Source organism: Schistocerca cancellata, chromosome 6, assembly GCF_023864275.1.
Source record: "Schistocerca cancellata isolate TAMUIC-IGC-003103 chromosome 6, iqSchCanc2.1, whole genome shotgun sequence".
Taxonomy (NCBI): domain Eukaryota; kingdom Metazoa; phylum Arthropoda; class Insecta; order Orthoptera; family Acrididae; genus Schistocerca; species Schistocerca cancellata.
In genome coordinates this window covers 565,988,545-566,132,723 of record NC_064631.1, presented here as the reverse complement: position 1 = coordinate 566,132,723, position 144,179 = coordinate 565,988,545, and positions in this window count along the sequence as shown.

The following is a 144,179-nucleotide window of genomic DNA, read 5'->3' as shown; positions in this document are numbered from 1 at the left end:
AACCAAAATCACGAGTCTCACTGAGGCTTACCGTGGGATTTCTGGTCGAGTTAAAAAGTTGCCTGAAGATTTGAAAGAACTGAAAGTTAGACAGCTGATCAGACACGAAACAAATTTGACGCAACAGTTTAACGATCTCTCCCCTGAACAAGATGGTAAGATACAGTAAAACCCCACTGTTCAAAGAAAAAATTTAACAGGGAGCTTGACGAGTGGACTGCAGAACGTAACACTGACATAGTTCCGAATGAGGAGAAGGAAATACGCACCGCTGAGCAAGTTGTCGGTGTGCAAGTATAGTGAGAACTGGGAACATTAGATGCATCACTTCGCAACGATCACGGTCGGATACAAAACATATTAAAAATTAGTTGCGTGGCTGGCGACAAGTCGACGAGTTGAAGCGTGAACTCCGATTAATACAAAAACAGACGCCGCTGACAACATTTCCACCGCCGTTTTTTGTCCTCTAATTCGGCGGGTGCGTGTCAAAATAACGCAACGATACCGCAACAGACTGGACGTTCGGAAATTCCCCACTGGAACCAGTGGGTGCGGCAGCAACTTCAACCGCGGTGTTGTTATCGAAAGGACTAGTAAAACGCCTCCAGTTTCGGAAAAGAAATTTCCATAACTCGTCGTATTCATAAGTAGCTGTGCCTACATCCTAGGGAGTTATGCCTACATCCAAGCAGATAGTCAAAAGATACAATTTACAATATCCTATGTACAAAGGCGAATCTGCGCTGTGGGCCACAGCAATAGCCGTGCAGGTTCTACTTAACGAACAGTTCCAGCACGCGTTCTTGGCCAGGTACTGGTCACCACACATACAAGCCCGCCCGCAACTGACGTATTCAATTCTGAGACGTACCACCCCAAATAACGGAGCCTTCGAAAACATTTCGAAAGATTCATTAGCAAGACGAGGTTCTGGGACAATCCCACCGCACCGAAAAATGTTGTAGGTATACTTAAAGGAAAGTTATCGGTGAATATCAGTGGAAAGGGATTCACAAGCCAGAAGATAACATTGAGGGTTTTTTAACTATCATTGATGTGGTGGATCTTATCTACGATGAGATGCGACGCACTAACTACAACGGTGGCGAGCCAACAGTGAATATCACAACAACAATGGAAAGAACAACAGGTGGAATCGGTCTGTTTCTGATTCGAGACCACCGACAGGTCGGTCGCAACCTCAGAGGAACAAGGCAATACAGGGAGGCAGTCCGTGGACGAGCGATCTCCACAACATAACAATACGTCAAGCTACATGCGGTCTCATCGCGCTCCCTGACTGAGGCAGCGGGAAATAATGGAGGCATCAGTTCTAGTGAACCGATGAACATGCTTCTTTATAATCATAGTCAAGACATTCGTCATGCTCTTCGCAGTGACCTAAGAACGTAGTCAGGATTTGGGGGGAGGGGGGGGTGATCCGATTTGTTAAAGATGGCCTTAAAAAACACAATGTTTCTCATTTATTCTGAAACATTTTTTTTTTACATACAAGTAGTATTTGGTCTATAAACTAAACAAGAAAAGCTTTTCTTAATAGCGGGGTCTTCCTCTGTAAGGTTCACCATCGCACACCAAAGGAATCTTAATAGGTTAACAAAGTTCAAATCTCATTTGACAATAACTATCTTTCTCCTGTATCAATCTTGTATTTAAATTTATGACTTACCTGAAACTATGTTAGACTTCCTTCAGCACATCAAAGCGTCCCAAGCTTCTCGGTTCAGTCTCACATTTATTAAAATACCTTTCATTTCATTAAAATTTAAAATTCTTCAATTTCCTTAGTTATCAGAATTTTTTTGTTAAATCATAGTCTCAACAGTCTACTTGAAACTATAGCATCTAGAATTAAATATTAAACAAAACGGAATACACAAATACTATGACTTACAGTGTCGGGATCTTAACACTGATTCACGCATTGGTTCCGACTAGACTTCTAATGTACCCGACACCATAAATCACTCTGTATTTATTCATGGCAATTTTGTTGAACAGTCTCTACAATTTACAACATACGTTGTCGTTTGTATTACTATTATTTACAAATATGTTAGAGCTGTGATGGTTGGACTCGCTGCTCCAAAGATTTTACAAATAAGAACATCGTTTTTATAGTAAAACTTGAAGACATGTCAGTAGGTCCTCGGGAGAGATGTCTGACTTGCCTTCGATGCACCTCTTTTCATTTAAGCGTATTTAAGGGAATTGGAATCTTCCAATAAGAAAGTAATTCGGATGAAATTATCAGTGGCCTGTAGTACGGGACAAACCCCGGAATTTGCCTAAACCGAAAATGGGACGGTACAGTAAACCATTTGCAAGGTTACCGGTGGTTGGATTCGAACCCCCTCGTCTCCAAATTCAGGGATTGCTAACTCAGCTCCTTAACGAGCAGAGCTACACCGGTCGGTGGAGAATTTGGAAAAAAACTGTTTGTTGTCTGCTGCTTCAAGAGATAGAATTCTGATACTGCATGGTTTTCTTTTAATTGTGCATGTTTAATTATTTGATAGCCCATGAATGTATGCATATTTTAAGATTTGATTATGCATGAAATTCTTGACCTCAGTTATTATAGTATTATAAGAGCATAAATACATTTTGGTCGAATGGGGTAGGGGACTCAGGGCGTAGTCGCTAGTACGAATTGGAACAGAAAGCTGCAAAAATCTTTCAGAAACGAAGTAACGAACGAACTATAGAATGTGCTGTTATCAAATACCCCTTCTGCTCTCCAGAAGCCCCTCCCAATTGTTCCGCATCCGAACTGGTTCACATAACTGAGTACCATCCGGGTTACATTATGCGATATCTTCCCATTTCCGCTGCTAATAATAGAATTGTGAGGAACTGCTTTTAAACAAATAAGAGCATTGTTTCAAAAATTATTAAATGCAACCGAGTTAAAAATACAAATTAATGCGTTTTCACCCCAATTGTGGTGTGCTCTATAATGCTACGGAGTGATGTATGGTCAGTTAGTATTCTTTCCCATGATAATTTAGTGCTGAAAAACATGAATAGAATCAAATTGTATAACGTACATCGCAGCCGACAGTACGGGGCAAGTTTCGCAGCCTGCGTTATTATCCCGCACTTTTGCTTGCTGTTCCCGCTATTTTTATCTTGCATCTCACAGCGTGATGTTTATTTGAGAACTGCGGGCTTTCGATAACCATGAAGTGATATTTACTCGTGCGAGATTTATCGAAATGAAGTAGAAAGAGAAATAAAAAGCTGCGAAGAGTAAAAAACAGCATGATAAGGATGGTTAGTAAGTAATATCTCTTGGTGTATTTTACGAATAATCATTTTAGTTAAATTTGTAATGTCAGTGTATTCACGTGTTATTCGTGTGGGACAGATTGCATAAGTGCATGATTTTATACTTTGACTGAGCATTACTATCTGAAGTTAGGTCTTGACGAGACGTATTTCGTTTCAGGTGCGTATTAGGTATCCACTTTAAGTAATTTTGAGCTCCTTTGTATAATGAAAGAAGGCAGATTCAACTGTGGAAAATTCGGATATTCTGTCTGGCGAAAGCAAAAAATAAAGTTTTCATCGTGCGGAACAAACTGGAACAAGATCGCAGACTAACTTGTATGATGAAGAACTAGGAAACATTAAGCGCGAAAGCTCAATTGAAATTCCATTCATAACCCCGAATTACCTGACACTAAGACACTCTATGTCGATAACCTGCTGAAAACGAGATTTGGAGACAACTGGAAAGAGCCTGATAATTTGCTGTTTAATGTTTCGTCACTAAATTGGTATATCGACATCGACTCATGAGGATGATGAGTGAGACTGTTTCCACGACGAAGCGCGGCTAAGCGCAGGACTGTAACATACCGATCTACCATCAACAACATATTAATGATGGGTTGCCATCCGTCCCGATGTAACCGGACCGTCACCGTTTGGGCCCTTCTTGCCCTGACATTCATACAACACCCAGCTTTGTCCCAATTTTGCAAAACACACTGAGCTTGGCCAAATACTAAAGTAACGCCATCGGTTAGCGCAACATGTACATGCAGCCTCAGTTAGTTTTATTTATGTCAACAAGTTTATGCCGACAATGTTGTCTCACAGATGGCGTTGCCAGTTGCGTATCCTGCATCGAAGATGCAAGCACCTTCTGGATCTAGCGCCATCATTCGAGAAAATACCAGGCTTCTTCAGTGGCATAGGGCTGCAACTATGTAAGCAGCTCCTCGCAGAAGAATGGGGCAGTTGCCATTTGAATAGCGATCTGATAAGACGATTCTTTTTACGCGTAGTACGAACAACGAGAGCAAGTCAGAAATGTTTGAAGTGTTTACTGCGCGTGTATAGGGCGAGAAGTGTTTAGTGATGTCTGCTTCGACGGATAAAGTACTATTGTCGACCGTTTATCGTGTGACAAACTTATAATAACTTAAGAAAGTGCCTAAGAATGGAAAGAGAAAGTGTAACTTTCTGGATGACTGCACAAAGAATGGTCTTTTGTCAATAAAGGACGTATGGATGAGGAAGCGTTGTGCGAGATTTCAAAAAATCGTTCAAAATGCTCTAAGCACTATGGGACTTAACATGTGAGGTCATCAGTCCCCTAGACTTAGAACTACGTAAACCTAACTAACCTAAGAACATCACACACATCCTTGCCCGAGGCAGGATTCGAACCTGCGACCGTAGCAGCCGCGTGGTTACGGACTGAAGCGCCTAGAACCGCTCGGCCACGAGCGAGATTTGTAGCTGTTTCATCTCAGTAACTGACGGAGGCATAGCAGAGATATGAGGCGTCAGATTTCTACGAAGAATCACACACAAAGATTCGGGGTAGCATCGACATCAAAGCCTGTTTCTACATTCATGAGTAAAGAAGATACCCAGGAAGAATTGGTCGCTGCTGCTGCAGCTTATAAAGTTGTCAGACAGTCGCCGCAAAGCAGCCTACAAACAGCACCAAAGCTACGGCAAGTGTTAATAATGTTCTCGCAGCACACTCCGTGTCCGAATGCATAAAAGCATTGTGAGAAGTTTCATTTTACGGCATAGGCTCCGACTCATTGAATCACAAGGCTGAAAAGATGTTTTCTTTAGTTTTCTAATACTTAACAGAAAGTGATGGAATTGAGCAGAAGCTATTGAAGTTTGAGACGATAAATAACGAAACATAATAACATTTTGTCTAGGCACTTTAAGATAATAGAAAATTCCATTAGATAAATTAATCATTTTTTTGGGCGCAGTACCAATACCAACTTCGGAGGGCTTCATCGACGCGGCCAGCGGAATGTGTTTTTTGACGCTGAAGACAGGTCATCTAAAATAATTTCAGATTTTTGTACTAGTCCTTTCAGTAAAAGTTACCTTCCTGCAGACAAACTTGGCTCTGTTCGAAAAATACATAAGGAGCGTGGAGAAGAATAAGGCCTCGGTAATTGCAATAAGAAATATGTTAATCGATACTCAAAGATGTCTAAATGAAAGGAAGACTCCCTAATTTATTGGCTCACAAAATTTGAACGAATTAAAGAATGAGAACCCTAACCAAGAAATTATTAATTTGATTTCGAAAACTGAGAAAGATACAATGCCTTTCTATGCCATAGAATTTGATTACTTAGAGAAATGGGCTATTTCTTTTAATAAATATCAAATATTTGATTAGATGACGCTGTTTGAAACCCCAGATTTGGTGATGATTGAAAACTCTACCATATAACCAACTAAAAATGGTGTGAAGATTTCAGGTGACAATTCACTCGGGAGAATAGAAATTGTGGTGTCACCTGGTAGCTTTTAAATCGGCCGCGGTCCGCTAGAATACGACGGACCCGCGTGTCACCACTGTCAGTAATTGCAGACCGAGCGCCACCACACGGCAGGTCTAGGGAGACGTACTAGCACTCGCCCTAGTTGTACAGCCGACGTTGCTAGCCATGGGTCACTAAGAATTACGCTCTCATTTGCCGAGACGATAGTTAGCATAGCCTTCAGCTACATTTGCTACGACCTAGCAAGGCGCCGTATTCAATTGCTATAATATTTCTGTATCATCAAGAGCAATGTTCTACAAATGTGGATTAAAGTTAAGTATTCCAGAAGCTATGTACTTTTCTTTATAGCATTGATTACGTATCCTGTTTCAGACCTCACGCCAGTCTGCGTGAGCTTATAGCGTGCATTTCGGTCTTCTCCAACAAAACAGTGTTGGCACGTCTGCCGACACTTCAGAAATCTAAAGACTTTGTAGGTGATTGGTGGATTTACTTTCTTAAAGAAAACGAAAATCCTGGACACAAATGCCAATTGCTAAAACTGTGCGAGTAATTGTTTCGTATTCCCGCGCCCAATACCACCGTCGTAAGAGTATTTTTGCTGTTGTTGACCCAGTGGACTGATGAAAGAAGTCGACTGCTGCCTGGGACTGTGGATAAGACACAAGGAATAGCCAAACGTTCCCCACCAATATCCAGAAACAGTTGAAAGCGTTTATGGGCATAACGTTATTTGTTAGAAAGTGTATTCCAAATAAAATTTTTTACAACCCAGATGTAATGGCTTTAGTAAAGAAAAATGCTCCCTGTTCCCAGTCTCCCCAGTGTCAGGAAGCTTTTGACAGAATTAAACATGCGCTGGTCCAGGCTGAGATCTAGCACCATGCAGGTATGGAGAATTTTTGTATCGTCTTAGATGCGTCATGCATAGTACATGGATCCTGTCTGTTTCAGAAAATGGGGAATGATGGCAGAAGGGCAGCTCGTGTCATCAGTTTCTCTAGCAGGATCTTTACAGGGTGTGAAAGGCCATACACGGTGACGGAGTTAGAGGTCCTCACTGTAGTGTGATCATTTACGAAGTTAAGTTATTTCACCTGCGGTCGGCACGCCAACCTTCTCTGTGACCACGAAACTTTAAGTATTCTTTTAACTTGCCAGCTACTCCACCAGAAATTAATGCAATCGGTGTTGTTTCTGCAAGGATAAGATTTCAAAATTGTCTATATCAAAGGAAGTGAAAGCATTGTCGTTGATGCGCTTTCCTGGTGACTCAATGGTCTGCCTGAGTGTAGTGAACGTGTGGAGCAGGTAACGGTTTACGAAGTGCTGTTAATCAAGTACCGTGTTCACCGAAGTTATTACTTGGTACTGTGTAAGAATATGCAAGCCTTGGCATCCGATTCCGATGACTAAACCTGAAGAAATCGCCTCCATTGACATACTCGTCCACACCCGAAGAAGGAGAGTTGTTAAATATCTGGAAGTGGGTACTTGATTTAGTCTCAAAACATGTCCGATTATATATCAGACAGTTCACACACGCCGCACCAACAGTCAAGAGGTTGAAGAATGATTACTTTCCTCGCTTAGGAAAGGCGGATGTAATATTGTCCGATAATGTTTCGAATTTTACTGGACGAGTTCGGCGTTCATTTAATCGTGATCATAACATCAAGCGGTGTTTAATTTCACATCTCCACCCGGAAAGTAATTGTACGCAAGGAGAAATTCCACACTTTTAGTAGAAACTATACTCCGCATAACAAACAAAGTGGCCTCACTTTGCCACTCTCTTCGAGAAAATCGTGAATGATTTTCCACATTTCTCCGCAGGGCACACACCAAACAAGATTATGCTAAACAAAGTAGGAAGAAATGAGTGGGTGGCTCCATTTCCACTTGGCTCCAGACGTGACATCTCGTAAGAAGAATGAACACGCCAAGTTCAAAATGGTTCAAATGGCTCTGAGCACTATGGAACTTAACATCTTAGGTCATCAGTCCCCTAGATCTTAGAACTACTTAAACCTAACTAACCTAAGGACATCACACACATCCATGCCCGAGGCAGGATTCGAACCTGCGACCGTAGCAGTCCCGCGGTTCCGGACTGCAGCGCCTAGAACCGCACGGCCACCGCGGCCGGGACACGCCAAGTGTTTGTGTCTTTGAATGCCAGCGCTGTGACAAGAAAGGGAGTATATGATAATAAGCTAGGCCGAACGCAGCCGTTTGACCTAAACGATATGGTGCTACTTAGGTCTGATCCTAAGCTATCTCTTCTCGAGAAATGGAACAAACACTGGCCCGTACCATATTGTGAAAATTCCCCACGGTGAATAATTTCTCTTAGCGTACCCGAATACGTGTGAAGTTAAAGGCCTTTATCCTTGCAGATATCTAAGGATATTTATAAAGTACAGATTTATGTTATTATTTTATGTTGTTATGTCTGTAATTCTCTTATTTGCTTTGTATTTTGTATTGTATTTGTGTATGTGTATGTCAAATGTAAGAGCGCTTGTCATCTGATCAAATAATCATTGATTGAGACAGCTTTTTGTTCAAATGTGCCCACTGTAAAGTAGGCATGTGCAAAGACGTAACTATTCGCTTAAACGATGCAAGACTTTATGGCAATCTACGGTTCACTAGAATTGTCATTCATGTTTTAAGGATTGTGTCCTCTAGGCACTGTTTAGTGCTTCCTGCTCTACGTATTTTAGAAATGTGAGTGTGACTTAATAGTTAATATATTTATCTCGTAATTTCTCTAGTATCTTCTATTATCGTAATTGATATTTAGTGCTGATGTGAATCCCCTCTTTGTCACCAGTCAGTGAAATTTCAATGTAATTACCTGTACGAGGATGACTTTTCGAGCTTGAAACACGTCCTGTAAGGGCATTCATGACCAGTCGTAACATGGACTACTCACATGGACAGCTTTGCTCGCAGTTCTACAATTTTCTATTTAATACTGTTCTCTATACTAAAACTGTGTATATTAATTTTAAGATTGATGAACTGAACACTTCAGTGGAAGTATTCTTTAGTGTACAATTAGTAAACCAAATTTAAGTTCTATGGTTTTGGCTTGTCTTAAATGTATTTTAAGATATTTTTTTAAGTGTATTTGTATTGATACTTTGCATGTATATACAAAGGGCGTTCAAAAAGATTCCATACTCGTCTCTAACGTTTTTATTTTTGGCAGGAGGAGAATGAAATTTTTTGTGAACACATTTGGATCCTTAAGCTATAAGTTGGTGTGTAAAAGTATTTTCTTTTATTTACAGGTGAGCCATAATGGGCCGTGAAGTAGTTGTCAGGTTGCGACAACGGTCGGTGATGGATTTCCTCTTCAGGACCGGCGATGACTGTGCCACATCGATTCACAGGAAGTTGCTCCCTGTTTATGGAGAGGACACAGTGGATCGAATCAGCATCCAGGGGTCGTTTCAGAGGTTTAAAAAAGGTGATTTCTCTCTACTGGACAATCCACGATGCAGTAGACCATCGACGGCAGTGAGTGATGTGAATAAGGAAACCTTTGATCAAATCATAAAAAATGACAGATGTGTGACGACACGTCGACAGCTTGCTGAAATGGCTCGTTTGTCATTGGGTAGTGTGGTATCACTGGTACAGTCATCAGGGTACAGAAAAATCTGTGCACGTTGGGTGCCTAGATTATTGACACGAGAAATGAAACCGATGAGGAAGAATGTGTGCGAGAGTCTCGTGAACACCTTTACTGAAGAGTGGAAACAGTGTTTGGACGGCGTCACTACCCAGGATGAAACATGGTTGTTTTTGTCCGAACCTGGTAGCCAAACCCCGTCCATAGAGCGGCGTCATCCAGGTTCCCCTCGGAAGAAGAAACCAAGACTTTCACGAACAGCAGGCCGAAAGGTAATGGCTTCCTTCTTCAGGGATCAGTGTAGTGTCATTTTCATTGACTTTTCGGAACCTGGTCCCACAATTAACCAGGAACGTTACTGAAACTTCCTGGCAGATTAAAACTGTGTGCTCGACCGAGACTCGAACTCGGGACCTTTGCCTTTCGCGGGAAAGTGCTCTACCATCTGAGCTACCGAAGCACGACTCACGCCCGGTTCTCACAGCTCTACTTCTGCCAGTATCTCGTCTCCTACCTTCCAAACTTTACAGAAGCTCTCCTGCGACCCTTGCAGAACTAGCACTCCTGAAAGAAAGGATACTGCGGAGACATGGCTTAGCCACAGCCTGGGGGATGTTTCCAGAATGAGATATTCACTCTGCAGCAGAGTGTGCGCTGACATGAAACTTCCTGGCAGATTAAAACTGTGTGCCCGACCGAGACTCGAACTCGGGACCTTTGCCTTTCACGGGCAAGTGCTCTGCCATCTGCATTAGTTTCATATCAGCGCACACTCCGCTGCAGAGTGAAAATCTCATTCTGGAAACATCACCCAGGCTGTGGCAAGCCATGTCTCCGCAGTATCCTTTCTTTCAGGAGTGCTAGTTCTGCAAGGTTCGCAGGAGAGCTTCTGTAAAGTTTGGATGGTAGGAGACGAGATACTGGCAGAAGTAGAGCTGTGAGAACCGGGCGTGAGTCGTGCTTCGATAGCTCAGATGGTAGAGCACTTCCCCGCAAAAGGCAAAGGTCCGGAGTTCGAGTCTCGGTCGGGCACACAGTTTTAATCTGCCAGGAAGTTCCAGATCAGCGCACACTCCGCTGCAGAGTGAATTTCTCATTCAGGAACGTTACTGTTTGTCATTGGATATGCTGCGACGTGCCATCAACACCCACAGACCACAGCTTCAGGGTCAGCTCATCAGACTACACCATGACAATGCCAAACCACATACAGCACTTACGACGCAGGAGAAAGTCAGGAAAATGGGTTAGAAAATTCTTCCTCATCCTCCCGTACTTGGCTCCGTCGATTTTTACCTCTTTGGTCGGCTGAAGGCCCACCTGTGCAATAAAACATTTGATAGTGAGAAAGACCTTATCTCCTTTGTCAAGCGATGGTGTAAAAGTCAATCCCCAGAATTGAAATCTAAGGGTTTAGGGGATGTTGTCCCTACCTTTTATTCACATTTTCTTATTTGTTAGACCACGCACCATTTGCATGTGTCTGACTGATACATTTCAAATATGAAAAATATAAAACTCCCTGGCAGATTAAAAGTGTGTGGCGGACGGATACTCCAATTCGGGACCGTTGGGTTTTGCGGGCAAATGCTCAACCAACTGAGCTACCCAAACGCTGTTCAGGACCTCCCCCCGCAGCTTCAGTTTTTCCATAAGTGCAAGTCTTGCTCGGTTCGCAGAAGCACTTGTATGAAGTCTGGAAGGTAGGAGACGAGATACTGGCGGAAGTGAAGCTGTGAGCGGTGAGAGGTGCCTGGGCTCACTTGGTAGAGCACTTGCCCGCCAAGGGCAAGGGTCCCCATGTTCCAGTCTCGGTGCGGCACACTGTTTCAAACTGCCCAGAAGTTTCATATTAGCGCACACTCCGCTGCAGAGCGAACATTTCATTATGGAAAATATAAACCATTTTTCCTAGCCTTTTAATTGAGGATCATTAGTTACATGTCAAATGAATAACTGTAATTGACTAGAGTATGATCCTATGTATGAGAATCTTGTCACGATCCTGGGACTAGAATGCAAACATTACCCGCAGCTGTAATGCACTTCTTATTTATAAACAGTAGTGTAAATAGCAATGATTCATAGACTTTTTATGAAGTAACGTTCGACGAGCAAAAATTTTCCGCCTTTGAGTGAGATCAATAAACATGAAACAGAAGTATTAGTACAGTCGTGATGTTTACTCAGTCCTGCCGGGTCTCGAACGTGTAGTAATGTATTCTGAATCCTCGATCACTGTAATCCTGTGTTCCAACAGGCAGCACTTCACAAACACTATCACAAATGAAAAGCGCGTGTGATGAGGTTACAGCTTTGAGGACTTCCGAGTCGCCTGCCCGTGCTTGGTAGCCGACGGTCGCAGACTCAGGTACGAACCTGATTATTGACACAGCATGTGCATTCTTAAACTCTAAACCTTTCTGCTAGAGCAGGGGTCTCCAAACTACGGCCCGCGGGCCGAAACCGGCCCGCGAGGGCGGGCAAACCAACCCGCGTTAGCTGGCCGGACTTCCCCGGTATCCGGCCCGCCAAATATTTGACGTGGTGCCTACACTGCCAACAATTGAGTTTCGAGACCTATCGTGACCAATACACCGCAACATTGTCGGAGCTCTATCTTTACAAAGCGGAAAGTCATGGTTAAACTTGTGGTTATCCACAATAAACAGACAGACCATTCTCCGTGCGATAGTGAAAAAAAAGGTTAACAGACTAGTTTGGCGAAAACATTTGAAGTAAAATAATTTTTTGCATTTTATTCTACTCACGAGTCTGGTGCAAGTCTTTCAAATGGACGCCACTTCGGCGACTAGCCTTAGTAATCAATCATTAGGAAAGATGCTTCTTAAGCAAGGTTTCACTTTCTTTACGTATTTCGATTTCAGATGTTCCTTGTCTCTTCGAATTCAAACTTTGAATTGTCCCACACCTACTAGTACAGCGCATAAAATACTAAAAAAACTCGTGAGACACTCGCAACATAGACACAATCACGCAACAGAACTATCAAATATATGCTCTGGCTCTGCTACTCGCTACAAGGCTACATAATTAAACTTATTGTTGCGCTGCTTGAAATAACAATGCGTTGACATACTCTACCTCTGTTACGTCTTGTAGTAATAGTGTTGCTAACAATGATTTTGAGATTTCGTTAACTTTGCAGGACGCTTTCGTGAAGAATGTGCAGTGACATACTTTTTTGTCGGTGAAATTCGCCAGAATAAAATACGCCAGAAAATCGGTCAGGTACGTCCACCAATCAAAATTATGTACTTAAATAAAAATCGTAGTTCGTTTCAGTGCTAGCTATTCTCACAACCTTAGATTTTTGCGGTGATCATGGTGTGCTAGGGTTCTCTAATCCCACTAGGTAGATCTTGGCCCTTACGACTTTGTGGAGGACTCAATGTGGCCCGCAAACTAAAACGTTTGGAGACCCCTGTGCTAGAGCAACGTACGTACTTGTATGCCATATACGGGCACGCCAGAAGAACATGTGGAGTTACTTTAATATGAATATGAGTTTGAGACTTTCCTGCTCTGTCGAGTAGCGATGTTTATTTAGGTTAAATGTTTTCCCTAACAACTGCTGAGCCAGCAGACAGGCTGTATAATGCCAACTAAAAGACGATGTGTTTGAAAAACAAGCCCTAATGCAAAGGATCGTCACGGAACACGTTTACTATTAGATGAAATACTTCACAATATAATGTCGGCAGCATTGTGTGCACGAGTCTTTATTAAGCACTGATGCTGCGATTTGACTTCGTTTCATTAATCCTGTGGAATACTGAGCAAACAACTGGAAACACTTCAGAGTCTGCCTTTGTGCGCCTGCACACTCGACGCACGTTGCCTCAGAATACCACCGCTACGATAACGCCGTGGGTGGAGGAGCTGTCTGCGGTCATCCACCGCAGGGTAGGCGGAAGGGGGGGGGGGCGAGACCCCTCCCCTCTCTCTCTCTCTTTCTCTTCCTCCCTCCCTCCATCACTCACTCACTGTCTCTCTCTCTCTCTATCTCTCTCTCTCTATCTCTCTTTCCCTCACACTCGATGCGTTTTACTGCAGGTGTGCAGAACATCTACATCTACATATACAGCTACGTCTAAATGCTTACTCTGGAGTTCACACTTAAATGCCTGGCAGAGGGTTCACCGAACCATTTTCATACTACTTCTCTACCATTCCACAGGTGGGAAAAAGGAACACCTAAATCTTTCCGTTCGAGCTCTGGTTTCTCTTATTTTATTATGATGATCATTTCTCCCGACGTAGTGAGGCGTAGCGCTGTAAAACGATCCTGCCTTGGAGGCGGTTAAGTGGGAGATGTGTCTCAGACCTGGATAGTGACAGATGGTGACGCGAGACTGGACACGCACGTAGTTTATGTATCTGCCGATACAGGACAATATTGGATAGGGTGTCTGTGATTTTAGTTTAGATTGTGCTCACTAGAGTGCACTAAAGTAATAGAATGTTTTTCATAAATTGTTCTAGTATTTTCATAAAGTGTTATTATTTCTTTTTGTGTATGTAAAATGTTATAAATGTGTTTTAGCAGTATGAATGATGCGTGAGTGTAGTTTAAAGTTAATATGAAGATAATTGTTTAACGAGTTATGTAGTAGGATTTAGTGTGGGAATATTTCGAAGAAGTATGGTTATGGACAAAGGGAATTTTTGTAGAATAGTTTTGTAAAGTAAGTTTATGGTAAAGGGAAAGTTAATTCAGGTATAAATAACAATAGTAAATAACTTTATGCATAAGCAAAACTTCGGCATATTAGATAATTACGTCGGTAAAAGGTGCAGTCGTTAGATTTACTATTTTGCCATTGGTTATTGATGAAAAGAGCGGACAGACGCGGGAGAGTGTTGTTTTGCTATTGGCTGTTGAGTAAACTGACCAATGGTAAAGCAATGCCCATCGCGCGCCTTTCTCTGCTGGTAGAGAAGACTTAAAGAATTCTAGAGAAGAGTCGAAGCCTATCCATGAAACAGATCGAACGTGTGTAGTAGTAATTCCGATGGAAATGGTAAGTTGCCGGATCTAGCAGTGTTTCATACATCAAAAGTGTGTTAAAGTGACGGCATAATTATTCCGATGGGCGTGTAGAAATTTCGGAATTTTACAGTGAATTTGGTGACGAGAAAAGACATATATTCCGCGTGGCGTGTTGAGGAGGTCGGTGGCTAAAAACTGTGACTGCATTAGATACCGACAGACTTAATATTTGGCGAGCATTATCAATAAAAAACAATCTATTTTTGTAGCTATTACGTTTTCGGGAAATGCAACACCATAAACTTGCTAACGTGAGTGAAAGGGATTGTGAGTGACTGTGTCAAGGCTAGCACAGGCTTGGCAGTGATACTTGTTCACCTAAGTTTCAGAATATATTAATTGAGGACAAAATTTCCAAATTTTTCATTTCGTGTTTCTCCCGAAACGTAGATTAGTGATTTTAATTGCAGCCTGGTTCACGTCGAAGTACAGTAGATTTTACTCGGCTTTCCTACTGATGATCTGCTGAGACAATATTCACAGGTAGGTGCAGGTCCGTCGTAAAGGGACGAAAAGAACCGCGCCGCCGCACGTGATGCATCGGTGCCGGGAAACAATAAAGCCGTAGTATTTTGTATCGGCGATCGAGAGAGATTTTGATGGACTGAACAGTGAACGTTAGTGAAAGAATTTAGTGAACCGGTACTAGCACAAGTTTGAACGGAACCAGTTTCGAGTTGCTGGAGTTGCAAGAAAGAAGATGATACGCAACGGCTGCAATAGCAACGGGAGCGCAGCGAAGCAGCAGATGGCATGTTAGCGGTGGCGGCGAGCTGTACAATTGGGCAGCGCGGCTAGCCTACACGACGAGCTGGGACCCAGAAACTTACGGCAGCCGCATGAGATCGGACTCGCACTTACACGCCGAAACTACAGCATTCGACAAAAGATAAGTGAACTTTGTTACATCTCTGCCGGCCGCGGTGGTCTAGCGGTTCTAGGCGCTCAGTCCGGAACCGCGCGACTGCTACGGTCGCAGGTTCGATTCCTGCCTCGGGCATGGATGTGTGTGATGTCCTTAGGTTAGTTAGGTTTAAGTAGTTCTAAGTTCTGTGGGACTGATGACCACAGTGCATGACTGATGACACAGTGCTCAGAGCCATTTGAACCATTTTTTGTTACATCTGTTGTGTGTGTGTGCTGAAAGACTGAAAAACATGCCAAGTGATAAAGATTTTGTGATTACGGTGAAGGAGGAAGAACGTTCATTCAGTATGACTGCTTCACACACTAGCACACTTGAACAGAGAGAAGGAGTAGATGTTAATATAAAAGGGGATCTTTTTGATGATATTGATATGTTATTTACGGACAGTGGAATTGAATCTGCTTCAACTATGTCTGTTAATGTAACTAATACTAATCCCAAAAGTGACATTAAGCCTGAACTCAGTAACGATAAGTTGTCTGATGATAGTGTTAGTAATATTACTGAATCAAATGTGCAAACGTGTCAAATGTGGATACCAAATTTGGTATAGTGCCGGTGGGACAAGATAAACAAGAAACAGTGATGCCAAAAATGGAACTAGGAAGTATGCAGGAAATTTTTGCCGCTTTAATGGGCTCTATACAAGGACAAACTGAAAAAATTATTAGTAAACTTGACAGTGATTTTAATGAAAGAAATTAGTAAACTTGGCAGTGGTTTTAATGAAAAAATTTGTAAACCTGACAGTGGTTTTAGTGAAAAAATTAGTAAACTTAATAGTGGGTTTAATGAAAAACTTGAAAAGCAGACTGCTGTTTTAAAAGAAATGTGGGAAAATGAATTAAAGTCATTAGAAAATAAAGTAGATGACAAAATTTATCGAGTTGAGAATGATTGCAAAAGATCTGTTACCACTGTAAAAGCTGAATTAACAGAGGCTTTGAAAAGAGTTGCTATTGGAAACAAACAAAGAGTAGATGAAGTTAAAGAAGGTATACTAAAAGTACAGGTTAAAAAAGCGGCTGTAGAATCTGTATGTGAAACTGACCACAAAGTGTTAGCCAATAAAATCAGTTCTGAGTTTGAAAAATGTGTGAATGAAGTAAAAACTGGGTCTGAACGAGTGTATGAGTCTGATAAAAATGTTCACGAAAATGTTATTACTTTTGAGGACATCCGAGACACTCTTTTGCAGGAAAAACCAGTTATTCAAAAAACCATTTCACACACTGTCATTGAAGTAAAAATTGGATCATCGAAATTTTCAGCAGTAATCGATTCTGGATCTCCTATGTCAGTCATAAATGAGGAAACTTTCAACGAGTGTAACAAAGAGAATACTTATCCTATGTTACCATTAGGCAAAATGAAAGTAAAAGGAGCAGTATCTGGTAAAGGAGTAGATGTTAAATTACAGACACATTTATCATTTTGTACTGCAGGTCATACATTTCACTCAATTTTTTGGCTTGTTCCCTTATTGGCGACAGACGTTATTTTAGGTACGAATTTTCTGGTACAACACAACGCAATTATTGACTTTCAAAATTCCTATGTAATGTTAAAGGAAGAAAATGTACAACTGGCTTTAGAATTTCAGCAGTCTTTATCTGCAGAAGAACAAACAATTAATCGTACAAAGGTGTTTTCCGCATCACGTGACATAGACTGTCATATTTGAAATCGGGATTTTGGCAAATTCAACTCCATCCGGACTGCAGAAAGTACACGGCTTTTCTCTGTTTTGGTGACTGTTATCAATTTTGTAAATTACCGTTCGGTTTAACTATTTCTTCAGCAGCATTTATTCGCGGTTTGAATACAATACTTCCGATAGAACTTAAAAACAGAATCACAACGTATGTAGACGACACTCTTATTGCAGAAGCTAACTGGTCTGAACACAATCTGATTCTTGAACAACTGTTGCAAACTTTACGTGCACAATGACTCACAGTTAATCTCAGTAAATCGCACATTGGTAAAACATCTATAAAATTTCTTGGACATGTAATTTCAGCAGAAGGCATTGCGCCTGATCCGGAGAAACTTCAAGCTTTACGTGACATTACTGTTCCTACGACGGAGAAACAACTACGCTGCTTTTTGGGTTTAATTAACTTTTTTCGTAAATTTATTCATTAATCTGCTTTAGACACCCCTAGATTATGTCAATTGACAGGTAAAAACACTATTTGGTCCTGGGATAAGCAAGCACATTCTGAATTTATGAACCTGAAACATGCTTTGTTGAATGCACCAATTTTGTCACATCCAGATCTTACTAGAAATTTTTTCATTGCCACCGACAGTTCTAACACCGCTTTAGGCGTACACATTTTTCAGGAAATTGAAGAAGATGGTTCTACAGTAATTAAAAACATCGCCTTTGCGAGTCGCATTCTGTCACCTGCTGAACGTAATTATTCTGTTACAGAACTTGAAACATTATGTGTTGTATGGGCATTTACGAGATTTCGGCATTTCCTTTATGGAAGACATACGACCGTTTACACAGACCATAGAGCGATACAGTTTTTACTCTCCGCTAAATTTACACACGACAGATTAAGCAGATGGAAACTTTATTTACAGGAATTTAATTTTACAATTGTTCACATTCCCGGCACACAAAATATTGTAGCAGACGCACTATCCCGTTCTCTCAGCAACAATCAGCAAGACATCGCAACCAACTTCTGCAAAGCAAATTTCAGTGTCATGTACATTCAACAAGTTGCATTTGAAAATTTCATTTTGTCGTCATTACAAGACATAGCACAAGAGCAGAGTAAAGACAACGTATGGAAAGAGATTAAACACCTTTGGCAAGATAGGAATAATGTTACCATTAGAAACCATTACGCAGTACGCAGTAATATTCTGTTTCGCCGCTCTCACCCTGACAGCAACAATTGGTTATTATGCATTCCTGACGAACTTGTTAACAAATTAATTTGGTATACTCATTTAAGTTACACACATTACGGAGCCAGAAAATGTTTTCTTATACTGAGACAGAACTGTTATTTTACCAACATGGAGAAACGTATTCGACGAGTTTTAGCGTCATGCAAAATCTGCCAGAAAGCTAAGTCAGATACGACTTCACATACTCCTCCATTACATCCCATTGTACCTGTTAAATTGAGACACATGGCCGCTGTAGACATTTTTGGTCCGATTCCCAGAACTAATAGAGGTTTTTGCTGCATCTTTGTCGCTGTTGAACTCACTTCAAAATTTGTTAGCGTCACTCCGTTACGCAAAGCTACTGCTAAAACTGTTTCGAAAGCATTTGTAAAATATTTTCTATTTCAAGTAGGGCATGTGTTGAAATTAATTTCCGACAATGGACCACAGTTTCGATTTGCTATATCGACATGTATGTTACGAGCTAGAAACATTTCTCCGATCTATATATCCAGGTACCATGCTTCTTCGAACCCCTGTGAACGATTAATGAAAGAAATTGTAAACTGTGTAGAATATACTGCCATAAAAGACATATTGATTGGGACACACACATACTCTCATTCCAGGATGTAATTAATTCCATACCAAATGAATCTACTATGCTATCTCCATCTGTTATACTGAAAAATGTTGAACCACCTAACAAAATTAAAGAATTAGTAACCCCTCCTACATTTCGTCGACTACGACACCATGAAATAATTGACACTGCGCTGAACAACATCAAACGTGCCGCAGAGCGCCGGAGAAGACAGCAAAAACAGGTTTGTACACGCCGTGACTTTCATATTGGACAGAAGATATTAGTACGTACATACTATTTATCCAACAGAGGAAAGAATAGATGCAGTAAATTTGAGCTTCTATATGCAGGTCCACACCGAATTCGCAGCATTCCTCACCCCAATGAAGTACACGTCGAAACTTTGAGAACCAGAAAAAGCAAGGGCAATCACCATGTCTCCAACATCAAACCCTTTATTGAATGAACATACTTGATGATTTATCACACTGTAATGCCATTTCCTAATTTTTTTATGACCACTTATGCAATTATATTCACATGACTACTTACTGATGAGTATCGTATTTTTTCTTGGCAAGTACCCGGCAAGGTAAGGTTAGTAGGTCGGTCTTCTTGTCGTTACACATCAGACCGTGCATATTTTTCCAGATGAACTTACACATTTTATGACCACTTACGCAATTATATTTGTGTGACTGCTTACTGATGATTATCGTATTTTTTCTTGGCAAGTGCCCGGCAAGGTAAGGTTAGCAGGTCGCTTTTCTTGTCGTTACACATCGGACTGTGCACATTTTTCCAGATAAACTTACATATTTTATGAACAATTATGCAATTCTATCTAGTGACATATTAATTTTATCAAATTCTCTCTCCATTAAAGTCTTCAATTCTCGCCTCTATTAACTACACAACATACAATCTGAACACAAAGAAAGTCATTTCCATTTTTTTATGTATGTATGATTGTTTTCCTGTTTTGTTTGTATGCACTGTGAAATATTTAAGATATAACAAACACCAGTTGACTTTAACATTTTGCCTTATGACATCTCAACATCGTGACTATTTTACATTTTTTTTTGCTGCTACATTGCGATACTGTGTGTCCATTTTTGCACCTGCACACTGTCTGTGTTTTTGACATATTACGTTTTCCGTCATGCTATGCTGTATGCTCAATTATATCACTAGAAACCAGTTTCTGATCAATGGGTATATGATTTAAATGCAAGACATTAATCTTTGTTCATCATTTTCAGAAAGAAATAACGTGTAAAAGAAATAAATTAAACAGAAATGGGAATTTCACCTTCGGAGTGAAGAAAAGAAGATGCAATACCTCGTCACGAAGAGTAAATGGATCAGAATTAACAAGCATTAACGAGAATATACTATACACATCGTATGGTAGCAGTCTTAACTAATTTTTTCTTTCAGAATACGAGGCATTGATGCAGGCTGTCAGACAGAACTACACATCTTAGTTTTAGTGATGAAATATGCTAGAAATAAGGAATAGTTGTATAATGAATAATGAAGTGACTTTTTGGAGATGATAATGAATGCTGATGAATAATGATGAAGAACATGTTAATATGGATAATGAAGTTTTTCTTTACAGGTGATGATAATAATGGAGTTATGATGATATGGATAATGAAGTTTTTCTTTACAGGTGATGATAATAATGGAGTTATGATGATATGGATAATGAAGTTTTTCTTTACAGGTGATGATAATAATGGAGTTATGATGATATGGATAATGAAGTTTTTCTTTGCAGGTGATGATAGCAATGATAATGAAGTTTTTCTTTGCAGATGAAAATAGTGATGAAGTTTATATATTTACTGTTAGTTAAGAAATGCTATGTAGTTATTTAAGTATTTGTTGCATTTCGTTTTGACAGTATGTCTTATGTCGCATGGTATGATGACTGAAGGTTTTGGAAAGGACAGCTAGAGAACATATATATTTTATACACATTTCACTACCTGTTAAATCGAAGTTCACTACTTTTCACCGTAATATGCGTTTCTTCTTTCAGCTTAATAATCCATTTTGTATTTTTCTAGGAGAACCTATTCACGAAATTAATACGCTATAAGCAGTTAATCATTAAACCTATTGCGGTGGTCTAGCGGTTCAGGCGCTCAGTCCGGAACCGCGCGACTGCTACAGTCGCAGGTTCGAATCCTGCCTCGGGCATGGATGTGTGTGATGTCCTTAGGTTAGTTAGGTTTAAGTAGTTCTAAGTTCTAGGGGACTGATGACCACAGAAGTTAAGTCCCATAGTGCTCAGAGCCATTTGAACCATTTAAAGCCATTAAACCTGTTCTAGTACTTGCATTTTTTCTTACCCATTTGTGTGTGTCATTCATGAATGTGATCACATATACTCTACTTGTTTCATAACTTTGCTACAGCTGACTCATGACGAATGACGTTACAAATCTTCATTTGCAGCAATAAGTCAAATGCAAATATATCTATGCCCCAGTAATTAATTATCGATCCCAACACAATGCATTGCTAGCACAAAAAAAATGTATTACCTGTCCCAAATAATGCTACCAGATTAAGAGAGTTCTGAGTAATACTGAATGATGTTTTCTAGCCACAGGCGTTGGATAGTAGTTACAGTATGTTACATTTTCAATATGTCCTATGTCACTGGAATGATCAGTTCTGAGTAATACTGAATGATGCTTTGTAAGAATGCATAAATACTATGCCAATAATTTCTGTAAATAATATTTTGTTATACTCTATAAATGCTATGCCAATAATTGACTCTCATTTTGAATGATAACTTCTGAATAATACTGAATAAGGTTTTATAAAAATATAAGAATATTTTGTAACTGGCCAATGAGTGCCAATAATTATTTTAAATATGTCGTATGTCACTTGAATGATGAAAAATGTTTTGTACTATTCAGTACTTGCTATATGTTTTGTAACTGGCCAATGAGTGCCAATGATTACTATAACTAACTGAATTATGTTAATACTATGCCATTCATTAGCTCCTGTTTTCAATGATGACTTCTGATGGTATGTAACTGGCCAATGAGTGCCAATGTTCACTGTAATCAGATGATTTTTGAACATTATTCTGTAATACTTCATACATGGTACAGAAATGTTCAGTAACTGGGCAATGAGTGCCACCAATTACTCAATTCAGTTGTTAGACTAGTGTAATTCTCAATGAAGACTAGTATGTGACTTTATGTCCTTTACCTTCTGACCTAATTACCAGAAATTACTGCAATATCCGTTTGTCCTGTCTATCCTCATGATCATGGAGCACTATATTTGCTTTTTGCACTAATTCTACGTTGGTGTACCTTACAAGAACGTGGTGTTGACACGATATGCTGTCAACCACCTTGAGCAGATGTTATTATGGTCCCACTGTTTGGTATACCTGATGTACTACCGAAATGATAACATGGAATATTACTACGACATTTTAGTGTCTTGGCTACACTGATTAATACTTTAAGGAAAAGAACTTCAGATTGTCTCACTTGGTGTTGTGCTTCTGTAGAAAGATATGGACTTTCATTGCAGCTGCGTGCAACCTAAAGTGCTACAACCATGATGCAATCCTTCCCTTTCCTATCCTAGTTCTTGTAAAATAGTAAAAAAAATAATAAAACAGTATATACAGTGCGTGTGCACTTTTGTCATTTTGTTAACATGATTTGTATTCATTGCATATACATTTTGTGCTTTGCTGATATGTTCTGAACTACAGTGCGTGTGCACTTTTGTCATTTTGTTAATATGATTTGTATTCATTGCATATACATTTTGTGATTTGCTGATATGTTCTGAACTACAGTGCGTGTGCACTTTTGTCATTTGTTTATATGATTTTTACTCATTGCCTATACATTTGTGATTTCCTGGTATGTTCAGTACTACAGTGCGTGTGCATTTTACGTCATTTGTTAATATGATTTGTACTCATTCTGTATACATTTTGTGATTTGCTGATATATTCTGAACTACAGTGCGTGTGCACTTTATGTCATTTGTTAATATGATTTGTACTCATTGTGTATACATTTTGTCTTTGCTTGATATGTTCTGTACTCAGTGCATGTGCACTATATTTTATTTCATGTTCTGAACTTATATATATGAATATATTCTGTGATTGTAAACTTAGTTAATTAAGAAAAATTTGTTGCTCATGGCAAGTCCTATTGACTCACCATCGCTGCCAAATTTTTGCCCCCCCAGTGGAGGGTTATGTAAGATGTATGCGTTGCCGGCGATGGGCGAGGCATGGCAGAGTCTCTGACCAGAGAGTAATATGTAGTTAGTTGTTGCTTGTCGCTAGTTGCCAGTAGTCTTCAGTAGTCTACAGTTGTCGTCAGTAGTCGGCATGTGCCTGTGCGTGTAGGCAGTCTGCTCTGGTCGGGACTTTGGAGGGTGAGTATTATTGTAGAAGGTAAAGAAGCAGCCTTGTGCATATCTAGTAATGTATATTAACTGTCATTAATTTCTTTAAAAAAAATGCCCCAATAATAATTTTTATAAAATAAAGTAATTTTTTAAAGAAAAGCATTCATTTCAATTTAAAGAATATTTCCAATGCATGATCATTCCTTCCAAGAATAAAAAAAAAATATAGCCCAGAATTGCACAAAGCAGTGCCAAAAAGTTTTTACGTAAGAGCAGATATATTCGCAGTTTTTATTGAGGTAAGAATTTCTCCTTTTTTATTAAGAATACAGGGCCGAGACGCAGCGCTGCTGTCGTCATAAAATTAACCAGGTTACTGAATTTTTTTATTATTTCCGGGTTTAGGAATTGAATTTTGTGGTTACATTAAATGTGAATGCATTTCTGCACAGAGATTATAAATGGGAGCCAATTTTGTTCAGAGGTTAGAATATATAAAATTCATTTAATTATTATTTTTGTGCGGAGGTTACAGTTGGTTCCTGGTTTCTAAATTAAATATTTCTATGAAGAGGTTACAGTGTGATAATTTTTGAAATAAATGGGAAAGATGTGGTTGTGCCATTTTTTTCGAAAAGACTATGTAATTGATGAAGATGTAGCCAGTATACCAGTTAGGTATTGTAGAAGGGCAGAGGATTTGGGGGACTACAATGAGTATGGAGATGATGTGGGGGTGGACCCTGAGGAGATGTGGGTGGTACAAGAAAAAATAGAGCAAAAAGTAAAAGAGATGCCAGATTTAGAGGAGGATCAAAGGGACAGGTTAAGAGTAGTGTTACTAGATCATAAAAAATTTTTTCTGATAAACCTGGCTTAGTCAAGGGGTATGAATGCTACTTAAATGTAAAAGATGACACTCCTTTTTTCGAAAAACGTATACCTATCGCTGAAAGACACAGGGAAGCTGTTAGGGACATTATACAGAATATGATTAAATGGGGGATTGTTGAAAAGGCTGTGAGTGTAGATAATAACCCAATCATCGTGGTCACGAAGAAGGATGGATCTGTAAGGCTAGTGCTGGATGCTATAACTTTGAATAAAGTTGTGTTACCAGAAAGTGGCTTGCGAGAAAGCATTAATGAGTTACTGCAAAAATTGAGGGATCTAATTATTTTACATCTATGGACGTGACCTCTGGTTACTGGAACCTGTCGCTGGCCAGGGAATACAGAAAATATACTGCTTTTTTGTTTGAAGGCAGATGTTATCAATATAAGGTGGTACCCTGTGGTTTAAATATAAGTGTCTGTGCTTTTGTTAGAGGCACGTCATACGTGTTGGGGGATGAACTACTTAAGAAGATATCAGTCTATGTAGATGATATATTAATTTCAACTCCCACATGGGAAGAACATTGTGTTTTGTTAAATAAAGTTTTGGATCCTATTGAAAAAGGGGGGATAGAAATTGAAATTGGAAAAAAACTAATTTTGCTAAGAAAGAATTAAAATTTTTTGGCCACATCATTAGTGGGAAAGGAATAATGCCGGATCCAGAAAAATTGAAGGCTATTATGGAATACAAAGCTCCAAATAGTAGAAAAAGTTTAAAAGGGATGTTTGAATTATTTGGATTTTACAGGCATTTTGTACCAAGGCAATTGTTTAACGCGACCTGTTTAACAAATTTGTTGAGAAAAGATGTATCATCCAAATGGACCAAAGAATGTCAAATTGAACAAAGCCTGATGAGAAAGCCAAATACTTCATCATCCTGATTTTTCCAAACCTTTTTGCTTAATGACAGATGTGTGTGGATACAGGGTTCCAGTAGAGCTGTTTCAACTGTGTGAAGAAGGAGATTATGAGGTTCATAAAGCCATAGCATTTGCGAGCAGATCATTGCAACAGTCTGAGAAAAATTATTGCATTTCAGAACAAGAGGCATTAGCGATTATCTTTGGATTAGAAAAATTTAAACAATACCTCTTGGGATATAAAGTATTTGTATCTAGGGCGTGGACATATTTGCAGATGTGCAAATTAAAACACCCCAGGCTAACTAGGTGGTCTCTGTACTTGCAACAAAATGATCTGGAAATTAAGTACATAAAGGATCTGAGAATGTGGTGGCTGATAGGTAGGCTGGAGGTAGGCTGGAGGTAGAAGATAATGAGGATAATGGAAATATGTTGACAGACAAAGGAGTTCATGTATTTGAAACTGTGATGAAGACTGAGGAGGAGGGACAGTTGAAAAAAGTGTGTAAAGAATTAAGAAGGGAACAGAACCAATATGACAATTTAAAAACAGTAAAAAGTTGTTTAGGTAATCCAGCTTATCCTAAATTTTCCGAATATTATAAGAGGCATCAAGGGGTTTTATTCCATCAGAGAAAAAATACTGATAGTCAATGGAAGGTTTGTTATCCTGATCAACATGTGAATTTATTAATTGACTATATTCATAAGAAGTTTGGACATTATGGGGCCAGAAAATGTGTAACTCATCTCAGTGAAACTGTAATTTTTAATAATATGTGGAGACGAGTAAAAGCAAGGGTTGAAATGTGTGACAGATATCAAAAAGTGAGAGCTAATAACAAAATAGTTCAGGGAGACATGTATAGTGTTGAGCCACAGAATAAATTAGACCTGGTAGCCTGTGATTTGTTCGGTCCTTTGCCTGTGTCTCGAGGGGTTGTGAATACGTTTTTGTGTTGGTGGATGAGTTCACAAAATTTGTGAAACTACCCAATTAAGAAGGCTAATGCGAAAGTTCTAGTAAATCGTTTGCAGAAAGAGTATTTTGTGGTGGCAGGAGTTCCAAAAGCTATCTTGTCAGACAATGGTCCGCAGGTTGTCTCCTACAAATTTAAGGAATGTTTAGAAAGCAGGAACATTGAGCACATAAAGATTTCAGTGTATTTTCCGCAAGGAAACATGTGCGAAAGAATTATGAAAGAGTTGAAAAGGTTATGTCGTACTTATTGTCATAGAAAACATACGGCATGGTCACAGTATATAGAATATTTTGAGAATGTCATCAATAATATAAAGCATCAGGTTACAGGGTTCGCTCCATGTGAATTGATGTGGGGGGTAAGACTAGACAATTTGCTGTTTGACTTGGTGGATTTTCCAGTTATTGTAGACGTGGCAATGAGTGTAAAAGAAAAAATTGCTAGAGAAAACATTAAGAAAAAAGCATTGGAACGTGAAAGACGCCATGATTCTAAGGCTCCACTGACAAGTTTCCAAATTAGAGTATTAGTTAAAACAAGGGAGAAATCAAAAAAAGATTACAGCAGAAACGAAAAAGTTCACTGATGAACACATGGGTCCATTTAGAATTACTGAAAAACCACACGAAAATGCATATAGATTAGTGTATTGGAAGTCGGGGAAACCATTGGGTTTAAGAAATATGATTGATTTAAAAAGATACATTAGTCCTGAGGTAGATGTGAGTTAAGCTTGGAGGCCTCCGAGGGCATTGCAACCTATGCAATGCTAGGTGTTTGACGAACGCCAGGTGCTTAAGTTACTGGCTGTGCTATTTCATTTTCTTTTCGTATTGCCAGTCTTCCTCTTCTAATCATTCTGAGCTGAATCTATCTTCTATATTATTCTTCTCTGTCAGGAAAGGTGGCTTTGTAGGTGTAAGATGGAGTCATGGGATTAAGATGAAGTGGGTTTTGTGGTAAGAGAGATGGGAGTCAGTTTGTGATTAAAGGCTGACTGACATTTACGAATATGAGAGTAACCAGACGTGACAAGGGCAGTTAGCAAAGGAGATCTAGGTGAAGAATACTTTTTACGAGTGGACTATGAACGAATGTGAGGAATACATGAATATTTTGCAAATACAATTCTTGATTTCTGTTACATACTGGTGAAATTATGAGGAAGAAGTCATGAGAAGAGACACTGCATAAAAAGTGGTAACTATGTACTATAAAAATATTTGTAAATAATTGCTTTATAGGAAATGTGTTTTTTGGTATTAAATATTTTTAAGTTGAGTGGAAGTTAAACAGAAAAAATTAATATAGCCTTTGCTTGCAATAGCAACTAGTTCTTTTAAATTCATTAAGTTCTTGCAAAAGGAGTTAATTTTAGAAAAGATTTTCGAATCGATTTGGTCTTGCTGATTTGAGTAAGCAATACTCCGTTAATTTACTTTCATTTGAATTCAAGTTAAACTAAATAGTAAGAAATGTAAATAATCTCCTATACTATAGGTGATTGTATGTTAGGATGTATGTAAAGGAAGTAGGAACAGACGGAAGTATGGTTTCAGGGACAGCAATGCATGCAAACCATCGAGGGACCAATAAGTGGAGAAAGGAGGTGTGTTATGGACGCTACAATGCAAGGTGCCATGCTCAAGACTCACGGAAAAATGTGTGACAAAGAGGCGATAGTTATGTGCAGTTTTTTTTAAGGTAGGACAAAATACTATTATCAAATAGTAGGACACCAACCACAGCGCCTGAAAAAAGACATTCTAAAAGTAAATGTAAAAAATTATTAAAAACGTTGGGAATGTTATTGAGAGATTTGAAAAAAATGTTTTCAAGTACGAAAGGATTATTATCAAAGAAATTAAAGATTTTAGACTCTGTTAGTTATAGATTGCCAAGTCCGAACTAAGAGATTTGTGATTTTAGTCTATAAGAATGAGAATATTTTTGTGAAATATTTTGTAATTTTAAATCAGGATCGATATTAGTATAATTATAAAATTTTTTTGGAATCAAATTTTATAATCATAGTGGGTGTGACGCGTAGCGCCCTATAACGATCCTGCCTTGGAGGCGGTTAAGTGGGAGATGTGTCTCAGACCTGGATAGTGACAGATGGTGATGCGAGACTGGACACGCACGTAGTTTATGTATCAGCAGATAGAGGACAATATTGGATAGGGGGACTCTGATTTTAGTTTAGATTGTGCTCACTAGAGTGCACTAAAGTAATACACTCCTGGAAATGGAAAAAAGAACACATTGACACCGGTGTGTCAGACCCACCATACTTGCTCCGGTCACTGCGAGAGGGCTGTACAAGCAATGATCACACGCACGGCACAGCGGACACACCAGGAACCGCGGTGTTGGCCGTCGAATGGCGCTAGCTGCGCAGCATTTGTGCACCGCCGCCGTCAGTGTCAGCCACTTTGCCGTGGCATACGGAGCACCATCGCAGTCTTTAACACTGGTAGCATGCCGCGACAGCGTGGACGTGAACCGTATGTGCAGTTGACGGACTTTGAGCGAGGGCGTATAGTGGGCATGCGGGAGGCTGGGTGGACGTACCGCCGAATTGCTCAACACGTGGGGCGCGAGGTCTCCACAGTACATCGATGTTGTCGCCAGTGGTCGGCGGAAGGTGCACGTGCCCGTCGACCTGGGACCGGACCGCAGCGACGCACGGATGCACGCCAAGACCGTAGGATCCTACGCAGTGCCATAGGGGACCGCACCGCCACTTCCCAGCAAATTAGAGACACTGTTGCTCCTGGGGTATCGGCGAGGACCATTCGCGACCGTCTCCATGAAGCTGGGCTACGGTCCCGCACACCGTTAGGCCGTCTTCCGCTCACGCCCCAACATCGTGCAGCCCGCCTCCATTGGTGTCGCGACAGGCGTGAATGGAGGGACGAATGGAGACGTGTCGTCTTCAGCGATGAGAGTCGCTTCTGCCTTGGTGCCAATGATGGTCGTATGCGTGTTTGGCGCCGTGCAGGTGAGCGCCACAATCAGGACTGCATACGACCGAGGCACACAGGGCCAACACCCGGCATCATGGTGTGGGGAGCGATCTCCTACACTGGCCGTACACCACTGGTGATCGTCGAGGGGACACTGAATAGTGCACGGTACATCCAAACCGTCATCGAACCCATCGTTCTACCATTCCTAGACCGGCAAGGGAACTTGCTGTTCCAACAGGACAATGCACGTCTGCATATATCCCGTGCCACCCAACGTGCTCTAGAAGGTGTAAGTCAACTACCCTGGCCAGCAAGATCTCCGGATCTGTCCCCCATTGAGCATGTTTGGGACTGGATGAAGCGTCGTCTCACGCGGTCTGCACGTCCAGCACGAACGCTGGTCCAACTGAGGCGCCAGGTGGAAATGGCATGGCAAGCCGTGCCACAGGACTACATCCAGCATCTCTACGATCGTCTCCATGGGAGAATAGCAGCCTGCATTGCTGCGAAAGGTGGATATACACTGTACTAGTGCCGACATTGTGCATGCTCCGTTGCCTGTGTCTATGTGCCTGTGGTTCTGTCAGTGTGATCATGTGATGTATCTGACCCCAGGAATGTGTCAATAAAGTTTCCCCTTCCTGGGACAATGAATTCACGGTGTTCTTATTTCAATTTCCAGGAGTGTAGAATGTTTTTCATAAATTGTTCTAGTATTTTCATAAAGTGTTATTATTTCTTTTTGTGTATGTAAAATGTTATAAATGTGTTTTAGTAGTATGAATGATGCGTGAGTGTAGTTTATGGTTAATATGAAGATAATTGTTTAACGAATTATGTAGTAGGATTTAGTGTGGGAACATTTCGAAGAAGTATGGTTATGGACAAAGGGGATTTTTGTAGAATAGTTTTGTAGAGTAAGTTTATGGTAAAGGGAAAGTTAATTCAGGTATAAATAACAATAGTAAATAACTTTATGCATAAGCAAAACTTCGGCATATTAGATAATTACGTCGGTAAAAGGTGCAGTCGTTAGATTTACTATTTAGCCATTGGTTATTGATGAAAAACAGACTGACGTGGGAGAGTGTTGTTTTGCTATTGGCTGTTGAGTAAACTGACCAATGGTAAAGCAATACTCTTCGAGCGCCTTTCTCTGCTGGTAGAGAAGACCTAAAGAATTCTAGAGAAGAGTCGAAGCCTATCCATGAAACAGATCGGACGTGTGTAGTAGTAGTTCCGATGGAAATGGTAAGTTGCCGGATCTAGCAGTGTTTCATACATCAAAAGTTTGGTAAAGTGACGGCATAATTATTCCGATGGGCGTGTAGAAATTTCGGAGTTTTAAAGTGAATTTTGTGATGAGAAAAGACATATATTCCACGTGGCGTATTCAGGAGGTCGGTGGCTAAAATCTGTGTCTATATTAGGTACCGACAGACTTAATATTTGGCGAGCATTATCAATCAAAAACAATCACTATTTTTGTAGCTATTACGTTTTCGGGAAATGCAACACCATAAACTAACTAACGTGAGTGTAATGGATTGTGAGTGACTATGTCAAGGCTAGCACGGGCTTGGCAGTGATTCAGAATATATTAATTTCATATTTCAGAATATATTAATTGACGACAAAATTTCCAAACTTTTAATTTCGTATTTCTCCCGCAACGTATATTAGTGACTTAAACTGCAGCCTGGTTCACGTCGAAGTACAGTAGGTTTCACTCGGCTTTCCTATTGATGACCTGCTGAGACAATGTTCACAGGTAGGTGCAGGTCCGTCGTAAACGGACGGAAAGAACAGCACCGCCGCAGTAGGTGGGTGTCAACAAAATATTTACGCATTCGGAAGAGAAATTTGGTCATGAAATTTTGTAAATATATCTCGCTGCAAAGAAAACCGCCTTTGTTTCAGTGACTGCCACCCCAACTTATGTATCTTATTAGTGACAATCTCACCCCTATTGCGCGATAACACGAAACAAGCTGCACGTCTTTACACTTTTTCGATGTCCTTCATCAATCCTACCTGTTAAGTATCCCACATCTCACAGAAATATTCCAGCAGAGGACTGTCAAGTGTAATGTAAGCTATCTCATTAGTGGGTTAGTCGCATCTTCTAAGTGTTCTGCCAACAAAGCGCAGTCTTTCTTTCGCCCTCCCTACAATATTTTCTATATGGTCTTTCCAATTTAATTTGCTCGTAATCGTAATTCCTAGGTATTTAGTCGAATTGACAGCCCTTAGATTTGTGAGATTTATCGTATACCCAAAATTTATCGGATTTCTTTTAGTACCTATGTGGATGACCTTGCACTTTTCTTTGTTTTGTGCCAATTGCCACTTTTCTCTCTAGATAATTTTTTAATTGGAATTGGATATTACTAGACGGTAAATTACAGCGTCATCTGCAAATAATCTAAGGGGGGTGCTCAGATTATCACCTAGATCATTTATGTAAATCAGAAACCGCAGAAGGCCTATGACACTACCTTGTGGAACGCCAGATATCACTTCTCTTCTACTCGATGGTTTACCGTCTATCACTACGAACTGTGACCTCGCTGAGAGGAAATCACGAATCCACTCACACAACTGAGACGATACTCCAATTGCACAGAATTTGATTAATAGTTGCTTGTGAGGAACGGCATCAAATGCCTTCCCGAAATCTAGGAATATGGAATCGATCTTAGATCCCTTGTTGACAGGACTCATTACTTCATGGGAATAAAGAGCTAGCTGTGTTGCATAAGAACAATACTTTCTGAATCCTTGTCGGTTATGTATTGATAAATCATTTTCTTCAAGGTGATTCATAATGTTCGAGTAGAGTATATGCTCCAAAATCCTACTGCAAATTGAGGTCAGTGATATGGGTCTGTAATTCAATGGGTTACTCCTATTTCCTTTCTTGAATATTGGTGTGACCTGTGCTACTTTTCACTCTTTCGGAACAGACCTTTCGTCAAGTGAACGGCTGTATATGACTACTAAGAATGGCGCTATTGTGTCTGCATACTCTGAAAGGAACCTGATTGATATAGCATCTGGACCGGAAGAATTGCCTTTCTTAAGAGATTTGAGTTGTTTCGCAACACCTAAGATATCTACTTTTATGTCACTCATGTTAACAGCTCTCCTGATTTAGAAGTCTGGAATATTTACTTCGTCTTCTTTCGTGAAGGAATTACAGAAAACTGTATACCTTTGACAAATTTAATGTCAGAGGCAGCAGATGGAGCATGTACCATGCCTGGCACTGTTGTGTACCCATAAACTATATGAAACAAAATGCCAAGGGGTGTCTGCAGTACACTGTGTCATCCATTGACGATATTTAATTGCGAAAAATCTAAGTCGTAGATTGCATCAATTTCTGCAGCTTCTCATTAACGTAGCAAATAAAACACGAAGAAACGCGTTGAATTATAGGCTCTTTGAACAAATATGTTAGTGTAATAAATGTAAAAAGCTTAGCACTTTTAAGTTTTCCACTTACATGTGTACAGCTAAACATATCAAAATGAGCAGCAGTGTGTAGCTGTCAAAAACACGTAAGAAGTCACTGGATTTGTAAAAACTCTATATCTGATAGGTATGGGTCTAGTCAAAAGAGAAAAACTGACACTTTGTCAGTGAGAGAAGAAGTCTGGGGACCTTTGAGATAGACCAATGAGGAGAGCTTGCATCAAAACAGTCTTCGGACTGAAGGTGATAACACGAAATAGTTGCAGTGGGAATGCCAAGTAGGTTCGGTCAGCGAATGAGTGACAGTCTTTGTTCATAATGATCGCAATAATGTGGAAAACCTTATTTTTCGTAAGTGAATCCCTATGACTCCTTCAAAACTGGGTATCATATTAGGTTATGTTCCCTAGTCAAATTGTAATTATTTCATAATTTTGGTTAATGCAAATTACTCCGCAGTTAGGAAACATTAATGGATTTTTGTATAGTGAGGGACAGTTAAGCATGTGCTTTATTTAAAATCGAGTTTTTTCTGCACGTTGGGTTATTAAGGCGGGGGAGGGGGGTTGAGCAACGCAAATGGTAATCTGGAGACTTCATCACATTCCTTCTGTAAACGAGGAAGCGGGTTGGAATGGTTCGTGAGACAAAAAGAAATGAAGAGGAAAAGAAGAAACCCTAGGAAATGTACGAGATACATAGACCAGCTGCTGCGGAAAACTAATTAGTCAAAAGATAATGACGTCTCTTTAGCGTGTACAATTAAACTAATGAGAAGATGTAACTCGTCGTCAGAAGAGTACCACTGCGTTTTTGCCACACATGACCGTGTCTGAGCTCCTCAGCACTGCATTACAGCCTAATTAATTATTCAGCCCAGCGTGGTTTATTATTTTAATATAAATGTCTCTCCATGTCAATGATCCTAGCCGTCGATGGGGTGGTTTGCGTGGCTCAGCGATATAGGTAGCCATACTGTACGTGCAACCGCAACGGAGGGGTATGTGTTGAGAGGCCAGACAAACGCGTGGTTCCTGAAGAGAGTCAGCAGCAGTTTGAATAGTTGCAGGGCCGTTTATATGATTGAATGGTCTGGCATTGTAACATCACCCAAAACGGCCTTGCAGTGCTGGTACTGTAAAAGACTGAAAGCCAGGTAAACAACAGGCATAATTTTTCCCAAGGGCATGCCACTCTACTGTATCGATAAATGATGATGGCGTCCTGTTTAGTAAAATATTACGGCCGTAAAATAGCTCCATTCCATCTCTGGGGGGGGGGGGAGGGGTGTCTACTACGGATTATGTCGTTATCAACTAAAGTAAAACTAGCGTTCTACGGATCGGAGCGTGTAATGTCAATCGGGCAGGTAGTTAGAAACGACACGAAGACCACACCTGCCACAGTAATACATCTTTTTACACTGATCAGCCAGAAAATTGTACCATCGACCTACTATCGATATAAACCCGTCCAGGCGACAACAGCGCCACCTGGCGAGAAATGCATGCTAGTCAGACACGCGCACGGTGCTTGTAGTATCAGTGAGCATGAGAATAGGGAAGGCACACGATCTATTTGAGTTTTATTGATTGAGATGGGCCGGATATTCACCATGAATATTTCGAAAACTGCATTACTTGTCGAGTGTTCGAGAAGTACTGTAGTGGGATTCTTCAACACGTGGAGAAACCAATATGAAACCACGTCCAGACGCCGTGGGGTTGGGTGGCCACCCCTCGTTCCACATGCCGGACGTCGTAGCCTACGAAAACAGGTGGGATAGGACAGGCGCCGAACTGTGGCGGAACCAACATCCAGCTTTAATGCCGGGTAGAGTACAAGTGTGTCTGAATACACAGTGCACCGAACAATCCTAACGATGGGCTTCCGCAGCCGACGACCCATGCATGTTGGCGCAGCGGCAGAGTGTTACAAGGTCTGATGAATCCCAATACCTATCATGCCGATGGGAGGGCGCGAATCCGTCGTCTTCTGGGTGAACAGCTCATTGAGAACTGTACTGTGGGGCTGAGACGAGCTGGCGGCGGCTCCGTTACACTTTGGGGAACATTCAAGTGGGCATCTTTGGGTCTGGTGGAGCTTGTGCAAGGAACCATGGCGGCTAAGGAGTATCTTACACTGGTTTCAGACCACGTACATCTCTTCATGACCAGCATGTTTCACGACTTTAGTGGCATTTTTAAACAGGATAATGCGCCATGTCACAACGCCAGGAGCACGCAGTGACGCGTTCCAGTTGATGTGCTGCCCCCTCCCCCCTCAACGCTACAGCTCGCCAGATCTGTACTCAGTCGAACACATCTGGGATCAGATAGATTGGAAGTGGTGTCAGAGCTCATCACTCCCTTTCCAGGAATTTATGGCAATTAGGTGACTTATGTGTGCAGAAGTGGTGTCAACTCCCTCCAGCTGGCTGCCAAAGCTTCATTGCTTCCACGCCACGAAGCGACGCCGCTGTTATCCGCGTCAAAGGTGGAGAAACATGCTGTTGGGTAGGTGTTCATAATACGCTGGCTGATCGGTGTATGGCAGCTACCTCCGCTGATGATGAAGAGATTGAAGTAATGTACGATGAGATAAAGAAATTATTCAATTAGTTAAGGAGGACGAAAAATAAATTGTGTTGGGTGACAGGAACTCGATAGTAGGAAAAGGAAGAGAACGAACAATACTAAGTGACTATGGAATGAAAGAGGAAGCTTCCTGATAGAATTTTCAACAGGGCATAATTTGATCAGGTCACCATTTGGTTCAAGAATCATGAAAGTAGGTTGTATACGTGGAAGAGACCTGGAGAATGAAGAAACTGCAAAAAGGTACGAAATTAAGGAGTTGGAACCGGGATGATTTGAAAGAAATGGAAGTGATTGAGTTCCAGAGGATTAGGCAAAGGTTGACTAGAAACGGGAAGGAATTGTAGTAGAAGACGAATAGGTAGCTTTCAGAGGAAATAGTGGAAGCAGTAGAGAATCAAATAGGTAAAAACACAAGGCCAACCAGAAATCCTTGGATAACATAAGGGATTTAGGATTTAGTTGATAAACGAAGAAAACTTAAAAAACCAGCAAATGATGCAGGGGAAAGCGAAGACAAACGTCTAAAATTGAGTTTGATAGGAAGTGCAGATTACTAACAAGGGAACGTCCTAATCGCACCCCCCTCAGATTTAGTTGTAATATGGCACAGTGGATAGGCCCTGAAAAACTGAACACAGATCAATCGAGAAAACAGGAAGAAGTTGTGTGGAACTATGAAAAAAAAGCAAAATATACAAACTGAGTAGTCCATGAGTAAGATATGCAACATCAAGGGTAATGTGAGCTCACGAGCGCCGTGGTCCCGTGGTTAGCGTGAGCACCTGCGGAACGAGAGGTTGCCGGCACGGTAGCTCAGCGTGTTCGGTTAGAGGGTTAGCAGCCCTCTGTAACAAAAAACTGAGTTAATCGATCAACAACGATCTTAAATGGATGTCTTACGACGTCCGCCCCGAGCGGATTCAACGAACAAAAGCGAACAAAATGAGATATATAAAAAAAAAAAAGAGGCCCTTGGTTCAAGTCTTCCCTCGACTGAAAATTTTAATTTCTTTATTTTCGCAAAGTTATGATCTGTCCGTTCGTTCATTGACGTCTCTGTTCACTGTAATAAGTTTAGTGTCTGTGTTTTGCGACCGCACCGCAAAACCGTGCGATTAGTAGACGAAAGGACATGCCTCTCCAATGGGAACCGAAAACATTTGACCACAAGGTCATAGGTCAACCGATTCCTCCACAGGAAAACATGTCTGATATATTCTATACGACACTGGTGACGGCATGTGCTTCACATGACAGGAATATGTTGTCGACCCACCTAACTTGTACACTTGGCGAATGGGTAAAAAGAATTTTCTACCTTGCCCGATTAAGGTTTTCTTGTGGCTGTGATAATCACTCCAAAAAAAGTGATGAAAACATAATAGTTTGTCACATAAACTGCAACAAATGAATGCAACAGTTTCACAGTCGCACAGTTTTCCCCGTGCTCTGTCAAAACATATGTTTTTAACGTTTTCAAATTTTTCCTTGTGTAGACCGTCAAATCCTGCATATGTCCAAGCAAATCTGAACATGTCCTAGAATTTTGGAGAGCGAAGTTGATTATGTGTGAGTGCCTGAACTTTGATAATTGTCTGAAAACAAAAAATTAAACTTTTCACTCGAGGGTAGACTTGAACCAAGGACTTTTCATTCCTCAGGTGCTCACGCTAACCACGGGACCACGGCGCTCCTGCACTCACATTATCCTTGATGTTGCCTATCGTGTGCATGGACTACTCAGTTTGTATATTTTGCTTATTTTTTTCATAGTTCCACAAAACTTCTTCCTGTTTTCTCGAATGATCTGTGTTCAGTTTTTCAAGGCCTATCCACTGTGCCAACGTATAACTAAATCTGAGGGGGGTGCGATGGGGAGGTTCCCTTGTAAGTAGGAATGGGTAGAAGGTAAATGTAAGGATGTAAAAGCATATTTCACAAGGGAAGAGACATACCACTTACAGGAACATTAAAGACGCCTTTGGAGAAAAGAGAAAAAACTGTATGAATATGAAGAGCTAAGATGGAAAACCAGTGCTCAACAAAGATGGGAAAGTAGAGAGGTGGAAGGAGTATATAGAGGGTGTATACAACTGACATGAAATTTAAGGCAAGTTATAGAAATGGAAGAGGACGTAGATGAGAAAGAGATGGGAAATATGATACTGTGAAACAAATTTGACAGAGCTCTGAAAAATCTAAACCGAAACTCGGCCCTGGAGATAGACAACATTCTGTCAGAACTACTGACAGCCTTGGGAAAGCCAGATAAGACAAAACTCTTCCATCTGGTGTGAAAAATATATGAGACAGGCGAAATACCCTCAGACTTCAAGAATAATGTAATAATTCCAATTGCAAAGAAAGCAGTGGCTGACAGATGTGGAAATTACCGAACTATACGCTTAATAAGTCATAGCTGCAGAAAACTAACACGATCTCTTTACAGAAGAATGGAAAATCTGGTAGAAGCAAATCTAGGCGAAAATCAGCTTGTGTTTCGGAGAAATATAGGAACACACAAGGTGACACTGACCTTACGACTAGTCTTAGAAGGTAGGTTAAGGGGAAACAAACCTACGTTTATATCATTTGTAGACTTAGAGAAAGCTTTTGACGATGTTGACCGGGGTATTCTGAAATTATGAAGGTAGCATGGGTAAAGACAGAGAGCTAAAGGCTATTTCCAGCTTGTATAAAAACGAGACGGCAGTTATAAGAGGCGAGGGTAATGAAATGGAATAAGACAGGGTTGTAGCATATTCCCGATATTATTAAATCCGTGTATTAAGTAAGCGTAAAGGAAACCAAAGAAAAATTTGGAGTAGGAATTAAAGTTCAGGGAGAAGAAATAAAAACCTTGAGGTTTACCGTTGACATTGTAATTCTGCAGACACAGAAAATGACTTGGAAGAGCAGTTGAACGGAATGGACGTGTCTTGACAGGAGGATATAAGCCGAACATCAACAAAATCAAAACAAGGATACTGGAATGTACTAGAATGAAATCACGTGAAACTGAGGAAATTAAATTAGGAAATGAGACACTTGAAGTAGCAGATGAGTTTTGCTAATTGGGGAACTAAATAACTGATGATGGTCGAAGTAGAGAGGATACAAAATGTGGACTGACAATGGCAAGAAATGTATTTCTGCCGAAGAGAAGTTTGTTAACATCGAATATAGACTTAGGTTTTAGCAAGTCATTTTAGAAGGTATTTCTCTGGAGCATAGCTTTGTATAGAAGTGAAACATGGACTATAAACAGTTTAGACAAGAAGAGAACAGATGCTTCTGAAATGTGGTGATACAGAAGCACGCTGAATATTAGATGGATATGTCATGTAACTAATGAGAAAGTTCTGAACAGAATTGGGGGAAAATAAATATGTGGCACAAACTGATTATAAGAAGGGATCGGTTAATAGGACACATTGTGAGACATAAGGGAGCCCCAAAATAGTACTGGGGGGAAGTATGAGGGGGTAAAAGTCGTTGAGAGATACTAAAAGATGAAAACAATAAACAGACTCAGAAGGAGTTACTTGGTTGCAGGACTTGGTTGGAGATGACGAGGCTTGTGCAGGATAGGTAGCACGGCGAGCTGCATAAAACCATTCTTCGGACTAAAGACCACAACAACGAGTGTCTGATAGCTCTTCCCATGCATACCATACAGCAGGATCTTTTTAGTAACAGTGAGAGGCACCCACATGCCTTGCTCATACTGTGGCGTCAAGCAGTCAGGCCTGCAAGATGAGTGGTCTGCCAAGCGAGTGGATTTACTCTTATTTCTCAATGACTGATTATGAGCTCTAGTACCCACAATTAAGCTACAAATCATTCTCGTGTTTGATTATTACGCAATGGAAACGGAAAACGCACATCTGACTATTAGAAATTTACACACGCTCTGTCAATACCACATTTTCTTTCTTACTCAACGGCTTTGATGAATAAGTGGCCATCACACTGAATAAGAATGGCGCACACATTATAAATTCTGGATATAATGACAACATACTATTCGAAGAAAAAGGCCACCAATCTTTTTCTTTTCACTATCTTTTTTATTCCGATAAGTTCTATAACCAAAACACACCATTACATTTTATACAACAATTACATATGAGAAAATCCGCCCAGTGGGCATGGCCTTACATTGTTGATTCTCTATCTTATGGTCTCGTAATTGTCTAACACCACAGTACACTTTCTGGATAGGATGGTGGATCTTTTGCTATATCTCACACTTCGAGTCTCACACCCATCATCACGAAAATTTCCTCCAGACCGAGCGGTACAAAAAGGAACATGCATAACCCACAGCCTCTGAACCTATCTTGCTACTCTCCCATGCAAACCACACATACTTAAATTACATCAAATACATCACACTGGCAACATACAATACATCGCAAAGAATAGTCCCAACGTTGGAAACACTTCACTTTCAGCTTTCCCACTTCAATTAGTATTCATCCCAGTTTCACACGACACAGGCCCACTTCGTAACTTTTCTTTCCTACTACTAACTCTGGAGGACATATGCACGTCTTCCTGTGCAATGCAAGCCCGCAAAGAAATATTATGAACATATTCGTCACACACGCGAGTCCTCAACTCATACCATGGACGAGTACTTCTCTTTATCCTCTGCCTCATACACAGATTGAGACTCACACGGTACTCACCATGTGGAAGTACTCGTCTCTAATTTCAAGTCCTGCACACGCCATTTCTTAAATATTCCCAACTTATAGTACACACGCCAGTAGTTCAGTTTAACTTTAGCACTCGGAAGTATTTCAACTTATTGCTACACGTGGTTTCACTGTGACCGTTGGTCACTTCCGAATATTACTACGATCCCCTTAATATTACCTGCCTGTCATTTAATTCTCCCCCCAAAAGTTCCTGAAGCAGAGAAATAATTATTCCAAACTACTCTTAAGTATTTCACATGCATACCATTTTCTCCACTCTTTTGTCTTCACGGAGCACACCTAAGGCAGGTCTTACCAACACAAGATCCAGCGCCAGAGTGCTGAAACATGGCTGTTCTTCAGGTCATCTCGCACCTCTGAGGAAGTGGGGGAGCACCTTGCTACCGTATTGGTCAGCCACATTTCAGTTGCTCAAAGCTCAGGTAAATTTCATCTCTTTGGTTCCATCACAGGTGACCAAAAGACCGTCTGAAAGATGATCATGTATTGCACATTCACTGTCTGCGCAGACGACCATACATTCATTCATTTCACAGATCTCGCCAAATTGGGTGTAGGGATTTATTTTGTGGGAGTGCACATGTGATCAATTAAATAAATAAATTGTCATTCTTTCCTACACCGGTATGCGGCTTCGGTGTATTAAGTGAAATTGAGTTATTATTACTAAAAATATGTTGTTCTGACAAGAATAACGAAGTATGTTGTACCTATTTTCAATGTCGGGCGGTACTGTACCCTTTCAACAGAAGCGTTGTAAATGTTTTTCATTAATTCAAATGTGCAGGAAATGAAACAGTGGATCGGTCCTGATTGTCTCTCAGAATTGTTCGTCGAGTTAGCAAAGCAGCAGACCCAGATGCAAGGCATTTCACCGCAAGCAAATCAGGACGTCGGATGGATAACAGGTGGCTCTGTCTTTTATAGATTTTGTTATACTTCGACTAACCCACTGGTCTGATGTGGTGTACTGACTATATAAAATTTCATGTTGGTTATTCTGTAACAGTTAACTGACATTTGATTTTCAATAAGCAGTTAGGAATATCGTGAAGTAGTAGATGTGTGAAAAAGTATTGTGAATTATTTAATTTCACGTGTTGTGTTAGCTTGCTATGAGATATTTTCTGGTGTTTTCGGTACGATGTGTCTGAAAGTAAAATTTTGTCCTAAAAACTGTTGGATTTCGAATAAAAACACGCACTGCAGCTTGCTGCTCAGGATTTCTTAGATGACGTCAACAACGATGTGCTACTACTGACGCGTGTCGTAACAGATGATGAAACATGGGTTCACGGACATACAGAGGTGCAGTTTGGGGAACAGGCTACAGGTCGACTCACTCAGTAGCAATATACACTCCTGGAAATTGAAATAAGAACACCGTGAATTCATTGTCCCAGGAAGGGGAAACTTTATTGACACATTCCTGGGGTCAGATACATCACATGATCACACTGACAGAACCACAGGCACATAGACACAGGCAACAGAGCATGCACAATGTCGGCACTAGTACAGTGTATATCCACCTTTCGCAGCAATGCAGGCTGCTATTCTCCCATGGAGACGATCGTAGAGATGCTGGATGTAGTCCTGTGGAACGGCTTGCCATGCCATTTCCACCTGGCGCCTCAGTTGGACCAGCGTTCGTGCTGGACGTGCAGACCGCGTGAGACGACGCTTCATCCAGTCCCAAACATGCTCAATGGGGGACAGATCCGGAGATCTTGCTGGCCAGGGTAGTTGACTTACACCTTCTAGAGCACGTTGGGTGGCATGGGATACATGCGGACGTGCATTGTTCTGTTGGAACAGCAAGTTCCCTTGCCGGTCTATGAATGGTAGAACGATGGGTTCGATGACGGTTTGGATGTACCGTGCACTATTCAGTGTCCCCTCGACGATCACCAGTGGTGTACGGCCAGTGTAGGAGATCGCTCCCCACACCATGATGCCGGGTGTTGGCCCTGTGTGCCTCGGTCGTATGCAGTCCTGATTGTGGCGCTCACCTGCACGGCGCCAAACACGCATACGACCATCATTGGCACCAAGGCAGAAGCGACTCTCATCGCTGAAGACGACACGTCTCCATTCGTCCCTCCATTCACGCCTGTCGCGACACCACTGGAGGCGGGCTGCACGATGTTGGGGCGTGAGCGGAAGACGGCCTAATCTTGTGCGGGACCGTAGCCCAGCTTCATGGAGACGGTTGCGAATGGTCCTCGCCGATACCCCAGGAGCAACAGTGTCCCTAATTTGCTGGGAAGTGGCGGTGCGGTCCCCTACGGCACTGCGTAGGATCCTACGGTCTTGGCGTGCATCCGTGCGTCGCTGCGGTCCGGTCCCAGGTCGACGGGCACGTGCACCTTCCGCCGACCACTGGCGACAACATCGATGTACTGTGGAGACCTCACGCCCCACGTGTTGAGCAATTCGGCGGTACGTCCACCCGGCCTCCCGCATGCCCACTATACGCACTATACGCCTTCGCTCAAAGTCCGTCAACTGCACATACGGTTCACGTCCACGCTGTCGCGGCATGCTACCAATGTTAAAGACTGCGATGGAGCTCCGTATGCCACGGCAAACTGGCTGACACTGACGGCGTCGGTGCACAAATGCTGCGCAGCTAGCGCCATTCGACGGCCAACACCGCGGTTCCTGGTGTGTCGGCTGTGCCGTGCGTATGATCATTGCTTGTACAGCCCTCTCGCAGTGTCCGGAGCAAGTATGGTGGGTCTGACACACCGGTGTCAATGTGTTCTTTTTTCCATTTCCAGGAGAGTATATATGCCACATGATACCCCAGAATAGACAGAGACTTGATGGATGAAATACACTGATGGAAAATATAGTTGTAAAACCAAACAATAATTAACGTAGAGTAGTGGGATTTCGGGCATACATTTGTCTAGGTAAATATTAAAGTGATCAACATTGCAAGACCACAAGCTAATCTAAGACCGAGACAAGCCATTGCAAACGTGAAATGTTGGTTCATTAATAACCGATGTAGTCCCCAGAATGTTGAATGCAAGCACGCAAACAGCATGCATTGTCCCCAGAACGAGATTTTCATTCTGCAGCGGAGTGTGCGCTGATATGAAACTTACTGGCAGATTAAAACTGTGTGCCGGACCGCGACTCGAACTCGGGACCTTTGCCTTCCGCGGGCAAATACTCTACCATCTGAGCCACCCAAGCAAGACTCACGCCCCGTCCTCACAACTTTACTTCTGCCAGTACCTCGTCTCCTACTTTCCAAACTTTACAGAAGCTCTCCTGTGAACCTTGCAGAACTAGCACTCCTGAAAGAAAGGATATTGCGGAGACATGGCTTAGCCACAGGGCAAAGGTCCCGAGTTCGAGTCTCAATCCACCACACAGTTTTAATCTGCCAGGAAGTTTCATCAAGCATTGTATCGTGAAGGTACCGGAAGGTACTTGGTGCAGGGAGTGGCAACTGACCCTTAACATAGACAAATGTAATGTATTGCGAATACATAGAAACAAGGATCCTTTATTGTATGATTATATGATAGCGGAACAAACACTGGTAGCAGTTACTTCTGTAAAATATCTGGGAGTATGCGTGCGGAACGATTTGAAGTGGAATGATCATATAAAATTAATTGTTGGTAAGGCGGGTACCAGGTTAAGATTCATTGGGAGAGTCCTTAGAAAATGTAATCCATCAACAAAGGAGGTGGCTTACAAAACACTCGTTCGACCTATACTTGAGTATTGCTCATCAGTGTGGGATCCGCACCAGATCGGGTTGACGGAGGAGATAGAGAAGATCCAAAGAAGAGCGGCGCGTTTCGTCACAGGGTTATTTGGTAACCGTGATAGCGTTACGGAGATGTTTAACAAACTCAAGTGGCAGACTCTGCAAGAGAGGCGCTCTGCATCGCGGTGTAGCTTGCTCGCCAGGATTCGAGAGGGTGCATTTCTGGATGCGGTATCGAATATATTGCTTCCCCCTACTTACACCTCCCGAGGAGATCACGAATGTAAAATTAGAGAGATTAGAGCGCGCACAGAGGCTTTCAGACAGTCGTTCTTCCCGCGAACCATACGCGACTGGAACAGGAAAGGGAGGTAATGACAGTGGCACGTAAAGTGCCCTCCGCCACACACCGTTGGGTGGCTTGCGGAGTATAAATATAGATGTAGATGTAGATGTAGATCAGTTTTTGAGATGGAGTTCCATGCCTGTTGCACTTCGTCGCTCAAAATAGGGACTGATAATGCTATCTTTGGACGATGCTGGAGTTGTCGTCCGATGATGTCGCAAATATGCTCGATTGGAGACAGGTTGCATGATCGAGCAGCCCAAGGCAGCATGTCGACAGTCTGTAGAGTAGGTTGGATTAAAACAGCAGTATGTGGGAGAGCGTTATCCTGTTGGAAAACACCCCCTGGAATGCTGTTCATGAATGACAGCAAAACAGGTCAAACCACCAGACTGGACGCACAAGTTTGGAGTCAGGGTGCGTGGAATAACGACGAGAGTGCTCCTGTTGTCATACAAAATCGCATCCCAGACCATAACTGCAGGTATAGCACGGAGACAGGTTGATTGCAGCCTTTCAACTGGCCTCCTTCTTACCGACACACGACAGTCACTGGTACCAATGCAGAACCAGCTTTCATCAGAAAACAGAACATACATCCACCCTGCCATACAATGGGCTCTGGCTTGACATTCCTGGAGTCGCAAATGGCGGCTGGTTTCCAGTCTCTTCAATGCACATTGCAGGACGTCTGCTCGGAGCTGTCCTGGAAGTAACGGATTTTTATCAGTTCGTTGTGTCATTGAATTGCGAACGGCTGCTCAGAATGCCAAGTGGCCATCCGGAGCACGGTCACATGCTTTTGTCCACCGCTGCCAGCAATTATGTATGCTGGCTACATTCCTGCCAAGTCTTTCTGCAGTATCTCCTTTTACACGACTTCGTTCAAACTGAAAGAGATGTTGATAATGGTGTCTTTGTCGCTTTAAAGGCATTCATGATTAACATCGATTCACCACGTAGAATCTCAAAGGTAACTAACGCTCATTACCATTGCAGCATCTGTTTAGAGCAGACCTGATCTGCATCGTCATAGTGGTGCTACTAGCGCCACTCTTATCACACTGGCGTTAAACTGAAACAGACATCATATTTCGGGTGTAGAAACAGGCCTACCAACTTTCGAAGATGTCGCACAACTCTTCCTTGATACTGCGTTTTTTTCCGTCAGTGTATTGTTAACATTCTGTATATAATGAACTCTTCTCTACTACATCAAAAGAAAACAATTTATTCTTTCTTAAATTGACCTTATGGCGGTAATAGTATCCATTATAAAGCTAAATCATATAAACTAAACTACGTGATAATTTTCATACAATAGGTAATGCAGTAATTCACCATATGCAGCTTCCACAGTATTTCCGTATAAATTTACTGCCTGCTGGGATCTTGAGATTTTTCTACATGCAATTGATGAAACGAATGAATTTAAGTACGAGACCATAGCATTCACACCTATTGCAAAAATAGTATGAAAAATCATCTGAGGGAAGATTCATCAATCAAATAGAAGATGTAGTGCGAAACATTTCATACCACGAAGAAATATGACAATTTGTAGTATCAGAATCATAAAGAAGAGCCACTGTGTGTCCTATCGTGAAAGATTTATACTCTTTGCGGGAGATCCACAAGTGTTGCTCGAATTATTCATGATGAATAAACCCGCTGCACCTTTACTTGGCTAATCCCTTATTTGATAAAATCATACACTCGACCCGTCTTTCAGGGTACAAATCCAATCTTCACGCGCTACAAAAGAAGAGAAAACTAGGAAGGATTCTTCATAAAATTAATTAACGTTAGGAGGGTCCATACAGCTGTGAATATCAGGTTATACCTTGGTTGCATACGAGAAAGCCGTGCCAGTCATGAAAAAAATCCAGCGAATTCGTCAAGTAGCATGGGAGAAGCAGTGCGGATGAGGCATTAAAAGGTTCTCTCAGTCAACCAGTATGGCACCGGATAAACGGGGCCTAACAGAAAAAAAAACATGAATGTAACAACAAATAAGAATACATTGCCGGCCTAATATCACCCATGAACCAACTGCGACGAGTAGACACGTTGCATGGGCTTAAGAAATTAAAATGAAGGCATAAAAGTCGTGCAATGCCAATTTGTTAACCTCACTTGTAGCTTACCATGTAAGTGCCCAGCCCGTTGCACGTCATGGAAGCTCAGTACGACCGGTCAACAGAGTGCCTCGCGAACCGCAATGAGACTTCTGTGTAAACATACGAGTGTACGTCAGAGAGTAACCGCAACCGGAACTAATATCAGGGGCAGGAGGAAATAAAGCACACATAACAAAAAACACGGCCGCACCCCCACGCTTCCTCCCAAAGGCCACCCACTATTAACAGCGCTATTACCACATACGTATGCATTCCTGTTGCTAAGATAAATTAGTATAGAGCAGACAATGAAAGCAAATGTCAAGAAATAAAAACAATAGAAAGTAATAATGAAATTGACAAGAAATAAAATCAGTAAAACCATAGTACAAAGTACAAAATTAATAAAACCATACCATAAAATATAAAAGGGGCCAAACCGACGTACCACGAAAGAAACGTAATAGTGGAAGATATATCAATATACAGAGTACATCATACTAAGAATGCAAAGCCATGGATGCAGTTCGTGCAACACCACATACAGGATAATATACATAATCATAGCTCATAAAATCTACAGTAAAGGAGATTTCTTTGTTTGTTTGTAGCGCCTGAAGATGGGATTTACGACCTTAAATATCCAAATAAAGGATTAGGCAAGTACAACTGGAACGCATTTATTCATCATGAAAAACTACAAGAATTAGTGTCAGAAATCAGTGGTAGATAGTGGACTTATTTTTCTGGAGGTTTACTGAAAGAAGTTATTACATACACATCAGAGATTGTACTTCTGGTAAGCTATGTGTACACATAGTTAAGAAATATGCAGAGGAATATCAGAACGGCTGTGTGCGTGTGTGCTTAAAATTCAGATTATCTTCGCTGTTCAGTAAACGGAAAGTTAGCTTTAGAAAAATGACTGGAGGTATTGTAAGCTTCAATGAGATTATGGGACGCTATATTGTTCGCTAAAAGTCGTTCATTATTCAGTAATGAACTTTATGCCAACAAACGTAGTAAAAGGCAAGAAACAGATACACTATGTGATCAAAAGTATCCGGACACCTGGCTGAAAATGACTTGCAAGTTCGTGCCGCCCTCCACCGAGCGCCGGAATTCATTATGGTGTTGGTCCACCCTTAGCCTTGAAGACAGCTTCCACTATCAGAAGCATACGTTCAAACAGGTGCTGGAAGGTATCTTGGGGAATGGCAGCTCATTTTTCAAGGATTGCTGCTCTGAGGAGAGGTATCGATGTCGGTCGGTGAGGCCTTGCACGAAGTCGGCGTTCCAAAATATCCCAAAGGTGTTCTGTAAGATTCAGGTCAGGACTCTGTGCAGGTCAGTCTATTACAGGGTTGTTACCGTCGTATAACCACTCCGCCACAGGCCGTGCATTATGAACAGGTGCTCGACCGTGTTGAAAGATGCAATCGCCATCTCCGAATTGCTCTCCTACAGTGGGAATCGACAAAGTGCTTAAAACACCAATGTAGGCCTGTGCTGTGATAGTGCCACGCAAAACAACCAGGGGTGCATGCTACCTCCATGAAAAACATGACCTCAACATAACACCACTGCTTCCGAATTTTACAGTTGGCACTACAAACGCTGGCAGATGACGTTCTTCGGGCATTGACATACCCATACACTGCCATCAGATTGCCACATTGTGTACCGTGATTCGTCACTCCACACAACGTTTTTCCACCGTTCAGTCGTCCATGCTTACGCTACTTACATCAAGCGAAGAGTCGTTTGGCATTTACCGGCGTATGTGTGGCTTACGAGCTGCCGCTCGACCATGAAATCCACGTTTTCTCAACTCCCGCCTAACTGTGATAGTACTTGCAGTAGATCCTCTTGCAGTTTGGAATTTCTGTGTGATGGTTTGGGTAGATGTCTGCCTATTACAAATTATGACCCTCTTCAACTGTCGGTGGTCTCTGTCAGTCACCAGAGGAGGTCGGCTTGTATGCTTTTGTGCTGTACGTGTCCCTTCACGTTTCCACTTCAATATCACATCGGGAACAATGGACCTATGGATGTTTAGGAGTGTGGAAATCTCGTGCACAGACGTATGACGTAAGTGACACCAAGTCACTTGACCACGTTCGAAGTGCGTGAGCGCGGAGCGCCCCATTCTGCTCCCTGACGATGTCTAATCACTACTGAGGTCGCTGGTATGGAGTAACTGGCAGCACAATGCTCCTAATATGAAAAACGTTTCCGGATACTTTTGGTCACATAGTATAACTAAACAACAACTGTACGTAACAATGGTAACTATGCCGACAACAGCGAAGGTTTATTATCGCCTGCGATGATTTCGTCTACTTATCACGGCGAAGAGTACGGTGGTGCCGCCACGTCTGCAATCCCGTGTTCCTTTTTTTTAAACCGAGTGCTCTCGGAATGTGAGGGCTACTTAATCTGTCTGTCGGTCCTCGATAAAACGTCTGGTGCAGGCGAAATTTGCTCCTGATCCGAGGTGGACGCTTCGGTGTCTTCTGCCGATGCTATAGGCTCTACCTCCTCATTGAAATGCGATGTTGTGGTCTGCGAAGGGAACGTACCCTCGTTACCGTCGTAACCGCTTGGCTCATTCTATTGACGCTGTCTTCTTCGATTTTCAGAGTGTGACTCCAATGCACGATTACTCCGTATGGTGCTGAATGAGGCGAAACGAAGTGTCGGAAAGTGCATGAACACCTGTCGGTCTCCGTGCCTAGCACGAGTGATATGCTGAACAGACCTCATTCTGGGTCTGAGTTGCCGTACAAACTGGGTGCCAAGCTCCAGAACGACCGGTTGCGCGGGTGCTGGGAAGATCAGTTCTCATGGTACCCTCAACTGTTCGCCGTATACTGTTTGTGCTGGTCCTCCTTTACTGCCGTTCTCAACCGGAGCAGAAACAGACGCAATGCTTCTGACCATGACGATGAACTGCACATCAGGCCCGATTTGAATGTACAGTGGAATTGCTCTGTGATTCCATTGCTCGCTGGATGATAGCTTGCAGTGCATTGAAGAGTTGGATTTCATATTGTTTGCAACGATCTGTAGTTATTTCTCGGGATACACCAATGCAGCAACGCTTTCGCGACAGATTCAGCGGATATATCCTGTATCGCGATAACCTCTGACCACCTGGTGAAGTAGTCGATGACAGTAAATAACGTTGTCCGCAATGGTATGATAGTAGTGTAGTGGCCCTATGACGTCCAAGTGTATGTGCGAAAATCTGGCAGACGGTGTCGCGAAGTGCGTAAATAGGCGGGAAAACATGATTGCCGATCTTATTACGCTGGCAAGTCAGACATGTACGTCCCTTTGCGCGACAGTCTTTCTGCATTGCCGGCCACACGATATTAGCAGAGACTAACATAGCAGTTGCTCTGCCTCTTGGGTGTACTGAATTGTGCAGCGTGTCGAAATCTTCTCTACGGTATTATTCAGATATGTAAGGTCGCTGCTTTCCTGTTGCTACCTCACACCAAATACTATCCGCTACATCCTGGGCTGGTACCCACCTGATCTGCAACACGGTTCGCTGGTCCTGTATGATACAGTGCGAAAGGAGATTCTTCCGTTGTTTTAACACTAGCTCCGCCCAACGAATACAATTTACGCTGGCACTCTTCCGAAACGGGCAATTTGCAACCAGGTTTTCTTTTCCTGCTATGAGCCATACATCACTTGAGAACTATGTAATGTACTCGACCTGACTGCACTGACGCGGTGGGTTGAGATCAGTGTCGCGCTGAAAAATGGGTACCAGCAGCTTGCGATCAGTAAAAACTGAGAAATATCTCCCTTCGACAGATAATCGGAAATATTTAATTGCTAAATAAATAAAAAGCAACTCGCGGGCAATTGCACTCCATTTTTGCTGTAACCGAGGCAGGTTCTTAGAAAAAATATAAGGCTGCTGACTGCCTGTTGCCGTTGACTTTCTTTTGCAGTGCTGCTCCCACAGTTGTTTGACTTACATCTACCGTAAGTGCCAAGCAGACGTTCAATCTTGAGTGACACAGCATTGTATATTGAACCGGGGACTTAGAAACGACGGTGAGGTTTCGTCCCTGCCACAGCCCTCAGTGGTTCACAACCCCAAACAGGCTACAGCAGTCCACCCACCCCACCGCCGCCCCACACCGAACCCAGGGTTATTGTGCGGTTCGGCACCCAGTGGACCCCCCCCCCCCCCCCCAATCCCAGGGAACGTCTCATATCAGACGAGTGTAACCCCAAATGTTTGCTTGGAAAAGTAATTATGGTGTTATGGTGTACGCGTACGTGGAGACAGTGTTTGCGCAGCAATCGCCGACATAATGTAACTGAGGCGGAATAAGGGGAACCAGACCGCATTCACCGAAGCAGATGGAAAATGCGTTAAAAACCATCCACAGGCTGGCCGGCACGCCGGACCTCGACATTAATCTGTCGGGCACATTCGTGCTGGGGACCGGCACGTCTTCCCTCTCGGGAAGCAGCGCGTTAGACCGCGCGGCTAGCCAGGCGGTCTTGACACAGCATCGCTGCATATGCTACACGTTTTTTGAGGTCCTGGAAAGCTGTTTCACTGCCCGGAGTCGAAGATACCTTACGACTGCCGGTGAATAACGCTCTGAGCGGCTCTTGGACAGCAGCTACATCTACATCTACATTTATACTCCACAAGCCACCCAGTGGGGTGTGGCGGAGGGTGTTTAACGTGCCACTGTCATTACCTCCCTTTCCTGTTCCAGTCGCGTATGGTTCGCGGGAAGAACGACTGCCGCAAAGCCTCCGTGCGCGCTCGAAGCTCTAGGTATTATAGGTACCGTCAATAGTAGTTCAACACACCTAAGAATCTGCGAAGCCCCTTGTAAGATTTGGGAAGAGAGGCATCTGTCGTACTGCTTCGATTCCCTCTGGCAGTGGTGACACCCCTGTCGGAGAAATCAAGTATCCCAGGACTGTAACTTCGCGTTTTCCCAAAACACACTTTACTTCCTCGATTACTATGCAGTATTCGTGTAGGTGATTGAAAAGCTGCCGCAGATGCTTTCCTGCATCAGAAAATACGAAAATGTCGCTCATCTAACAAAAAACAAACGGTAATTCTCTAAGCATTTCATCCATGAAACACTGCCAAGTTCGAGCTGCGTTATGAAGCAAGATGACATAAAATGGTACTCATACAGGGTGTTTCAAAAATGACCGGTATATTTGAAACGGCAATAAAAACTAAACGAGCAGCGATAGAAATACACCGTTTGTTGCAATATGCTTGGGACAACAGTACATTTTCAGGCGGACGAACTTTCGAAATTACAGAAGTTACAATTTTCAACAACAGATGGCGCTGTAAGTGATGTGAAAGATATAGAAGGCAACGCAGTCTGTGGGTGCGCCATTCTGTACGTCGTATTTCTGCTGTAAGCGTGTGCTGTTCACAACGTGCAAGTGTGCTGTAGACAACATGGTTTATTGCTTAGAACAGAGGATTTTTCTGGTGTTGGAATTCCATCGCCTAGAACACAGTGTTGTTGCAACAAGACGAAGTTTTCAACGGAGGTTTAATGTAACCAAAGGACCGAAAAGCGATACAATAAAGGATGTGTTTGAAAAATTTCAACGGACCGGGAACGTGACGGATGAACGTGCTGGAAAGGTAGGGCGACCGCGTACGGCAACCACAGAGGGCAACGCGCAGCTAGTGCAGCAGGTGATCCAACAGCGGCCTCGGGTTTCCGTTCGCCGTGTTGCAGCTGCGGTCCAAATGACGCCAACGTCCACGTATCGTCTCATGCGCCAGAGTTTACACCTCTATCCATACAAAATTCAAACGCGGCAACCCCTCAGCGCCGCTACCATTGCTGCACGAGAGACATTCGCTAACGATATAGTGCACAGGACTGATGACGGCGATATGCATGTGGGCAGCATTTGGTTTACTGACGAAGCTTATTTTTACCTGGACGGCGTCGTCAATAAACAGAACTGGCGCATATGGGGAACCGAAAAGCCCCATGTTGCAGTCCCATCGTCCCTGCATCCTCAAAAAGTACTGGTCTGGGCCGCCATTTCTTCCAAAGGAATCATTGGCCCATTTTTCAGATCCGAAACGATTACTGCATCACGCTATCTGGACATTCTTCGTGAATTTGTGGCGGTACAAACTGCCTTAGACGACACTGCGAACACCTCGTGGTTTATGCAAGATGGTGCCCGGCCACATCGCAGGGCCGACGTCTTTAATTTCCTGAATGAATATTTCGATGATCGTGTGATTGCTTTGGGCTATCCGAAACATACAGGAGGCGGCGTGGATTGGCCTCCCTATTCGCAAGACATGAACCCCTGTGACTTTTTTCTGTGGGGACACTTGAAAGACCAGGTGTACCGCCAGAATCCAGAAACAATTGAACAACTGAAGCAGTACATCTCATCTGCATGTGAAGCCATTCCGCCAGACACGTTGTCAAAGGTTTCGGGTAATTTCATTCAGAGACTACGCCATATTATTGCTACGCATGGTGGATATGTGGAAAATATCGTACTATAGAGTTTCCCAGACCGCAGCGCCATCTGTTGTTGAAAATTGTAACTACTGTAATTTCGAAAGTTTGTCTGCCTGAAAATGTACTGTTGTCCCAAGCATATTGCAACAAACGGTGTATTTCTATCGCTGCTCGTTTAGTTTTTATTGCCGTTTCAAATATACCGGTCATTTTTGAAACACCCTGTACAAGCCGAATGGTGAGTTCTCCAGGAATGATCTTTTTTTACGAACCAAATCTATAATCTCCACATATACTCCAGGAATTATCCTTTTTTCGAACCACATGGGTAGGTGGAGCTCACTGACTATCCGACCCGGTCGCGTAGCTGCTTTCAGCAGCCGGTCAAACACCACTCTTGCTGCAAGTAGCTTCTCTGGATGCAGATACCACGGGCAGAACGCGACGATTTGACATGGTTCCATGAGTGTAGGAGTAGTTTATGATAAGACGATTTCTCTGATGACCTCATGACATTTTCCTACCGCTCATGATGCGTGATGCACACGTGCGCACCTCGCGCTGTTGTGGGTATGGAAACGATTCAGTATACTCGGGCGCGGATGATGCCGCAGCGATGCTAGACATCTTCGTACGGAAAGCCACTGACTCGTCGCGGAAAGCCGTTCCGTGGCTACTGATATGACCAGGTCCCTCATAAGCCGACAATGATGTAAAAAGACCGCTTCGATTATGTGATCAGTAACATCTGCAGTCACAAAAGCCCATGTCGGGTGGGGAGTTTGAATTCATCGTTTTTCACCGTAGGTAGCGTTCCTGGAATTGTTGGCCGCGGTATGTATATGTTGCCTTGTTGCCGTCGGTGCGTCAGCGGCACCTCTTTGGACAGGCACTAACTTCTGAACCCCTATCGATAACTGGCCTTGTATCAATGACTGCTGCTAATGTGGCGTTTCCATATCTTCTTCTTCTCTCACTCTGGTTCAGGTGCTTATCCTGCTACCGACGCACCTTAGCGCCCTCCAGCATCCGTCTTTGATATTTGGGTAACTGCAGGAGTGACTCCATTGACGCCCTGAGTTGCCGAAGCCCCTATGATTCCAGCAGCAGCGTTCCGGCGAGTATTGTTGCATGACAGCTTACATTTTTTCCACCTGCGAGCTCGTAGTACATGTTGCTGTGTGACTACGTGCATATTCAATTTTGCCACTTGTGTTGCTAGCTACTCCATGCTGGGTTCGTCCGATAGGCGCTCCTGGAGCGAAGTATTTGTGCACGTTATGTGTTGTGAGCTTCCAATTTCTAGCCTGCTGCTGCCCCCATGCTTTGACTGTTGCTGATTTTAGCGCCTACACGGAAAACTCACTTACGCAGTGATGTCTGTCTTCTTTGCTATCTCTTGCAATGGCACGTACGTCTGGGCAGCAATGACGGCACGAATGGTGGCTGGAATTCTACGAAATCATAGTATGAGTAGAGACTGTTCAGACAGGAGTTCCGCTGGCCAGTGTGTCTGAGCGGTTCTAGGCGCATCAGTCTGGAACTGCGCGACTGCTACGGTCGCAGGTTCGAATCCTGCCTCGGGCCTGGATGTGTGTGATGTCCTTAGGTCAGTTAGGTTTAAGTACTTCTAAGTTCTAGGGGACTGGTGACCTCATATGTTAAGTCCCATAGTGCTCAGAGCCAGAAAGAAGTTCCGGCCTTGCAAAAGTAAGTAAACTTTGAGCACTTGTGACACAGTTTGGCTCAAATGGCTCTGAGCACTATGGGACTCAACTACTGAGGTCATTAGTCCCCTAGAACTTAGAACTAGTTAAACCTAACTAACCTAAGGACATCACAAACATCCATGCCCGAGGCAGGATTCGAACCTGCGACCGTAGCGGTCTTGCGGTTCCAGACTGCAGCGCCTTTAACCGCACGGCCACTTCGGCCGGCTGTGACACAGTTTAATTGCCCATATTTTTGTCTGCGAAACTTTTTTGTAATCGCCGATTCTTGTGATAGTATATAGCCCCGTACGAGAGTTTCCTTTAGTAAAGTAAAACTTTGCGGCGACAAGGTATCTTCAGGTACCTCAGTCACCTCTAAATACATATGCGAAGACATAATATTAAATTTATCCGCGACATAGAACACCCGACGCTGCTGAAATTCGCATTCGTCTTGCGTAAACGAAAGTTGAGGTGTCATAGACCAGAACGCGTAAAGCTTCATACTGTATTTCCCGGTCGTACATACGTCGTACTCCCTTCTTGCATAGTCACGTCTGCCGTGTCGTTTTGTGGAGAGTTAGTCTTGGATGGTGACTGACGGCCGAGCGGTGAGCTGTTCCGTTCCGATTCCCGTTTCCGGTGTTTGTGTCAACGGTCCCATTGTTTTCGACGGTAATTTCCATTTAATTCTTTGCTTCTTTTCCTTTCTCGAGGTCACCACTATCAGAACGCTGCCTTGTTTAGCGTTCACAATAAATATCGCTCATTATTCAGTAATGAACTTTACTCCCACAAGCACAGTAAAAGCAAAGCACAGATAACTGAACAACAACTGTACATAACACAGTAACTATGCCGAAAGTGGGTAAGATGCCTAGTATTGTCCGCGATGACTTCGTCCAACTATAACGGCGATGTGTACTGGGGTGTCGTCACGTTGGTAACTGAACCTTCCTTTCATTCTCGTCTCTTTCATGACCCACAAGGCGAGGTGTTTGAACGAGGCCACCGAATTGCAGTTTACAAAATCTGCTGAAATGGATCTGTTGTGTGTGATACTGACGTTCCTTTGCTTTATATTCTTTATGAAATATGTAAACCGTCGAACAGTCACTAATATTCCAGATTTCTAGGAGTGCAATGATAATAATTTCATATTTAAAATGAAGGATGGGTTGATGTATTAACATGTACGGTAATAATACCGTAAAGGTTAGCGTCAGTCGAAGAACTGAAACGGTGTGTTTTTTTATTGCAGTATGCCTTGTAATTATAAGAGGAACGCCAAGGACTGTGTTATATCAATATGTATTTCCTCAGTCAACTATAAATCAAGATTTCTTCAAGTGGATATCATCAGTCGGTAGATATTTGAAAAAAAAAACACTTTTGGTGCCAACAGCCGTACAGTAGGTACAGTGGTAGTTGCTTGATGTTAATATTAAGTGTGTTCATGTTACCGCACTTTGATTGTGTACTTCTACTACAGTGGAAGTTCAATGAAGCAATTACTGTGATAATTCATCACATTTTGTCCTTGATGTTGCCCTTTGTGGAAGAGATGTGTTTTTAACCAATTGACGTACATTATTATTTCCTGTATAGATGGTCGACACTACCGAAATAGGTTGAAAATAAAAAATACTCATACAGCTGTTGGTATAAAAAGTAATTTCTTAGTTATAAATCACATCGAAAGTTTCAGGAATCATTTTAGTTAATAAGTCTGGGGATACAACAACAGTGAATTAGAGTCGTCTTAACTTCTTCCGCTGGCTAGAAATCGTAATGTAGCTAGTACGTTCTTCTCATAGCTGTATTCTATTACGTTAAGAATGGTTTGCAGTTCCGAAATGCATGGTTCATCCAATTTTAGATAATTACGAAATTAACCGGCCGCCAGCTGCTTAAGTAACAGAACGTTACTTTAACAGCATTAGCCAGTTATTTTCCCATAAATTGCTGTTAGAGGCAACAGCTCTCGTTTTTTTCTTTTTTTTTGGCATTGGTACCTCTAAAACATCCAGGGTGCATCTCTGTTTCCGTCACTGCGTAAAACCAAGCGGAATCTCACAGAACATAAACTCATAGACCTTAAGATAAACACGACAACAGGACGGCACAGTAATCACTGAGTGCATTCGCCCGAGATATGTGTAGGATGCCACGAAATTGGTCCTCTGACCGGTCAGTTGACGAATTGTAGTGGCCTTTACTCGCTACCAACTGCTGTTCTGCAGCATGAAAAGTGAATGGAAAACCTCTGGCTCGGCCTTTGTTCACTGCTAACTCCCAGTTACCACACCACTGTAAGATTGGTATAACTCATGAACACAGGTGTTAACTCTCTGGTGCCTCGCAGAACTTTCAAAATACAGTAATTCATTCGTCCAGGTTCTACAGAAGGAATGTGAATCAAAAAGGTATTATTGAATAATAAATAAACACTTTTCCTGCTCATTCTTCTTCCATAGGCCCCTCACAATGGTAAAATGCTGAAATACATTGCGATTCGCAAGTTAGTGCCACCCTCTGAAATGTCAAACGATAAGTCTTGTGAAATGAGACTATAGTACGGTTTTAGCGGAGGAAAACGTATTAAAAAAAATCCGCGTCTTTCTACCTTTACGAGTTCCCTAGCAGTTAACCTCAACGTAATTTGTAGTAATCCTAGGATTCCTAAAAGAAATTCTGTTAACAACGAATATTGTCCTCGCAGACGGTTTCTCAAAGCACTTCATGCAAATCCTCCGGAAGGTAGTATGAAACCGATGGAGTATTCAGTATCTGTGCTATTTAAATATCTTAAACCTGCGGCATATGCTTCTGGGAAGAGCGTCACTCGAAACTGCTTTACGAATAGTGGTGAGGACCAATTTTAAATACGTTTTCAACACCGCGCTGCACGCACTCGTGCCTGTTGCTAGCAGGTAGCACGGCGCGGTCCTGGCTATTAAAACATCGTGCTGGAGCTTTACGACGCCATAAACAAGCGCTACCTCGGCGCTACCACACTGTGGTTTCTGTGGCCAAAGTTGCGGTCACGGCCCCGTCAGACGCACAGGGCACTTTGTTTCAACCTAAAGGAAACTTGTACAGTTGGCGGCACCCTTTCCGACACAGGTGCTCGTTACTCAGTATTGCTTTACACCTGTAGGCGTGTGAAGTTTCTACAGTAGGGCACGCTAATTTTGTGCTCCGTACTCTTCATTCACGCCGATGTGTGTCAAACTGCTTTCTGGTGGTCAGCCTCTCTCCTGACGATGTAAGCTGGTCACAGTCTGTTGTAAAGTACCGACCAACAGCCTATAGCCGCAGTCAGATGCCTCGACTATAGCTGAAACACTGGGTCTGACACGGTATAACTTTTTCTACGGACATGGAGATGTTGCTGGTCTTTCCAGGAACATCACGGACGAGAATTGTGACACAGTGGAAACATAATTTGGTGTTTATTTTTCTATCCACACATTTTCTGTTTATTTTGAGCTTGCTAAGCACGTACAACTTTGAACAATCAGCGAAGAAAGTGTCTTGAATAAATAAGCACCCTTGGATAAATTAAAGAAATGCACCAACATTACAAGATTGTAAGATTGTGTAGTGTATAAAACATCATAAAGACTATCCCATATTTCATTGTTCGGAAGGCAAGTCAAGGCGAAAATTCTAAGCCCACCTGATTCTGTTATGTTGCCTGTACGTATTATATCTTGTTTGCTCCAAGTCATTCTTTTATCCTTTTTCTATGTTAACTCTTTAAAATGAGCTTTTAATAAAAAATAATGTCCTGTAGCGATAGTAATTTGGTTCCATTCATATCGCCTACTTAATTAGCAACAGAGGGAGATCCTCTTAATATCAATAACGATGTACAAGTTAAGCACATACTAAGCTCCAAATGCTATATTTAATACAGAAACATGACCTTTGATGCATATGCAAATGCTAGGCAGTATAATTAACACATCTATCGCGCCGAGAAGGCGTCCTTGGTTGACTGATTGATGGGGATATGAGACTAAACAGCGGTGTCATCAGTGCCGTGGCGTCCTTTGACAGACCACGGACGCTCACCAACACAGCATACGCATGCCATCTCCGGACGAAACCTATGGACTGCAGAAGCTAGTAAAATACGGCTACAAAGACCACTGGCTGCAAAGCTGCCGCCAGTCATCCCAGACCAAGAGAATGGGTCCTAATGGAAGGGGAAAGGGAGCAGGAAGTGCCATGTCGATCACCTGTAGTACCCAAGGTAGTAGGGGAGGAAATATATCTATTGACATACCAAAAGATAGTTTAGTGGGAATGTGCTGCATTATTTCAGAGTTGTAAATAACAACGAAAAGATAGTAGCAGAAAAATACTACAACATTCAAAACAGATTATAGAGAGTAATGGACGTAGCAGACACTTAGAAACGAAAACTTTACGGTACGATAGGAAGAAATGTAAGTAGGCTGTTTATGTTTTCTTATTGGCAACGTTACGTAGCGCTCTGTATGAAAATCACTGGCTGTGCTGTGCGCAGTCTGTGGCTAGTTTGCATTGTTGTCTGCCATTGTAGTGTTGGGCAGCTGGATGTTAACAGCGCGTAGCGTTGCGCAGTTGGAGGTGAGCCGCCAGCAGTGGTGGATGTGAGGAGAGAGATGGCGGAGTTTTGAAATTTGTAATACTGGATATTATGAACTGCTATGTATATTATGATTTTTCAAGACTATGAAGGTAAATACATTGTTTGTTCTCTATCAAAATCTTTCATTTGCTAACTATGCCTATCAGTAGTTAGTGCCTTCCATAGTTTGAATCTTTTATTTAGCTGGCAGTAGTGGCACTCGCTGTATTGCAGTAGTTCGAGTAACCAAGATTTTTGTGAGGTAAGCGATTTGTGAAACGCATAGGTTAATGTTAGTCAGGGCCATTCTTTTGTAGGGATTTCTGAAAGTCAGATTACGTTGCGCTAAAAATATTGTGTGTCACTTTAGTGAATGTTTGAGTACGTTCAGTTTTGCTGAGCTGTTTGAAAGTCAAATAATGTAAGAGGTTTATCAGCACAGTAATTCTGAAATTGTTCTAAGGGGACGTTTCATATGGCGACCCTACCAGGATCAGGCCATTCTTTTATAGGGATTTCTGAAAGTCAGATTGCGTTGCGCTAAAAATATTGTGTGTCACTTTAGTGAATGTTTGAGTACGTTCAGTTTTGCTCAGATGTTTGAAAAGCAAATAATGTAAGAGGTTTATCAGCACAGTAATTCTGAAATTGTTCTAAGGGGACGTTTCAGAAATAGAGGCAGTATCAAACAGCTCAAAATACTGATGCCTTAAAAAACATAGATCATAATTGCGGGACTAATAGAAGTGTGTGGTATTAGAAGAACATCTACCCCATAATCTGCACGGTGCAACTAGATAGTAGAAGGGGAATTTCTCTCGAAAAGGGTGCGACAGGTTTCCTATTTTAGACCGGGGTAGATGGCGTCCTGGTCACTCTAATTGACCTCATTCGGGAGGACGACCAAATGTACATCAGGTCATCCAGATTTAGGTTTCCTGTGATTTCACTAAATGGCTCCCGGCAAATGCCGGTATGGTTCCTTCGAAAGGGAACGGCAGATTTTCTTACCCGGCCTTGAACCAGTGCGAACTTGTGCTCCGTCTCTGATGACCTCGATGTCGAAGTGACGCTAAGATCTCCCTTCCTTCTCTCTTACCTCAATCTTCTCTAATCCGAGCTTATGCTCCATCTTTAGTGATGTTGCCGCCGGTGGGATGTTAAATTCTAAACACTTCTTTCCTTCTATGTACGGTCTGTTAAGTTTCAATAATTTTACTGAGTTCCAGGATTTGTGTGGAATGGTTAGGAAGCATGCTTCCCACATTAGTTTTCTTTCTTTGTTATTATTAAAACGAATCGGTTGTTTGAAGATGGGAAGGTGTATTTGCCTCGTTATCAAGTGCTCTGCTGCTTACACTAAACGAATAGGTTATGACACTGATGATTCATGACATTATAACCATCTGCTTAATATTGTACCTGTCTAACTGTCTAACTTTGGAATGAAATACACAAGCGATTCTGCGTGGCATGCGTTCGCTAAGTCCTCGATAGGTTTTCGGAGTTCTGTGGACCAGATACTTACGCACAGATCACGCAATTCCCATATATTACGGTGTATGGATGCCGATCTTGCGTGCGAAAGCGGGTTGCAGTCCAGTGAATTTGGTGGCCAAGGCATCGTCAGTTCCCTGTCACGCCCCTCAAAACACTATGGCACTCGTGGCAGAAACAGTTATCCAGCTGCTAGTGCCAACACGGTCGATATAGGAAGACATTAGGCATGAAGGGATGTAGGTGGTCTACGGTGATCTTCATGTAGAGTAGAGTTGTCACGGTGCCTTCGATGACTACGCTGTCCGGAGATCAGCGGACACTGACAAGGAGACCACCGGTCCTGTTTTCTCACTGATTTTGGAGGGTCTTTGGTACGTTGTAGGTGGACCTGTCCTGTGTTCCTGGCTGGGGGCTTTACAAGTGACGTCACCTACTTTCCGAAAACTATATGCATACTTTTTGTATCCGTAACGTTATATGTATGTGGCATCCAACGAGCGTTGTTGGTGGTTATGGTTGAAATCCCGCCCATGTATTTTATTTTTAATTATTTACTATTTCATTTTCACTGTACTAATTTCAACAGTAAATCAATCGTTGCAGCAAACTTTTTTTTCAAATGTGTATTCCATTTGTTACAGAATAGATAATGTCTGTTAAATCATTCACAATGACAATACGTCTTTTGGCCAACATATCTGAATATCGCAACTCAAAATTCAATGGAATTAGTGGAAATCGGGCTCGGTGATGTATTTGTAAGAAGATACAAATCGTAAAGCATTCTTTCCGTGCATCGTATGACGTTAGTGAGTTTAACTTGCCTGTCAATATCTCTTCCAACTCCCTTACTTTTGATGGACCGTCTTTTGGCTGTCCATCTGTAGGACCGCTGACTTCTTCCATTTTCTGAACTCTTTTGACTCACACTACTCTCACGACGAATTGCGAACAACTAATGCTGACGACAGATGCCAGGGACAACAAGAGATGAGGTTACGTCTAGGAAAGGCACGAAGCGAACGTGTTCTGATTTTTAGAATTTTAACTGCGAACTGAGAAACAGAGTACAAATTTGATGGAAGTTTGTTGTGATGCTTCATTTATTAATGAAATTACTACGGGAAAATAACTATTTTTAAATAATTTTGCATGACGCATACTATTTAATGATATTCTTTAGGTTGAAACAGAAAAAAGTAAATGAAATAAAATACGCAAGCAGGATTTACGTGGTAACCATGAACCCTAGCCGCTGAGGCACACTCGCTGGGAGGTACAAATCTAATGTTACGGGTATAGGAGGTACGCATAAGATTTCAGCATCGATGTTCGGAAACCAGGGGCTGTAGCATGGATAGAAACAGGCCAGGTACTCAAAACAGGTGTCTGTACAGCATACGCAAGACACATCAAAATCCGTGATTAGCAGGTCTGATAGTCCTCTCCTGAGTTCTGTGGACACGGGATTTCTTCGGACATCCGTCTCTGGGCCGGCACTCACTCCATCTCCTCAACAGCTGTGTCAACGCCGCGCTGGTCGACACACAAATCCCTGAGCTTACTTTCCTTCCGAAGCAAGGGCAGGACGTGATATTTGCTTAACATGAAAAAGGCAAACGACTCAAATAATAGCCCATGTTTTGTAGTCTATTATAAATAGGCAGAAAACGCTGTTAGGGATGAGAGTGTGTCTGAAATAGAGGTACATACATCCCTGAATGTTTCCATTTTTCAAATTTAACCCGAAATAAAATCTCTAGCCTCGTACTGAATTGATTGGACAGAATTTTAACACAAAATCCTCACATAGCATGAGTTTACGGAATAATAATTTTATTTAATTTTTCGGAATATTGTTTATAAATGATTCTCTTGCGCACTGCTTTCATTTTCAATGTTAAAACACAGTTTCAGTTTGTGGGATTGACTCACAGCAGTATTACACTTAGAAATCTCGGGGAACTTCGTTGGTTAGTCGATTTGGGAGAGGGAACCAAACAGTGAGGTCATCGGTCACACCGAATGAGGAAAGAATGGGGGAGGAAATCAGCAGTGCCTTTCAAAAGAACCACCCGGGCATATGCCTGAAGCGATTTAGGGAAATCATTTGGGAAACTTCTTCGACTTCGGAGATTTACTTAATAACTTGTAGTCTCTAAACGCCAGCCTCATTAAGTGATAATCTGGAGGTCCAACTGTAGCAATACTTAGCTACGTGCAGACCGAAATCTAAATCAGAATATATTTAAGATCTTTTCGCTATTTATTTATATGTGCATATTTACAGTAGCACTGATCTTCATGCCATTCGAAATGATAATTATTAAAACGAAACCATTGTTCTTTGAATAAAGACAGTGTCGTTTGTAAAATAAGGAATATCATAACCGGTTGCTGCACCAGAAAGGTAACGATGGGATGGAACGAGTACTGCAAAAACATTGTTGCAGTAAAAACATTATTGCATGACAGATAAGTTTCCTTGCAACATTTCATGACAAATACACTGCTACCGTAAACAGCAATCGAAAGGCCTTCCTTCCGCTATAAATTTCAGTTATTCCTAAACTTTTCTTCAATTGCGATTTCCTCTCTAAGTACCATATTTCCTTTCTCTGTTTTGTCTTGTGACATCAATAATTTTTCATAAGCTTTCTTCTTCGTCTTCTTCTTTCTCTGACCAGGACTTCCTCTGCTTCTCTGCGTCATTCATTGGATATAGTGGACCAACTGCTAAACAATTTCCTTAGTGGTCGTCCTTTGATTCGTTTCCCTTGCAGTCGTACAAGCCTAAAAATCTTAGCTAGTCTTGAGGTTTCTACATTATGTTTTCAGTCATGGGATATCAGTGATAAAATTAACATGGAGCATATCGTTAATTTTTGTCAGCCATTCTCGAATATATAGTTTTTTCTTTTGTTATTGGTTTTCTCAGTTAAAAAATAGTAAAAAAAACGCTTCATCTTTCTTCAAGATCTTTATCTTTTTAAGTCACATTTCCAAACGAAGTTACCGGCGTCGCTATTTACGGTGTGATGAAGCCTTCAGTGTACTGAAAGACTGACAATGTAGTATCCTTAATAAACATTCGGCTAGTGGTGGCTCCTTATGTATTGATGGTATCGGTAAAGATGTGAACTCAACAGCTTGAAAGCCGACATTTGTGGATACCGCCAACTCTAAACCCGGTTGGTGCCTAAACTATCTATCACAGGTGGTGTCTTCATGTCCACACTACTCCATCGTTCATTACTTTCACAGGCCCCGTGAAAGCCCAGGTGTACGTCCCTTATAGCATAGTAATGCCCCACTGGCAAATGTCCATGTTGTGGTGCGTATTTCGGACAGAATTCGCTCGGTTGATATATGCAGACACACCCATCGACCTGGTGTAACAAGAAACGTCAGCCATCCGATCATTCCCTTGCTCCACAGTCCAGCACTGATGAAACCGTGCACATTGTAATCGTAAGTGAAGTTTCCACTCGTTCATAGTGGGCATACGTAGGGGTAGTCTGCTGTGGAGCTCAATGTACAAATATGTTCGCTGAATTTAATGGTCCGTAATGTGTGTTGAGTTGTGGATGTCCAACACCTTGTCACTTACTCCTGGATTCAAACATGTTCGAACATTGTCACTCATGTCAGTAGTAAGCGAACAGCCGACCTGTTGCACCGTTTAAGAGATATTCTTTCCAAGGTGCCACGTCATAATCATCTACCTTCTGTCAAAGTCTCTTATCTCGGTGAGTTTCTCTATTAGTTGCCCGTATCGTGGCTAGAATGATTCTCCATTCGTCTGTGTTGTACTCGAGAAAGACAGTCGCCCCACAAGAAACGCAGGACTTAAAAGAAATTCCTACTTTTGTTCTACATCCTTGCTTCTCGTTGAGGTAAGAGAAACATTCATTCCGCTTGCACTCAAAGGTCACTCAATCTGTTTCCTCAAGTCACGCTGTCTGACGCACTTAGTCAAGATACGAGTAACTACAGCAAATTAAGTTCATTTGAAGGAAGATACTATCAGGAGTTCCTGTGTTGTGAGAACGAGGCAGTGACAAACGTAAACCAGAAATTGTAGAAGGTGTATTGGGATGACATTGTTGACAGCAGTACAATTAATCGTTGTGAGTGCAGATTATGTTTCGAAAATGAGGGGACCATAGAAATCAGACGGAGAACTGGACAGATTGTATTGGTACAAATGTCGATCCTGTCCCTGAGCGATCGAAGGGGAAGCCCCTTCATACAGACAGCGGCGGTTTTGGTGGATGTGCGTCTTCAGGTGGGAAAGTGAGACAGTCAGGACTGAGTAGCCAGGAAGAGCAGATGGCGTAGGCGAGGATTTTCACCAGTTTTGGAAAAATTTCATAACTGCTGAACTGACGGCATTTCATTACTAGGAAATGACATTAAATTTGACAGCAACTATTAAATACGGTACAGGAATGCCAGATTCCAGCGGTATGTAGTGAATACCCGACTGTAGAGTGCGTGAGAATAGGTACATAGAAATATATTACTAGTGTTTATTAAGTCAGTAAAAGCATCAATTACATCTACATCTACATTCATACTCCGCAAGCCACCTGACGGTGTGTGGCGGAGGGTACTTTCAGTACCTCTATCGGTTCTGCCTTCTATTCCAATCTCGTATTGTTCGTGGAAAGAAAGATCGTTGCTATGCCTCTGTGTGGTCTCTAATCTCTCTGATTTTATCCTCATGGTCTCTTCGCGAGATATACGTAGGAGGGAGCAATATACTGCTTGACTCCTCGGTGAAGGTATGTTCTCGAAACGTCAACAAAAGCCCGTATCGAGCTACTGAGCGTCTCTTCCGGAGAGTCTTCCACTGGAGTTTATAAATCATCTCCGTAACGCTTTCGCAATTACTAAATGATACTGTAACGAAGCGCGCTAATCTCTGTTGGATCTTCTCTATCTCTTCTATCAACCCTATCTGGTACGGATCCCACACTGGTGAGCAATATTCAAGCAGTGGGCGAACAAGTGTACTGTAACCTACTTCCTTTGTTTTCGGATTGCATTTCCTTAGGATTCTTCCAATGGATCTCCGTCTGGCATCTGCTTTACCGACGATCAACTTTATATGATCAATCTGTGGTGTCACCGCCAGACACCACACTTGCTAGGTGGTAGCCTTTAAATCGGCCGCGGTCCGCTAGTATACGACGGTCCCGCGTGTCGCCACTGTCAGTGATTGCAGACCGAGCGCCGCCACACGGCAGGTCTAGAGAGACATCCTAGCACTCTCCCCAGTTGTACAGCCGACTTTGCTAGCGAAGCTACACTGACAAATACGCTCTCATTTGCCGAGACGATAGTTAGCATAGCCTTCAGCTACGTCATTTGCTACGACCTAGCAAGGCGCCATTACCAGTGTATATTGAGATTGCACTTAGTATCATCAAGAGCGATGTACAACAATTATGGATTAAAGTTAAGTATCCCAGAAGCTATGTACTATTTTTGGCTATTATAATTCCTTGTCATTTTCCAGACCTCACGCCAGCCTGCGTGAGCTTTAACGCGTGCATTTCGGCCTCCTCTAGCCATACGGTGTTGCCTCTTCTGCCAACACATCACATTCCATTTTAAATCACTCCTAATGCCTACTCCCAGATAATTTATGGAATTAACTGCTTCCAGGTGGTGACCTGCTATATTGTAGTTAAATGATAAAGAATCTTAGTTTCTATGTATTCGCAGCACATTACACTTGTCTACTTTGAGATTCAATTGCCATATCCTACACCATTCGTCATCCTTCCGATGCTAGTATTTTGTAGGGGATTGTGAACAGAGTTGTCGGAGATGTAGATACAACACTTGTCAGAAGGCTCATAGTCAGGAAGTTTCTTGATCTATATTACAAGAACAGCAAAAAATAACTAATTAAGCCTTTTTGCAAGTCCGGAGAATTATTCTCAACAGTAGAGGACAAGAAATTAACCTGCAGTGGCAAGGAGTACATTAAGGTACTGCGGCTAAGCCTACTCAAAAAATTCCATAATAATTAGACAAAACTGTTTTTAATCTTATATGATCAAGTATGCTCGTGAATATTTTACATATGAAGTTCGAATATTCGACGGCCAGTATAATGCATCACTCCTCTAGCTGTACAAGTTATAGCTGCATGAAATTCTGTGTTGTATCTTTCGCGTGGCACAGTGGATTTCTAAAGAGTTGATACGATTCTTAAAATCTAGCATTTGATTTTTGTCTATTTCTCCCCAGGAGGTGAATAATAAGCAGTTCTCTAACAGAGAGCGCTGCTTCGCTTCACCTAGCCATCAGCGGGTGGTATGAGGAACAACTAATTCTTAATTTAAGAGTTTATTTCAGACACAATGAACGAGAAGACATTCACAAGTCGTTGAAAGTAAATATGAATCTATCATTGGATGCTGTTGCAAGATGATGGAAAATAGCTTACGTATTTTCATTGTTCTTCAAATTAAAATCGAGCCGGGTAGCGCAGTGCTTAGCTCAGTGGACTCACATTCGGGAGGAAGACGATTCAAACCCCCACACGGCCATCTTAGTTTAGATTTCCTGTGATTTCCCTAAATCACTTAAGGCAAATGCTGGGATTGATCCTTCAGAAGGGCTGGGTCGGAGATTTTCTCCGCTCATGGACTGGGTGTTGTGTAGTCCCAATCATTATCTGTAGGTGCTACCTACAGTCTGCTTAAAAGTACTTGATGGCTGACGTCTGTTACTTGATGCTACAGTGTTGTCACATCGGCTACCGCTCAATTAAAGGCGACACGCAAACGCAGCGGGTCACTTCACAAGTGGTAAAATGCTGTTAGTGTGTAACGTGGAGCAATGTTGGAAGCTGCTGCCATCAGTTATGGCGGTAACGCGAGATGCTCTGTCTACAGCTGATTTAAATAACCAATGACCGAACTATGGCAGAAAACGCTCCTTTTGTAGCCCTGAATTTACACTCGTGACCTAACCTAAGCACAACGTTTTTGATGTGCAATGTATTCGAGAGAATGGCGGTCAGCAACCTGCGGTAACCATTAACCTCAACTTGCTCGTGGCGATTAAAGCTGACCTGTGCAAGCAAAGTAAAGCCCGAAGAAAAAATCAGTTTCAGCTCGAAAAGCGAACTGCAACTTACCGATTTTGCAACGTGAGATGACGTGATACCAACCGATGAGCAGTTCGAGTTGGAACTCATAAACAGGTTATAGGCGACACAAATAGATTCCAAAAGAAAGAAGAATAATAGGAAGAAAACTAAGAGCAAATAGGTAAGTCAATACGGTGATGAAAATGATGCAGCGAAAGATTAAAAACAAACAAAAAGTAGCTTGAGACCAGTTAATTGAAAATGATAATAATAATCAGTCATTTTAGTAAAGATTTAAAAAAAGAAAAAAATGTTACCGTCCAGTGATATTTGAACCCAGCACTACTTTGCACCGCAAACTACTGTGACGTTACCACTGTGCTATGGAAGACCTTAAATCTATGGTATTGTAGTTATATATCTATAGAACCAATTACAACGATCATTTTATACCTTCAAGAAGTTCGGAGTGGCAGAATGTCGTATGAAGTTGACCTATGATGTTAACTGAATACGTGAAGCCGAATCACGTCATGTGCGAAATAATCCAGTTTTCTTTGACTAGTAGTGTATACGAAATGTGCGTGTTTCGTTACCAACTTTGTGTTTGTGTGTGTGTATGTGTGTGTGTGTGTGTGTGTGTGGTGTTTGTTTATCATGTGTAATGAAACGCGACACAAAAGGGACGGGCCCAGGATTCAAGATCAAAACACAACAAGAGAAAAGGCCAGACAAAGCACTGGAAATTAACTGACAATTTGTTGCGGCGAACACTTTAGAAGCGACATTGAGTGCTGTAATTGGAGGAAGACGCATACAACAAGTGTCAACTATGATGTAATTTTAATCATACTATAGTGGTAATAATACTTCTCAGCCAGTACTGGATGCTTCTCTTGTAAGGACATGGGGTGCTTTTCGTGCCCTGTCTCGAGAAGTGCAGAGGGAGGATGTGCTGGTCATTGGGAGATCCAACGCTCGGCGTGTAGCGGAGCCGCTTAGAAAAATAGCAGACAGAGTGGGAAAGAACGCCAGTGTCCACTCCGTATGTTTTCCAGGGGGTCTCGTCCACGGCATGGGAGAGTTTCTGCCGACGACAGCTATCGAGCGCGTACGGAGCAATCGAATGCAAATATTGGCAAATGTCAGCACGAATGATACCTGCTGCCGGAGTTCTGAAGCCATCCTCATTTCCTTTCGGCGGAAGGGTGACCTGATGAAGGAAACTAGCACCGTACATAGACTGCTGTCTAAACCGACTGTCTGAGGCATCGTACCAATCGTCGACCATGGCCATTCCGTTTGGAAAAGAGTGGAAGGGGTAAACCAGAGGCTCAGACGATTCTGCGATGGTATCGAATACGAATTTCTCTATCCTCGCTATGAGGTGGAGAATTAAAGGGTTCCCTGTAGTACTTTAAACTTGTACTATCTGCAAGTCAAGGCTGATAGGATAGCTGATTACATGTTGTATGCACATGCCCATTACTTAGGTTTCAGGGACTCTCGATCGTGAATTGCCTGCTAAAATCGAAGATACATCAGCAGCAATGTTCTCAAAGAATACTCGTCCTCGTAGATCGGTTATAGAGGAGATTAATAGTATATTAGTACATTGCAGGAACATCTGTCAGGAAAGCTCTCACAATCAGTTTCGCTTACTGAAGGCTATAATACCCAGATATTATTAGGAACAGAAATCTTGTGAGAAGCTGAAGTAAATAACACCGAAATCCTAAGTTCAGATTAAAGTATTTAGAGGAGGGATAGTTTAGTCATCCATGGTGGCTGCGAATTTTTTGCAGTAAGTAATATAATATCTGGCGAGGTGGTCACGAATTCTAAATGTGGCTTAATCGGGGTGGAGTTAAGCAACAGAGGTGGATCAAAAATTGTAATCGATGCTTTTGCAGACCACCTGGGTCAGGAGTTGTAGTGGTAGAGCGCTTCAAATCGAACTTGCGGAATATCGCTAATAACTGTTCTGATCGTGCCACTGTAATACGGGCTGACTTCCACGTTTCAGGCATAGGTTGGGGTATCATACCATCAGAACTGGTGCCGCAGACTGGTATTAGTGCCACATTATTCTGAGTTTTTTGTATGAAAATACTCTGAGCAGAGAATCAAAGAACCTGCTCTAGAATATAACTTTTTAGACCTCCTAGCAGCAAACAGAACAGATTGAGACAGTTAACGTAGAGAAAGTTGTCAGCGAGTACAAGACTGTGAAAGCACGTGAGACTGCGGATATTACAATGAATGTTAAGACAGGTGGGATGATATTTTTGCTTAGCATGAGTGAGAAGATACGACGTCTAGAGTATCTGAGTAGCCAACATCAAACATTCAGTGCTGAGGACGAACATTACAGAGATACTCAGCAGACTACAGTGGCAGACGTTACTAGAGAGGCACTATGAATCACGAAGAGGTTTACCATTGAAATTTAGAGAGAATACTTTTCGAGAACAAAAGGACACTTTAATTCCTCTCACATACAACAGTTAATGAAGTATACTTTTTTTCCAATTTCTTTTTTTGTTGTTGTTGTTGTTGTTGAGGTCATGAAGTACTTTATTATTGGTCGTACACGTTATTGAATGTGCGTTAATAATGCGAAGAGTGTGGAAAAAGATAGTCATAGATTCTCGACCCTATTTAAATTTCAGTACCTCTTTAATAAGTATGTTGTGAACATAGGAGCAAAGTGTTCTTCCTCTCTCATTTCATGGAATAGCTCGTACGCATTCCAGCTGGGGTTGAAAATACCGCTTCAGTTGTAAATTACTTTATTTTCACACCGGTTTCGGTGGTGTGAAAATAAAGTAATTTATAACTGAAGCGGTCTTTTCAACCTCTGCTATAATGCCCAATTGCGGATGTTGTTCCAACAGGCTTGTTTGTCTTACATATTCATTATACATACTAAAAGATTAAATTACTGGAGAAATTACATATATATCTACAGAACACAGTTAAATGTATAACGACACAGTGAATTTGCGAATCTCGAGTTTCACAGCCTGCCACTCAGCCGACAGCATGAAATAAATGTCAAATTATTGTGGGAAACAACATTCATATAATATTCGTATCCTTTAACTACTCCGAACTTCCCACAGAATACTCGTACATATATTAACAAGAGGTTTTTACCAGTTCAGCCTTCTGATCTTCGTCTAGGCACTCAGATTCATGGGCCCCGCCGTGGGTTTTACTCGAACCATGTAGTTCGTTGTTTATAGTCATTTGCCCAGGGTGTTGATCATGGTCTACAGGTTGTCTGCCTAAGTACATTACTACCAATAACTTTAGTTTAAGATGCTGACAGAATCAGCATTGGCGCCCCACACTACGATTTAAATTTAATATTATTACTCTTCCTTCTAAGTAGAATGTTCCGCTTTAGAGGTCGCCCTTCGCATTCCATCGTCTCAGGAATTCCATGCTCAACAAGCATGATACAGACAACCCCTTTACTAATAAAACCGTGCACTCTGTGGGTCCGCTTTCGAATTGTAATAACCTGTGCCTGCTTCTCTACCCTTTGTGTGCACTACACAATTCTGTACTGGCAACGTCGGAATCTCAATCTTTTCATTAATCCTATTTATCAGATGACCAGCTAAAACATTCATGTTCGCACCTGTGTCGCTGAGTATGGTAGACGGCATGCTTCCGACAGTACAGTGGACACCGACGTGAACTTCATCCTCACACTATACTTTGCAGGATATATCATCATCGCAAATATCTTCTCGTACGTTTGCATCGTCGTTATACCATAGTATATTTATTGCTTCGTTATAATATGTGCTCCCCTCATTCCATCCCACTGTTACTATGTGGGAGCGCCATGAGACCGCCTCTAGTTCGTCGTCTGATTTCAAGTTGTGGGTCGCACTTTGGCAGCCTCAACTATTCGTACTGGTTCCAGCCGGGGCTGTGACCACCCGGCAGGTGGTCCTGAATTAATCATCAACCGATTTCGGTTATCATTCGCATTTGTATTAGACGGGCACTGATCACTGTCCTGTATGCAGTCCATTTCTATTGCAGTGCTAGTTTCTGTTTACATTGTAGAATCGATCTGGAGGCGGCGCGCCATTGCCAGAAGCGAGATTATTCCGGCCATTGTTGTAGTGGCTTGCAGACAGTGTTGCCAATTTAGCGACTTTGTCGCTAGAAATGGCGACTTTTGCCTTCGTCTTAGCGACAAAAAAAACTTTTTAGCGACAAAAATGATTTAGCGACTTATCTGGCGACTGTGGAGTACTGACGACTTTTTAAGTACAAATCAACACTATTTTGGGCCAGTATTTTCATTAACAAAACTAAGGTTTTAACTATAGAATGGGTACTACACTGACTTTGTTCTAGATTTACTAAGTTAAATTAAGTTCTTAGCAGATCATGTAGCACTGTTCAGCATTTAGTAAACCTGAATGTGGGGACTGCCTACAGAGTAAGGAAACCTTGACTATAGAACAATTCATTATTCATTACCCACCAACCTGTTATCGTCGCTAGCGTATCGATCTACAATTCTTCAACTTTTGAACTCCCTTTATTTTTCGAATTGACAAAAAATCACAGGTAATATTGAGTATAATAAAATACAATTTTCTCCAGCAACCTCTAATTTTTTTAATGTTAACTCGCAGTCAAATTATTACCACATGCACAGTGATAACGCAAGAACAATTAGGTAGGGGTATCTCAGACATTATTACATTTTAAACAATGAACAATAGGACTGATATAGAGTTACCGAGTGAGTAGATTGTTTCATGACCTCTAGTTCGCCTGAGTTTTAATGTACTGTACAAGAAGGTGTTTTCCGGTGATGAGGGCGCTAAAAACATGCAATTACATCGTACAAAGTGCACTAACATTACAGCTGAAGTTTTGGCTCCATATTTTACACAATCATTGGTTGAAGATATAGGTAACCAAAAATACAGTGTGCTAATAGATGAATCCACAGATGTATCAATATCTAAAATGCTAAGTATCGTTATACGGTACTATAGTGTAAACAACCAAACCATTACATCAGCATTTCTCAAACTCGCTGTAGTAGAAACTGCAGATGCAAGATATCTGACTGCTGTTCTTGTGAATTCTTTGAAACATCTCAAACTTCCAATCGCTAATATGTTAGGAATTGGCACAGATAATGCTTCTGCAATGGTTGGAATAAACAATGGGCTTTTCGAACAACTCAAGAGAGAATATGGTTTGAAGCATTTGGTATTGATCCGTTGCATTTGTCACTCTCTTCAGCTTGCAGTTTCGCACGCCTCAGTGAATACCATACCTAGAAACATTGAGTTTCTTGTACGGGAAACCCACAATTGGTTTTCCATTTCAGCCAAAAGAGAAGAGGAATATAAAGAGATTTATGAGATAATAAATTGTGGACAACAGCCGCTAAAAATTTTGAAGTTCTGTGGAACACGTTGGCTTTCAATTGAACCAGCAATGCGAAGAATTCGGGAGCAGTGGGAAGAACTTTTCTCTTGCCATGGTTCAAGACAATTGTTACACTGCCGATCTTTTGTACAAGATGTATTGTGACGACGCAAATCATCGTTACATGTTTTAACTTAAACATGCTTTAAAAGACGTACAAATAGCAATAAAAGCTTTTGAAGGAGAAGACAATGACCCCACTAAATTACTAGATACACTTGTATTTCTCATGCAGTCACTCGGACAAAACATAGTTCTTTCCAACTGTTGATTTTTTGACAACACCAGTTCCAAGAGAATGTATGTACGCAAATCCGAACCTTGGCTTTATGTTTGAACGGAAATTGTCTGAATCAAGTTCGTCTGAAGAAAATAAAGTTTATTTGAAGAAGAGATGCATTCAGTTTAGTCTGAAACTCATTAAAGAAATTCAACAAAGACTGCCAAGCAATGTTACGACCCTGAAAAAAATGTGAATGCTCAATGTTGAAGAAACACTAAAAGTGAATAAAAATAATGCCGTTGCGGATGTAGCCAAAGAATTGGGTTTTAGTGGCGATTTGATAAACGATATGCTGCAAGAATGGCATAATATCAACATCATTAGGTGGAATAACACTACTAACACTGTTCGATTTTGGAGTGAGGTTTTGCAGTATAAAAATGCCGCAGGGGAGAATCCTTTTTCTTTGATTTCACAGCTAGCAATGACTGTTCTATGCCTACGGAATTCAAATGCAGAAGTGGAAAGAATATTCAGTTCTATGAACATTATAAAAACTAAACAACGTAACAGATTATCGTTAAAGACAATTAATGCTTTGATCATATTGAGAGATCAGCTGAAGAAACAAAATAAAGATTGTGCATCTTTTGACATACCGTCAGACGTAATGGAGCTTATTGGAACGAACAAAAGTTACTCCTTTGCGACAAAACCAGTCGAACTGCAACATCATCTTTTGAGCGACGTTCAACCCTCTACATCAACTACAGTTCTGTCAGAGCATGAAACAGAAGAGTTATTCGTTCTTCTGAGTAACGACGATGAATAGCTCACATACCGGTATGTATATATTTTGTAACCTAATTTCTTGCTTTCTTTTGTTACAACTATAGATGTGTTGCGTCAGTTAAGATAACATGTTTAATTAAACATTAGCGTATCTTATATGTATGTTGTTGCAAGGGATGCATCATTTAATTAAGACAATATAGCAATTATGTATGAGACAATTTTTATTAATATTTTATTACTCCCCCCTCCTCCCCCCCCCAATGGCTTATTGCACCATTCACAGCACGAAATTTTCAGTACACCCCGAGTAAAATCAGTTTTAGAGACATTCTAGTGACTCGGGGTTTTTAGAGTCGGCAACACTGCTTGCAGAACGTTGAGTCACCGCTCCACCGTTGCCGTTACTGTTTCACATACTCATGATTTTGATCTAAGGAATCTACCAAGGACAAAAATAAATTATATGTTGTCCTTCAACGCATGCATCAACTTTTCTCGATTACTGATCGTTAGTTTACCTTGCAGTATACCGATAACGTTCTTATGTGGTATCAGGTTGTCCCAATATCGAGTTTTATTTGGGTATCTCTGAAAATACTTTCTGAGACTGCCTTTCTTTTGGTTGTATGTTTCAGGAGTAAAAAACTCACGCCTTACGCGAGCTTGCACCTGCACCAACCAGTATACTGTAACGAAAGCCTTGAAAGCCTTGATCAGAAGTTAAATAGGTGCCGGACAATTCCGCGGCCTGCCCGATAGATTCGCCTTGCTTGTAAGATGTTGCAAAATGTATATTTTGCCGTTCACACTAAGTTTTAGGCAAAATTCCTCTGAAACTGCGAACGGAGGCAACGTGGAGGGGATATTTATTTTCAGGCATAAAGACCTGAAACTGCCGGTGCTTTCTTCCAAAGGCACGGCTATTAATGTTGGTGTCGGCCCCACTGAATCACATGGGCGTTCTGCACTGGGCTAATCGGCCCTGTATAGTGCGGTTAAGTTTGATTACGTGGACTAATAGTTGTTTAATTTTCGTTCGTACACGTCAGCGGAGTTATCGTCTCACGTGGGGAAGTTATAATGATTTCCATTTCTAGCTTCAGGCCCTTAACCTCCACGGTGACATCCTCAGGCCATTCAGGCAAATCATGCATAATTTATCTTATTTGACAGATCTCATTGAGAATGGTTTAGCTTGAGGATCCCGGTTTAGATTAACTTCCGTGCCAGCAGATTGCACCGTCGCAAGAATTTCCATTTCTGGATTATCTAGAATATCAGCATTCTTTCCCGAAATCCTATCCCTGAAGGCTTTTGTAAATTGTGGCCACTAAGCAATGAGGTTTTGCTGTAATTCTGCTCCTTTTCAAGCGTCAGGTCGCTAACTTGCGGTTTGTCAGTTTTGACACATTGTTTTTAAATGTGGTCTGAGGACGTTTAGCGCCTGAACATAATCAAATAACTTGTTCACTGTATCCGGTATTTTGCGATAACCCTTCGTGAGATTTGATGATTTGAGTGTCTCAAAATTTGTTGTGATTTGAGTATTTATATCTTTAAACACTGTCTTTCTAAACGACTGTTCTATCACGATCTTACTAAAATTTACTTTCATCTCTACAGTTTGCCTTTCCGCAATACGAGCAAATTTTCTATTCAGTCTGTTCCTTAATTCAGTGTCGAGAGCAGTTATCATGCGATGCATTCTGTTCGTGAATTAAGTACCACGAGAAATTAAAATGTGATGCATTTTGTTCGTTAATTCGCTATCGTGAGAAGTTATCATGCAATCCATTTTATTATTACGGGTAATGTGTCGCATACATTGCTTGAATGAGGTCACAAGTTGACTGTTCTGCGGAATTTTCGTTCTGACCTGCGGCTCTGTATCATTCTCTTCAATTAATTTGCTAACATTTGCAAAAGCAGGTTCCAATACATCACAATCAGAGCGCGTGTTCTCCGTTGTCAGATCGACTGTGTTGCCGCCGTCGATATTGGCTTCACCTTCCATTCCTGATTCTGTATTTATGTTTTATTGATTTTCAAATTTTGTCACCTCTTAATAACAAAAATATGCTATTAGTCAAAGTATAGAAGAATAATCTGAGTTACTCCAAAATGCGTTCTAGAATTGGGCACTGCAGCAATTATTTATCAAGGCAGCGAGACGAGCCATCTACGCGGATGACACAGCCATCCTTTGGCAAGGTTGCAAACGACTTCATTTGTTGATGTCGCAGACCCGCACCATACAGTGACCTTTTCAGAATGAAGTGGTACTGGTTGATTTGCGTGTGGATTTTCCGTTGCCCATATTCGATAATTCTGTGTATTGACATATCCTGTCAGATGGAAGTGGGCTTCGTCTATCCACAATTATTGTCCACTTCCATGCGAGCAGGAAATTCTAAAGCGAAGGTCTCTCTTGGTAGCAGGTCAACAGGATGCAACTCATGTACATGGGTTATTTTGAATGGATAGCAAAGAAGGATGTTTCGTGGGATTTTGCGCACCGTGCTGATGGGTAAGTCCAATGTTAGGCCAATTCTCTCTGCACTACACGTTTGCACACCACCACTCGTCTCCTACTGTACTGCAGTGGCCACTGCCTCAACTGACGTCAAATGAATTCGTTTCCTCCCTCGACCAGCTTCCACACCAAAAGAAACCATCTTTTCAAATTTCTGAATCATTTTATGCAGACCAACGGCAGTCATCGGACCAATGCGATTTTTTCAAACCCTTCAGAGTCCGGAACTTCTGCAGAGCGACGTGTGAACAGTCATCATTTTTGTAATACGGTTTTACGAGCAGAGCGCGATCCTGCATTGAGGCAGCCACGGCAAACGTCGCAGACGCCAGAAGGAGGAAAAGCCGTGCACCCGGCGTGTTTATAACAACCTCAATGGGTCGTGCGCATGACAGGTGTATTCATTTACGTATTCTGACACATACCGCTCCGTCTATTAATCAGTTTCCACACTTTTTTTTTCTTCTGAAATAGGTTTTCCCCCTTCTTCGATAATACCCCGTTGCCATCTGACGTCATTCTGAGCAGTCGTATCATTTCTATAGCGTTTTGAAAGTATGACTTTAATTATAATCACTCTATATACCTAAACACTAAACTGCTTTGCCATCCCCACGATAAGTGAATAAGATTCTGTCATTTGTCTCGTGATAATAATACCTCATATTTTTTAATCCAATCTGGTAAGTACTTTAGATGATATTCCAAACTGGTAATGAAGAACATCAATACCCCTCCCCCCGAAATACGAGAATAACACATGACCTGAATCCATGTATGTGTCAGCACTAAAGCTTAACGGAAAGCTACAAATTGACATAGAGAGACTGTAAAGGATCAGGATACCACACTGGCGACCAACTCCATAAGGAGTTCATTTTCGTGAGGCACTGTGCGCACCTCCTTTCCGTTCCTCCACCGCTCCAGCACCCGATGCATTCTATTTTCAGTTTCTGGCATCCGAATTACAGCCGTATTTTGTGCCACTCAGCACCCATGTAGCACCAGAATGGACACATGCTGATGCTGAGATTGGTAGTACATAAGCAGTCATACTTTTCTAGGCTCTATCTGCAAGTGAACCAGGAAACTGAAGTACTTTAAAATAAAGAGTTCATGTTTCATCACCGCCCATTACCACATGTGCCAGTAAAAGGGCTGTTTTAAATGTATATGCTACATAATTATAGAATAGAGCGAACAAGACGAGCAACTGCCGATAATTTTTTTAAATGTAAAAGATGTGAACTAAATGAAAAATTCATAAGAAGCTGCCACAAAAGAGCTGGTATTGTACACGCAGGAACATGTAGATTGCAGGAAAAAATAGGTAAAACTGAACAGCTAGCAGATTTGTAGGAAGCATTGGTGGTAATTAGAGCCATAACAGAGATAGTTTACAGGAGAAAAAGGTATGTACTGCAGTTCGAGAACTTACCTTCTTTATACTTGTCAGATTATTGGCTAGAGAATGAAATATATGATTGAGATGAAGATTTAAATTCTAAGTTAAAAGTTAAGCTGGACGTTATTAAAAGTACACTGTACGAACAAAGTAAGTGTTGTTTTGTGTAAACGTGTACGGCAAAATTATGTGTAATTCGTACTAGAATATTTGCTAGTGTTATCCCCTGATCCACCAAAAATCCTAAGACGTTTCCATCACAAAGTTTCTGCGACACACAATTAGCTAACGGATACTGACTCCTTCGGGCATCCATTCTTTACTAGGAAGACAGCCAGGTTTCTATAGATATATAGCTATTCTTTGCATTCTCATAGCTCCCATCATGGATACGATGACTCTTACTAGATTTTGTCCTTATTTTTAATACAAGCAATACTTGCTGGGCCTAGTAACCGCAAATATCCGTACATTGGAGTGTTATTCTTACATGTTTCGATCGAGACTGGACCTTTTACTGCATTAAGGGACATATCAAAAACCACCTGTTTAAAAAATCTCCATTCACTTAGATGTTGTATACCTAGCAACATAACAACAGTTTGCAGAGTTTAAAACCAGTAGAATAACAGCTCTTAATGGGGATTTTGCTGCAAAAAATTGTTAACGTATAGTTCTACATGGCTTTACGATGAAGGAAGGGGAAGCACTCCATTGCAGCATGCTGTCAAATACAAATGCATACCCTTTCTGCATACAGTAAAATGCCAATCTGACTGTGCTATTTAACAGTGTTCTGCAGTTCGTCTGTTGCGGTACTGAGCCCCTAAAAGCACGCTTAATGTAAATGAATCAAACGCATCCAACGATTTGAAACAAAAGGTGGTTTGATTCAACCTTTGACCATGGATTCTAAGGATGTAAACTCGTCTTCTTGAGAAATACATGTAATCTGAAGACAATGTAACTGCAAGAACTACAAACCCAGAAGCATACATGTCACAATTGTGTCTAAAAAAGGGGTGGGAATATCACATATACCATAAAACATAATCGAAGGTATAATGTAATAGACACTAGAGTTTCATATCGGAAAACAGCAAATAAGGAAGCAATCTGACATTTGTCCAATAAAAACAGTTAGCGGGTAGCATTGCACACGTTATGATCAGTACTTGTCAAGTAAGAGTAGTAAAAATCCAAAAATCAAATCAATCAAATAAAATATGAGGTCATGTTATGAGATGCATGGTGACTAACAGAAAACGGACAGCATGAACACCAGGGAAACAAGGCATAAACGGCCAATAAGTGGAAATACATTGACCGAAGGAGAATAGGGGGCAGGGGGGGGGGGCTAGGGGGGACAGTGTGAGGTGAGAATTAAAGAATTTCAAATGCCACTGTAGTAAAGCAAAATATGCTAACTTACATTAATACCCCTGTACGACCACAAGTAATTATGGTACTGCACTTCTTGGAACTTTCAAATGTTAACCGAAATGTTCGATTCCATATAAATTTTGGCCAGCATTGGGCTAATTTTCTTACTTAAATTATATAGTTCTCATTTGTAGATATTTCTGAACATATTTAATTGTCAAAAAACTTTTTCTCATGGTATATTTTTATTATTCATTTCAATCAATTTTCCAATATCGGTCTTGTACCAAGAAAATTTGCTATCAGAACTCTGAACATTAAATGATAAAAAAACAAATTTATAGTAAACATAATATTGTTATGCTTTACTTTTCTGCCTACGTTCACTGCAGTTATAATATTCAGAGTTTCAACTCGTTAGCGGACGCAGAGAAGGGTTTTGCATGTAATAGAAAGCTGTAACTGTCACTGACCCCTGTCGATCATTCTGCATGAAGCGTCCTTTTAGTTCATAAAAAGCTTCCGCCTTTCTTCTTTTTGAGCAGTCAATCCGGATTTGTCAATGGCATTAGTAACAGATATTTGCTTCTCTATAGCGTCACAGGTAGAACAAGTGTCAGACAATGGATATCCAAATATATATTAAAGGTAATGAACACTTCCCAGTACTGTTCGTAGGGCCCATTAATTTGACATTTGTTCAGAAAAACGTCATACATTTTCTTCACAGAGTTTCAGACAGATACCTTTTGGACAGATTCTTACCGAATGGGTAACGAGAAATTCTTAGTTCAAGTAAAGATATGTGATACTGAATTATGTTCAACAAGGTCACTGAGTGGCCGAGGAACTGGATGAGGTCTGTGATTGTGCTTACCTTTCATACCCTTTGAAGAACTGTTGTTTGAGGTCACTTACTAATGGACAGTGCTTAGTCGACATCGAGAGATTGCTTGAAAAGCCGTGTTAATGCCTCTCTACAAACGGGTAAGTCTGCTGTAGTAGTGTCAGCAGTCTCTCCACATTATAATAAAGAGAAATGTTTTGCGCAAAAGGGCTACAGGACAGTGAACCGCCAGCATCGCCATCACTTGCTCCCCGTGCACGCACTATTTTGCGTGTCCAATGTTCACATTATTAACAGTGACAGTACCAGTCAAATAGTCTTGTGCATATTTTGCTTCAATTCTGTAGAACTCTGAGAAAGCTGTTGTCTTTGCTCAGCTGTTGTTGTTTGAAGGCACCGCAGTCTTTCGCATCTGCAACCATAGGGAACGGAGATCAGGTCACCTACATACCTACCCATAAAGCAGGAAATTTACTGGTGGAAATAAAGAATGTAAATATTGCTCACCTGCAGTCATTTCCAACACGTGGGAACACATTTGCCACATGGCTTCCCCATGAGCCTCTTATTACATTTTCCTTTCTTTCTTGCCGTTTCTTCTTTAGATCACTGAATACTGTCTTCGGAACTGATTACAGAACCACAGACACAGATCCTTCGTCACTTGCCAAAGAGTGGAGCGAAATAATCCAAAAATTACTACGGAGGTGACACTTAACCCTGAGGTTGCACAGTCACCTGCATTCAGACACAAACAGCCCTCGTCAAATGACAAAGGCTGTTTTTGTCAGTAATTATTTTCACAAAGGCTGTTTTGTAGAACCATCACATTTTTGAGCTGCAATAACTCAGGACAAGGGACCTTTCTGCCATAACGGAATAGAAGAAATGGTGAGCCTCGAGGATGGCTACAAGACTGTGCTGAATTCGCAAACATGAAAAATAAAATGAAACTCATGTGGGAATTTTTTGCTATGAAGTCTTCAATTACATCTTACTACCGATATAGACCAATTGCAATTTGATGAGGGCATCATCAGATGTGGTAGAGTTCACTGCTTCAGCAGATATGAATGGTGGGGTACTGTGAGTTCTATCATGATCACAAACGTCTGGACGTTTTCGCCGTCAGCTTTCCAGGAACTGATGCTATCAGCATCATATTTCCTGGAATCACCGACGTCAGCTTCCGATACTCGGATAATGACGAAGTTCGGGGAATTCCCTCCCCCTCCTCCATGTCACCAATAGCATTAAGCATTTAGTGAAAACACGGAAGGGTCCCAGTGCAAGTTCGGCCCTCTTCCCATCGAGCGATTTTAATTTTAATTTTTATTTTGTGTAATCACTGTCATTTACCATCCAGTCTGACGTGCCGCCAGCAGCAGCAGTGATAAGCTGGGAACGGGAATACTCTTAGTAAGTAGTTTTCAATTTTGCTGTTATAATTTGATTATTGTTTGGAAAATCCAACGATATTGCGAGCACATATTGCAGTTTACACTCGCGTATTTATGCCACCATAAAATCTTGCGCTGGCGTATACACCACAGTTACGCCATACATGTAATGCACATGTGTCGTACATATACCACCATGAATACTTCAGTGATAAAAGATAATGATGCAATAACGTAGGCTGCAAACGTTAGTCGAGTGGCTCCAAACCGAAAATTGGTAAAACATGGGTAGTCTATGTCAAAATACAAATGTTCCAGCCAAAACCAACTTAATTCGGCACTTTATGCATCTGTATGTATAATTTTCTACTGTGTAAGTGAAGAAAAAATATGTGCTACGTAAATACACTCCTGGAAATGGAAAAAAGAGCACATTGACACCGGTGTGTCAGACCCACCATACTTGCTCCGGACACTGCGAGAGGGCTGTACAAGCAATGATCACACGCACGGCACAGCGGACACACCAGGAACCGCGGTGTTGGCCGTCGAATGGCGCTAGCTGCGCAGCATTTGTGCACCGCCGCCGTCAGTGTCAGCCAGTTTGCCGTGGCATACGGAGCTCCATCGCAGTCTTTAACACTGGTAGCATGCCGCGACAGCGTGGACGTGAACCGTATGTGCAGTTGACGGACTTTGAGCGAGGGCGTATAGTGGGCATGCGGGAGGCCGCGTGGACGTACCGCCGAATTGCTCAACACGTGGGGCGTGAGGTCTCCACAGTACATCGATGTTGTCGCCAGTGGTCGGCGGGAGGTGCACGTGCCCGTCGACCTGGGACCGGACCGCAGCGACGCACGGATGCACGCCAAGACCGTAGGATCCTACGCAGTGCCGTAGGGGACCGCACCGCCACTTCCCAGCAAATTAAGGACACTGTTGCTCCTGGGGTATCGGCGAGGACCATTCGCAACCGTCTCCATGAAGCTGGGCTACGGTCCCGCACACCGTTAGGCCGTCTTCCGCTCACGCCCCAACATCGTGCAGCCCGCCTCCAGTGGTGTCGCGACAGGCGTGAATGGAGGGACGAATGGAGACGTGTCGTCTTCAGCGATGAGAGTCGCTTCTGCCTTGGTGCCAATGATGGTCGTATGCGTGTTTGGCGCCGTGCAGGTGAGCGCCACAATCAGGACTGCATACGACCGAGGCACACAGGGCCAACACCCGGCATCATGGTGTGGGGAGCGATCTCCTACACTGGCCGTACGCCACTGTTGATCGTCGAGGGGACACTGAATAGTGCACGGTACATCCAAACCGTCATCGAACCCATCGTTCTACCATTCCTAGACCGGCAAGGGAACTTGCTGTTCCAACAGGACAATGCACGTCCACATGTATCCCGTGCCACCCAACGTGCTCTAGAAGGTGTAAGTCAACTACCCTGGCCAGCAAGATCTCCGGATCTGTCCCCCATTGAGCATGTTTGGGACTGGATGAAGCGTCGTCTCACGCGGTCTGCACGTCCAGCACGAACGCAGGTCCAACTGAGGCGCCAGGTGGAAATGGCATGGCAAGCCGTTCCACAGGACTACATCCAGCATCTCTACGATCGTCTCCATGGGAGAATAGCAGCCTGCATTGCTGCGAAAGGTGGATATACACTGTACTAGTGCCGACATTGTGCATGCTCTGTTGCCTGTGTCTATGTGCCTGTGGTTCTGTCAGTGTGATCATGTGATGTATCTGACCCCAGGAATGTGTCAATAAAGTTTCCCCTTCCTGCGACAATGAATTCACGGTGTTCTTATTTCAATTTCCAGGAGTGTAATTATCTGCATGACGTTACATACACGTCTTCATAAAAAACAGCAACCGAGGAAGAGCTAGTTGCAAAGTCACAACACAGGCTGTACCAAAAGTATCTCAATAACGTTATCAGCCACATGCTGCTGTGCTCAGCGAATAGCTGTAGCGTTCACAGCTGTTAGATTATTTCCTTGCTATTTTAGGTCTGTGCTCTTCGGTGAGAGGATCAGGGTGTGTGTATTGAAATAGAAACCGGTGGTACAAGCAAACAAATCTTGCACTTTCCTTTAAGCCCGTCTACTTTAAAATATTTGAGTGAACTGTCATTTTAGCAAGTCTCTGCTTGTACCTTCACGGATGCATTTCTACCGAGTTGGTGATTTCTAAATGTATTGACTATCATAGGACTTTCCAAGATCGTGAAGTACGAAATTACATACGTAGGACAGGCAGCTCAACTGGAATAACATCGTTCGTGGTAAAAAGGAATATGTGCCTTAATGTAGACTTCTGTGTCGCATTTATTGGAGTAGGTGTAGTTTACTAAAGCTGTATGTAGCCATGACATAATTGATCAAAATAATAATAAAGCAGAGGAAGTTCACTCAAAACTTCGTTTGACAGCATTTTAAAACACACGTTAACGTAATATCACGGGGTCAAATATGTGCCTATCAATAATTTTTATCTCTGCAGCGGTTTTAATTTGGAATATATATTCCTTTTATAGTTTTACTTTGCTCATCCGCATCTGCATCTACATATACAGTATATTCCGCAAGTCACGGTACTGTGCGTGGCGAAAGGTACCCTGTACCACAAATAGTCGTTTCCTTCCCTGTTCCACTCGCAATAGAGCAACGGAAAACGACTGTCTATTTGCCTCCGTATGAGCCGTAATTTGTCGTATATTGTGGTCTCTACGCGAAATGTATGTCAGCGGTAGTAGCATCCTTCATTAGTCAGCTTCAAATACCAGTTCTCTAAACTTTCTTCGTAGTGTTCTTCGAAATGAATATCTTCTTCCCTCCAGGGACTCTTACATAAGCTTCCGAAGTATAACCGTAACACTTGCATGCTGATAGAGCCTACCAGTAACAAACCTAGCGGTTCGCCACAGAACTGCTTCAATGTCTTCTTTCAATCCGACCTGATGCGGATCCAAAAGATTAGAGCAGCACTCAAGAATAGGTAGCACTAGCGTCCTATGTGCCATCTCCTTTACAGATGAACTACACATTCCTAAAATTCTCCCAATAAACCGAAGTCGACCATTCGTCTTCCATACCACAATCCTTACATACCCGTTCCATTTCAATTCGCTTGGTAACGTTACGCCAAGTTACACACTCCGGGAAATGGAAAAAAGAACACATTGACACTGGTGTGTCAGACCCACCATACTTGCTCCGGACACTGCGAGAGGGCTGTACAAGCAATGATCACACGCACGGCACAGCGGACACACCAGGAACCGCGGTGTTGGCCGTCGAATGGCGCTAGCTGCGCAGCATTTGTGCACCGCCGCCGTCAGTGTCAGCCAGTTTGCCGTGGCATACGGAGCTCCATCGCAGTCTTTAACACTGGTAGCATGCCGCGACAGCGTGGACGTGAACCGTATGTGCAGTTGACGGACTTTGAGCGAGGGCGTATAGTGGGCATGCGGGAGGCCGGGTGGACGTACCGCCGAATTGCTCAACACGTGGGGCGTGAGGTCTCCACAGTACATCGATGTTGTCGCCAGTGGTCGGCGGAAGGTGCACGTGCCCGTCGACCTGGGACCGGACCGCAGCGACGCACCGATGCACGTCAAGACCGTAGGATCCTACGCAGTGCCGTAGGGGACCGCACCGCCACTTCCCAGCAAATTAGGGACACTGTTGCTCCTGGGGTATCGGCGAGGACCATTCGCAACAGTCTCCATGAAGCTGGGCTACGGTCCCGCACACCGTTAGGCCGTCTTCCGCTCACGCCCCAACATCTTGCAGCCCGCCTCCAGTGGTGTCGCGACAGGCGTGAATGGAGGGACGAATGGAGACGTGTCGTCTTCAGCGATGAGAGTCGCTTCTGCCTTGGTGCCAGTGATGGTCGTATGCGTGTTTGGCGCCGTGCAGGTGAGCGCCACAATCAGGACTGCATACGACCGAGGCACACAGGGCCAACACCCGGCATCATGGTGTGGGGAGCGATCTCCTACACTGGCCGTACACCACTGGTGATCGTCGAGGGGACACTGAATAGTGCACGGTACATCCAAACCGTCATCGAACCCATCGTTCTACCATTCCTAGACCGGCAAGGGAACTTGCTGTTCCAACAAGACAATGCACGTCCGCGTGTATCCCGTGCCACCCAACGTGCTCTAGAAGGTGTAAGTCAACTACCCTGGCCAGCAAGATCTCCGGATCTGTCCCCCATTGAGCATGTTTTGGACTGGATGAAGCGTCGTCTCACGTGGTCTGCACGTCCAGCACGAACGCTGGTCCAACTGAGGCACCAGGTGGAAATGGCATGGCAAGCCGTTCCACAGGACTACATCCAGCATCTCTACGATCGTCTCCATGGGAGAATAGCAGCCTGCATTGCTGCGAAAGGTGGATATACATTGTACTAGTGCCGACATTGTGCATGCTTGTTGCCTGCGTCTATGTGCCTGTGGTTCTGTCAGTGTGATCATGTGATGTATCTGACCCCAGGAATGTGTCAATAAAGTTTCCCCTTCCTGGGACAATGAATTCACGGTGTTCTTATTTCAATTTCCAGGAGTGTATAAACAACGTAACTGTGTCAAGGGGAAAACACAACAAATGCTCTGAACATTACAGGTCTGTTTTTTCTTCACTGCACAACTGGAGATCATACACATTAAAGAGTCAGTCCCAACTCTTTTATCATTATTTACAATCGTATCGTTGTTATGGGACGTGAGACCTGTGTGTCCAGCCATGCATAAAACTGACTGAATCGGAAGCCTTCCACGTTCTTGTTATGCCACACTTGTTAAGTACAACCAACCTTACCCACATGGCTAAAGAAAGAAAAACGTTGGAATACTGGAATGATGTGTACCCTCAACCAAAATATGCATTAGACCACATCTTAAATCATGCCTATAAATGTTGGATGGGATTTGTTGAGCTTGCGTGAACTCCGGTGCTCTCCTTGCTACGGACTTGAGTAGCGAATGGGTGGAGCACGCCTGTGTTGCCGTGGTGTTCTGAAGCACTTCGCGGCGAGAGAGTTCGCTGGCCAGGGACATAGTGGGCGGAAACTTCTCCTAGAGGTTTGGGTAACAAGAAAAAACAGCGTTATTGCATAGAAGGCAGACCTATATCCAATAATTCAACTGCAAACACGAAAAGAAATACAATAGCTGCAGATCCTAAAGATGCATATTTCTACTCACACTTTGAGAGGAGCCATGGCTGTTGTGATACGACAGCGTGAAGGTGACTTCTGACCTAGATCATGAATTTCCTGTGGATCTGGCTTGACTTATCGGCTTGTTGTGGAGACTTCCTTTGTTCAATGGCAGGTTTGATAGATTTCCTTAGAAAATAATTCTTTTGGGGAAAGCAGCCAGGCCTATCGCAGCCTCGTTGTCTACCATCGTGAGATTTTGTTAAATATAAAACGAAAGGACGAGAACCCGGGAATGAGTTGGGTGTAGTTATCCTAGCTGTGATAAAATGCCGGCCGGAGTGGCCGAGCGATTCTAGGCGCTACAGTCTGGAACCGTGCTACCGCTACGGTCGCAGGTTCGAATCCTGCCTCAGGCATGGATGTGTGTGGTGTCCTTAGGTTAGTTAGCTTTAAGTAGTTCTAAGTTCTAGGGTGCTGATGACCTCAGAAGTTAAGTCCCATAGTGCTCAGAGCCATTGCCACAGTGGTTAAATTGTGCAAAATATTCGTCAGAGCCGTTGACACATTTAGATGGTTATTCTCAGTAAGTTCCTTAATCAGCACGCTAGTTGGTATGGTCCAAATAGGTAAATTTTGTTCGTTTGTGAAAATCTGAAAGGGTTCCATTCGAACTGTGTGTGTTCATTTTTTCTGAGCTGGTGTTTATAATTCCTTCATGTGTTCCAGGTACCTTAATAATCGTTCTTGTAAACCATAGAGCTTGTACTGATGACTGACGAGCATTATGTGTGCCACGGCTTGATGGTGTTTAGTCGCCGCTACGTGTAATTATTCCGTTACCTGATGCCTATAGCTAATCCCGGTGGTTCTGGGCGTAACGTCTAAGTCTGTTATTACTGTAATTCTAGGGACAACGACCAAGCTTACTGGTGTGTAAAATATAATTATTTAAGTAGTACAGAAAGTAATTCATTTAATAGAGTACTGTGTACGGCTTCAATTGGATTTTAACTTTGTTACTGCCTCGCCATTTTACTTTGGTCACTAGTAAATTTTGTCGCTGTACGAACGCGTTTGCTTGCCGCTACAGTAGTTTTCTGAAGTTTAAAGTTAATTGAGAGTTTCACGGTTTAAATAGGAAGTAGCGATTGAGTTTTCTTCTCTAAAGCTTATTTGTAATAAAGGTGTTTTAACGTATTGTGTGTTTTTTAGCTAATCCGGCCCCTCGCCAATCCACCACCTTGGCCATTGCTACTGGGACATTTGTTTCAAACCTACACACAGCATAAAATCTGGTAGCCTTTGCGAGTTGTTTATTTCTGAAAATTCCAATATACATTATTTGCATGTACATCATAGTTTCCTCCGTTTTATATTTTGTGAAGACATCGTTACTACCGACTCCTCTCGTTACCGACTCCTCTGGTTACTGTGTTCCAATATACGATGAGCCATGCACTTATCTATTTCGTCGTCACGTACTTTTATGACAGCGTGTTCATGCATTAACTTTATTACCGTTCTTTTTATAATGCACACCCTTAGTTATAGTCAATGTATTACGAAGCACAATTATTACATTGTAATAACTATTTCATAGTTTAAACAACGCTAAAATGTTATATATAGTAAGAGCAAAAGCATTATATTTGCGGACAAATTTTTGCTATATTGGTCTCAGTGTCTTTACTGGTCCCTTTGTTCCTCTTTAACTTGTTGAAAAGATTTTGTCCAGGACCGTTTAAATGACGAATCACTGGAACGTTGTGTTTAACAGTTTCCTTCTTTTATCTGCGCGTTCTTGAAACATTATTTATCGTTACACATTTGAAACTTCAAATATACATTGTTCACTTTGCTTCAGCCGTACAAAGAACATAATCGTTTAGAGGACAATAAGTATGAAACACAACAGGTGCTAAACCCACTTCCTCGCCATGTTAACGCTATATAAGCAACTCTGGCGCACGTTGCGCCAAAAGTTTGTACATGCATTACGACTGAAATGGGGTGTGGGGTGTTGGTGACATGGTGTAAGACCACCAGTTGTATTGGAAGAGGGAAGAGACTGAATTGCGTGTAGATGCCATCGGAAAGTGGACTAAGCATCTCTAATATCGATCGTAGGAAACACTGTAGAGGCGAGTCAGAATTTCTTCCACCCTAGGAATAGGATACGCATCGACAACTGAGTAGACATTGATGGTAGACTTGAAGTCGCTGCGTTTGAGAGAAACCGCACTGGGATTTTCAGTGACGATTGTGAGAGGCCAACCGGTTGTCAGAAACTAGGCAGAGAATGCCTTGTTTCTGGAACCACTGGAGCTTTGTCGCATCTTGTCAAGGAGTGCAAAAGGAACTACCTTCCTGTATAGAATTTTAGACCTCCGGATGGGAGGAGGGCCCCAGTGTCCCGGGTCAGTGATGCTGGACAAGAGAAAACTGATATGAAATCTGACAAGAGAGCCTTTAATCGGGTGTTAATCTCCAGTGAGTTGATAGCAGAGTTGGAATTAAGGACATCGAGGCACAGCACATGAACGATATTTATGCCTAAGAGCATATTATTTTAAACTGCGGGCAGCTGCAGCGAAACTTGTACATCAGAAAGAATATTGTACACTGTACACTGCAAATGCGATTAAAGAGTGTAAGTAAATAGTAACTTAGCTGACAAGTTCTGACTGTCGCCTGAAGTTTATGATGGCTGTCGAATATACTAAATTGAAGGACTGGGAGATACTGCAGTAGCTGAGAGTCATCCGCAAAAAATTTATGTCACAGTTTCGAAACCAGTCCAAATATTTACTGGTTTGGATCAAATGGAATGCTTTGGGTTATGGGGAGAAACCGTATTTACTTACACACAAGGACTGGAAATAATAGGTAAATAATTGAGCCAGCATTACGTCTACAGTGTATTACAGGAGATGAATGAACAAGTACAAATAACAATTATATGCAGTAGATACAACTTCAGCCTTATATGACCCAGTGAGTGCTAAGGGGTCTTACATTACCATTGCTCCTAAGACAAGTACACTACCACTGAAATTATCATGGGGAAATCGCTAAAAATGTATTTTTTACCACAATTCCTTTTTTTAGCAGACAATATTGTGTTTTGGAGACGCAAAGTGCATATGTTTAAACTGCTTTACTCTACAACGCACGTATCTGCAAAGAGAAAGACACACTATGTTTCCAGGAATATTTCAGGTTGTCATTCCTTGGAAAATGTACACTACTGGCCATTAAAATTGCTACACCACGAAGATAACGTGTTACAGACGCGAAATTTAACCGACAGGAAGAAGATGCTGTGATATGCAAATGATTAGCTTTTCAGAGCATTCACACAAGGTTGGCGCCGGATTGTAGCCTATCGCGATTGCGGTTTATCGCATCGCGACATTCCTGCTCGCGTTGGTTCGAGATCCAATGACTGTTAGCAGAATATGGAGTCGGTGGGTTCAAGAGGGAAATACGGAACGCCGTGCTGGATCGCAACGGGCTCGTATCACTAGCAGTCGAGATGACAGGCATCTTATCCGCCAGATAAAATGGCGACGTTTGCAAGACAACAACCATCTGCACGAACAGTTCGACGACATTTGCAGCAGCATGGACTATCAGCTCGGAGATCATGGCTGCGGTTACCCTTGACGGTGCATCACAGACAGGGGCGCCTGCGATGGTGTGCTCAACGACGAACCTGGGTGCACGAACGGCAAAACGTAATTTTTCGGATGAATCCAGTTATGTTTACAGCATCATGATGGTTGCATCCGTGTTTGGCGACATCGCAGTGAACGCACATTGGAAGCGTGTATTCGTCATCCCCATACTGACGTATCACCCGGCGTGATGGTATGGGGTGCCATTGGTTACACGTTTCGGTCACCTCTTGTTCGCATTAACGGCACTTTGAACAGTGGACGTTACATTTCAAATGTGTTACGACCCGTGGCTCTACCCTTCATCCGATCCCTGTGAATCTCTACATTTCAGCAGGATAATGCACGACCACATGTTGCAGGTCCTGTACGGGCCTATCTGGATACAGAATATGTTCGACTGTTGCCCTGGCCAGCACATTCTCCAGATCTCTCACCAATTGAAAACGTCTGGTTAATGGTGTCCGAGCAACTGGCTCGTCACAATACGCCAGTCACTACCCTTGATAAACTGTGGTATCGTGTTGAAGCTGAATGAGCAGCTGTACCTGTACCCGCCATCCAAGCTTTGTTTGACTATATGCCCAGGCGTATCAGGGCCGTTATTACGGCCAGAGGTGGTTGTTCTGGGTACTGATTTCACAGGATCTACGCACCCAGATTGCGTGAAAATGTAATCACATGTCAGTTCTAGTATAATATATTTGTCCAATGAATACCCGTTCATCATCTGCATTTCTTCTTGGTGTAGCAATTTTAATGGCCAGTAGTGTATGTTCTGAAAATATATGAAAAAGAACTTACTAGTCAAGGCCAACTAATCACATTTTTTTCCAGATTATTCAGTAGGGAGGTGTACTATAAGAGCTGGAAAAAACTTGCTCAGGAGCTATCTGCTGATGCTGGATCTCTGAAGAGTCAACATCATAGTCTCTGTCTTCTGAAAAAAAATGGTAATTACATTAATAACATAATAAGAATCTATACACATATATTTTTGTGATCAGTTACTTGCTGTCATACATGAAACAGGGGCTGGGAGTACAGTATGCACTGTATGATTGTCATCCTTAGAGAAAAGGCGTTGACACCAAATTTGGAGCAATGGTGCTGGTTCATTTGAAGGACTGCAAGATATATCTACTACTAAGAGCTGGAGCGTCAGTCCGACTGAGCTCTACTTCCTCTAGAGCGTTATCTGTGCATGGTGTATCAATGAAGAGAGAGGAACACAGACACCACTATATATTAAAAAATTGAAACGTAACTGTTTGTGGGAAAAAGTCAGCTCATATTCATAAATCGTCACTATGTGGAAGAATAAGAGATGTTAATATTATATCCCTAAAAGTGGACTGTTGTTTTATTTATAAGAGAGTTTAGCTCTCACATATCAAGTCAAAAATGTTTTATAGATTAGAATGAGTGAATAATTCAATCACTTCATAGAGTGTGCATCAACGGTTCAGAACACATGCTGTTTTTGCCGAGGAGAGGGGAGATGAACATTTACAATCAACACCGTTGTGTCTGAAAACAAATTATACATAGGAGAGCGTTGAGAGAAGCCTAATCATTTTAAGGTAAGTGTGTCCCGTTTCCTCCCTCCACATACTTCTGAGCCTAGATTATCATATGCAACTTCGTTTTACCCTCTGCTTACACACGATAATCCATGCTTCTTTAAGCTCATTTTCAATAGATAGTATTTCATTTTCTACGCGAATTGTTGTTCTCACTTTACTAGTTCATTTGGTTTATATCTGATATTGATTAGTGGAGTCCATCTTCAGACCATAAGTATCATCTTATTCCTCTTCTTCTTTTTGCTCATCGCAATTACCTTAATTTTCTAATCACAATCATACATATCTTCTAATCCACTTACCGCTCACATAGTACCATGTTTATTATCATATTCGTCTGCTTTCATTCAGAATTGTTGCTCCAACCTCTGAGAATCAGGTTTGGTGGGAAGTTAAAATGAATGTTCCTTAAACTGCTTCTTCCTATCCTCTGCCAAAACATGATGAAACTATTTTAGGTACTGTTGGATTATGGTCTGGAATAGAAATTAGTGTCTCATTAATATCTGTTAAGTATTGGTAACAGATAATAATAAAATTGCTATACAGTTTTATCCCAACCAATCTGGTGGGAAGTTGAAGGTTTACTCTTTTCTCTCCTCTGACAAATGCGAGCTAGATTTTTTTTGTCTCTAGCATTAGGCACAGCTGCATAGGGCATGACATTGAGAATAAAGTAGGGAGAGTATTACCAATTCCGAAAACTGTGTTTTTTTTTAAATATACAATAGGTAAGAGTGTATTTCCTACACAGACTCACTTTCTGTTGCAGTACAAGTAAGATGTATTATTCATTATGCACAGATATTACGCACAATATGCTCTTCAGTGTCGAGTTGATTTAATTAAGGCAGATACACCAGTGAAATCTTGGTTGTCTCATGGAGTAGTGCCACATATTTACTCAAATCGCAAGAAACTGTAGTTTGTAATAGTCGATGCTGAAAAGAGTGTGGGTGATGAGGCACAATGTGCAGTAAATCCGTATACTTCACAGTATAAATTGAGTAACATCACTGTGAAAATATTTTTACAATAAAATTTTTTGTGTTGCTCATTTCACCTTTTATTCCTTAGTAATATACTAAGATAATAAGTTAATTGTGATACAGTTTGAGTGTGTGTGTGTGTGTGTGTGTGTGTGTGTGTGTGCGTGTGTGTGTGTGTGTGTGTGTGTGTGAGAGAGAGAGAGAGAGAGAGAGAGAGAGACGATATTATTACTAGACAATGAAATTGTGCACAGTATTTTTGATGTAAGAGAGACAAGTAAATGTGTTTACAAATGATCCGTAACTTTGACCTAGGATTCAATTTTTAGTTATTAACCAAAATTATCCTTAAGTACATAAGTACATTTGACTTTCACAGAAATAATAAATTCAGTTTGATAACCATTATGCAACATAAATTTTTCGTACATATCTGTAATTATACTTGTACCTTCTGACAGGATTTATCATTCATCATTTATCGTTTAGTGTCTACCATTTAGCATTCTGTATTTACTAGTCAGCAGTTAGTGTTTACCATTAGGTGTTTAGTGTTTACCATTTAGCATTTACCATGAAGTGTTTAGTGTTTACTGTTTATCATTTACCATTTAGCATTTGCCATTTAGTGTTTTAGCATTTACTGTTTTACCTTTTACTACATAGCATTTACCATTAAGCATTACGAGTTTACTGTTTAGTGTTTATATCTAAACATTTTGAGTTAATTGTTTGGAGTTTACTGTTAGTGTTTAGCATTTGCCATGTAGGATTTACTGCTAAATTTGTAGTGTTTATCATTAAGTAATCTTACTATCAACCTTTCTGGAAGTGCCTTCTATACTGGTCGATCGACGTGTGCCTGCCCATTGCCTTCTGCATATTCTCAATTACATTTACTTTGACTAATAACGAAAAAATATTAATTGACGTCACCTTATGGGTGGCGTGAAATACTTTGGTTTAAATTTGGATGAAGCTCTTACATTATTATTGTTAAAATTACTATTGAAGCCTTCAAATAAAATTGCAAAATAGTGTGGGTATTTTTATACAGTACTAAGTAATGTAGTTACTACATTACAAGTGGAAGAGAATGGGCACGAACTAGTCAGCCAATACGTATTTTGGAATGTTCCACTAGTGTGAAGATAGTGTTCAATTAGCTCACAAGCAACTAAAGACGCAATAGACAACACGAAAGGAGAGAGAAGTTTACAGTGAAAAAAAGGAAACAATTTTTAGAGGAGATAAATATATTTTCATAATAAGGTAGTAATTCATGCAGTTATTAAAGTTAAACTTCACAGGTGAGAAAAAGGAATAATAAACTTATTCGGGAAGTCAGCTGTGAGCAATATCAGGCTATAGTTACAATGAAATGCTCAGGAAATACAGAGCTTTGCAGTTAATGCATTTAAATATAAAAGGCGCTGTGAACAAATGCAAGAAAACTATAAACTACCAAGTGTCGTTGCACTTAAAACTTTAGGGAGTGGGCACATGTTACGTGTGACAGGAACTTCAATATGTAATGCGTTACGTGGTCACTCGCTTCATTTCCAGGTTGTTAGGGAAAAATGCATTACATGCCATTGCACCATAGTTACAGTAAGAAATGATTGCTGTATTGACACTACTTTGTGAAGAATTAAGAAGAAATAGTACGAAGAAAACAAAGATCATGAGATGAAGAAGCTTTAAGAAGAAATAAGGTGAATATATGCAATGCATAAATTCATGCAATGTGTCTTATGGAAGACAACACTGGAGAGAAATAGCGAGTATTTCTTGTAGATCCCCAGTAGCTGTATATGCAATGATGCGTACTAACTGAGGCAATGGAAAACTTGTATACAAAAAGGAATAATAGGCAGCTGAAACCCCTGAGCTGATATTTGCAATGAAAGAGATGTAGATATTACGTTTTGATAAGGAAGAAAGCAAAATAACGGAATTATTAGCAGAACTATAAAGAAGTTTTTTTTTCTTCTAATTTGCCAAATTTGCCAAATAAACAAAAGTTAGAAAAGAATTACTATGAAGAAAGGGAAATGAATCATTATAATGCTATCTTGTACCTAAATATTCTCTACCACAATTAGCGGAAGACAGAGGTAGAAAGTAACGCCGGTGTATGCTACCTGCCAGAGTGGCAAGAGATACATAGGAAATGGGATAAAATGTAGCAATGAAGACACATCCTAAGTGACAGTAATGAATGCAGTTTACATGAGTAAGCTTAGGTATACTTATACAAACGAGAGTGCTATGTATTTATTTTAACTTTACTGATAAGCTGTATTAAATAAGAGTTACAAGTTTATATTTAGCCTATGCTAAATTAAAATGGTATGGAATTATTTATATACACAACAACTTACTCACTGTGGTACATTTAAGCACAGTGATTTAATAGTTAGAAATGTGGTAGGCCCAGCACTTGCGACGCTAGTTAGGGCGTGTGGAAGGTGTTAGCAGCCGTAATGTAGATACTAGCGAGAGCTGATGGCAGGTTACATGTGTTTCTTTTGTCACATATTCAGAGTTCGTGAAAGAAGAATGCTGAATTGGACCGCAGAGTGACCTAGCAGAGGAAGTGCTGGTTGGTGGACGACACTTTAGACAGCGACTGAAGCAGCCAGTGTGAAATGGAAAGTTCATCAGTCAGCCTGATATCTCCAGGGAACGATGTCGAAGAACGCAATCAGCTGGGCGCTGCAGGTGTAGGCAGCAACGGGCTGCCTAGTGACTGCAGCTATACAGTGCAGCGCCGTACCGAGCAGTGCGTGAGGAGGGTGAATTGGCAACAAACCGACGATGAACAGTTTGCATGCGTGCGATTCCCTTACATAACATTGTCTACCCTGTGCGTAATGTGTACTTGTATTTGCACGAAAGTGACTTGAGAATTTAATAAATTTTTCTCTTTCAGCAGAATCTATTACTTAAATGAAAGCTTGTCGTTGTTGTTATGCTAATGTAAACCATTTCCAACACTGTAATGCTAAATAAGTCTGTCTTTAAGGTGAAAATCTAACGACTTTACATCGCTATAGAACGCTGTTTTTACTCAAGTATATATCTGAATGATCAATTTGCTAAAAAGTTATAATAATTTATTAGGTGAAAATTTTGATAAATATGTTTCTTTATACTTTCATTGCAGATTTGAATTTAATATTTACATAATTATTTGAAAGTATTCGATACAAAACACAATTATTCTGCTTTCAGTATTTTGTCATAATACTGAACAATCTTTCTATAGGAAACCTTCCTTCCAAAATTTCTAATACGGGTGGATGAATGTGATGAGTGTGCATCAGAATATTGTTAATGAGGTATCATGCTTTGGATTTATGAGGATACGATTATCATTTAATTTTTTCAGTTAGTGGGAATTAGTTATTTACGTCCCTAGGATATATTTTCTATGTTCTGTGTTTTCAAGCCTTTGGGGACTCTTTTGAAGTAATGGAGGGACATTTTACTGTACTTCCAGAAGGTCTTGTCTCTCCCCAGTTTTGAAGACATTTAGTAGGGGGATGTAAGTTTGCTGATATCGATCTTGTCTCTTATGGATGGAATCTACCCTCACGCAGCTTTGCTCCAGCAAACTAGTGTACGTAGAAGGAGGCCTCACTATACGGACAGCGGCAGCTACGGCACCTGTATGTCTTCAGATGGGAGTGTGAGGCAGTCTAGATCGAGTAGTCATGGGGAGTAGAAAGTGTACTTGAATGGTGGTTATCAGCTCGGGAAAATTTCATACTTCGTACACCTCAACGATGACTGCAAAATATTGTGCAGTAGTGGTTCACTCAGACCAAGAAGTACATGCATAGTATGAATACGTTCCAAACCCCATGCGGAAAACTGTGATTTTTCATGGAGTCGTATTTCGGATTCTGTTGCTCACAGATATATGGAATCAACATGTTCGGGAAGCCCTTGGCCCAGTGACCATTTCTGTACCTGTCAGGAGAAGGGGTATACTGTACCTATCCTACAGTACACGGTGAAAATTTAAACGTTCCACACTTTCTCCAGCCCAGGATACCTGAGCAAAAAGATTGGTTCTTTCGGATCAGGGATACCTTTCGTAGACCTTAAGCGGCTTATGAAATCACCATTTGCTCATGGATGATTACTGAGAGAAACCTGAAAAACGATTATTTTTGGGTACCAAAAGTAGCAATGGTGGGACGGTCATTTGAAAAATTTCTATTCATCGTAAACCGTGGAAATGCTTACACAATGTTCTTAAGATGACTTTCATTGGGAGCTTAGAAACTTTTTGCGATGTATTTATCCGTTACAGAAATGAAAAGGTTCAAAGGTAACTATGATTCGGTTACCTTTATGAAATTTTGGTAAGATTTTAAGAAGATCCAATTACGTAAATGGCCAACACAACGCCATGCATTGACAGAGAAAACGTGTCTTATTTGTGACCCTGCCAACACATTTCACATTACTAGGAGTTGACGAATATATGTTTCACGGGAAATACAACCACGACTAAGCAACACATGCAGAAAATTATTGTTCTTCCCATTATATCCGAGACATATAGTCTGGTAGTCCAAAATTTGGCGAGCTTTAGACTGTCACTTGAATTTCTGCTTTGCTAATTTTTTTGTAGCAGGTTTATTTCTGTAGCTCTGTTGGGCTGATTGAAAGGAATTCGTTTTCTTCTTCGGTCTTTGCTTCTTTTTGTGCATAAAAGAATATTGAATCAATTCCTGATTGTAGATTGGGGTCATTTTCATCCGTAAATACAACTTTCAAGAATTTTATTATTTTCAGTTTAGCCGTTTTCGCTTATTTTGTGAAACGAGAAAATGGTGCAGTTCCCTCTCAAGCGTTGTTGGTGTTCGGTGTACTTACGTGTGTGGCTTGTTGTGATTGTTTCTTTAAACACTAAAAAGCGAGCACATGAAGTGTCTTGTAACGTGAGATTAGTTATGAAGATAACCACTAATGCGTGCAGTAAGTTTCCTGGTTGTAGTTCTGACACTTGCACATGATGTGCTTGCCATCTGTCGGTTATATCCGTCATTTAACAAAAGGATAATTGTAGAACACGGCGACACGTGTAAGTACAATTTTAATCTGTCTATAGTAAAGTATTACTTTTGTACTTCAATAAGTCAAACTTATACTGGTTATATCTTTGATCTGTTACTTTATAGAATACACTTGAAAATGTCCAGAAAGGCCGAAACTGGCCAGTTGTGCAATATATAATAAACTGAATACCAGTGGAAATTATCCGTGGTACAAATCTTACAAATGTCCTTTAAAAAATGTGTGTTGTAGTGGTTAGACGAAACGACCATGTGTAGCAGTAATTACTACAGCAGTAGTGGCTACAGTAACTTACGTGTGAACGTTAGACTCCAGTAGCCGTAAAACTGAACCATAGCTCCACGGTCCAAAACAGCGACCCCATAGAGAAGCAGCGCACGGGAGATTACGAGCGCTGCAGTTGCCGGTGCGGCCGGACGTTAGCGCACAGCGGAGCGCAGCGCAGCACAGCAGAATGCAGCAGCTCGCACGCCAGGGTGAACCACAGTAATCTGGCGAGGTACGGCAGTGGTGTGATAATTCACTCGCTCAGTTCCGCGCTACTGCAGGGAGAGCTCTTTCGCTGGATTGTTTTCCCAGGTTTATTGTCGGTCGTGAAATGGACTTCCGTCGAGTCTTAGTTACAATCATTGGAGTGCAGCAGACCGCTGCAAGCGAAACAGTATCTCCGAGGGCTCTTCCCGAGCCAGCAGAATTCATTCTCACCTTTATATCTATCTGTATTTCGTGTAATTACTGTTTCTTATAACCCGACTGCTGCCATTTACAACGTTTGTTATAATGGATACCTCTTGATACTCAGTGAGCTGTTATTTTCCAGTTTTATATTAGAGGTCAGTTCCACCAAAAAGTAGAATTTAACATCACCTGTACTCAGATGTCGTAGACTATTCGATCAATTCATGCTGTTACGGTACATCTATATGTATTAAAAATATATGTTGCGTGTGTGGCGGGGGTGGGCGGGCGTGCGTTCCATTATAGCTCTGGTGCGTCCAGAGGAATTTGAACCAAATTTTGCAGCCAATATGACTAACTCGAAAGAAAATACAGGGTGGGTATAAGTAAACTTTATCTACGTGAAAGGATCCCAATTAAAGAGGAGTGATCGTAGGACAATGATACTTTTGTGGAAACATTTCCAAGCAATGCAGAAGAGAAATAACGAATAAACCATTGAAAGAAGCACATTTTAATTTCCACACGTAAGATTAACATTTGTTAGCTGCTCACCATGTTTCCGTTCCAGATTACAAACGTTACTCAATGTGATGACTATCCGCATCAACGATGGCCTGGAACCGCACGAGAGATGCCATTTCGCGATTGTTTGGAGCAATTTTCTATTGGTGGACCATGGAATGTTCAGCAGTCTTGACAGAACGTGCCCTGATTGAAGATGACACATTGTGTCCAGTATTGTCAGCCGCGGCAACAGCAACTTCTTAATCAACTTGAGGGGCAGTTGGCAGTCAGCCTCTTCCAGAAGCAGTTCTCAAATCGCCAGTCATTCCAGCTTCCGAATCACGTCCCTCAACCCCAATGCGGAAGGAAAACCTCTCCGTATTCTTTTATTGAGTCGATACTCGCAAAGGGCAGTGGCACTATTGCTGTTGTCTGCATAAGGAAGCTTTACGAGTAAAGTCCTGCTCATCTTTTTCAGACCGATGTTGGCTGTTTCCAAATATAATGCGCACTGATGAATGTTTCTCCATCCCTACGTCACTGTACCAGAACCGGCGGGTGACGGTAATCTATGACACTAGCGTTACTAACAACACAAATCCAGCAACGCAGTATGAACATCTTTCCTGTGAAGCTATGTACCCATATGGTAAATAGTTTTCCATTTACACTGGCTCAAGTAGCGGAAGTTTAATTGTAACTACTGCCTAATGTTAATGTACACCAGCGGCGTTGTCGCAGTGATTACACTGGTCCCCGCCAGATCACCGAAGTACACGCTGTCGGGCTTGACGAGCTCTTAAATGGGTGACCGCCTTGGTCTGCAGAGCCCTGGTGGCAAACGGGGTGCACCCGGCCTTTGTTAAGCCAGTTGAGGAGCTACTGGACTGAAAAGTAGCGGATCTTGTCACGAAAACTGAAAACGGTCGGGAGAGCGGTATGCTGACCTCATGCCCCTCCAATCGACATCCAATGACCCCTATCGGCTGAGGACGAAACGGCGGTCGTTCGGTACCGTTGGTCTTCCAGTGGTCTTCTCGGACAGAGCATACTGTTGGTGCAGGATGGCGTGGGTTGAAGGTGCTAAGGATGGAAACGAAAACGAATGATATTAGTATTGAACACACAGTTTTCAGGATCGATAGGTTGATTTGACTGAATATGGATTGAGAGTAAACTAAAGTAATGAAATGCAGCAGAAGTAAGGTGAGTGATTAATTCAAAATTGAGGAGCTGGTAGTAGCTGAAGTGGAGCCATTGACGTAGCTTAGAAGCAAAATAACGCGAAGCAAGGAGGATATAAGAAGCAGACTAATATAGGTGAAGAGACCGTACCTCGCTAGAAAGAGTATGCTAGTATGAAATATAGACCGTATAACTTAAGAGAGAAATTCCTGAGACCACAACATTGTACAGAAGGAACGAAAATTGAAGTGATTGACATGTGAGGTTGCAGAAAGCCAGGTGAAGTGGTAAGAAATGCTTTTGCTCTCGTGCAGTCAGAGAGAAAATAAATATATGGATAACACTTTAAGAGGTCCATGATTAAGGAATTTGTTCACTCGAGCAGATGTAATTTCGATGGATTGCTCACGCGCTACCTGCGATATGTAAGCTATAAGAGAATCTGAGACCAAAGAGCAGTGTTGACTGCAGTAGGAACTGCGTAGCAGTAGGAGTAAGTAGTTGCTAGCAAGCAGTCTGGTGTATCGTGTTGGCTGGGCCGGTCGTGGTGGAGCGATGGCGGAGCCTGAGCGTTGTAGTATAAGGTAAAAGCAGCCTCGCGCATATGTAGTATTGTTATATCAAGCCCCATGTAAATGTTTTAAAAAATCTCTTAATAACAATCTTTCTCATAAAAAGTAACTTTTGACAATAATTCATTTCAATTTAAAGAATTTACTAATTTCTCCAATCCTTGGTCATCCCGATTTTTGAAAAGAAAAATCAGTTGTTTCTTTTTATACATGACAAATCTATCGGCCAGCATTGCACTGAGCAGCGCCAGAAAAATTTCTTATAGGAGCAGATATATACGCGTTATCCGGCGACCTAATTGAGGTAAGATTTTTTCAATTTATTCATAATGAATTTTCAGGGCCATGACGCAGCACTACTGACGTCCAAAATTTACCAGTTTAAATTCACAGTCATTATTGAAACGTTATAAGTGAGCGACAATTTTTTATTGAGAGATTAGTCACATTGTATTATTGTTAGGTTACGGAAATTATTTTGTGGGGAGGTTACACTTGGCGACCCTGGCAGCATCGTGTTTTCTTTGTGAATTTCTGAGTAGTAGTCAGTTATATATCTGCTCTTATTTACCTAATTTTAAATGTAGTTTGCATCTGGCGCAACGCATTTACTAACTTGTCACTCTTTCTTTCACAGATCATCGGCAATTTACTGCTCTTTGTTGTAATTGTATTTGTTCCAATTTTGCTTTGCCTTTGTTTGATTTTGTGCTTAATTTTGATTTGTGAAAATGCCGCGAAAAACTGCTAACAGTACATCACGATGTGCAATGAGTGAGAAAGCTGACTCGAACAATTTGACAGATAATATTAGCGACACTCAGTATAATAGTGATAATCTTCTAATTACAGATAATCAGTGCGTGCTGATCACTAGTATTGATTTAAATCCTAAATATGTGCAAAAAAATTCATTTATGTCCACAGTAAATTTAGCAATTGATGACGCGGCATGTTCCGATACAATGAATGCTGCCCAGTTTGACACACCTGATCTGCAAAATTTGCGTAGTGAACAGATAAATTTTTCTCGCGAAGATGAACAATGTAGTCAGAATACGTCAGATTTATTTGGTTCCGGTGTAGTGACCCACAGTGCACGTCCAATTAGCAAACCTTTTCGTGAATCAGACAATGACCAAATGATTTCACAAAACGTGACAAATGCAGATACACCATCACACAGTACAGAGAATAGAGTCGGTAATTTTGGCATGGATCAAGTTGTAGCATTATTGCTACAATTCAATGAAAAACAAGACAACAAATACAAACAACTTAACGAAAAACTAGACAACAATCTCAAACAGTCGAATGAAAAACAAGACAATAATTACAAACAACTTAAAGAAAATCTCAAACAAATTAATGAAAAACTTGACACCTCTACTGAACAGCTTACAGAACAGATTACAGCCGTTGCCGAGCAATTTAACGAAACTAAAAAACAGTTAAATGAGGAAATTAAGGCCAGTGCTAGGAACAGTAGTGAAGAAATTAGATCCGTTGCACAAGAAATACACTCCTGGAAATTGAAATAAGAACACCGTGAATTCATTGTCCCAGGAAGGGGAAACTTTATTGACACATTCCTGGGGTCAGATACATCACATGATCACACTGACAGAACCACAGGCACATAGACACAGGCAACAGAGCATGCACAATGTCGGCACTAGTACAGTGTATATCCACCTTTCGCAGCAATGCAGGCTGCTATTCTCCCAGGGAGACGATCGTAGAGATGCTGGATGTAGTCCTGTGGGACGGCTTGCCATGCCATTTCCACCTGGCGCCTCAGTTGGACCAGCGTTCGTGCTGGACGTGCAGACCGCGTGAGACGACGCTTCATCCAGTCCCAAACATGCTCAATGGGGGACAGATCCGGAGATCTTGCTGGCCAGGGTAGTTGACTTACACCTTCTAGAGCACGTTGGGTGGCACGGGATACATGCGGACGTGCATTGTCCTGTTGGAACAGCAAGTTCCCTTGCCAGTCTAGGAATGGTAGAACGATGGGTTCGATGACGGTTTGGATGTACCGTGCACTATTCAGTGTCCCCTCGACGATCACCAGTGGTGTACGGCCAGTGTAGGAGATCGCTCCCCACACCATGATGCCGGGTGTTGGCCCTGTGTGCCTCAGTCGTATGCAGTCCTGATTGTGGCGCTCACCTGCACGGCGCCAAACACGCATACGACCATCATTGGCACCAAGGCAGAAGCGACTCTCATCGCTGAAGACGACACGTCTCCATTCGTCCCTCCATTCACGCCTGTCGCGACACCACTGGAGGCGGGCTGCACGATGTTGGGGCATGAGAGGAAGACGGCCTAACGGTGTGCGGGACCGTAGCCCAGCTTCATGGAGACGGTTGCGAATGGTCCTCGCCGATACCGCAGGAGCAACAGTGTCCCTAATTTGCTGGGAAGTGGCGGTGCGGTCCCCTACGGCACTGCGTACGATCCTACGGTCTTGGCGTGCATCCGTGCGTCACTGCGGTCCGGTCCCAGGTCGACGGGCACGTGCAACTTCCGCCGACCACTGGCGACAACATCGATGTACTGTGGAGACCTCACGCCCCACGTGTTGAGCAATTCGGCGGTACGTCCACCCGGCCTCCCGCATGCCCACTATACGCCCTCGCTCAAAGTCCGTCAACTGCACATACGGTTCACGTCCACGCTGTCGCGGCATGCTACCAGTGTTAAATACTGCGATGGAGCTCCGTATGCCACGGCAAACTGGCTGACACTGACGGCGGCGGTGCACAAATGCTGCGCAGCTAGCGCCATTCGACGGCCAACACCGCGGTTCCTGGTGTGTCCGCTGTGCCGTGCGTGTGATCATTGCTTGTACAGCCCTCTCGCAGTGTCCGGAGCAAGTATGGTGGGTCTGACACACCGGTGTCAATGTGTTCTTTTTTCCATTTCCAGGAGTGTATGTAATACACATGCAGCCAGAACAAAATTGCTTAGAGATGAAATTAGTGCAGTTGCTAAACAATGTTCTGAAAACGCAACACAGTTACGCGACGAGTTTAAGTTAATGTCAGCAGAACTTTCACGCACACTGAATGCGAAAGTAGACACGAAATTTGAACAAAAAACAGCCAAATTGACGAACGTTTTAATCACTACCTACAAAACAGTGAAACGCGTTACCGTAAATTTATACAGGAACAGAACAAAGTAAAGAAACAAGTCATGGAAACAATTACTGCACAGAGACAGGAAGATAAGCGTAAATTCTTTACGAAAGCAAAAACATACGTAGACAACAACATTGCTGCAGTATCAGACGAAATCAATACTATCAAACAGTTGAACACCGAACTGCATGATGAAATCTCTGATCTTAAAACAAAAACAGACACACACACAGTAGACTTTCAGACAGTGACCAGCAGACTTGAACAATTGGAATTAATACAGGATCCCAATGCCATTAAAGCAGACGTTAAGAAATTGAACAAAACCACCCGTAAAATCCAAAAACAAATCAATGTTTGTGACACTAAAAATGACGATCAGGTGAAAGCACTGACTGAAAAATTTGATGAATTGGCCAGTCGTATTGACGTTATCGAAAATAACAATGATACCAAATCAGACGATACGTCACCAATTTCTTTCAATCAAACACCCGAATTCCAAAATTTACAGCAAACAATCAGTGAGATACGTTCGTCTAATAATACACTGCGTAGAAAAGTGTGGTCTTTACAGGAAGAGATGACAGAGATGAGAAATGTCTCAGCCTGTAACACGACACAGCATACGCCACTCTCCGAACATTTCTCACACTCACACAGCCAATATAATTTAGGTCATTTACAGAGAGTACGTGACTTAGATTCCGAACAGTCACAGACAAACAGATTAGCATACAATCCTGAACCTGTTCAGACATTCAGAGACGAAAATTTTGATTACAAACATTCTCTATCCGTTAGGAAACATAAAGTATTTAAAAATGACAGAACACAGATTCACCCCTTGGATTGGATACAACAATTTAGCTTTGCTTTTCCACCAACTTGGCCCGTCAAACACAAACTTGAATTTATTTGCAGTTTCTTGGAAGGCGAACCGGCAACTCGTATGAGACCGATCGCGAGACAATGCAACTCGGTAGAAGAATTTCAGAATGCTTTTCTGTCAGCGTACTGGTCGAAGACGACACAGCGCCGAATCAAGGATCAATTAATTAGTTTACCGAATTATGAGAACTCAAATTTTCCCACTGTCACGCAGTTTTTTGAACACATGGTCCAACAAAACCAGTACTTAAGTGAGCCATACAGTGAATCTGCACTTATCCAACTGTGTATTTCTAAATTACCACGATCGTTAAGAGTATCACTTTTAACAGGACAGCAGAAAGAAAATATTTCGGCATTTAGAGATCTCTTACAGCTTTTGGAAGTTCAGCAATCAGACTATTCTTTCATAAACAAAAATTTTTCATATCATAAGCAAGGCCAACAAACTTGTAGTCATTACGTTCAACCACGCTACTCCAATAGCAAAGGTGATAGACGCTCCAGGACTGACAACCACCAGAATTTTAATAACAGACAAAATTTTAATTATCAGTATTATCAAAATTATCAGCAACAGCAAACACATTTTGGCAACAATAGAGGCTTTTCCCCACAACAGCATCAAAACCAGCCGGTTAACATACCTAACCAACAATGTAGTCTGCAAGGTCAACCAAGCTTTAATGTTTCGCCGCCTACACGTGTAGCGTCAGTAATGTACAGCAACAAGGAAATCACTACGTGCAGAAGACACATCCTTTAAATTCCTATCGCAACGCGCCGTATAGCAATGACTATCATGACAGACGTAAAAGTAATGAGCACAATTTTCAGCGTAAAAGTCGATCTTACCAGCAGCAGAATCAACCACAACAACAGATTATCATGAATGAACCAGACAGTAGGTATCATCCCGAACCTAATACGTCAGGACGAAGTAACAGGACAGTACAAATAGTCGAAATGCCACAGCATCTTCCTGCAAATAACAGCACGTCAGATAGAATTTGACTAGATACAGTACAGACTGAACCTTCCAGCAGCGTAAGCAATACTTTTGATACACAGACTCTTGTTCACGAAAATGTTATTACTTTTGACGACATCGAGACACACTTTTGCATGAAAAACCAGGTATTCAAAAAACCATTTCCCACCCTGTCATTGAAGTAAAGATTGGATCATACACATTTTCAGCAGTAATCGATTCTGGATCACCTATGTCAGCTATAAATGAAGAAACATTCAACGAATGTAACAAAGAGAATACCTATCCTACGTTACCATTAAGCAAAACTAAAGTAAAAGGAGCAGTATCTGGTAAAGGAGTAGATGTAAAATTACAGACACACTTATCGTTTTGTATTGCAGGTCATACGTTCCACTCAAATTTTTGGATTGTTCCCTTATTGACAACAGACGTTATTTTGGGTACGAATTTTCTGGTACAACACGACGCAATTATTGACTTTCAAAATTCCTATTTAATGTTAAAGGATGGGAATGTACAACTGGCATTAGAATTTCAGCACTCTTTGTCTGCAGAAGGGCAAACAGTTAATCGGACAGAGGTCGTTTCTGCATCACGTAACATAAACTGTCATTCCACATTGTTCACAGATACGTGTGTTCACAACTACAGTACACCAGACGAAGCCGACTATGACGTTATGCAAATGATTTCTGATACAGACGACGAACGTACAGAGCTACGCAAAATTCTTTTACAGCAAGCTCCAGTTTTTGACAACTTCCCTGGTACTATGTCCGGTTTTATGTATGGATTTCAAATTAAACAGCACGGCACGTTTAAAGCCAAACATTATCCCATTCCATATATTCACAGAGAACAACTTAAGGAAGAATTGCAAGCTATGCTTGACCAAGGAATTACTGAACCGGCAGTTAGTCCGTACATAAACCCGCTCCATATTGTTAAGAAAAAGAAAGGCTCACTTCGGCTCGTACTTGATTCGCATCATATCAATGACATTATTATTAATGAAACAGATTGCCCTCAAACACTAGAAGAACTTCTACAGAAATTTCATGGTACTGCTGTCTATTCCACATTAGATTTGAAATCGGGATTTTGGCAAATTCAGCTCATTTGAACTGCAGAAAGTACACAGCATTTCTCTGTTTTGGTGACTGTTACCAGTTTTGCAAATTACCGTTCGGTTTAACTCTTTCTTCAGCAGCATTTATTCGCGGTTTGAATACTATACTTCCGACAGAACTGAAAGACAGAATCACAACATATGTAGACGAGATCCTTATCGCAGAAGCTAACTGGTCTGAACACAATTTGATTCTTCAACAACTGTTGCAAACGTTTCGTGCACAAGGACTTACAGTTAATCTGAGCAAATCGCACTTTGGCCAAACTTCTATAAAATTCCTTGGACATGTAATTTCAGCAGGAGGCATTGCGCCTGACCCGGAAAAACTTCAGGCTTTACGTGACATTACTGTTCCAACGACAAAGAAACAACTACGCAGCTTTTTGGGATTAATTAATTTTTTCCGCAAATTTATTCATTACACTGCTTTAGACACCCCTAGATTATGCCAGATGACGGGTAAAAACGCTATTTGGTAGTGGGATAGCCAAGCACATTCTGAGTTTGTTAATCTGAAACAAGCGTTATTGAATGCACCTCTTTTATCACACCCAGATCTTACTAGAAATTTTTCCATTGCCACCGACAATTCTAACACCGCTTTAGGCGTACACAATTTTCAGAAAATTGAAGAAGACGGTACTTCAGTACTTAAAACATCGCCTTTGCAAGTCGCATTCTGTCACCTGCTGAACGTAATTATTCTGTCACAGAACTTGAAACATTATGTGTTGCATGGGCATTTACCAGATTTAGGCATTTTCTTTATGGAAGACATACTACCGTTTACACAGACCATAGAGCTATACAGTTTTTACTTTCCGCTAAATTTACACATGACAGATGAAGCACATGGAAATTTTATTTACAGGAATTTAATTTTACAGTTGTTCACATTCCCGGAATACAAAATATTGTAGCAGACGCACTATCCCGTTCTCTCAGCAAGACATCGCAACCAACTTCTGCCAAGCAAATTTCAGCGTCATGTATATTCAACAAGTTGCATTTGAAAATTTCATTTCATCGTCATTACGAGACATAGCACTAGAGCAGAGCAAAGACAAAATATGGAAAGAAATTAGACACCCCTGACAAGATAGGAATAACGTTACCATTAGAAACCATTATACTGTACGCAATAATATTCTGTTTCGCCACTCTCACCCTGACAGCAATAACTGGTTATTATGTATTCCTGACGAACTTGTTAACAAATTAATTTGGTATACTCATTTAAGTTACGCACATTTCGGAGCCAGAAAATGTTTTCTTGTACTGAGACAGAACGGTTATTTTGCCAACATGGAAAAACGTATTCGACGAGTTTTAACGTCATGTAAAATCTGCCAGAAAGCTAAATCAGACACGACTTCACATATTCCTCCGTTACATCCCATTGTACCCGTTAAATTAAGACACATGGCCGCTGTAGACATTTTTGGTCCAATTCCCAGAACTCATAGAGGTTTTTGCTACAGCCGGCCGAAGTGGCCGTGCGGTTAAAGGCGCTGCAGTCTGGAACCGCAAGACCGCTACGGTCGCAGGTTCGAATCCTGCCTCGGGCATGGATGTTTGTGATGTCCTTAGGTTAGTTAGGTTTAACTAGTTCTAAGTTCTAGGGGACTAATGACCTCAGCAGTTGAGTCCCATAGTGCTCAGAGCCATTTGAACCATTTTTTTTTGCTACATCTTTGTCGCTGTTGAACTCACTTCGAAATTTGTTACCTTCACTCCGTTACGCAGAGCTACTGCTAAATCTGTTTCGAAAGCATTTGTAAAACATTTTCTATTTCATGTAGGGCATGTATTGAAAGTAATTTCTGACAATGGACCACAATTTCGATCTGCGATGTGGTCACGTATGTTACGAGCTAGAAACATTTATGCGATCTATATATCCAGGTATCACGCTTCTTCGAACCCTTCTGAACGGTTGATGAAAGAAATTGGTGAACTATGTAGAATATATTGCGATAAAAAACATATTGATTGGGATATACACATACTCTCATTCCAGGATGTAATTAACTCCATACCAAATGAATCTACTATGCTATCTCCGACTGTTATATGGAAAAATGTTGAACCACGCAACAAATTTAAAGAATTAGTATCTTTTCCTACATCTCGTCGACTACGTCACCATGAAATAATTAACATTGCGCTCAACAACATCAAACGTGCCGCAGAGCGCCGGAGACGACATCAGAAACAGGTTTGTACACGGCGTGACTTTCACGTAGGACAGAAGATATTAGTACGTACGCACTATTTATCCAACAGAGGAAAGAGTAGATGCAGTAAATTTGAGCTTCTATACGCAGGTCCATACAGAATACGAAGCATTCCTCACCATAAAGTAGTGCACTTCGAAACTTTGAGAACCAGAAAAAGCAAGGGCAATCACCATGTCTCCAATATTAAACCTTTTATTGAATGAACATACTTTATGATTTATCACACAGTAATACCATTTCCTGATATTTATATGACCACTTATGCAATTTTATCTATGTGACGACTTACTGATGATGATAGTATTTTTTCTTAACAAGTGCCCGGCAAGGTAAGGTTAGCAGGTCGCTTTTCTTGTCGTTACACATCAGACCATGCACATTTTCCTTTTTTTTGTGTATGTATGATTGTTTTCCTATCGAAAGTAGAATTTTCTCTGTATGCACTATGAAACCTTTAAGATGTAATAGACACCAGTTGGCTTTGACATTTTTACCTTACGATACCTCAATATTTTGACTATTCTACATTTTTTGCTACTGCATTATGATACTGTGTGTACATTTTTTGCGCTTGAAAACTGTCTATGTTTTTGACCTATTACGTTTTCTGTCATGCTATGCTGTTTGCTTAGTTGTATCACTAGAAACAAATTTTTCTTTAATGGGTATATGATTTAAATGCAAGATATTAATCCATATTCATCATTTTCAGAAAGCAATGACGTGTAAAGGAAGTAAATTAAACAAACAACAGTGGTTTACTATGAAATGGGAATTTCACCTTCGTAATGAACGAAAGAAAAGGCAATAACTTCTCATGATGAGTAAATGGATCAGAATTAACAAGCATTAACAAGAATATACTATACACATCGTGTGATAGCAGTCTTGACTAATTATTTTTCTTTCAGAATACGAGGCGATTATTGCAGGCTGTCAGATAGAACTACACATGTTAATTTTAGTGATGAAGTATGCTAGAAGTAAGAAACTTTATACTATATGAAGTAATGAATGATAATGTGCTCCCTGCCGCCGTTGAATAAGCAGCTGCAGCAGCAAGTCGTATACTCCTAGCTCACTCATAGTTTAATTCTTAATTTCTTTTCGTGTTTTTGGTAGTTGCATTGTTTAATTCATAAATTTCGGGCGTATTATAGTATTTGAGAGTTGTAGCATCGCGTTTTAGTACCTGAGTAGTGTAAATTCGCGTAGTCGTCTGTCTTCTGTTTTTGTTTTGAACGGCCAGTGTCGGTTGGTCACAGTCAGTGTGCTCCCTGCCGCCGTTGGATAAGCAGCTGCAGCAGCAAGTCGTATACTCCTAGCTCACTCATTTGTTACATAGTTTAATTCTTAATTTCTTTGCGTGTTTTTGGTACTTGCATTGTTTAATTCATAAATTTCGGGCGTATTATAGTATTTGAGAGTTGTAGCATCGCGTTTTAGTACCTGAATAGTGTAAAATCGCGTAGTCTCCTTCCGCCGCCGAGCAGTGTGTCAGCAGTGCACAATTGGCAGCATTGCTGCATTTACTAGGCAACCTTGTATTTTAATAACCGTTTAAATTTTGTGTCGATTTGTTTGCGCTCTCTGTAGATTAGTTCAGACGTTCTTTGCACAACAGTTTTTAGCATGGATAGGGACTTCAACTGCTGTGTTCGGATGCAGGCTGAGTTGGCATCCCTTCGCTCCCAGCTTCAGGCAGTATTGGCTTCGGTCACATCACTGTGGGGGTCTGGATGGGGGTTTGTCGGGGACGGCCAGCTCGTCCCACGCATCCCCCGATCGGACTACGACTGTGGTTGCCCGGAATACTGCCCGCATTGAGGCTGATCTCTCACCTGTGGTAGAGTGGGAGGTCGTCTCAAGGTGTGGCAGGGGGCGAAAGACATTCCGCAGGGCTGAACGGAAGGCCTCTCCAGTTTGTTTGACGAACCGGTTTCAGGCTCTGTCTCAGGCTGATACTGATCTTCGGCCTGACATGGCTGCTTGTCCTGTTCCAGACGTTGCCCCTCAGTCTGCTAGATCCGGGCGGTCGCAGAGGGTGGGCTTACTGGTAGTTGGGAGCTCCAACGTCAGGCGCGTAATGGGGCCCCTTAGGGATATGGCAGCAAGGGAGGGGAAGAAAACCAAAGTGCACTCCGTGTGCATACCGTGGGGAGTCATTCCAGATGTGGAAAGGGTCCTTCCGGATGCCATGAAGGGTACAGGGTGCACCCATCTCCAGGTAGTCGCTCATGTCGGCACCAATGATGTGTGTCGCTATGGATCGGAGGAAATCCTCTCTGGCTTCCGGCGGCTATCTGATTTGGTGAAGACTGCCAGTCTCGCTAGCGGGATGAAAGCAGAGCTCACCATCTGCAGCATCGTCGACAGGACTGACTGCGGACCTTTGGTACAGAGCCGAGTGGAGGGTCTGAATCAGAGGCTGAGACGGTTCTGCGACCGTGTGGGCTGCAGATTCCTCGACTTGCGCCATAGGGTGGTGGGGTTTCGGGTTCCGCTGGATAGGTCAGGAGTCCACTACACGCAACAAGCGGTTACACGGGTAGCAGGGGTTGTGTGGCGTGGGCTGGGCGGTTTTTTTAGATTAGATGGCCTCGGGCAAGTACAGAAAGGGCAACAGCCTCAACGAGTGCGGGGCAAAGTCAGGACATGCGGGGACCAAGCAGCAATCGGTATTGTAATTGTAAACTGTCGAAGCTGCGTTGGTAAAGTACCGGAACTTCAAGCGCTGATAGAAAGCACCGAAGCTGAAATCGTTATAGGTACAGAAAGCTGGCTGAAGCCAGAGATAAATTCTGCCGAAATTTTTACAAAGGTACAGACGGTGTTTAGAAAGGATAGATTGCATGCAACCGGTGGTGGAGTGTTCGTCGCTGTTAGTAGTAGTTTATCCTGTAGTGAAGTAGAAGTGGATAGTTCCTGTGAATTATTATGGGTCGAGGTTACACTCAACAACCGAGCTAGGTTAATAATTGGCTCGTTTTACCGACCCCCCGACTCAGCAGCATTAGTGGCAGAACAACTGAGAGAAAATTTGGAATACATTTCACATAAATTTTCTCAGCATGTTATAGTCTTAGGTGGAAATTTCTCAATTTACCAGATATAGACTGGGACACTCGGATGTTTAGGACGGGTGGTAGGGACGGAGCATCGAGTGACATTATACTGAGTGCACTATCCGAAAACTACCTCGAGCAATTAAACAGAGAACCGACTCGTGGAGATAACATCTTGGACCGACTGATAACAAACAGACCCGAACTTTTCGACTCTGTAAGTGCAGAACAGGGAATCAGTGATCATAAGGCCGTTGCAGCATCCATGAATATGGAAGTTAATAGGAATATAAAAAAGGGGAGGAAGGTTTATCTACTTAGCAAGAGTAATAGAAGGCAGATTTCAGACTACCTAACAGATCAAAACGAAAATTTCTGTTCCGACACTGACAATGTTGAGTGTTTATGGAAAAAGTTCAAGGCAATCGTAAAATGCGTTTTAGACAGGTACGTGCCAAGTAAAACTGTGAGGGACGGGAAAAACCCACCGTGGTACAACAACAAAGTTAGGAAACTACTGCGAAAGGAAAGAGAGCTTCACTTCAAGTTTAAACGCAGCCAAAACCTCTCAGACAAACAGAAGCTAAACGATGTCAAAGTTAGCGTAAGGAGGGCTATGCGTGAAGCGTTCAGTGAATTCGAAAGTAAAAATCTGTGTACCGACTTGACAGAAAATCCTAGGAAGTTCTGGTCTTACGTTAAATCAGTAAGTGGCTCGAAACAGCATGTCAAGACGCTCCGGGATGATGATGGCATTGAAACAGAGGATGACAAGCGTAAAGCTGAAATACTAAACACCTTTTTCCAAAGCTGTTTCACAGAGGAAGACCGCACTGCAGTTCCTTCTCTAAATCCTCGCACAAACGAAAAAATGTCTGACATCGAAATAAGTGTCCAAGGAATAGAAAAGCAACTGGAATCACTCAACAGAGGAAAGTCCACTGGACCTGACGGGATACCAATTCGATTCTATACAGAGTACGCGAAAGAACTTGCCCCCCTTCTAACAGCCGTGTACCGCAAATCTCTAGAGGAACTGAAGGTTCCAAATGATTGGAAAAGAGCACAGGTAGTCCCAGTCTTCAAGAAGGCTCAGCGAGCAGATGCGCAAAACTATAGACCTATATCTCTGACGTCGATCTGTTGTAGAATTTTAGAACATGTTTTTTGCTCGAGTATCATGTCGTTTTTGGACACTCAGGATCTACTATGTAGGAATCAACATGGATTGCGGAAACAGCGTTCGTGTCACACCCAACTCGCTTTATTTGTTCATGAGACCCAGAAAATATTAGGTGCAGGCTCCCAGGTAGATGCTATTTTTCTTGACTTCCGGAAGGCGTTCGATACAGTTCCGCACTGTCGCCTGATAAACTAAGTAAGAGCCTACGGAATATCAGACCAGCTGTGTGGCTGGATTGAAGAGATTTTAGCAAACAGAACACAGCATGTTGTTATCAACGGAGAGACGTCTACAGACGTTAAAGTAACCTCTGGCGTGCCACAGGGGAGTGTTTTGGGACCATTGCTTTTCACAATATATATAAATGACCTAGTAGATAGTGTCGTAAGTTCCATGCCGCTTTTCGCGGATGATGCTGTAGTATACAGAGAAGTTGCAGCATTAGAAAATTGTAGCGAAATGCAGGAAGATCTGCAGCGGATAGGCACTTGGTGCAGGGAGTGGCAACTGACCCTTAACATAGACAAATGTAATGTATTGCGAATACATAGAAAGAAGGATCCTTTATTGTATGATTATATGATAGCGGAACAAACACTGGTAGCAGTTACTTCTGTAAAATATCTGGGAGTATGCGTGCGGAACGATTTGAAGTGGAATGATCATATAAAATTAATTGTTGGTAAGGCGGGTACCAGGTTGAGATTCATTGGGAGAGTCCTTAGAAAATGTAGTCCATCAACAAAGGAGGTGGCTTAAAAAACACTCGTTCGACCTATACTTGAGTATTGCTCATCAGTGTGGGATCCGTACCAGATCGGGTTGACGGAGGAGATAGAAAAGACCCAAAGAAGAGCGGCGCGTTTCGTCACAGGGTTAATTGGTAAGCGTGATAGCGTTACGGAGATGTTTAACAAACTCAAGTGGCAGACTCTGCAAGAGAGGCGCTCTGCATCGCGGTGTAGCTTGCTCGCCAGGCTTCGAGAGACTGCGTTTCTGGATGAGGTATCGAATATATTGCTTCCCCCTACTTATACCTCCCGAGGAGATCACGAATGTAAAATTAGAGAGATTAGAGCGCGCACAGAGGCTTTCAGACAGTCGTTCTTCCCGCGAACCATACGCGACTGGAACAGGAAAGGGAGGTAATGACAGTGGCACGCAAAGTGCCCTCCGCCACACACCGTTGGGTGGCTTGCGAAGTATAAATGTAGATGGAGATGTAGAATGAATAGTTGCATGAAGTAAATGGTAATATGAATATGCATAGTGAAGTGTCTATTTTTTGCAGATGATAATAAATGATGATGAATAGTTATATGAATAATATGGTAATACCAATAATGAAGTTTTTCTTTGCAGATTATGATAATGATGAGGTTTATATATTTTGTATTAGTTAAGAAATGCTATGTAGTAATTTAAGTATTTGTGGCAGTTCTTTTTCACAGTGTGTCTTATGTCGCATAGTATAATGACTGAATGTTTTGGGAAAGACAGCTAGAGTACATACATATTGAGTATACGTTTCATTACCTGTTAATTCGAAGTTTACTACTTTTCAGCATAATATACATTTTTTATTTCAGGGCAATTATTCATTTTGTATTTTTTTTCCAGGAGAGGCTTTTCATGATATTAATATGCTATAAGCATTTAATTATTAAACCTGTTCTAGTACTTGCATTTTCTTTACCCAGTTGTGTATCATTCATGAATGTGATCACATATACTCTACTTGTTTGATAACCTTGCTGCAGCTGACTCATGATGAATGACGTTATTAATCCTTATTTCCTGCAATAAGTCAAAAGCAAATATTTTCATGTCCCATCAGTTGACTGTTGATCCCAACGCAGTGCATTGCTAGCACAAAAAAAAAAAAAATTATTACCAGTCCCAACTATTACTAGTATACAACTAAATAATGCTACCAGTTTAAGATATATTTCTAGTCCTAAATATAATGCAAATTTCTCTGATCTACTGAATCCATTATGTCTATGTATTATTGGACTAAACACCTTGAATACTAGTTCCAATATCTTACATTTTAAATATGTCTTACGTCACTTGCGTGATATCATATATAAACACTAACAATTTGATGCTACATGCAATAACTCTTGTTTTGAATAATGACTTCTGAATAATGCATAATAAATGCCTTGTCACTGGCCAATGAATGCCAATAATTGCAGTAATGAGATGAGTTATGAATATGCTACACCATTAATTACTGTAATTAGATGACTTATGAATAATGTTCTCTAATAATTACTGTAATGAGATGACTTATGATGCCAGTGATTACTTTAATGTGATGACTTATGCATAAATGCTATGCCAATAATTTCTGTAAATAATATTTTGTTATACTCTATAAATGCTATGCCAATAACTACTATAATTAGATGACTTATGCATAAATTCTATGCCAATAATTAACTCTTGTTTTGAATGATGACTTCTGAACAATGCATAAAAATTTTTTGTAACTGGTCAATGAGTTCCAATAATTACTCTAAAGAGACGACTTATGATGCCAATGATTACTGTAATAAGATGACTTATGAATAATGTTCTGTAATACTCCATACATACATAGAAATGTTTAGTAACCAGCCAATGAATGCCAATAATTATTCAAATCGGTTGATACACTAGTGTAATTCTGTGATGACTAGCGTAAGACTTAGTGTATCCTTCACCTTCTGACCTAATTACCAGCAATTACTGCAATATCCGTATGTCCTTTCCATTCTCATGATCATGGAGCACTATATTTGGTTTTTGCAATAACTCTACGTTGATGTAAGAGTATGAATTCTACAAGTGTGTGGTGCTGACATATCAAGCTGTCCACCACCTTGAACGATGGAGATGTTATTATGGTCCTACTGTTTGGTGTACCTAATGTACTACCAAAATGATAACATTGAATATTAATACAACATTTCAGTGTCTTGGCTACACTGATAAACACTTCAGGGAAGAGAACTTCAGATTGTCTCACTTGGTGTTGTGCTTCTGTAGAAAGATATGGACTTTCAGCACAGCTACGTGCAACCCAGTGTGCTACAACCATGATGCTATCCTTCCCATTCCTTTCCTAGTTCTTGTAAAATGGTAAAGACTTCTACAGTGCGTTTAAATTCTTGTAAAAGAATGCTAAAGACTTATACAGTGCGTGTGCACTTCATTTCATTTTTTAATATGATCAGTTGTCCTAAATATTCTAAAGACTTTTACAGTGTGTGTGCACTTTATTTCATTTGTTAATGTATTCAGTTTTTGTAAAAAATGCTAAAGACTTATACAGTGCGTGTGCACTTCATTTCATTTGTTAATATGATCAGTAGTCCTTAATATACTAAAGATATTTACTGTGTGTGTGCACTTTATGTCATTTGTTAATATATTTTGTACTCATTGTGTATACATTTTGTCATTTCTTAATATGTTCTGAACCTAGTGCGTGTGCACTCTATTTCATTTCTTAATATATTCTGCACTTACCAGTAATGTATATACTCTGTGACTGTAGACTTAGTAACTAAATAGATTATAGAAAAATTTTTTGCTCATGGCAAGTCCAATTGACTCACCATCGCTGCCAAGACTACGTTTTGACCATTTCTTATCATTTCTTTGAGCGACATGACCAGCCCACAGGCATTTAAAGATATTCACTCTTTGCATTATGTCAAAGAACTTTGTTGTTCGTTTTGTGTTCCACAACATTGTCATTCCATTTCTCTTTGGGGTACTGCTAGTTTCCTAACAATGAACTCATTTAATGTCCGTGTCTCACAGTCATTAAGTTATTGCGTGAGGACTGCATTGGCCAAAAGTTATTTTCTTTGGGTCAGCTGACATCTTAGGGTTCAAAACTAAAAAGTGTCTTCCATAAGTCTGCCAGACCAATTTCATACGTCGACAAGTTTGTGGTTTTAGGTCTCCTTTTACATTTATAAGACGACCCAGATAGCTGTATTTTGTGACCTTTTCCAGTTTCCTTTAACATTTACAAGACGATCCAGATGGATAATTTTATGACCCTTTGCAGTTGCTTTCGTTCAATAGATATATTTCCCTCCGAGGTCTATTCATTCATCACGGTCTGGGTTCTATCATAGTTCGTTTTTAGACAATCTTCGGACAGACTAATTGAAGTTTGCTAGCCAGTATCTGATATTCTTCAGCATTATTTCCAAATAGAACTGTATCATCAGCACATTTAAGGTTATTCAGACTCTTTATACAGAACTTGGATCTTTGTTTTCCTATTCAGTTTAGACATTGCTTTTCCCAGATGTTTTGAATATTGTTTTCGACATATGGAGACACATTGTGTTACACATTTTTCAATGGTAAGTACTGTACTGCATGGAGCAGTCTAATTTTCATATTTTATATAGCATGTTTCACTTCTGAGGGGAGTATTTCTGGGATTTGGGAAAGTGAAGCATCTACTTTGTCCTGGATTAAGTTAGCATCATTGACTTTACTGTGCCATGTATTCGAGCATTTCTTTCTTACCTATAATGCGCCATTAGACTGTGTCTAACGTTATTAACTAATTCTTTCCAATCATGAGCTTCCTTGGTCATCTGAAGAGAAGATTTATTTTCAACACTGGCTTTTAATGTAACTTCTTCATACTTGTTGCTGTCTTCTTTTGTGGCTTTTCTCAGAGCCTTGCAAAATTCCACATATGAGTTCTTACTCAGGCTGTATCTACTTTCATCTTCCATTTTTCTTCTTTTCTCCATGAAACTTTTATTTTATTTGTCAGATTCTTTGGTTGATTTAGAGCCTTGCACAAACCACCCACTTCTTCAGCTGCTGTGATTAGTACCTTAGTTACTTCTTCTGCTTAACATTCTCTTCATATTACGATAATTTCATTTTGAAATTTAAAATTTGTTTTCCCACATCAAACAGCGGGTGCAATTGCTACCTCATTTAACAGGTTATACATAAATTGAAGGTGGAGGGGGACGAAAGGAAAGGAAAGGAAAGGAATTAGTGATATAAGGCACATCGGGACTTTAAGCGTGTTCAGCAGCGATGAGTGAAAATTTGTGTCGGACCAGGATTCGAACCCGAATTATCCTGCTTACTTCTTTTTTTTTAATCTACGCCTGTCCCAAAACAACTAACCTACTATTACAAGAGTTAGGAAGAACATAGAGAGTAGCCATGAAAATGAAAGTAATTCTCTACGGAATTTTTTTAGTTTATTTTATTGCATTTTTGTGTTTTATAGCGTTTTTTGTATGTATATCTTTTTATTTTATTTATTTATTTTTATGTTTTTTTTCTAATTTTTTGTGTTATAGTAGTCTATGCAGCAGAAATCCAACAGTCGCTAGCGCCTTCCGATTGACGGAAGATCCAAACGTGTATTCTCGAAATTTTAGTTGAGATTCCGTCTGTAGTGCATTCAGAACATCATGTCGGTAAAAAAACCATCAGCATCTCATGACCTGGACGTTCCAGCTGGAAGGCGGGTCATAAAAGGCGTTTCGCATAAAACTGGAAAAGAACTGCTTGTATCTGGGGTAGCGAACAAGTTCACAGTGTCGATCATTAAGGTACTTCCAATAACCTAGTTCTGATATCTCATCGGGGCCAGAAAGGTAGCGGACCGTATGACGGCGTATCCAATTCACAGCGTTAGTTTCTGTTGAGGGGTAATGGATCACATCTGGGAATAAAAGTTCCAGGAAAGTAATCTGAGCAGGTGTCTGTCGGGTAAGGAAAGCCAAGATACGCTGCGCGAGCCTCCAGACGTCAGACGACTGACCACATGAGAATCGAAGAGCATCTGTGTCCTCCACATCACAGTGAACACAGTGTGGTGTGTCAGCGAGGCGAATGCGGTGCAGACGAGAATGGTTGACCTGTTTGCCATTGACGGTGATATAGCAGGTGGACTGAACGCTGGTGTCGAGGTAACCACCATGCAACGCATTCCACCCACAACGTCATATGATCTGGGGAAATATGGTTTCAGTCGGGTTGAGGGTTCGACACATTTGTAATGTGTCATGTACAGTCTTTGCCTGAAGTATACGGGGAAGGGATCAGGAAAGCATGATGTAAATTAATTCAAGAAATAAGTGCCGAAAATGATAAAAGGGAGGTGGAATGTCTGATAACATGACCAGGGCTGACATTGGGACTGGCGCGTGTTCATGCAAAAGCAGTCCAGTCAGGATCGTCGGACAGCGACGCCATACTTTCAGTTGGGAGCTAACAAAAAGGGTCTTAACCCTGTCTGGATCATGGAATAAGCCCACTCCACCACGCTTCCACAGAAGGGCAAGGGAGGAATGTTGAACGTTAAATAACATCCCGGTACAGACAAAGGATCCCATCGCCATCAACACACGATGTGTGAGGGTAATCGGAAACGGGAACACTTGTGCCACATGGGGGATGCATGAGGCGTGGCAAACATTCACGTATTGCAGACGCTGTACAGTGTCGAGGGATCTAAGCCGGTGATCCACAAGGCCTGCCCTGATCGTTTGGAGGAGACGTCGACTGTTAGTTACCGCTGAACGACGGAGGTCATTCATAAAATTAGTGCCCAAACAGCGGAGACCCTCACCAACGAGCAGAACCTTCGACTTGGAAATGTTAAGAGAACTGCCCGATGCCTCCCCATACGTCACCACCCAAGTCAGAGCCGTGTGAACATCGTCTTTATTGCGGAGGTAGAGGACTAGATCGTCAGCATAGGCTGTACAACGGAAGCGGTGCCCATGCAATGTCAGGCCCACCAGGCGTTGGCGAAGCACCTGGAGTAGGGGCTCTAATGCCAAAGCACACTGTATCATATAAAGTGGGCAACCTTGTCGGACAGAGAGCTCGATCGCTAGAGGCACCGTGAGGCGACCACTACATTCTAGAAGTCGCGCGCCTACTACCCAGGTGTGATAACCTGCTGCGCCGCGCCGCGCGTCATCGGAACCGCGCTGACGATCTCGGCACGCCTCTTGGCCGACCGACAACTGCACCAGGTGCCATCTACCCGCAGTCCCTGTCCATTTCCTGCAAGTAAGCTACTCTTTCTGGGGAGATCGGATTCTTTTGTGCATCCACTGTGAAGAAGAGGGATTCGTTGCCCATGGAGGAGGTTCAAGACGCCACGCTTTCATAGGACATTTGACTGCAAGGCGTACCGTCTCACGCTTCACAGTGGCACTGCGACGGCATGGTGATCGCCTTGAAACGCCCTGCTTAAATCTGCCGGACAGTACAGGTAGCTGGAATTGGGGAAAGGGACCAAAACGGGGCTGTCAGTTACACCCAAACACATAACTTTATTTAGTTGTCCTAACAATATAGCAAAAGTTTTTGAACTTAATTATCGGCTGAATAGGCCACACTACCTGATGCCATAAGGGCACAACCACTTAAATTTGGAAACAGCTGAAAGCCATTAACTTAAAATTCAAACTCAAAACAGAATATTTAGAAGGCAGAAGGCCTCACATAAGTTCAGCAGCTTGGCTGAAGGCCCAACAAATCTAACACTCGAAAAGCAAACAAGTTCAATTTAAAGATGGCTGAAGGCCCATGATTTAATACTGCAGGTAAAATTAAAGAAACACACACAAGGCAGAAGGCATAATCTTCAATTAGGCTGAAGGCCCCACACAATCTGATACTTGAAAGACAAAAAAAAAACTTTGATTTAAAAACGGTTGAAGGCCTATTACTTGAAACAACTAAAATAATTTTTAGTAGGCAGAAGGCCCAAAGCTTTACCTTCAAACAATATTTTACACAGACTGAAGCCCAAACAATCCAACATTTAACAAGTATGGAATTTAAATTTTAAAGTGGCTGAAGGCTCATTATTGAAAAACACAACTACAATAAATTTTCAAAAAGCAGAAGGCCAAAGGCTTTATCCAAAAAATTTTTTTTTAAATTAACTGAAAGCCCTAACAATGCAAGACTTGACAAGTAAGGAACTTTCAATTTTAAAGTGGCTGAAGACCCACTATTTAAAATACAACTAAAAGCATACAAATTCAAACCATCGGCTATAAGACATTAAAATACACAATCAAACACCAATAAGAGAGGCAGTACAGTCAGCAGTGCTCAGAAGTTTGCGGGGTCGGTCTCCGCTTGAAATATTAACGTTCGCTAAGGGGAGACAGGTAGTCGGCACAACTATATCCGACCCGCCGGTAACTCAACCAAGAGACAGTCAACGGACCCACCAACAAGACGACTGGCTTTCCACCTGACCAATGCACAAGGAACTCCAAAACCAAAACGTAAAAGGCGTAGCCGCCAACAACCAAGTACGCATAAGCTGTCAAAACTGCACACACGTGTTGGACAGCGACAACACAGTGAGGAGAGGACACTGCCTGTATTTTACGTCAGCGGCCAGGACAGGTAACCGGAATGCTAAGTGCCATAAGGCAGAAATTTCCACTGGTGCACTTGGACTTTAAATAACTAAAATACAGTTAAACTCCACCGGATGGTGGCCAAACTTTCGCCAACTCGAACACTCGCTGTTGCTCACGAGAATACCCCCAACAGCCAACCATCAAAACCAGCGGCACAATGTGCACAGTCTGGCTTCGTTAATTAAATCACCACTCAATTTTAATGTCCTGGGTCGGTGAGCCACGAATCCCGTAGCAATCGGAACAGCTTCCACACACTCCGACACTCCGACACTGCGTAGAGACCGCCAGCGGACCCGGCCCACTGCGCCGCGCGCCGATTTCCCAACTGATCCACACCAAACGACCAACTGCCGCACACCGGCTAGCCAGAAACTGTAAGCGCCAGACCAAAGATGGTACAAGGTGTGAATATCGATAAACACCGCTGCTGCCGCACGTATAAAGAGGAAGAGTGCGGGAAACAAAACGCAGAGTAACAGTCAAGGTTTAAGCCAACGCATAAGCCAGGGCCAGCATGGCTCACTTCTCTTTGCTCGATATCCAGTACGTTGTGTTCCGAGGACAGCCGAATGTCGGTGGCACTATTTGCGATGTTGCCAAGAGCACAGAGACAGGACCAATGAGGTGGGCGTGGTGTGTTCTTCTCGGATGAGAGCAGATTCAGTCCGATTAGCGATTCTGGACCTACCCTCATATGGTGAGAGGTGGGAAAACGTAATTCAACGGGAAAATGACGAAAATAATTATTTTACTGGCTCAGTTGCTGTGGTGAGGAGAGCTATACTGTTTCATTATCGTACTGACATTGTCACCTCCCAACAAGGTACCCTCACATCAACGTTGTTGTGACTCTGTACTTCTCTCCACTGTGAGTCTTTTCTGGGGTACATTCAGCCTTGACTGTAGTTCTGTGAATGACACTGGGTGACGGCATCGAAAAGCGCAGGTGGGGGTGCTCTTGGAACGAGAGGATATTCGGCGAAGGGACTGACCTACCCGTGCCCCTACTTAAATTACGTAAGGCACGTGTGAGGTGGACTGGGAAGTCCTATTGCACGACGTACACATACGCTAGTTGCTATCCAGTAGTCGTGAGATGTGCTGGAGGAGAGATTGAACGCCCAACCACAAGAACTCCTTACCAACCTCGTGGCCAGCGTGGGAGTACGTCACAGAGCATTCAAAGATGTCCGTGGCTATCATATACCCTATTAAGAACTATGTTCCACCTTCGCAATGACCAAGCGACAGTCATAAATCACGATGTCTTCAGTGTACCCATGGTCACTGAATGAACATGGGCATTCTTTTTATATTTCTGCGTATTTATTTCAGTTACTCCTATACACTTACACTCAAGTTTGATCGTGTTGTGTTAGTTGAGAGTGACACATCATGCAAAAGTAACTTTCGTTCTTAAGATTTGCACACCAGTATATTACTGACATGGTTGAGAGCAGGATACAGGGGCTGCTGGAATGGAAGGCTGAACAACAAATTGAGGATAGAATATAAAATTTAATTTATTACGCAAGAAAATTCATGCAAGGTACTGGTAACAACATATTGACATGTAACTTGTTCAATTTAAATGTACATCAGCTGATTTAACATCAGTCATCGACAAGTTTCTAACATCAAACAATCTGCAAATATGAGATGTAACCTTTCCCAAAATTTTAATGCTCGTAAAATGTTATTACGAAACACAGAAAATTGCCAAACTATTCACTGTATTTAAGCCTTACATAACCTAATGGGCACAATGGCTTACAGGAAATAATGACGTCAAGGGGTTTCCAAAACAGTTCAACACTCAACAGTAGTGAGTAAGAGAAAAGGACCAAAAACAAACACACACGGCACTTACAATAAGCTGGGAATTGTTCCTAGCTGTGGTTAAGATTGAATTAATTTTAATCCAACAGTTAAACAGTGGTGTCACAGTAGACTTAAAACTTACTTGAGTAGCGTGACAATTTGGGCGTCCCTTAACTGACGTTAAGTTCAGTAACAAATTGAAATTCAATTTAAAGACACTCAAGTAAGGGCATTGTGAAACACTTCATCAACAATTTAAGGAAACACGACCACATAGGCACTCCATATCATACGTAAATCAACCAGGGCACAAGTCAGTATTTCGACACGCGACGTGAGAACACTCACTGCTCAGCAGCGCAAGCCACAATACTACAGAAATAAGTGTCGCTGTAACTCCACCAGATGAAGATGCACCAAACTAACAGCTCACATTTAACAATATTAATCCAAATGCCGCTAATAAGGTAATGGCCAGACTAATATCAGCCCGTAGCCACAGCATGCCTAGGAAGGTTGACCTCGCAAACAGAACGAACGACAGCGAGTCACCGCAGCACCTCCTGTCCCGCTGCTCGGCCGGCCCCAATCCGACTGCCACACCCACACCACTCGCCGACGAGACTGCCGCGATCTTCGGGCGTCGCTCCGCCCAGGACCGCTCGTCTCTCCCTGTCCGAGACTCCCTTCCGGCTTCCCGCACGGAATCCCAGAGGGCACACCAACCCGCGCACCGCAAAGCGGATCGAAAGAGATAGAACACACTACACCGGAACATTCAAATCGCAGGAGCACACGGCACAATTACGTTAAAATCGAATTTATTAGAAACAGGTGACGGTAGGCTACTAGCCTGTTGCTAATAATCCATCCACCCGTTTAACTTATTGACAATGAAGTAGGTACATATGAAGGGCTTATTTCAATCGGGGTACAAGTCCATTTTTGTTCATTCTGAGATACAGAGTCCTAAAGTTAAATGTTGTTGTTGTTGTTGTGGTCTTCAGTCCTGAGACTGGTTTGATGCAGCTCTCCATGCTACTCTATCCTGTGCAAGCTTCTTCATCTCCCAGTACCTACTGCAACCTACATCCTTCTGAATCTGCTTAGTGTATTCATCTCTTGGTCACCCTCTACGATTTTTACCCCCCACGCTCCCTCCAATTCTAAATTGGTGATCCCTTGATGCCTCAGAACATGTCCTACCAATCGACCCCTTCTTCTGGTCAAGTTGTGCCACAAACTTCTCTTCTCCCCAATCCTATTCAATACTTCCTCATTAGTTATGTGATCTACCCATCTAATCTTCAGCATTCTTCTGTAGCACCACATTTCGAAAGCTTCTATTCTCTTCTTGTCCAAACTATTTACCGTCCATGTTTATCTTCCATACATGGCTACACTCCAAACAAATACTTTCAGAAATGACTTCCTGACGCTTAAATCTATACTCGATGTTAACAAATTTCTCTTCTTCATAAACGCTTTCCTTGCCATTGCCAGTCTACATTTTATACGCTCTCCACTTCGACCATCATCAGTTATTTTGCTCCCCAAATAGCAAAACTCCTTTACTACTTTAAGTGTCTCATTTCCTAATCTAATACCCTCAACATCACCCGACTTAATTCGACTACATTCCATTATCCTCGTTTTGCTTTTGTTGATGTTCATCTTATATCCTCCCTTCAAGATACCATCCATTCCGTTCAACTGCTCTTCCAAGTCCTTTGCTGTCTCTGACAGAATTACAATGTCATCGGCGAACCTCAAAGTTTTTATTTCTTCTCCATGGATTTTAATACCTACTCCGAATTTTTCTTTTGTTTCCTTTACTGCTTGCTCAATATACAGATTGAATAACATCGGGTAGAGGCTACAACCCTGTCTTACTCCCTTCCCAACCACTGCTTCCCTTTCATGTTCCTCGACACTTATAACTGCCATCTGGTTTCTGTACAAATTGTAAATAGCCTTTCGCTCCCTGTATTTTACCCCTGCCACCTTTAGAATTTGAAAGAGAGTATTGCAGTCAACATTGTCAAAGGCTTTCTCTAAGTCTACAAATGCTAGAAACGTAGGTTTGCCTTTCTTTAATCTTTCTTCTAAGATAAGTCGTAAGGTCAGTATTGCCTCACGTGTTCCAGTATTTCTACGGAATCCAAACTGATCTTCCCCGAGGTCGGCTTCTACTAGTTTTTCCATTCGTCTGTAAAGAATTCGTGTTAGTATTTTGCAGCTGTGGCTTATTAAACTGATTGTTCGGTAAATTTCACATCTGTCAACACTTGCTTTCTTTGGGATTGGAATTATTACATTCTTCTTGAAGTGTGAGGGTATTTCGCCTGTTTCATACTTCTTGCTCACCAGACGGTAGAGTCTTGTCAGGACTGACTCTCCCGTCAGTAGTTCCAATGGAATTTGTCTACTCCGAGGGCCTTGTTTCGACTCAGGTCTTTCAGTGCTCTGTCAAACTCTTCACGCAGTATCGTATCTCCTATTTCATCTTCATCTACATCCTCTTCCATTTCCATAATATTGTCCTCATGTACATCGCCCTTGTATAGAACGTCTACATACTCCTTCCACCTTTCAGCTTTCCCTTCTTTGCTTAGAACTGGGTTTCCATCTGAGCTCTTGATATTCATACAAGTGGTTCTCTTATCTCCAAAGGTCTCTTTAATTTTCCTGTAGGCAGTATGTATCTTACCCCTAGTGAGATAAGCCTCTACATCCTTACATTTGTCCTCTAGCCATCCCTGCTTAGCCATTTTGTACTTCCTGTCGATCTCATTTTTGAGACGTTTGTATTCCTTTTTGCCCGCTTCATTTACTGCATTTTTATATTTTCTCCTTTCATCAATTAAATTCAATATTTCCTCTGTTACCCAGGGATTTCTACAAGCCCTCGTCTTTTTACCTACTTGATCCTCTGCAGCCTTCACTACTTCATCCCTCAAAGCTACCCATTCTTCTTCTACTGTATTTCTTTCCCTCATTCCTGTCAAATGTTCCCTTATGCTCTTCCTGAAACTCTGTACAACCTCTGATTCTTTCAGTTTATCCAGGTCCCATCTCCTTAAATTCCCACCTTTTTGCAGTTTCTTCAATTTTAATCTACAGGTCATAACCAATAGATTGTGGTCAGAGTCCACATCTGCCCCTGGAAATGTCTTACAGTTTAAAACCTGGTTCCTAAATCTCTGTCTTACCATTACATAATCTATCTGATACCTTTTAGTATCTCCAGGGTTCTTCCATGCATACAACCTTCTATCATGATTCTTAAACCAAGTGTTAGCTATGATTAAGCTGTGCTCTGTGCAAAATTCTACCAGGCGGCTTCCTCTTTCATTTCTTAGCCCCAATCCATATTCACCCACTATGTTTCCTTCTCTCTCTTTTCCTACACTCGAATTCCAGTCACCCATGACTATTCAATTTTCGTCTCCCTTCACTATCTGAATCATTTCTTTTATATCATCATACATTTCTTCAAATTACTTTTGAATGCATTACGGGAACAGCAGTGATCAATGTCTTGTAAATAATTACTATTAAAAACAGTCTTGATCACGATTTATTTAACAAGGTGACCGGTTTCGACCACTATTGTGGTCATCTTCAGACCATTGAGTAGGAACCCCTTTCTGTTGGAGAATCACAACTGTGATTCTCCAACAGAAAGGGGTTCCTACTCATTGGTTTGAAGATGACCACAGTAGTGGTCGAAACCGGTCACCTTGTTAAATAAATCGTGATCAAGACTGTTTTTAATAGTAATTATTTCTTCAAATTCTTCGTCATCTGCAGAGCTAGTTGCCATATAAACTTGTACTACTGTAGCAGGCGTGGGCTTCGTATCTATCTTGGCCACAATAATGCGTTCACTATGCTGTTTGTAGTAGCTTACCCGCGTTTCTATTTTCCTATTCATTATTAAACCTACTCCTGCATTACCCCTATTTGACTTTGTGTTTATAACCCTGTAGTCACCTGACCAGAAGTCTTGTTCCTCCTGCCACCGAACTTCACTAATTCCCGCTATATCTAACTTTAACCTATCCATTTCCCGTTTCAAATTTTCTAACCTACCTGCCCGATTAAGGGATCTGACATTCCACGCTCCGATCCGTAGAACGCCAGTTTTCTTTCTCCTGATATAATCACATCTGAGCTATGCAGTAACAGGCTATGCAATGTAAGGAAGGCTACAGCTTCGCCTTTGGTATTGACTAGGAACTCCGCGTAACGTTTCGACGCCATCTGCTTTGGCTCGTCTTTGTAACACGCTCGCCATTGTGGGTGAATACGCTGCCCAGGTACCACACAATACACTCGAGCTACAATGGATGCTGCCATAGCTAGCGCGCTCAGTGGCGAAACGCAGAGTGTTGGGAGCATTGCCTCTGTAATCTATCGAACTGCACGGCTGCGTTCGTATTGTGCGCTGTGGTAGTGGTCGCAGTCTGGTAAGCTGCACTGTTAAGCAGTGTAAGACTGTCTGTGCCACCGTCCGTCGCACTGAGTAGTGGGTACATTCTACATCGTACTTCCGAACTTCGGCCGCCTATCCCTCAACTGATCCTGACGTTAAGCTGATTACCCTGCAGCTGGAGGCGCTGTGTTTAGAGCACCAGCACAACAGACACTGTGCAAACGAGCAGCAGCACGGCTGTATACAGGGGTGACCAGACAACGACGGGGAGGTGCAGCCTAATTACGCCTCCGCGCGCGGGGCCCACGCCGCCTGCCACGACTTCTGCATCTGGTGGACCCTGGCACCATGGTCCGCTGACAAGAAGAAGGCTCACGAAAGGAATTCAGCAGTGAATAGGGTGTGCTTTGTGACGTACTGTAGAGCAGATTAATCGTAACAAAACACGTCGCGAAGAGTGGTACGTGGTATTTTAGAGTGCTTTCTAACTTACAAATAATAAGTTAAAGTGATGCTTATTTAAATAGATAAACTTAAGATACGTTACACTTTGTGAGGAGTTATGAACACAGTTTACTTAGTTACGAAAAATATGTTCAAATGTGTATCAAATCTTATGGGACTTAACTGCTAAGGTCATCAGTCCCTAAGCTTACACGCTACTTAACCTAAATTATCCTAAGGACAAACACAGACACCCATGCCCGAGGGAGAATTCGAACCTCCGCCGGGACCAGCTGTGATGGATCTGTGAGATGTGTTATTTTTTACCGGATTTGTCGATACCAAATCTAATGAGGGAGGTTGTAAATGTTTTCTTATATTTTTGTCAGAATATTTTTTGTGAATGGTAATTTTCCTTATTTTATCCTAATTTCCTTATATGTTCGAGAGTGACAGCATATTGATTAATATTAGTAGATGTGACGAATAGTATCAAAGAGACTGGTTACAAGTGGAAGCTTGTGTGTTGTGTGAAATGTCTTTGACGCTGGAGTCGTCTTTGACCGTAGTTAGTCGGCAGTGAACACTCGGTGTGTGACGGTGGAACAATGTACAGGTGTTATTCTACCACTTTTTATATAAACATCAAGAAGGAAACACATTCGGAAAAATTGTATTTGAAGCACCAAAAATGAGGCAAACGCATTGAACCAGGACATTTCCACAGCCGACACAAAAAAGTCAAATATCATCTTATAAACATCCACGGAAAATGGTTCAAATGGCTCTGAGCACTATGGGACTTAACAGCTATGGTCATCAGTCCCCTAGAACTTAGAACTACTTAAACCTTACTAACCTAAGGACAGCACACAACACCCAGCCATCACGAGGCAGAGAAAATCCCTGACCCCGCCGGGAATCGAACCCGGGAACCCGGGCGTGGCAAGCGAGAACGCTACCGCACGACCTCGAGATGCGGGCCATCCACGGAAAAGTGAGTACTGTTACGAATTATGCTAAATTCAAGTATATAAAAAATAGTGAACATATTTCACAGCCACACAGTCCATGACTGCAGCGCCTTAGACCGCTCGGCTAATCCTTCGCGGCATTAGGTTACACTAATGGGAACTAAATCGGAACACAAAAAACAATTAATGTAGGGTAACGAAATTTCGGGAATACCTTTGTCTAGCTAACATATTTATTTGCTGAAACTGGTAGCCTTCAAAATAAAATAAAATAACATCGTAAGTTACACGGCTGTTGGTGAATTTCATTGACAGTGACAATTACATATTTAAGTTGTTAACATTGAAAGATCGCATTGCAAATACGAAATGCTGGTACGTTAATGATCGGTGTAACTTCCAGTATGTTGAATGCAAGCATGCACATGTTCATGCATTCTGTTCGGCAGGTGTCGGATGTCAGTTGGTGGGGTGGAGTTCCATGCCTGTTGCGCTTGATCGGCCAGTACAGGGATTGCTAGTGCTGGTCATAGATGACGCTGGAGTTATCGTCCGATGACGTCCCTCATGTGCTCGATTCGACACAGATATGACGATCGAGCAGCTCAAGGCAACATGTCGAAGCTCTCTATAGCGCGTTTCGTTACAACAGCGGTGTGCGGGCGAGCATTATCCTGTTGGAAATCACCGCCCCCCCCCCCCCCGGAATGCCTTTCGTGTCGGCCGGTGTGGCCGAGCGGTTCTAGGCGCTTCAGTCCGGAACCGCGCTACCGCTACGGTCGCAGGTTCGAATCCTGCCTCGGGCATGGATGTGTGTGGTGTCCTTAAGTTAGTTAGGTTTAAGTAGTTCTAGGTTCTAGGGGACTGATGACTTTACATGTTAAGTCCCATAATGCTCAAGAGCCATTTGAACCATTCGAATGCCTTTCGTGAATGGCAGCACATCAGGTCGAATCAAGATTCAGGTACATATTTGCATTCTGGTGGGGGATAACCATGAGAGCTGTTTCTGTCATGCAAAATCGCATCCCAGACCATAACTCCAGGGGTAGGTCCATCAGTGTGTGTAGTACACAGATAGGTTGGTTGGACAATCTCAACTGGCCTCCTCATAACCAATACACGGCTATCACTGGCACAGAGGCAGAACCAGCTTTCACCAGAAAACACAGCAGACCTCTACCTTGCCCTCAAATGAGCTGTTTATGTACGCCGATGAAGTCGCAAATGGCCATCGGTCAGTGAGCTCAGTGGAATACTTGCTACACGTCGTTCGACCCAGAACTGTCCTCGAAATAACCGATTTGTAACGGTTCTTTGTGCCACTGTGTTGCCAGTTGCTGCTCAGATCGCTGCTGCAGATGCTGTACGATGCGCCAGAGCCACATGCCGAAAACGATGGTCTTCCCTCCCGTAGTGCTACATAGGCGACCGGAGTCCGGTCTTTTTCAGAACGTGAGTTCTCGCGACTACTGCTGTGACCAGACGTGTCCAGTGGATACATTCCTACAAAGTCTTCCTGCGGTGTCGGAGAAGCGACGCCCAGCTTGTCGCCGCCCTACTACAAGACATTATTGACTAACTTCAATTCACCACGTACAGTGTCAGTGGTATGCGTACGTTTCAAGAAAACATGATTTGCATCCTGAAGGTGGAGCCACTTCTGTGCACCTGGCATGAAATTAGAATAGACATCCTCTTTCAGATGTAGAAACATCCTTACCAACTTTCGTTTATATTACACAACCACTAGGTGTTACCTTCTTTTTCTTTTTGATGCCGTCCGTGTGTCGTGTACAGAGTCACAGCAACGATCTTTCATTTCTCATATGGAGAAACCTTTTCTGTCATGTAGCCGATGTATTTAAACCCTATCTGTCAAAATCAGTTTCAATGAAATTTACAGCAATTTTAGATAGAGGGCTAGAAACTGTGAGAGTTTTAGGGGTGGACGCTCCATTCTGTACTAACTGTCTGTGTTCAAACGTGCGTTCAGGTGACTTAATGTTCATTTAAGTCAACTGTTAAACGACTTCCCGTTTTTCTTAATATATAGCTTAATGCGCCTTCCAAGTGACATATGGACGAGATGTATATTACAAAAATACATGGGTCCAATTTATGCTTGAAATGCATTAAAATGGAGTGTATTGTAATTTAAGATGCATATGTTAACGGGAACATACAAGGGTCAATTAAAATGTTTCCGTGTGAGGGAGTTGGTGCAGCTTATATTCAACGTAACGCACTCTGTTGCATGTATATAAGCACCGACATGTACAGGGTGACAATTATTAAACTATATGAAAAAAATCGTAAATTAGTCACAAATTACGGTGTGCACACACTTTATTAAACATGTAAACGTCACTAGAGATACTCCAATTTAGGTTACAACATGTTCTATATGCCTGGCGATGAGGTGGTGAAGGCGAATAGGGAAATTCTGCAGGACCCACTGATGTGTCGGAAAATCGATGCTGTCGATCTCCTGAATGGATGTTTTCAGCGTTACTTCTGTACACCAATCGAGGCTAATGCCTTTGGGCTCTGGGATACGCAGAGGCCACTGGCATTAGCGTCGGTACCCCAGAGCCAGAAACCGATCCCCAAAGAGCTCATCAAACACTCTCCAGCTTGGATGCGGTCGAGCTCTATCTTGCATGAAACACATCCTGTGGAAATCAAGGCACTTTTGATAATGGGGATGAAATCATCTTGCGAAACCTTCAGGTAGCCTTCGGTAATCATCGTGGCATCAAGGAATATCGCACCAATTATTCCGTGACTGGACATTGCACAGTACACAGTCACCCTTTGAGGGTGAAGAGATTTCTCGATCGCGAAATGCGGTTTCTCAGACCTCCAGATGCACCAGAATTTGCTTATTGACGAACCCATCCAACTGAAGGTAGGCTTCGTCGTTAAACCAAACCATGCATTCACATCTTACCCCAATGCCAGCCGTGCAGTTTGAACGTCCTAACGCAAGCCGTTCAGAAGTTATTACGATTTTATTTCATACAGTTCAATAATTGTCATCCTGTAGGAAAGGTGTTATTATGGGCTTCATGTCTTTCCGACGTGAATGCGCTGAAGGCGGGATCTTGAACCATGGCGACATTATTACGAAATGCATCGAAACAGCACCTACGTGCTGTTCTTTTCTTGGCAGCCAAAGGACAAACAACGGTAGAGTTCCGTAGGAGAATGAAGAATGTGCATGGCGAGCATGCCTGCCGAGAAGTGCCGTTGTGGAATGGTGCACCAAGTTTGCCACGTGTTGCTACTGCTTCAAGTTAATTCACATCCCCGTATCACATATGTTGTAACGCAAAAGTTACGCCAAGTCAAGTGAGAGAGTATCGAGGATCTACCTTGAAGTTCTGATCTCTCCCCATGCCATTTTCACGCCTTCGGGCGGTTAAAGAAGGGCTTGAAGGAACGACTATTCCTGTTGGACGAGGAGGTGGAGCAGGCAGTTAAGGACTTCCTCATGTAGCAGGAAACGGTGTTTTACCAAAAGGGTATCTTCAACCTGGTTCGTCGGTAAGGTTATTGCCTCGATATTCACTGCGATTTTGCCAGCTTTGCATACCGATTGGGGGATGTACAGCCTTCAAGCTCGAACTTTATGATCACCCTTATACACTCCTGGAAATTGAAATAAGAACACCGTGAATTCATTGTCCCAGGAAGGGGAAACTTTATTGACACATTCCTGGGGTCAGATACATCACATGATCACACTGACAGAACCACAGGCACATAGACACAGGCAACAGAGCATGCACAATGTCGGCACTAGTACAGTGTATATCCACCTTTCGCAGCAATGCAGGCTGCTATTCTCCCATGGAGACGATCGTAGAGATGTTGGATGTAGTCCTATGGAACGGCTTGCCATGCCATTTCCACCTGGCGCCTCAGTTGGACCAGCGTTCGTGCTGGACGTGCAGACCGCATGAGACGACGCTTCATCCAGTCCCAAACATGCTCAATGGGGGACAGATCCGGAGATCTTGCTGGCCAGGGTAGTTGACTTACACCTTCTAGAGCACGTTGGGTGGCACGGGATACATGCGGACGTGCATTGTCCTGTTGGAACAGCAAGTTCCCTTGCCGGTCTAGGAATGGTAGAACGATGGGTTCGATGACGGTTTGGATGTACCGTGCACTATTCAGTGTCCTCTCGACGATCACCAGTGGTGGTGTACGGCCAGTGTAGGAGATCGCTCCCCACACCATGATGCCGGGTGTTGGCCCTGTGTGCCTCGGTCGTATGCAGTCCTGATTGTGGCGCTCACCTGCACGGCGCCAAACACGCATACGACCATCATTGGCACCAAGGCAGAAGCGACTCTCATCGCTGAAGACGACACGTCTCCATTCGTCCCTCCATTCACGCCTGTCGCGACACCACTGGAGGCGGGCTGCACGATGTTGGGGCGTGAGCGGAAGACGGCCTAACGGTGTGCGGGACCGTAGCCCAGCTTCATGGAGACGGTTGCGAGTGGTCCTCGCCGATACCCCAGGAGCAACAGTGTCCCTAATTTGCTAGGAAGTGGCGGTGCGGTCCCCTACGGCACTGCGTAGGATCCTACGGTCTTGGCGTGCATCCGTGCGTCGCTGCGGTCCGGTCCCAGGTCGACGGGCATGTGCACCTTCCGCCGACCACTGGCGACAACATCGATGTACTGTGGAGACCTCACGCCCCACGTGTTGAGCAATTCGGCGGTACGTCCACCCGGCCTCCCGCATGCCCACTATACGCCCTCGCTCAAAGTCCGTTAACTGCACATACGGTTCACGTCCACGCTGTCGCGGCATGCTACCAGTGTTAAAGACTGCGATGGAGCTCCGTATGCCACGGCAAACTGGCTGACACTCACGGCGGCGGTGTACAAATGCTGCGCAGCTAGCGCCATTCGACGGCCAACACCGCGGTTCCTGGTGTGTCCGCTGTGCCGTGCGTGTGATCATTGCTTGTACAGCCCTCTCGCAGTGTCCGGAGCAAGTATGGTGGGTCTGACACACCGGTGTCAACGTGTTCTTTTTTCCATTTCCAGGAGTGTATATAGCACATGAGCAATAGAAGAGTAACAATTGACTACCGTAAAGAAAGAATTAAGGTGCAGAAAACATAGACGACTCACTCGAAGAGCTCGAACTAATAGTGTACTTTATTGGCTCAGTGGAAGAGCTAGAAATAATAGGATAAGATATTGGAGAAGTAAGACAAATAGAAATGGATGAGAAACGTGTACACAGGTTATTTATAATTACACACTGTTGCTGGTAGCCTGTTGGACAGAAATAAAAAAAAAAAGCTGGGATATGCTGAGAGGCAAGCAGATAGTTCTTTACTCTCCTCCTGAACGAAGAGTGGTTGTTTGCTTCAGACGAAAGTTACAGAGTCATCTGTTCTTCAGTTGTGTGGCAGAAAAGGTGCAGTAGACGCACAAAGATCTTGAGTTATGTAAGCCAAGGTGCTGGACCAATGCCATCTGGTATTGTACTCACGTAGCGAGAGCATTCTGAACAGACACCTGTACTTTAAGAGAAATTAGGAGCAATAACTCAACGTCCTTCAGATAACATACGATATCGCAGAAGGATAATGTCGGTCGGCAGAGGTTGAAGAGTGAAGAAGGTTAGAAAACAGATGGATACACAATTGATCTGCAAGGCACATTTGCATGACACAACGTCCAAAACAGGGGTGTAATGATCCTCAGCGGCAACTGGTTCGTCCCGGCATGTGTGTGTGTGTGTGTGTGTGTGTGTGTGTGTGTGTGTGTGTGTGTGCGTGGCAGAAAAATGGGGCTATTTGAATACAGCGAAACAAGACGAGGATTATTTGGTAAAACATTTTCAATCAGAAGAACGAAACCTTTATTGCATTTTCACGCATTGTTCATGTTTTGAAAATACGTGTCGTAGGTGGGCACAATTGTTACATTGGCACTTTCAGACAGTGTGTGATGTAAATCGTTCACGCAATGTTCAAGGATGTATATAGAAATGTTTTTGATTTCTGCACGAATGGTATCTCTCATTTCTGAAATTGTGTGTAGGCGTCTAGCATAAACTTTGCGTTTCAGGAACTCCCAAGGAAAGTAATCACAAACCGATAAGTTGGCCGATATGAGAGGCCACAAAATGTCACTACTCCTTCAAATAATGTGGTCGCCAGATACTCTGCACATTGCTGCCATTGACATTTGAGCACAATAAGACATAGCACCATCTTTCCGCCGGCCGCGGTGGTCTCGCGGTTCTAGGCGCGCAGTCCGGAACCGCGTTACTGCTACGGTTGCAGGTTCGAATCCTGCCTCGGGCATGGATGTGTCTGATGTCCTTAGGTTAGTTAGGTTTAAGTAGTTCTAAGTTCTAGGGGGCTGATGACCATAGCTGTTAAGTCCCATAGTGCTCGGAGCCATTTGAACCATTTGAACCATCTTTTCAAAACCAATACTCATTCAAAGGAAACTGTTGAAGTCAAGGTGCCAAGACTGTGCCATCCATGGCAGCATACCGCTGAGATGTGGCTGTGATTGGTTGTCCATTTTCGTCCAAAAAAAAAAAAAAAAAGAAAAGAAAGTGCCGATTACGACCACTGAAGAAAGAGCGAACCATACTATGACTTTCTGGCTGTGTAATGGGAGTTGACGGAGTTTGTGAGAATGACGTTCGCACCAATAACGGCAGTTTTATTTGTTGACATAATGAGATGGAAATGTGCCTCGTCACGCATCCGTAACAAATTTAATACGCCTTCATTGAATCTGCTTTTAGTCAACAAATCAACAGTCATTCGCTCTTCATAATCACTTTCACTGATTTAACTGTTGCACAACCCGTACCTTACAGGGTTGCATCTTTAAACCGTTTCGAAAAGTTCTGTATATAGTACTACTGTACATTTGCAATACTGCCACAATATGTCTCACAGAACACTTTGGACTGTTGGCTACAACATTTTACACCTCCTATATTCGCTCTTGTGAGGGATAACTTCTAGACCTACCTGGCGATTCCAACTTAATTGCACTTCCTGTTGCTTCAAAGTGTGTCGATCATAATCTTATTTCGTGGCCCGATGGTACAACATCTTTCGATCTGAGATTGAAATGAGGACGGTATTCCCATCATGCAGCAACGACAGAATCACCGTTTTTTGTAAAACATCATCACAATCACACCACGTTCACGCCCTCTCCGGCGCTCCATCTCAGGGCATAGTGTACTTACTTCAAACATATTACAAACATTCAACGTTGCCAATACTGCCATTCCACTTTTAGAGATTAATTAAAATAGTACTTTTTTTTCTTCAACACACTGCAGTTACTAAGTACGTTAATTTTAGCGTACAGTTCATGATTCCATGCGTATCATGTCGGACATGGACTTAACAGTATTCAGTTCATTCAAGACAGAATAAACTGTAAGTGGTATTATTAGCAAGTATATATGTGCAAGAGACTAAATAAATTAAAACACCAATATCTTAGCTTTATCCTTGCATCAGACTGGGAGACAAGTCACAGAATCATCAAGAAAATATAATACTAAAGAAATTAACCTGCATTCCCGCAGGAAGCTTCGGTACCACTCCACGGTCTTTCAGGCGACATTGCCATCTCTGTGTTTTCCTTATCTTCACTTGTTTTCCAGTAATAATCTGAAGAAACAATATTGATTACCTATTACAACGTTGTGTTTTTAGGACCTGTTGCTGTCTACCACGTACATTTTAAGTGCAATTTTTAAGATACGCCACCTACGTAATACGTTGCAGGGTTTATAGTATGTATACGAAGTGTTAAAAAGTAAATAAATAACATATAATAAATGTATTATTGGGAAATTTTAGAAACTTCAGTCTAAAATCTTTTACACCTATTTATATTCTAAGTCTCCATTACTATTGTCATGGATTTTTTACGGAATAAAATTGCTACCGAATTGATTACGCCGATGTTCAACAGGGGTGTCAAGTTTGTGTCCCCAACCGTGCCTTTCCGAACTTCAGGGCATGCGGAAAACCTAACCACTAACCATTTTTTCTTTAATTCCAGTCAATGATAAAAAAACTCTCTTCAGACTATAGATTTCATTTGGTAAAGACCGTCTGCACTCATTAAGGCGGAAGAAGCCTTTATGATCCTAATATGATTAGGCCAACGTGGAATCTTCATCCACACATGTTATAAATGTAAGTATATCTATGTATATATGTGTGTGGAAGTATATGTTTCACATGTCCTAAACCACAGACATTTACTGCCAGGCAACAGTAGCTGTTGGGGTGAGAACCACTTACCTATCAGAGGGTAGAGGTAGGGGCGGGGGTTAAAAAGCACTGTAGCCTACTATCGTATCATTCATGCATGGCTTTTGAATGTATTACTTCTGTATTACTTTTATATTCACAATAAATTTCTTAGGAAATATCCACATATGCCACTAAGTGCACCTACAAAAGTATAACCTGCTACCACACATAGTTCGGGAGATATGACGTCATAAACACTGAGATGCGTGAAAAAATTCCGCGTCATGCACGACGCTTAAGTTTATTATTTGTTTACTACTAAATAGGCAACTTATTTCGCCGACAGTATCCACATATGCGGCTGAATGTACCTACTCAAATATATCATTGTACGATAAATAATTCAAGATATATGACTTAATAAACACTGAGATACTAAAAAAAGGCATAATGCATGAAGTTTTGATACTTTAGCGCTTCTGACAGATTTCAACTGCGAAGCGCAAGCGGCTGTTCGCAAAAACGATAGTCGTTTACAGGGATAAGAAGGGGCGTTGCCATAGAGTCATTCACAAAATGGCACTGCAGACAAGCGAAGCATCCGCGCCCAGCGTATTATACAAATTGTGTCGGATCATCTCACACAGAGGCTAGTGCAGGAATGCGTATAAGGTCTGTTTTCTAATAGGAAATTATCAAAATGGATATCCGGCAATGCCTGGTTCGTCAACCAGTAAGGTGCAAAAATTCTTTGCATGGTCCAATCGGTCACACTGTCGGTGCAATCACAGTGAGAACGGCGTTGCAGTGGATTGAAATCGATAGCATGAAGACAATTTATTTGTGATCATTGACAGCAATTAAAGAAGTAAATTCTGTACATCCTGGATCTCCGTCTATGTTCTACATTACGGCGCGGTTTGTTATACCACGAAGAAGCGTGGCTGAGTCGCCGTAAAAATAATTCAGCAGTATTCCGTAGCCTGCAGTGTCGAGTGATTAGGAAACGCTCGGGTGGCTATGTGAAATGGAAATGGCGGAGAGACGCACCAACTGCCTGTAAAACGAAGCGTGTGTTTCATACGGCGGCGAGGGTACAGGGAGTGGGGGAGGAGTGGGGCAATAACGTGGGGAGCAAGGGAGCAGGACGGAAAGCGAACTCCTGGTTCGTCTCATATTCCTCCAACGAAACGCAGGACAGCGACCCGCACTGGAGAAAGATTTTTCTCTGAAAGCTTATTACATTCATAAAGAAAAGACTTTCATCCCTTCTTTCCTTTGATACCCCTCATGCCGGTATTACACCAAAGAAGCTTAAAGCAGGGTTCAAGAGAAAAACTGAAATTATAGTTCAGCTGAGCAGCAGTACGCCTATTGCCAGTGGTTTTTGTCTGGGAACTCAACGACCAAACGAGATTTTGCCATTTTTATCAATAGTCTTATGTTTCGCGTTTCGCTCGTCAACATTGTTGTAGGTCCATGAAGCTAGATTCCCACAGCGCTGCGAGATTATTGAACTTTGGGAAACGTGGTTTGTTGGTTTGTGATATGACTTAACAGCTTTCCTCGCTATTGTTCTTAATTCTTCGTTTCCAACCTCTTTCCTGTATTTTCCTAGTTAAAGACAGCATCTGAACGTGAGTTTCTGTATAATTATTACTGTGTGTTCTTTTTCTTTACGTATTCACTGTACGGTTTCTTTCTTCTTCTGTTCTCTTATATACTAACCTCTTCTTTTCTCTTATAGTTCGAAGTTCGTGGTTTTCGACAGTATTCCTAAACTTTTTTAAATACTCGTATCATCGGATGACATATACATTTGTCTGAGGTCATCTTCAAATTTTTATATACACTTTTGTTTACTCTGACTGAATAAATGACCTATCAGCATTTTTGCTGTTATTCATCCTGTGAATGTCAGAAAACGCTGAGTCTCCTCCTTTTGCAAATGTAATTTTGTAATAACGGTTGTTATGCATTTATTTTCATGAGACATTCCTGCTGATGTGGGCACGTTTGAAGTACAATGCTACTAATGTCTAAAATTTCAAAATTTCATTTTTACGTTGGTTTCTATATGCACTTCATTCCAGTTCTCGTCTGCTCTTTGTCTTGAAGTATTTTACATTTCAACTATTCTTAAAATTATTTTATAGGTCTGCCCTTCAAGGATTTTTTACTGTTATTATTTACCAGAAATGATTTGTTAGTCCAAGATATTTTATAAATACTGAAAAATTTTCCCGTGTATTTGGCCCTGTATGTTTAATGAGCGACATTTTTCTTGTAATTAACTTCGTTTTGCTGTTGACCAACAGCAACACTCACACATGTAATACGTATTCGCGCTTATGACAAGTTTTAAGCAATAGTACCTTAATATTTGAAGTTATGACTTTATCTAGAACTGGCAATTTATTAAAAAGATAATCTACATACAAAATAATAATATTTATTCAAGCTCTGTTAATTATTATCGTTAACGATATTAAGGCCATGGCTCGATATTAAAGGTGTTTCTTTTTTCACATAAATGCATGGCCTTTCACCCTAAAAAGAACTCCTAGACTAAAAGTATGTCATATTATACAGCGATAATAATAAATCTTGGATTTTTGTGTCCTATAGAAATGCATTAATTTTTATTGATTGCATTTAAGATGAAGGATTTTTAGGTCTATGGAAGAAAGATCGTGTGGCATTACTAGCCAACAAACACAGAACACAGTCCTAGCTGTTCGGTCTCCAAGAAAAGTCTTTTTACTGGCACAACTTCGTCCCTCGGGCTTCCGATGAAAGAAAAAAACGTATTGTTTGGGCACCACAAACACCCAGTCCCGAGGATACAAAATCTCTGACTCCGCTGGTGATCGAATCTGGAGTCCGGTGATGTAGAGGTATCAGCGCTGACTACTATAGAACACGCTGCTGACGTTAAGTCTGTGAAAAATTCCTTGTCCCAATGGTTTCTTTTTATTTATGAAGTCTAAGCAGTGTACCATTCAGTGTGTTAAAAATATAACTTCTCCTTTTTAAACGAATGGTGATATTTTTTAGGCAAGGAAAGCTGTTCAGCGGTTTTATCCCAAAAAATGCGTCCTTTTCATAGGCATGATAACTGGTCATCGTTTTCCATTATAAGACAAGCTCGTCCACTAGGAGTTTTCCGTGTGTTACGTTATTGAACTGCATTCCCTGACAACAAAAGTGAAGCACCATGAAGCGGAGGAATGATCGAAATAAAACTTCACAGTTCCTGTCCTTTTGGTGGTTAGAATTAATGTCACATTTATAAAGAACCTGGTAATACACTCCTGGAAATGGAAAAAAGAACACACTGACACCGGTGTGTCAGACCCACCATACTTGCTCCGGACACTGCGAGAGGGCTGTACAAGCAATGATCACACGCACGGCACAGCGGACACACCAGGAACCGCGGTGTTGGCCGTCGAATGGCGCTAGCTGCGCAGCATTTGTGCACCGCCGCCGTCAGTGTCAGCCAGTTTGCCGTGGCATACGGAGCTCCATCGCAGTCTTTAACACTGGTAGCATGCCGCGACAGCGTGGACGTGAACCGTATGTGCAGTTGACGGACTTTGAGCGAGGGCGTATAGTGGGCATGCGGGAGGCCGGGTGGACGTACCGCCGAATTGCTCAACACGTGGGGCGTGAGGTCTCCACAGTACATCGATGTTGTCACCAGTGGTCGGCGGAAGGTGCACGTGCCCGTCGACCTGGGACCGGACCGCAGCGACGCACGGATGCACGCCAAGACCGTAGGATCCTACGCAGTGCCGTAGGGGACCGCACCGCCACTTCCCAGCAAATTAGGGACACTGTTGCTCCTGGGGTATCGGCGAGGACGATTCGCAACCGTCTCCATGAAGCTGGGCTACGGTTCCGCACACCGTTAGGCCGTCTTCCGCTCACGCCCCAACATCGTGCAGCCCGCCTCCAGTGGTGTCGCGACAGGCGTGAATGGAGGGACGAATGGAGACGTGTCGTCTTCAGCGATGAGAGTCGCTTCTGCCTTGGTGCCAATGATGGTCGTATGCGTGTTTGGCGCCGTGCAGGTGAGCGCCACAATCAGGACTGCATACGACCGAGGCACACAGGGCCAACACCCGGAATCATGGTGTGGGGAGCGATCTCCTACACTGGCTGTACACCACTGGTGATCGTCGAGGGGACACTGAATAGTGCACGGTACATCCAAACCGTCATCGAACCCATCGTTCTACCATTCCTAGACCGGCAAGGGAACTTGCTCTTCCAACAGGACAATGCACGTCCGCATGTATGCCGTGCCACACAACGTGCTCTAGAAGGTGTAAGTCACCTACCCTGGCCAGCAAGATCTCCGGATCTGTCCCCCATTGAGCATGTTTGGGACTGGATGAAGCGTCGTCTCACGCGGTCTGCACGTCCAGCACAAACGCTGGTCCAACTGAGGCGCCAGGTGGAAATGGCATGGCAAGCCGTTCCACAGGACTACATCCAGCATCTCTACGATCGTCTCCATGTGAGAATAGCAGCCTGCATTGCTGCGAAAGGTGGATATACACTGTACTAGTGCCGACATTCTGCATGCTCTGTTGCCTGTGTCTATGTGCCTGTGGTTCTGTCAGTGTGATCATGTGATGTATCTGACCCCAGGAATGTGTCAATAAAGTTTCCCCTTCCTGGGACAATGAATTCACGGTGTTCTTATTTCAATTTCCAGGAGTGTATGACCCCACTTAGCACACTTTAGCAGTACTGCTTTGCACCCCCTTCTGATCAGGATACATGCAGTGATCCAGTTGGGAAGTGTGTCATTAAGCCGTTGTGTTCTGCCCTGTGGCATGCAAGCCCACAACAGTTTGACTTGTAGACCTCTAAGCTGGTCGTACACACTATCAGGGACAGATAAGAGGATCTTGCTAACCACGGCACCACGCAGGCAGTTCACAGAAGTGCTTTGTTTCGTCAACCATTGTCCTGCTAAAAAATAGCACCATGGTAATATCTCATTACCGGTTGCACATGAGGACGTAGGATGTTCATGATGTACTGTTTGCCATCAGTATACCCTCAGTCATTACCAGCCGCGATAATACGTCATACACGATGGCTCCTCACATCATGATACCTGTGTTTCTTCAAAATATTGAGAGTGGAACCTCTCTAGAAGTCGCCACCTTTGTCTCAAACAGCGATTCATCTCTGACTACAATGCGGAGTCATTCATCAGCACTCCATGATTTTCGGTCAATGCATCACTCCAAACGTAACCGTTTGTGTTGTGATAAGGATAGCCTTCGCGTTACGATTCGTTACGGTGTATTTGGTGTACAATACGGCGCTCCCCTATTGCGGTGCTACGACCTGAAACTTGACTACTTGGCCAGGCCTCATGTTCCCGTACCGTCTAACAGTGGGCCGCTGTCACATCGGAATACCCGACAAATCTGGATATTGCACGATTCGACCAATGGGCCGACTGGAAAGCCGTAACATTGCCCCTTTCAAACTCTGTCGGATGCTCATAACGGTGTCTCGCACTAGTGCACGGCATATTCATGTCCTTCACAGTGATGACTCAATATCTGACGCTGTTCACTCCTTCTACACACTCTACCAGGTCAGATAACAACAATAAACACAAAGGTAACCCACTGTGTTTGCGGTTCTACATGCCAATGAGAATTGCAGCTGTAATAGATTACGCGCCCGTCGATGGTGGGTATGTGCACAAAGTGTCACTGACATCTGGCAATGTCTTCTGGATGATTGACTTTTTTGTCAGTCAGAGTATGTACATCCACAGTTTTCTTTTTATTCTGCCTCAGTCTCACATCGGCCCAAGGTCGTCACAATTATTAAACGACTTGGAATACTGAATTTAAGGGGTGGCCGGATGCCTAGCCATATTCACTAATAGGTCTACCTATTTTCCATCTTCCATATTCTCTATCATTTGTACCTCTTGGAATCCAGAAAAGTTTTTGTCCCTCTGCTATGCAAGTCGTGGTAATCATTAA